Below are 144,179 nucleotides of genomic sequence, written 5' to 3' on the forward strand. Positions count from 1 at the left end.
CTTTTTTTCCGTTTGATAATCTTAAAATTGGCCTTCCTTTGACTATCTGTGGTCTTCCCCCCTGAGTGTGAAATTTGGAGCGCAATTTCTATGATGAGATCTTTTAAAGCTCCAGCCCCATATGGGTATCACCCTTTATTTAACAAGAAATTTTGGGATATCATTAGGGATGATTTGGTGCCTTTTATCCAGCTGATTTTTCAGAATAGAGTCGTTCCCCATGAGATAAACCATCTATGATCGCGTTAATTCCAAAAATAGAAGATTCCTCTTCCATTTCGCAATTCCGACCTATAAGCCTCTGTAATACTGTGTACAAAATCATTACCAAGGTCATAGCTAATAGGTTGAGAGGCTCCCTGCATAAAAGGATTTCCCCTAATCAAAATAGTTTCCTCCCGGCAAGGGGCACAGAAACAGATGTTATCATTGCCAATGAGATTCTCCATGCTATGAGGGCTAGAAAGGGGGTTAAGGGTTGGTTTGTGATTGAATTAGATCTTGAAAATTCTTATGATAAGCTTGAATGAAGTTTCATTAGAAGTGCTTTGTGTTACGATTAAACCAAAATTAGAACAAACTTATCTGATTTGATGAACCGAATGAAGAACAATTGTTTCGTCGTGGACACCCACTGTCCTAAAAGACGATTCCGCGCTACCTCCTGGTGCAGTACAACAGAATGCGGTCGCCCTCCAGGATTAGCGCAACTTCGACTTTGTGTGCACTCACAAAACCGGATGGAGTCGGAACATATGCCTAAAACCGAGAGCAAGTTTTGTGAGAAAGAATGATGTGTTTTGAATTTCTGGAAGATGTGTTAGAACGATTTCTGGATGTGTTTGAACTGAAATGAAGTTATGATTTAAGTAATCAGAATGAAAGCAAACCAACAGATAGAAATGGATGAATCAATGAAGATTGCAACAACAAAAAACGGTCATAAATAATCAATGCTGTAACGGACGTCATTAAGGTTAGGGTTGACCCTAAAAACCCACCGCACGCCCGCGAACCGCATTCCTAAGAGCCCAAGTACTAAGGCCTAAGGCCCATGACCTGAGCCCGGCCCGGACCGGCGCGCGTGCGTGTGTGTGTTATGTGTCCACCCATGCCACTCTCACACTTTCTTAAACAAGAGTTACACCCATTCCCCAATTAATAAACAAGGAGAATATGAAGAGTTTTTCCAATGTGGGACTCTCTAATTTTCACTCTCTTTTCTTTGTGTTTCCAAATGAGAATTTCCAACACTTTGTTAAGGTATGGGTTGGATACTAATTCTGTTTCCCTCATTATGTCTTGTATTTCTTCGGTCTCTTCCTCTGTGCTTATTAATGGTATCCCTTCTGATTCTTTTTCTCCTACTAGAGGAATTAGTCAAGGTGAACCCCTCTTCCTTTATATTTTCATTATTTGTATGAAGGTATCTCTTACGATTCATGAAACAGTCGAGTATCTCCTCTGGGTTCCTTTTAGCATGGGTAGGAAAAAGGTGCCGATATCCCACCTCCTTTTTGCAGATGATATTATGTTGTTTGGTGAGATTTCTAAAGGAAATATATTAATTCTTAAGCAAATCTTAGATACCTTTTGTGAGACATTGGGCCAGACAATTAGTGTGGAAAAGAGCAAGGTTTTACTCTCCAAAAATACGCCTATTAGTGATAGACAAATGTTTTGTGGGGATTTGAGTTTCCACGAGGCAAGTGACATTTATCCATACCTAGGTTTCCCCCTCTCGGGTTCAAGACCTACAAAGTCTACGGTTCAATTCATTATGAGCAAGATAACTGGAAAATTTGACTCTTGGAAATCAAATTTTCTTTCTAAAGCTGGTAGATTGTGTCTTATCTCCTTCACCTTTAATATCGTGCCTAATTATTGCATGTAATATTTGCTCTTGCCGGACTCTATTTTAAAAGCGATTAATAGTTTTTTAGCCAGGTTCTTGTGGGGTAAGGAGCAAGATAAGAGGGGGTTGCTTCTGTTAAAATTGCGAGACCAAAGGAGGAGGGAGGGTTGGGGATCAGGTGTGTGAGTGTTTTGAATAGAGCATATATCCTTAAGATTTGGTGGAGGATGGTTCATCAAGAGGAGAACTTAGCAGTGCAAATTCTGAAAGATAAGTATTCAAAACCAAATAACCTCTTTAGAGCCTTTGCTTATGGTTCCCACTTGTGGAAAGCTATGGGGAAAATGTTGCCTATTTTTAAGGATAATACTTCGTGGGGTATTGGTAAAGGGGATTGTGTAAACCTTTGGAATGACAAGTGGGTGGGGGAGTCGTCTCTTAGACCTCTAATCCAGGGCGCCTTAAACACGAATGAAGATGGTCTAATTGTTAGTACTTGCATCACTCAAGGGAGATGGGATCTTAATTCTTTATCTTTTAACTTTCCTGATTGTGTGAAGAATGTTGTTTTTTCTGTTCCCTTGCCGTATTTTCTGAGTTCCAAAGAGGATTTTGTATTTTCAGAAAAATGGCAAGTTTGATTTCAAAAAAGCTATGAATGTGGTGAGTACTAACATCCACATTTCAGATGCTTCTTGGAATTGGATTTGGAAAACAAGTACAATCCCAAAGATTAAAATGTTCTTATGGCTTGCTTTCCATGATAGACTCCCTCATAAGTGTTCTCTCTATGTGAGGCATCTATTCCCTTCTAATACATGTGCTTGGTGTCATGTTAATCCCGAGGAAACTATCCATGTCCTTAGGGATTGTGAGCGAGCAAAAGAAATATGGTACCAACTTGGAGTTGACGATTCTTTTTTTACCCCAGCCGGGAAATTTTGGCTTCACTCAAACTTGACCCACAAGATTGTTCCTTCAGCAGCTCATTATACTCTCCCTTGGCAGGTTCTGTTTCCTTCGGTCCTTTGGGCCATATGGAAACAGAGAAATAACCTCATTTTCAATCAAATCCAAACATCCATTGATCGGTGTATCTTGGAAGCTCAAGCTCTCACTTGGGAATACCACACCTCCAAGATTTTTCAGCCTTTGAAAACCTATTCTCAGCCCCTCAAATCAACACAAATGGAAACCACCGTCACACAATTGGATGAAACTGAATAGTGATGCTTCATTTGTAAGTATAGAATCATATGCCATCTTTTGCAGGTGTGTTTAGAGATGATATGGGGACCTGGGTAATGGGTTTCATCAGCGGTGTTGTACTCAATCAGCCCTCATGGCTGAACTGCTTGCGGGGATCTCTATTTACAGATCATTGATGTCACGTTGGAGTTTGAGGCTAGGAATACGAACAAGGTGGCAGATCGATTAGCAAAAATGTGTCGTATGGATGTAATAGCTAGTAACGACTTGTGTGTTTTTTAACAATCTCCGGAGTATGTTTCGGAAATTTATCCTCCATCGAATTTACGCTTTGTAATGATTACTGTTAATCTTTAATATATTGTTCCTAGCTTGCATGTATAAAAAAAAGAAGTTATACCCAGTGATAAAATGATGTTAACTTTTACACCTATTTGGTCACTTGATTTAATTGTCATAATTTGCAACATTTATCATCAACTATATTGTTCACTCCACTACGGAGTAGTTTGTACACGTTTTTAAGGTGAAAGCTTAGTATGGAGTAATAGTAAAAGACATTTTGTCATTTCGACAAGTAGTTAGTTGTCGCATCATCGATTAACGTTTGAACAAACCGACCAGGAAAAATGAAAGGAAAGGAACATTATTGAGCCAACAGAATCAGAAACCGATATCCAATTGCATGTCGAGCCAACAGAATCAGAAACCGTTTTATCGAAGGGGCAGAAGACAATGGATTCAGAGAGGACCTCAGTTCTTGAGCAATGCAAGGGGGGGGGATCTCGGCTCAGGAGGAGATACAGCAAGTGAATTGTCAGTTACCACCACAACAAACTTTGGAATTTTTCCCGGAAATAGCGGAGACACTTGCATGCACGACGATGAGGGGTCCAAGGCTGTTGGAGGTGGACAGGCAAGCAATTGCATTAGCACACTCACTACAGCAAAAGACCAGGGGGGAGGAGAGTTAGAAACCGGTTATTCTTCCGCCGGAGATGCTTCACTTACCATTAACAGGAGCGTCGCCGGACTTCAACCCGATCAACATGAGGCCACACCTTATTCCCAGGGTCCCAAGCGAAGAAGAGATTCGTCCCTTGCAGTTCGAAACTCAAGGACAAGACATGGGGTTGGAAAATCTCCATACAGTGACGTACGTATCTCAGAGAGAAGTGGTCGGGGTTCAGGTGCAGGGGAGGTATTACCAAAAACTACTCGACCCAAGGAAGGTGTTAACTTATGTAACTCCGATAAGATTGGAGGATGTGGGAATGATGGGAGTGTCGGAGCACTGGAGGGATTGGGAGGAATACTTCCGTCCACCGGGAGCGGGAACAAATGATGTGTCTAGTGTTTGGCTAGAAAACCTTTACCAAGTTTAAATATGAAGATCTGTTTATGGAATGTTCGGGGAGCGTCGAGAGATGACTTCATTCCTCATGTTTGGGGAATTTTGGATGATCAACGTCCTTCGATTTTGATCCTTTTGGAAACTAAAAGTGATGATCATAGAGCCCGTGAGATCATGTATCAACTCCGTTTTGATGGGTATAAGGTCGTTTCACCAACGGAGAGGAGGGGAGGTATTTGGGTCTTTTGGAAGAATACGGTTGATTTGGTGATGTTTACAGCTGACACAAATCAATTTCATGCTCTGTTTCACTTCAAAAACGTAAAACCAGAAGTTTTTATAACTGGAATGCATGCACCAAGTACACCAGGGGCGAGACACCAATTCTGGAGAGATAATCAGGCGGCCTTACCACCACCAGAAACACCATGGCTGGTGGTTGGAGATATGAATGAAGTTACAACGCAAGCGGAGAAGATGGGTGGTAGACCGTTCAGACCAACTCAGTGCAAGGATTTGAACAACTTCATTGATGCAGCTGGTCTTGTTGATCTGGGTTACAATGGTTTTGAAGGAAATAATGCCCTTGGTCCAAGTATGCATTCAATGTTAAGTCTAATAAATGCGGTTCAGTATTAATTAACAAGTTAATAATTCAGTGAGATCAAGTGAGCTGAATGCCTAGCTAGAGGCCGCTTCAGTTCAAGTGGAATTAATGATATTAATCCACAGCTTACTCTTGACTGAACCCGTAGGGTCACACAAATAGTACGTAAACGGATCAAGTATTTAATGGCATTAAATACTCCATCTATGGATATTCGGAATCGACGGATCTTGGTTTCAGTGGGAGCTGAGATCGTCACAGGCAAGAAATGAATACTCCGGAAACGATGATATTGCCGGAAACGGAAATATGGATCATATCGGAAATATTAATATTATCCAAGTCGTAGATGTTGCCGGAAACGGAAACATGGTACGTATCGGAAAATATTATCGGAAATGGAAATATTGCCGGAATCGGAAATATTGCCGGAAACGGAAATATTGTCTGAATCGGAAATATTATCGGAATCGGAAAATAATTCCGGAAACGGAAATATTAAATATTTGTTCGAAACGGAAATTAATTTCGGAATCCGAAATGTTAAATATTGTTCGTATCGGAAATAAATTCCGGAATCGGAAAATTAATCGGAAGCGCGTCGTACGAATTAGCATCGGACGAGCTTGCTAGACGAAGGCCCAGCACGAAGCCAGGCCCACGTCCAGCAAGGGAAACGCGCGCCACAACACGCCAGCCCAAGGCTGCGCCAGGCCCACTGCAAGGCAGGCCCAGCGCGCGCCCAAGGTTGCGGCAGTCGTGGGCTGCGATGCTCGGGCTGTGCGCGCGCGCGCATGGCGCCCCTCGTGGGCTGCTGTGCGTGCGTGGGTGTTTGTGTTCACATACGAAACCTAAAACGTACAGGATTCGTTTAATGATTAAATTCCTAATTCTATTTGATAAATTAATTAAATAAGAGTTTTATTGTGATTCTAATTTAATTAATTCGTATCCTAATTCGATTCCAATTCTCTTTCCATACCCCTATAAATATGTGGCCTGGGTTCACAATTTATAACAAGTTTTCAAGTATTCAAAAGTGAGTTTTTGAGAGAAAAAATCAGACACATTCCTTGCTCAAAAGTGCCGAAATCTTTAGTACCTTAAGGGCGATTCTAGTTGGTCAATCTTAAGGCGGATCCGGACGTACTGTGGACTATCTACGGAGGGACGACACTTGGAGTCCTAAAGACTTGTTCTTGTTCGGTTCGGGTGCAGCTAGGGAAGGCACGCAACAAAGAGTATGCATCTAAACTATGCTAAATGATTATGTGTAAATAATATGTTTTCCTGGCTAAATGGTTTTTCCGCATGATTTATGAATTGTCATATGTATCATAACCTAACAGGTTTCCCTTACACTTGGACAAATTCAAGGGAGGGTCTTGGTCTCATTCGTGAAAGGTTGGATCGTGCTATGGATACTTCTCCATGGATGCAAGCTTTCCCTCACACTCAGGTACATCATCTCCCTCGAACTCATTCTGATCACTGTCCTTTAATTATCTCGTTGAATAATGAGTTTGTTAGGGGGCCTTTTCCTTTTCGATGTAAAGAAGTTTGGCTTGAGCATCCTCTGTTTCATGAATTTTTTGTGAATAATTGGATTAATAATAGGCATGATTTCCTGTTAGGGCGACTCTCTTTTAATCAAAACATTAAGAATTGGAATCATAACATTTTTTGAAACTTAATAAATCAAAGAAAGTGGCTTCTAGCGAGGATTAATGGGATTCAACTTGCTTTAGCTCAAAAACATAGCTCTTTCCTGTTTCATTTAGAAAAAAAGTTGCTTAAGGAATTAGAGAGTATTTACAAGAAAGAACGGCTGATTTGGGCTCAAAAGGCGGGGATAAATTGGAGGAAATTTGGGGATTACAACACTAGATATTTCCATATGTTAATCTAGAGGCAAGATTTTCGCACTGAAGAATGAGGATGGGAATTGGGTTACAAAAACAGAGGAGCTAAGAAATTTGGCGGTTTCTTTTTTCGATAACATTTTCAAAACTAGGAAGAGTGCTAGAAGTAGGGAGGTTATGGGTTTCAGTTCTCTTTATTTGACCACTAACGATCTGCACCTGCTTAGCCAGCCCATCACTATGCAAGAAGTTAAGACCAACTTGTTTTCAATGGACCCAATTAAGTGCCCTGGCCCAGATGGGATTCAACCAGTATTCTTTCAAAAATATTGGGCTGATTTGGGTCAAAGCATCACTCAATTTTGCACTGACTGTTTCGAAAAAGGTTGTGTTCCAGCTCAAATTAATGATTCTTATATCACTTTAATTCCTAAGGTGGAAGTCCCGGAGACAATGTCGGATTTCAGACCGATTGGCTTATGTAACACTATTTACAAACTTATTACTAAAATTGTTACAAGTAGAATTTGACCTATTCTTTCTAGAATCATTAGCCCCCTTCAGTCGAGTTTCATTAAGGGACGGGGTATCGAGGATAATGTTATCGTCGTTAAAGAAATAGCCCATATGTTTCATAAATATAGGAAAGGGAAAAGGATTATGGCCTTAAAATTGGACTTAACAAAAGCCTATGATAGTTTGGAATGGAGTTTCATCCGAGACACTCTTGTGTTTTTCAAACTCCCGGAGAATTTAATTAAGCTTATTTTAAGTTGTATTTGTTCGCCTAATATTACAGTGCTATGGAATGGGGAGATTACTTCGACGTTTTCTCCCACTAGGGGAATACGACAAGGGGACCCCCTTTCATCGTACATTTTTGTCTTATGCTTAGATCGGTTGTCTACTATTATTGAAAGAGAGGTTGGCAATGGAAATTGGAAACCTTTGAAAGTCTCAAGGAATATTAACTTGTCGCACGTTTTTTACGCAGATGACGTGTTTTTATTTGGTTCTGCTACAGTAGATAATATGCATAGTATTATGTCTGTTCTTAATAAGTTTAGTGAGGTGTCGGGTCTTCAAATAAACATGAAAAAATCTTCGCTAATTTTCCCAGTTCATATGAGTCATGTTGTTCGAAATTCCGTATCTTCCCTTTATGGTTTTAAGCAGTCTACTACTTTTGGGAAATATTTAGGGGTCGACATTAGGCCACATAAGTTAAAGATTGCGAATTTCATGGGTCTTTTGGACAAAACCTTAGCTAAAATTCGAGGATGGCAGGCTAAATTGCTAAATATGGCGGGAAGATGTACCCTTATTAAGTCGACTTTGAACACTTACCCTATTTATTCTATGCAAACTAACTTATTGCCTGTTAGGGTTCTTAATATTATTGAAAAAGGAACTAGGAAATTTCTGTGGATAGGAGTAGATATATTGCTAGAGTTGCATGGTCCACTATCACGAAACCAATGGGTCAAGGGGGTTTGGGAATAAAAAATTTACGGGATTGGAACATGACGTTCATGGCTAAATTAGGATGGAAGATGCTCACCTCTCCGAATAAACTTTGGGTGCAAATTTTTAAGGACAAGTATTTAAAGAAAACAAATTTCCTTGATTGCATTCCGGGGTCCCAACAATCACCAATGTGGAAGGACATCCTTAAAGGAAGACCATTGTTACAAAAAGGACTTATTATAGGCATAGGCAACGAGAAGTCGACTTCCTTGTGGTTTCATCATTGGGTGGGGTCGGCTCCTCTCTATAAGTTAATTAATCGGGATATTCCGGATTCCATTAGTCACTGGTTTGTTAAAGATATTATAAAAAACGGGAGTTGGAGTTTGGATAGGATTAAACCTTATATTCCTTCTTCTATTTGTGATTTGATTTTAAGCATGCCCCTCTCCAAAAACATTGATATGGAAGATTATATTCGATGGAGTCCCACTAAGGACGGAAAATTCACCATTAAATCAGCGTATGTTTTGCTGGATCCCACTACTCTTAATAATTCTCCTACTACTCTTAATAATAAGTGGAAACAGTTATGGAAGATTAAAGCACCCTTTAAATACAAAATGCTAATCTGGAATTGCTTTCATGAAATCCTCCTAGTTGCCCAGAAACTCTCTTACATGCTTGATTTCATCTCACCAATTTGTGTTAGGTGTCAAGTCACTCATGAGAGTCATTTGCATTTGTTTAGAGATTGTGGAGAATCATCCATAATTTGAAATTATATTTTCCAAAGAGTAGGCTGGTCATCTTTCATTGATCTTCATATCTTTTTTAATTCAACCTGGACTGATTGCCTACACTATAACATTCAGCAAAAACATGAGTGGAAAACATTGTTCTCAGTTGTTTTGTGGCACTTATGGAAGGCCAGGAATGTTGCTGTATTTGAGTTTAAAATGTTAAAACCATTTTCAATTTTTAATACTTTGTTTATGGATTATACTTCTACTGCCCACATTCTCCAGGGAAAAGGGAAGGAACCTGCCAAAACTCCCAAGCTTTCTTGGTTCCCTCCAGCTTATGATTACTTAAAACTAAATGTTGATGGTAGCTGGAAGGCACGAAATGAAGCTGGGGGAGGTGGGGTGTTTAGGGGGGTCACTGGAAATTGGTACATGGGATTTTCCAGCAAGTATAATGCTCTTACTCCACTAGCAGCGGAGCTGTATGCAATCAGGGAAGGGTTGACTATGGCAATAAATTATGACATACAGAATTTGGAGTTGGAAACTGATGCTGAGATTCTCACAAAATTGTTGGGAGGTCTGGATGATTCTTATCATCATGAGCTCTCACCAGTGCTTAATGATGTAGCATGCCTGATGAGCCGTTTCAAGTCCATTGAATTCAAGCATATTCCAAGGAGTGAAAATAAGGTCTCACATTGTCTTGCTCAATACGCAATAGGTATGGATGTGGGTCACAAAATGTTTTTGAACCCACCTCCGTTCACTACTTTGGCATATCAGGGAGATATTGAGGGCCTGCAGAATCAAAGGAACTTCACCCAGGAAGCAGCAGCAGCCACTAATCAAGAAGGAGGACAAACGAGTAATACAACAGCATCAGGTTCATCTAATGCTCCTGGGATAGTCACAACACAGATAATGTTTGGAACAATCGCCATAACAGTCACCACTAGCACTGCAAATCTTAATAGGAAGGAGCCAACTGTGGACAAGGAGAAGGAGGTGGTGGATCTGGGGTAATTCCCTCATGGATCTTCTTCCCCAAAGTTTGGATGTTTACATGAGCGTGAAGGTTTATAGGCAAACTTGTCATTGGGGGAGCATACTTTTGGCATTTTGGTCTTGTAATATATTAGCTTTGCATAATCTAGGTCCTTGTTGGGCTGCAAGTTTTTGGGTATCGCCCACTTTTGTAAGACACAATTTGTTATAATGTGTAATATATAATCTCCTTTTGTGCGTTAAAAAAAAAACTTTACAAATCAAAGCTAGTGGGTAAGTTTACATCCTTATTTCGGGTATAACAGTTAAAGAATGTCATATTTTTCTTTTTGCTTCTTTTTAAATTTGGTGGTTTTTATCTTATCTTAGTTGAAATTATTTCAATTTCTTGAACAAGGTGTAAGTAAAATGTGTATTTCTTCCGTCTCGGAATACTCGCACTATTTTCCTTATAAAGTCGTATCGGAATATTTGCACAATTTCTGTAAATAGTTTTTTTTTTCTTCTAATTTTATATTGTTTCTCTCACTTACATAAGGTCGCACTTGTATTCCTTCAATCTAAAAAAAACATTTTAAAAAATTACCCCACCCCCACCACCTCAAAAAGTTGACACATTTCCCACTAACTATATTAAAAAAAATACTCAATATCAACTATCACCTAATTAAATACAAAATGATAAATGTCGCAACAAGCGACCTTTAAGCCGTGTCACAATGATAAGTTGATAACATTATACATGTTACGATAGTAAAAATATTATAATGACGCATAGCCTATATGCCGCCTGTATGTACCAATTAAACTCCGACACGTAAGATTGCGACAACTAAATGTTGTCGCAACTTGCGACCTTTATCATCACCCAATTAAATAATACTCAATCCGTCATAAATTACTCGTTACACTTACCTTTGCACAAAGTTTTAGGTGATAAGTGATTGTTTGGTTATCAATTGTTATTTTATTGGAAAAATAGATGTGATAAGTGGAGCACTTTTTTTAATTGAATGAAAGAGAGTGTGTGGACAAAAAATTAGTTGGAAAAGAGAGACAATATTCTAATTTAGAAGTGTAACAACTAATTTGGGACAAATGAAAAAGGAAAGTCAACAACTAATTTGGGACGGAGGGAGTAAGTCAACTAAATTGCCTTAAAATATGTGACGGTCAAACCAGTACGAGAATTTTGGGACGAAATGAGTATAACATAACATTGCTTTAGTTATTGTAGAGTTGTTGATAACTTGTAAGTGTACTTCCATAATACTTCTTCCTTCCATGAAATATTGCTCTATTTGCCTTTTCACAATCTCCAATACACGACTTAAAACGTAAATAAATCTAGTTCTACACGCGTAAAAATTATAAAAAGTTGATATTCCGAAAATATATATTGACACGAATCTAAAAATATGTCATAAACCTACCCAACGACTTTTATTGGGCACGACATGTCATAAACCTGTTATAGGCGATAATATGTCCCTACGTGGAAGTACTTTTCTCCTTCTTCTTCCTCAATATATCCAGTCATCATTATCATCTCGTTGACTTTTTTACAAGTTACCGGCCACTTAATTCCAATAAAAGTTGTTGGGTAGTAAAGGTGAGATTATTAAAAACTATGTCGTAGGTGGGATTAACAAAAGCAAATCGGTCAAAGATTGGATTAATATTACCAAATTTTCCTTTTAAAAAATGTTATTTTTTCTCTCTACTTTTTTTCTCATTCTCTCTCTACTTTTTTTCTCTTTCTCTCTCTTATTTTTCTATTGTAATTGTTGTATTTTGTCTTTATCTATTACCTTTTCCCTTGTTTTTTCATGTTGTGGGGTGTGTTTTTTTTTTATGTTGTGGGGGTGATATGTGTGTTGCCACACATGTATGATATCCGCCTTCTCCAACTCCCATTTAGGCTCCGTTTGTTTTGACAAAAACACTTTCTCGGAAAATGATTTTTCCATTTTCCTTTGTTTATGTTGTTAAGGGTGGAAAAGATTTTTTCAAAAGGTAGAAAACAACTTTCTCTATGGGTAAACCCAAGCTTGTCAAAATCAGGATTTTACTTTTGAATGGAAGGGACTCTTAGAGTCGAATCGTAGAATCGTAAGATTATATGAATAAGTATAATCAATATTTTATTCTCAGTTTTCGTTTAAATTGCTTATATTATAGGTGAAAAACTTAATAATTGAAATATATAGTTGTTAATAATAAGCAATAATTAACAATATTAATATATTAATAACTTCTCAGCATGATTTAAATTTATCAGATTTTCGCTAGTCAAGAAAAAAGTGTAGAATCGTAAATTGAAGCGTAAGACCAAATTTGAATCGTAGAATCGTAAGATTCTACGATTTGAATCGCGATTGTAATAACCATGGGTAAACCAACTTTCACTTTGAATAGAAGGAATGTCACATGTTCCACTCTAATCTCTTACATTTTATTTTCTCTCATCTCATTCCCACTTCTTGTTATTTTTACAAACAAAGGAAAATCATTTTCCCTTAAATATAGTTTTCCGTTGAAACAAACGGAGCCTTTATAAAGTACGGAGTGAGTAACTTTTAAGCATTTTATGGCAACTTTGCATAAGGAATTTGCTTTTAGGGAACAAAGTTAAGGAAACATAGGGTGATTGATTATTTCCTAATCAGCTGCGACTTGAACAATCGTTTTGCCAATGTATGACCGCGAAAAAGACCGATAAAAGCCGAGGGAATGCTCTCTAAACCAAAGGCAATATCTTCAAGCACCTGCATTTGACCTGCATGAAGGTATTTGGATGTTGTTAAAAAATCTTCAAAATGTTGTAAGAAATCAATAGTCAGGAACCCTTGGATGGTGATTCGCTTGTATACGACGTCGTTCATGTCAAGAAGTGTGGTAGTTCTTGCAGGATCAGTGTATTGTGATATCACCCCGCAAACAACTACCCTACCAAAAGGATTCATGTTTGCAACAGCTGCTTCTAGCATTTCTCCTCCCACGTTGTCAAAATAGATGTCGATTCCATTCGGGAAGTATCTGCGTTTGAAACGTTAAACGTAGGAATTGAAAGTATAATGGATCACATTTGTATTTTGAGTCGTCCCAAATTATATCACTTTTAAGTACTGTGTAGCTAGTATTGTAGACTTGTAGTAAGCTAATTAAAATTTGATTTTTTTTTTTCTGAACAACTACCTTATCGTTTACCAATTTTATGAACAACATCTTTTACTTTGCTTTGTTTTGTAAAAAACACGTTAAACTATGTTTTGTGTTAGAAACACTACCACAACTAACATATCTCTTTTGTCGTTTTAAGTGAAACAAAGTTCATTATCTTCATTGATTTATAAGGATTTCATGGAAAACGTGCTTTTGAATCACTTAATCTGGTTAAAAATCGAGAAATGTCTTAATTTTAAAATGTGAAAAATGTAAAGTAGTAGCGTTTCCAACACAAAAGCATAATTTACGGTAGTTGTTTACAGAAAGAAAATCAAAGATTAATAAACTGATAAACTAAAAGGTAATTGTTCGTAAATTTTCTTTAAAACTTTGAATAACCTATATAATCCTTAATAGTTCAATTAGTAATTAAAGAAATTTTAAAAATACCAACTAATTTTTTTGGTGTTAGCACCCGGTTCACCCGTAAGGCTAATTCGGATTCGGGGCGAGTTCTGGGTGGATAGGTTCCAGTCCCCTCCCAATTGTTGTTGTTAGATAATGCCTTGAATCGGTCAAGCCCCTTACTGCAACGCCCCAACACGGGGATCTCGCTGCCAGGTCAGCAAGTCGGGGTCCAGGGGCGATGCCCCTGGTTTAGGGGTTCGGGGACGCAACGTGGTCCTCGATGGGGGTTCGGGGGCAACGCCCCCGAACTTTACGGTATCTGTTATTTTGGACACGGTTATCTGTTTTGGGCCTATTTTCTGGGCTTTTCCGCATCTGTCTAGAGAGTAGTATATAAACTCTTTAGGTGATAACCTAGCCGTATTCTGTAATCTGTATTCCTCAAGATCAATAAAACTTTCCTCCCCTCTGCCTGTGGATGTAGCTAACACATTGTTAGTGAACCACGTTAAATCTCTGCATTCTTTAATTACGTTATTTTATCTTTCTTTGCATCCGTTATAACAAACTGGTATCAGAGCCGGATCTGTTCTAGGGTTTGAAATTTCTTGGAGAAAGATGTCTAGTATTAACGTGAAGGTCGAGAAATTTACCGGGAGTAATAGTTTCAGTTTATGGCGAATCAAGATGCGAGCCTTGTTGAAACAACAAGGGCTGTGGGCGCCACTTGCTAGGAAGTCGGCAGACCCAATCACCGATGAGATGGCCGTTCTGGAGGAGAAGGCACACTCGATGATTTTGTTGTGTCTTGCTGACGATATCATCACCAAGGTCGCGGAGGAGGAAACCGCGCAAGGTCTGTGGGTTAAGCTCGAGAGTCTGTATATGACGAAGTCCTTAACCAATAAGTTGCTTCTGAAGCAACGTCTGTTCAGTCTGCGAATGCAGGAAGGTATGCCTCTCCGAGATCACTTAGATCAATTAAACACAATTTTATTAGAATTGCGTAATATTGATGTTAAAATTGAAGATGAGGATGCTGCTTTAATTCTGTTAGTTTCTTTACCATTATCGTATGAAAATTTCGTGCAATCGTTTATTGTTGGTAGAGATACTATTTCTCTAGAGGAGGTTAGATCGTCCCTCCATACTAGAGAGTTGCGCCATAAGGCGACTGGTACATGTACAGATAATCAGGCTTCTGGGTTAGTAGCCAGTGGGAGTTATGGGCATGGAAATTCGGGGAAGAAGAAATTCAAGAAACTAGTTTCTAAGGGTCCTAAACCTAATGATGTCTGTAATTACTGTAAAGAGAAGGGACACTGGAAATATGATTGTCCCAAGAAGAAGAGGAAACAGGATAAATCGTCAGGTACTGCTGCGGTAGCTGATACCAATTCTGAAGAGGATATTGCTCTAGTTGCTGATGAGCACACGCATCACAATGATGTGTGGATCCTTGATTCTGGAGCGTCTTACCATATATGTCCGCGCAGGGAGTGGTTTACAACCTACGAGCAAGTAGACGGTGGCAATATTTCTATGGCTAATAGTTTTATTTGTAAGGCGGTTGGAGTAGGCTCAATTAAAATTCGGACACATGATGGTAAATTCTGCACATTGAATGATGTTAGGCATGTTACACTTATGACAAAGAATCTGATATCTTTGAGTATGTTAGACAACAAGGGTTTCAGTTTTCAGGGTGAAGGTGGAGTTCTACATGTCTGCAAGGGTTCGAATGTGGTTCTGAAAGGTGTAAAACGTGGTACCTTGTATTTACTTCAAGGATCTACGTTATCAGGTTCTGTTGCTGTTGCATCCTCGGAGATTGATAAGGAGAACATGAACAAGTTATGGCATATGAGACTTGGTCTCATGAGTGCAAGAGGGATGCAAATTCTGTCAAAAGCGGATCTTCTTTGTGGTCACAAGGTCACGGATCTTGAATTCTGTGAACATTGTATTTTTGGGAAACTACATCGCAGCAAGTTCCCTAAAGGTGTACACAGAATAAAAGGCACACTTGATTACATCCATTCTGATTGTTTTCCCGGGTGGAGTCTTTAGGGGGTCACAGATATTTTGTGTCAATGATTGATGATTTCTCAAGGATGACTTGGGTGTTCATTATGAAGCATAAAAGTGAAACTTTTAAGAATTTCAGACAGTGGAAGGCATTAGTGGAGAATCAAACAGGGAAGAAGATCAAAAGGCTGGGAACTGATAATGGTCTGGAATTTTGTTGGTCTGAGTTCGATGAGTTCTGCAAGAATGAAGGGATTGCTAGGCATCATACAGTCAGGGATACACCACAGCAAAATGGTGTAGCAGAACGTATGAATCAGACACTTCTGGAGAGAGCTAGGTGCATGCTTTCTAATGCTGGACTAACTAGAAGATTTTGGGCAGAAGCGGTTAGTACAGCTTGTTATCTGATCAATCGTGGACCTCACACGGGTATACATCTCAAAACCCCTATTGAGGTGTGGTCTGGTAAGCCTGCTGATTACTCTAGTTTAAGAGCTTTTGGTTGTACTGTTTATTATCATGTAAATGAGGGTAAATTAGAGCCACGAGCTAAAAAGGGAGTATTTGTAGGTTATGGGGATGGGGTTAAAGGGTATAGAATCCGGTCTCCATCTGAAAAGAGGGTTATACTAAGTAGAAATGTAGTCTTTAATGAAAATTCTATGTTTAACCCTACTGTGAAGTCTATTGTTGTGTCAGAAAGTGGTAGTGTTGAGAAACAGGTGGAGCAGCAAGTCACTCTAGATGAGAGTGGACCACAACAACCACAGTCAGAATCAGAACCATCAGGTTCTTCATTACCAGTAACGAATCAGCACAGTTTGGCTCTTGATCGATCAAAGAGAGCTAATTATGGGATGCCTCCCAAGAGATATGGTTTTGAAGATATGGTGGCCTATGCACTACAGGTTGCTGAAGAGGTGGATCCTAACCCTGATGAACCATCCACCTACAAAGAAGCAGTTACATGTATTGAGTCTAACCAATGGCTTGCTGCAATGGGGGATGAGATGGAGTCACTTCATAAGAATCAGACTTGGGAATTAACCAAGAGACCTCGAGACAGAAAGATCGTCACTTGTAAATGGGTCTACAAGAAGAAGGAAGGAGAAACATCAGTTGAGGGTATCAAGTATAAAGCTCGAGTATTAGCTAGAGGGTTCACTCAGAGAGAGGGAGTAGACTACAATGAGATTTTTTCTCCAGTGGTCAGACACACTTCCACAGGGTGCTACTAGCAATAGTTGCACATCAGGATCTGAAGCTTGAACAACTAGATGTGAAGACAACTTTTCTGCATGGAGAGTTGGAAGAGGAGATATACATGACTCAGCCAGATGGTTTTCAGGTTCCTGGTAAGGAAGAATATGTTTGCAAGTTGAAGAAGTCCTTGTATGGACTAAAGCAGTCTCCGAGGCAGTGGTATAAGAAATTCGACAGCTATATGATAGAGATTGGCTACACCAGGAGTCCGTATGATTGTTGTGTTTACTATAGCAAGGCAGCAAATGGTTCATTGATTTATCTGGTCCTGTATGTAGATGATATGTTGTTAGCTGCAGAGAACAAGTCTAATGTTCAGAAGTTGAAGGATCTCCTTAGTGCTGAGTTTGAGATGAAGGATTTGGGTGCGGCTCGGAAAATTCTGGGGATTGAGGTTTATCGGGATAGAAGCAAAAAGAAGCTCTTCTTATCACAAAAGGGATACATTCAGAAGATTTTGTCAAGATTTGGCATGTCTACAGCAAAGCCCATAGATACTCCTAGTGCTGCAAATGCACATCTGTCTGTTGCTTTTGCACCTAAGTCTGCTGAGGAGAAGGAGTACATGTCTCGAGTTCCCTATGCTAGTGCAGTAGGAAGCTTGATGTATGCAATGGTCTGCACTAGAACTAATCTAGCACAGTCTGTTAGTGTTGTTAGTAGGTTCATGAGTGAACCTGGAAAGGAGCAATTGGCAAGCCGTGAAGAGGATTTTTTGGTACCTAAAAGGTACATCTGATGTTGGTCTCATTTATGGAGGTGATACAGAGTGTTTGGTGACAGGGTTTTCAGACTCTGATTATGCTGGAGATGTTGACAGTAGAAGATCTATGACTGGTTATGCTTTCACTCTTGGTGGTTCAGTTGTCAGTTGGAATGCTACTTTGCAACCTACGGTGACTTTGTCTACTACAGAAGCAGAGTACATGGCATTGACAGAAGCAGCAAAAGAGGGAATATGGTTGAAAGGGTTGGTCAGTGATTTTGGTCTACATCATGATCAGGCTATAGTGTACTGTGACAGTCTCAGTGCAATCTGTTTAGCTAAGGATCAAGTACATCATGAGAGGACTAAGCACATCGATGCAAGGTATCATTTTCTGAGAAGTGAGAAGAGAATTAAGGTGAACAAAGTGGGTACTGCTGATAACCCAGCTGATATGTTCACCAAGCCGGTTCCACATAGCAAGTTTCAACACTGTTTGAACTTGCTAAATGTTAGGAGTTGTTGATTGCCCTTTTGGGGGCAAAATCTGAGGCAGAGGAGTTTCTGGTACATCTGGCATTATAATGGTGCATCTGGTACATCTGTTATTTGCGAGAGGATTCAAGTCAAGGTGGAGATTTGTTAGATAATGCCTTGAATCGGTCAAGCCCCTTACTGCAACGCCCCAGCACGGGGATCTCGCGGTTATCTGTTTTGGGCCTATTTTCTGGGCTTTTCCGCATCTGTCTAGAGAGTAGTATATAAACTCTTTAGGTGATAACCTAGCCGTATTCTGTAATCTGTATTCCTCAAGATCAATAAAACTTTCCTCCCCTCTGCCTATGGACGTAGCTAACACTTTGTTAGTAAACCACGTTAAATCTCTGCGTTCTTTAATTACGTTATTTTATCTTTCTTTGCATCCGTTATAACAGTTGTTGCGGGGGATCGAACACGAGTTCTCCCTACCAAGTTCAGCCCCAATCACCACTGAACCAACAGACAATTGATAAAACTACCAACTAATACTTCTACCGTTCTACGTATTTCTTAATTTATATCTGACCTTTTGAGAGACAACTTAAGATCACTCTCCTCTTTATAATTGAATGCATCATGAAAGCGAAGGTTTTGCTTCAATAGATCAACCTGAAACATTATCATACTTATCAATATACAAAAGCCATTTTGAACACATTAAGCCAAATGTCGAATCTTGTTCTTCTATATGTACACTTAATATAGGACACTATTAGCGTTCATCAAACCTACGTTAAACCACAAGAAAAATAATCGGGAGTAGGAATTAGGAAATATATAATGTTTACCCTAGTTTTTACTACTCTTTCCGTCCCTTAATATTTAACCCAGTTTGACTTTTTGCAATATTCACATAATTCACTTTGACCCTATTTTATTTCTATTATATAAAAATAAATGTTAGTATATAATATATTGTTGGCTTCATCTTAATATATATTTTCAAAATATTAATATTTTTATAAGTTCTTATAATATGTAGTTAAAAAAAATAGGTGGTTAAAGTTATGCATTGAAAAGCGTGTCTGATCAAAACCGGTCAAGTATTAAGGGACAGAGGGAGTAAAAGTTAAACAACTAACGCCGAAGGAAAATGGGCCAAATTACCAAATTGGTATAAAAAAAGAACGGTCTTTACCACATCGGTATATAAAAATCATTTAGCCACTATAAGGTATTAAAAAAAGAAACAGGCGACGGTTGCGCCTATTTTGTGGCCGGATTTCATTATTTGCAGCGCGTGACTTACACTGGGTTATTTATTTTCTTCTTTTCTTTTTCTGTTTATATTATCTCATCCCTAGCCTTTTCAAAAAATTTCATATGTAGAAAACAAATCAAATAGTTAATTGAAGAGGAAAAACAAATCCCATTAATCTGCCCAAAAATCGCAGATCGAAAAAACCATCATGCATGCACCATCAATCAAGTACCAATTAAACATGCTCCAATTGTAAATATGGTAGAGACATAGCTGGTAGTTGGGTTTCTTTCGAGAATCAATGGAAGAATGAAAAGAATTGCTAAGCACAACAAATGGAGCATTTACAGAGACGACAGGAAGAAATGAACTAATACTGTGCTAGTCAAAGTAAACCCAAGCCTGTTAACTTTGATCAATATACAAGACTAACAGCCTATGGAGCTAATCTAATAGAAAAAACCCAAATCTAATAGAAACTTGTGTTAACTGATCGATCCGTCTAACAACGAAAGAGATGAAGATAAAGATGAAGTTGAGCAGTAAAAGAAATAAATGATAGAAATGAGAACATAATCAAGATTTCAATTGCTTGTATTCCGTATGGAAGATGGTGGATGAAAAGGAACGAAAAGGTAGTTGGAGTCTTGGAGAAGGAGATGAAAATATAATTAATTACTGTAGTTGATAACTGTTATGTCCTAAACGCATGTGAACAAGTGTAGGTCACGCGCTTCACATAATGAAAACCGAGCACAAAAATAGGCCCAATCGTCGCCTGTTTCTTTTTTTAATACCTTAAAGTGGCTAAAGATTTTTATATACCAATGTGGCAAAGGCAGTTCTTTTTTTATACCAATTTGGTAATTTGGCTAGGGAAAATGTATTCTCTGTTGAGAGTCAACAATTGTAGGAGTCAACAATTGTAACTAATACTTAGGTGAATGTCATATTTTTACACAAGGTTTTCTACCACCTACCCTAGTAAATAGTATAGCTACTAGGCATGAATAGTAAGAGTATTTGGCTATAAATACTCCTTGCTTTACCTTTGCAAATGATACGAGCAATACACTTGCTTCACAAAAGTTTGTATTGTATTTTACTTGTATCAGATATAAACTTCTGTTTCTTTCTATTACCTCACAACACGTTATCAGCACCAATTTTCCTCAGGTATATTTTTTACCTGTTACTCAAAATTTTTATAAAATGTAGTATATATTCTTAACAAAATATTTTGAGGAGTATGCTCTATAGTTGCCCATATTTGGGATGCTCTATATCAGAAACTCTAAACACCCGTTTTAATCATAAAAGAGAGTTCACATTGCTACCGGTATTATGATCAACTTGGTAAAAGGAGAATATGCTTGTGTACTACATTTATGACACTTGGTTGTTTTTTTTTTTCTCATTCGTGCATAGTTGTATATATGCACTCTTACGTACTACCTGCATGCATAGTAATATTAGCCATGCATTATCATTACATATATATATATATATATACTATTCCTTTGCATGCCTACATGCATATAGCTAGACTATACTTAAAATAAAATAATTTTTTTTGGTAAAAACGATGTAGCCTTTATTTTCAGCTACATCTTTATTTTTGTTTTTCGAACCCACGATCTCTTAAACAGACTAGGGTTCTCGGACCATTACGGCTTGCATCCCGGGGGATATCTTTTTACCATTTTAATTCTATATATCCATTATTTCTTTTCAAATCCACAGTGATATTTTTTTTTGGTAGTAAGTAATAAAACTATTAACCTCTTTAGACTATAATATACCAGTTTACTGTAACAAATTGTATAATACAATCATGATTTATCCCCTATAAAAGGGGGATTACCCGTCCCATTTTCACCACACAACATCTTATCCCCTTCTTACTTTTTATCCAAAACCACACAAAATTTTCCTCCTCCAATTTTCCGATCAAACATGTTTCCGGCCGGCAACCCCGACCCTCCACACGTCTTCACCTTCGAGGAAGATTTAAGAAAATTAAAACAATATTTTGTTTTAATGATGGCCTTAGTAGTCCTTCTTATTGCATTAATGATTTTCATAATTTTCAACAAATGAAGATCTCCATTTTTTTTGTTTATTTCCGGCAAGTAAGAACAAAATGCATAATTTTTTGTAGTACTTCATTCTCCATTTTGATGTATTAATTGCATTTTTTCGCATTTTTAATTTTTTTTAACCATATGTATAATATTATTATTAATGTTATCATTATTTTTTTTCGCTTTTAATTAACGTCATTACCATGAATTATTTGATTTATTTATGTGGGATTCATAATAATAAACTAAGGGGGAGAAGGAAACATAAAATTTTAATAGTTAATTATTATGAATATGATTAATTAATTATAATCTTGATTACTAAGTTTAATGATTATTTGATTGTAGTTAAAATGGGAGATTTGATGAAAAGACAATTCAATGTGCTAGACTTGTCTGGGCACAATTTTCTGGAATGGACTGTTGATGCACAGATGAACTTAAAGGCCCAAGGACTGGATCATACCATAAAAGATATAATGGTTCCAGGCACCACAGAAATCAAAACTGCCACCGAGCAGGAAAAGGCCAAAACCACAGTCCTCATAAGACATCATTTACATGATAGCCTGAAAACTGAATATCTGATGGTGGAGAATCCCAAAGAGTTGTGGGATAGTCTTAAAGAAAGATATGGACACAATAAAAGGGTGCTCCTGCCAAAGGCTAAATTTGACTGGACTAATCTAAGGTTCCAGGATTTTAAATGTGATAGTGAATATAATTCCACGTTATTCAAAATTGTATCATTGCTGAGATACTGTGATCAAGCGGTCACAGAAGATCAAATGATAGAGAAAACCCTCTCCACCTTTCATGCGAATAATATTCTATTGCAACAGCAATACCGAGAGAGGGGCTTTAAGAGATATTCTGAGCTGATTTCTCTATTGTTGGTTGCTGAACAGAATAATGATCTTCTGTTAAAGAACCATAATCTTAGACCAACTGGGTCTATGGCATTCAATGAAACGAATGCCGTTGAAAGCTCAAACCCACCTGAGGCAAATGTTGCCCATAGAGGTGGACGTGGAAGACCATAATCTTAGACCAAATGGGTCTATGGCATTCAATGAAACGAATGCCGTTGAAAGCTCAAACCCACCTGAGGCAAATGTTGCCCATAGAGGTGGACGTGGAAGATTTAACCACCGCGGCAGAGGACGCGGAAACCACCGTGGTCGTGGTCGTGGTCGTGGCAGGGGTTATCTGGGCCCTAGAAATAATAATCACAAAAGGGCATCAACAAGGAAATCAAAAGCACACCCCCTCAAAAGAGAAAGACACATGTTTTAGATGTGGCATGACTGGCCATTGGGGGAAAACATGCCGTACTGCAAAATATTTGGTAGATCTGTACCAAGCCTCCATAAAAGGCAAAGGAAAAGTTGCTGAGGAAAATTATGTAGATGAGGAAAATCCCTCAGGGCCAAGCTTTGATGTATCTGATTTCTTCAATGATAACCCTGACAGTGGCAATGATCTGATATTTGGGGATAATAATAACATATAAATACCCCATCTAAACTATATCATGTATCGTTTTTATATATTTTCTTATGTATTTTTCAATTACCTTGTTATGAATTTCTAATTTTCATGAATAAAGTATTTTATTATAATCGTTTCTCTAAACTAATTGCATATTCATTTATGAAGATATGAATCTACCTGAAGTTGATTCCAAGTACCAATGTCTTCTGGACAGTGCAGCAACACATACTATCTTAAAAGATAGGAAGTATTTTTCAAAACTAACAATGTACCAAGCAAATGTCAATACAATTTCTGGGACAGCAAAGCTAATAGAAGGATCCGAAAAAGCTTGCATTGTGCTCACAAATGGAACAAAATTGACTATTAATGACGCTTTATATTCGAGTAAATCTCGAAGAAATCTCTTAAGTTTCAAAGATGTGCGTCAAAATGGTTATCATTTAGAAACAATGACAGTGGATCAAAAAGAATATTTATGCCTCACGACAGAAAAATGTGGCAAGAAACATATTTTTGAGAAATTTCCAGCATATTCTTCAGGGCTATATCGTATAGATATAAGACCAATTGAAATAAATATGATATCTAACAAGAAGTTAGATGACAAGAAGTTGCTCACATTATGGCATGACCGTTTGGGTCATCCTGGAACAGGAATGATGCACAAGATTATAGCAAATTCAATCGGGCATTCTATAAGGAATGTTAAAATACCCCGATCAAATGAATTGACATGCTCTGCATGCTCACTTGGAAAATTGATTATAAGGCCATCCAAAAGCAAAATTGCCACCGAATCTCCATCATTTTTAAAAAGAATTCAGGGAGATATTTGCGGGCCAATTAATCCTGCAAGTGGACCATTCAGATATTTTATGGTATTGATCGATGCTTCAACACGATGGTCACATGTGAGTCTCTTGTCAAGTAGAAATGTTGCATTTGCAATTCTACTTGCCCAGATCACCAAATTACGAAATCAATTCCCAGACCACACAATAAAGAAAATAATACTCGACAATGCTGGGGAATTTACATCCCAAACTTTTAACGATTATTGCATGTCGATTGGGATTGTTGTTGAACATCCAGTGGCTCATGTACATACACAAAATGGTCTCGCTGAGTCACTAATCAAGAGGCTACAATGGATTGCAAGACCATTGTTAATGCAATCAAAATTACCATCATCTGCTTGGGGCCATGCTATTTTACACGCGGCATCATTAATAAGATTGAGACCGACAGCTTATCATGAGTTCTCACCTCTACAGTTGGTATATGGTCGAGAACCAAATGTCTCACATCTAAAAATATTTGGTTGTGCCGTGTATGTTCCCATTGCTCCACCCCAACGCACAAAAATGGGTCCACAAAGAAGGCTGGGAATTTATGTTGGGTATGAGTCCCCATCCATAATTAGATACCTTGAGCCAATGATGGCGATTTATTTAAGGCAAAGTTTGCTGACTGTCATTTTAATGAGTCAGTATTCCCAGCCTTAGGGGAGAGAAAGTGGACCCACGGAAAAAGGAGATTGAAATCACATGGAATGCAACTCAACTGTCAATATTTGATCCACGAACAAATTCATGTGAGCAAGAAGTCGAGAAAATTATTAATTTACAAAGTGTTGCAAATCAATTGCCTGATGCATTCACGGACACGAAGAAGGTGACAAAGTCACATATACCAGCAGAGAATGCACCTGCACGCATTGAAATTCCCACTGATAATAAGGCCATTGAAAATGAGTCTATGGCACGACGAAAACGTGGAAGGCCATTTGGTTCAAAAGATTCTAAGCCAAGAAAAGTAAAGAGGCCTGATGGAGTAACAAATGAAATCAATATTGATCCTCCAAAAGAAGGTCATGAAAGACCAGATGAAGAGGAAAATATTGATAAAGATGATCCTCCTAAAGAGGTGGAAGAAAATCATAAAGAAGTCGATAACGACGAAATTTCAATGAACTATGTTTCAACTAAGAAACATTATAATCGGAAAAACGTTATCGTAGATCAAATATTTGCTTACTCCATTGCAATTGAATTGATATCTGATAATGATGACCCTGAACCGAAAACAGTGGATGAATGTCGTCGCAGACATGATTGGCCAAAATGGAAAGAGGCAATTCAGGCAGAATTGAAATCCCTTGAAAAACGAGAAGTTTTTGGAAAAATATCCACCACACCAAAGGGTGTAAAACCTGTCGGGCACAAATGGGTATTTGTGAGAAAAAGGAATGAGAACAATAAGGTTACAAGATACAAGGCAAGGCTAGTTGCCCAAGGTTTCTCTCAAATACCAGGGATTGATTATGAGGAGACATATTCTCCAGTAGTTGATGCTACTACGCTAAGATTTCTGGTAAGCTTGACAGTTTCGAAAGAACTGCAAATGCGATTAATGAACGTTGTGACCGCATATTTATATGGGTCACTTGACGCAGACATTTATATGAAAGTCCCTGAAGGACTAAAATTACCAGAAAACCACAAACCTAAAGAAATGCTTTCCATAAAGCTGAAAAGGTCACTTTATGGGCTAAAACAATCTGGAAGAATGTGGTATAATCGTCTTAGTGAATACCTTGTGAAAGAAGGATTCAAAAACAACCAAATTAGTCCCTGCGTTTTCATTAAGCGATCCCAGTCAGGATTCGCTATCATTGCAGTATATGTGGATGATTTAAATATCATTGGAACTCCACGAGAACTTGAACAAACTGCAAAATACTTGATGAAAGAATTTGAAATGAAAGATCTTGGAAAAACCAAATTTTGTCTTGGACTACAAATTGAGCACTTGAAAGAGGGAATTTTTGTCCATCAATCAAATTACACAGAAAGGGTACTAAAACGCTTTTACATGGACAAATCACATCCAATGAATTCCCCTATGATCGTTCGATCTTTGAATATGAAAGATGATCCATTCAGACCTCGAGAAGAAAATGAAGAAATTCTTGGTCCTGAAGTACCATATCTAAGTGCAATTGGCGCTTTAATGTATTTAGCTAACAATAGTAGACCCGATATTGCTTTTTCTGTGAACTTGTTAGCCAGGTATAGCAATTTGCCAACAAAGAGACATTGGAATGGAATAAGGCATCTATTCCGTTATCTACGAGGAAATCCGTTATCTACGAGGAAAACCAGATCTTGGTCTACTCTATCAGTCAAGAAAAGATGCCACCCTCATTGGATATGCAGATGCTGGATACTTATCGGACCCACAGAAGGCCAAGTCACAAACTGGATATTTGTTCACTTATGGAGGTACTGCAATATCTTGGAAATCAACGAAACAAACATTGACTGCTACATCATCAAACCATGCGGAATTGATTGCTCTTTATGAAGCTGGACGAGAATGTGTATGGCTCAGGTCAATGATCAGCAATATCCAAGAAGGATGTGGAATGAACTCAGTAACAGAAAATCCTACCATCATCTACAAAGACAATACTGCATGCATCGCACAAGTAACTGAAGGGTACATCAAGGGTGATCGAACAAAACACATATCTCCAAAGTTATTCTTCACACACGATCTCCAAAAGGAAGGAACGATAAACGTACAACATATTCAATCGTGTGACAATCTTGCTGATTTGTTTACCAAATCTCTTCCTTCAAAGAGGTTTGAGCAGTTGGTACACAAAATTGGAATGCGTCGTCTTCGTGAGCTATATTAAATTGAGGGGGAATATTATATGCACTGCACTCTTTTTCCCTTCGATCAGGTTTTTATCCCACTGGGTTTTTCCTGACAAGGTTTTTAATGAGGCAGTATGCTAAAGCATATAATCATAGACTTTTATCCCCTAACAGTGGTTTTTGGTTCCACTAAGTTCTATAAAGTAATGAGTCAACTGACACCATGCTTAAACTGACATTCAAGGGGGAGTGTTGAGAGTCAAGAATTGTAGGAGTCAACAATTGTAACTAATACTTAGGTGAATGTCATATTTTTACACAAGGTTTTCTACCACCTACCCTGGTAAATAGTAGAGCTACTAGGCATGAATAGTAAGAGTATTTGGCTATAAATACTCCTTGCTTTACCTTTGCAAATGATACGAGCAATACACTTGCTTCACAAAAGTTTGTATTGTATTTTACTTGTATCAGATATAAACTTCTGTTTCTTTCTATTACCTCACAACATTCTCATATTTGTACTTTTTTGGGCCTACAGTAAAATTAAAGCAAATAATTTGGTTAATGAAGGCATTAATTAGTAAATATAATTACGTACTTTTTGTGTGGTTCCTGCGCAACCAACAACATAGCAGCCAAACAACTTAGCAAACTTCCCTACTAAATTTCCAACTGACCCCGAAGCAGCTGATACAAATATTGTCTCTCCCTTCTTGGGCTTCCCTATTTTGAAAAGCCCAATATGTGCTGTGAACCCACCTAATCCTGAAAACACCAACAATTTCTCTAATGGCTTGTTTGAAAACAAGGAATTCATTTCAAATGATGGAATTGGGCAAAAATGATCTGTTTGGGAAACTAAAGTATTTGGATTTGGATTTGGATTTGGGCCAAATCCAAGACTTTAAAAAATAAGGCCATTGTAAAGAATTTGAAATACAAACTAAAGGGTTGTCATTGGAAATTCTTTTTTTCTCTCCCTTCTTGTTGGACGATTCAGCCAAATAGGAAAAAAAAAAACGTTCATTTTTCCTTTCCCCTTTCTCTCTCATCCACCACCATTGATGACCATCTCCGTCATCTATCCTCTCAACCTCCACCGATTCTCTCTCCTATTATTATTTCTCCATCACCACTAGTTCTCATTCCTTTGTCACTCCGACCTCGTTCTCGCAACCTCTTTGCCGCCTCCTTAATGTCGCCGCCTCGTAACCTCGTCGCAGTCTAGCTCCATCGACAGTTTATTGATATCGGCGTTATCTTTCCATCCCATTTCTCGGATTCATGCGCCTCTTTGATGAGATTGAAGATAAAGATAATAAAATTTGAAAGTTAGGGTTTATTTTTTCCCCAATTTGAATGGTAGATGATACAAACCGGGATCTCATCGATCGAATGTTCCCCAAGTTTGATCAAAATCTTAATTTTTATAGTTTCTGGAATAATTGTCATTTTTTGTTGATTAATCAATCAATTTTACGATTGATCTCTCATTGATTGTTGTTTGATTTTTTAATTTGCCTTTATACGGTGTTGGTGCTTGGTTAATACTCCTTAGTCTTTATTCGAGGAATGTGTATTTATTTGAAATACTCCAAGTACTTTTTGAATGTTTGCCAAATATTACAATGGAATTGAAATTCAGAATTGAAATTACTAGCAATTGCCAAACACTTAATTTGGAATTCAATTTCTACATTTCAAATTCTAGATTTCAAATCAATATATTCAATCAATTCCGTGATCCAAACACTACCTAAGAGAATTTATCTCATACGAAGTATATAAATATAAGGGAATTCATGAGGTCAATTTAGTAATTGCAATCAATTGAGGTTGGCATGAGTGGTTAAGGGTCTCTTGCTCCTTAACCAAGGTTCGAGCCTTGGTTATGGTTAAAATCTCAACTGGGAGGGATGCTGCCCATCGAGGTACCCGTGCAAACTCCCGCAGGAGATTAGTCCAATCGCCGAAGGCGGTGGGAACTCCTCGTAGTAGAACCAAAAATTTAGTAATTGCACTTTTGGTGTCCCCTATGGAATAGACTATAATATCCTAATGATAATTTAAATTAAAAGAAAACATAAAACTAATTTAATTTATTATTCCAATCATGCTAAAAGGTAACATGCTATAAATGTTATATTGCCCTTTTCCAATAAAAAATTCAATCACTCAATTATGTTGACTAATTATCCTAATCACGCCCAAAACTCACCTATAATTCCTTCTCTATAAGTAGAAAAATGCTCCAAATATTCTAATCAAATAACAAGTGTTCGGGAAATTAAAGAAAACAAAAAAGTAAAAAAATTCCAATAATACCTCAATTATTCCATACTATCCTAATCGCATATCTCAATCACGATTAAATTATGACATCAACAAAACAACAAAACATGCAAACAAAGTAAGGGAAGGTGAAATTATGAGAGGAAAAAACAAAGAAGCTGCAAATCGTATCAAAGAAAAATGCCTCAACTTAAGGAAATTACAATTATGAAAATCATAAATGTCACCATAACGCCCAATCACTTAGTAATTCAAGTAATTTTCCATGAACTTCAGTGGTAAGTACGCATGAGAACATCCAAATCATATATGGAATTTTTTTCGAAAGTCAATTAAAACAATCTTACTCTATTACACCCAAAAAAATTAAAATTAAAATTAATGTCATATTAAGTACCAGCTCACAATATTAACGAATTATGTAAAATAATAAACGCACAAAATTAAGAAACAACCAGTAATTATAAAAAATTAAAGCATACAAGGCTTACCATTTACTAAAAATAATCTTTTATTTTTAATTAGCTCAAATTGTATTTCAAATAAAAGACAAGTGTTTACATTTTTGCAGCCTAACTGAGTCAAATGAGTCATAGAAAAAATATTCTCAATTTGGATAAAAAACTTTTTTCATGCGTATTACCTTTTTGTCTAGAATATTACTCCGTATTATATTGTTGGTTATTTGTTATAAACCGAGTCGACTCAGAAGTACATGTGGTTAGCCGAACATGTGCGAGCAATGTAATAAAAGCACGTGAAACACTATTTTTTTAGTTTTATTTATTTATTTCGTATTACATTGATAAACTAATTCAACGTTTGCTACATAGATAATGTTTAGTTTTCTTTAGAGGAACGAAATATTTTCCACTTACATAGTATTTGATGTTATAAGATGCATGTAATATCGCAATTTTGTTTTCTATTTACCTTTGCATACATCGCGTACATGTAAGACTTGTTATAAATTAAAAGAAGGAAGAAAAAACCATTTGACCCTTAACTAAAACCCCACAACAGCTCATTAGTTTCTTAGAAAAGATAAAGGAAAATTTAATTTTAATAATCCGACCTTTGCCCGGTAATCCATTAACAGTCGCACCTATGAGGTATTCCTAGGTGATCCAACCTTTGGTACCTATTATCTTCTAATAGACCTTATGACCGGTAACCGGAAAGAAAAAGTCAACAATTTACAAATTGACTTGATTGGGCTGATTTGGAGTTTTTGAACAATTGTTTTGAAACTTTTTGCTGACTTGGACAAATCTTCACTTATAAATTTGTTTTTTTAGTCTTTTTTTAGTTCCTCCTAGCCAGGTAATCTACCGCCTAGACTAAACAAAAACTCCCCCCGTATACGATCGATTGTCCTGCAACTTGAGCAGCTCTTGATAATGAAAAAATCCCCGGGTGACATCGTCAACAACATCCATCATTGGCGAGAACTCATTTGAGACAACACCATTACCCAGAACACTAAAGAAGAACTTATTGAGAATCATGCCTCTCTTAACCACTGTACTTAATTACACCTAACAACCACTGCCAACCTAATGTCCTAATCAGCCTAACCCAAAAAATTAACAAGAAAATCCCCAAAAATTCAATACCCAAAAAAATTGGAGGAGAGTATAAACGGGGTAAAGCGAGAGAATCGACAAAACCTAGAAAAATTGGATATTGACCCAACTGCAGAACCTGGTAGAATTGAATGAAAAGTGGTGCAATTGAAATCCCGACAACAATGTCAACAACATCAATAATGGCGGAGGTTTCCCTTGAGCAAACTTCATCAAGCTAAAAACACCGAGTGAAGTACTCAATTATCAGGGGAGTTAAAGGGAGGAGAGAAAAAATAATTTGTGTATTTCATCCAAGCTTTTTCGCTTCTAATCATCATCATCAAGCTCCGAAATGAAAGAATGAAAAAAGAGTCACTCCAATTACATCTGTTCTCATCCACCAGCATCTTTGTCACAACCTCTCCAATCTCCCTCCTTGCAATTACATCATCAACAACAACACTTTGTTCAAATTCACCAATACAATCGCTTAACAAATCCTCCATTGCACGATTAACATCATCATCGAACGCGGGGAGCAAGATCCAATTTTTTTGATTCGTATCGAATCACTACTGCTCTTCGTAGAACAATTTTTCATTGTTATTGCTGTAAGAACATAACAAAGAATTACATCCTATCAAAAAAAAAAACATAACAAAGAATTACAATATGAAATGGCAAATTAATGATTTGGAGAAGGAAGAGAAAGAGGGACAAAGCTCCTTGTTTGTGTTAATGGCGTTAATTTTTTTTGTTTACAGATGAAGAACAAAGAGAGAGAATGGGGGAGAAGCTTCTTTAATGGGAATCCTAGAAAAAAAAAAAAAAGACCTACTTAAAAGCCAACTATCACTGCCACGTAGGATAAGTGACCTGTTTTTACAGGTCACAATTTAAAGAGGCCTATTAGAAGATAATAGGTACCAAAGGTTGGATCAGCTAAGAATACCTCATAGGTGGGACTGTTAATGGATTACCGGGCAAAGGTCGGATTATTAGAATTAAATTTTCCAAAAATAAACGGCGGTAGTGGATTATTTAAGGTAAAAAAGTTTCTTTTGTGTTTTAAAAATAAATAAATTAGGGTGTTATGTTTAAGTACTTCGCATGGAATACATTACAAAAGTATTTTTATGACACCATTTTCAAGCTAAAATGACATGAGAATGATATAAGGTAGCAATACAACATAAAGGGTTTTAAAAGATAGTAATTCAATACTTTTATAAAATGGAGTAAGCGACAAAGTGTCTAGTTTGCGAGGTACGTAGTAAATGACAAATTTTCCTTTTTTTGGGTAGAAATAAATCTACTAAGCTGACACCTTCCACTATACAGTCAATTTTGCATGCCAAAAACTTTAGAAGTGAGAGATCGAGTAATAATTAAGGGAATTCCTCGTCCTCAAAGATCCTATATTTGATTTGATCCCATGACCTTTAAATCAGGAGACCAAACTTTTACCACTATATGAAACTTTGCTCAGCTACTTATGGTTAAATTACATACCAAGAATTCTTTAGGGTTTAGGGTTAAATTACATAACAAAAATAATATCTTTCACCAAGCTTAAATTGATTAATGACTCAATGTATGTACTGTCAATTTTTATTAATTATTTGTATCATATATTGAATACGGATACGTATAACGGATATTTACTTTTACTTTGATATACTAAGTAGTACCTAATAAGGTTGAATAAAACATGTTTATTAAAAAACGTTTAATTACTTAATTTGTACTTTTTCTTTCTGGAATTAATAATTTTATCTTTTATCTTTTCTACAATAGTTCCTTAATCATTTAAAAGGAAAATAATTTTATGATTTTTTTTAAGGAGAATTTGTAATTATTAATCCAACCTTTGCCCGATTTTCTTTAATTAAGCCTACCTATGCGATATTTCTAAATAATCCAACATTTATGACCCAACTACTATTATTAAGCCTAACAAGTTACTAACCTGCTATAGGCGGTATTCACCCTTACGTGGCATATAACAATTATAATTTTTTTTTTAAATTTTTTTTCCCCTTATTTTCTTTAATGCTATTTTAATTCTCGTTCCTCTCTCCTCTGCGATTTTCTGTTTCATCTCTGCACTCCTCTCCATTATTTCTCTTCTACCTCTTCTCCATCATTGTCGATCCCTCATACCTCTCCATTCGAAGTTCATCAAAAATAATCAGCAATTGCTATGGCTGGGGTAAAGCAATTGCCTGTTGGATCTGGATCTTCTTCAAATTCAAGGTTTTTTTTCTTTCTAATTTTCCAACAAGACCAAAATAACCAAAATCCCACAATATAAAAAAAAAACTATATTACTGCAACAACTCGGGTTTTTACGAACTGACCATCAAGGAAGCCCAAAATTCAAAACTTACCAAAAAAGGAACAAAAGCGCTAAGGTTCGTAAGTTCACCTTCGATTGTACGATTTTGGAGACGAAATTTGAATGCACGTGAATGAAGTCACCTATTTCCACAAGAAAATCGTTGATGATGTCATGAACCAGTACAATTGTGGTTGAAGCAGCAGTAATGGAGGAGAGAGGAATTGAAACACGGTACAGAGAAGAGAAGGGTTAAGGGTTTTTTGAAAAAAAAATGAAATCATTGTTTAGGTGGCAAGTGATGATGACGTGTCCAATATTTTAGGAGGGAAACCAACTTTAGGTTGTCAACGTTTTTAACGTTGACTTTGTAGCAGGTAACCGGTCATCCAGGCTTAATAATAGTAGTTAGGTCATAAAGGTTGGATTATTTAGAAATATCGCATAGGTAGGCTTAATTGAAGAAAATCGGGCAAGGTTGGATTAATAATTACAAATTTTCCTTGACTTTGTAGCAGGTAACCGGTTATCCAGGCTTAATAATAGTAGTTGTGTCATAAAGGTTGGATTATTTAGAAATATCGCATAGGTAAGCTTAATTAAAGAAAACCGGGCAAAAGTTGGATTAATAATTACAAATTTTCCTTTTTTTTTTTTATATATTTGCCTTTATTTACATAGTAATTCAAATACGGCATTTGCATGCAATTACTGCTAACCAGATTTTTCTTCTTCTTCTTATGGTATGATTTGTTCTTTTTTTTATGAAATATTTGTAATATAGTATATTTATTTATTTATACGAATATCTGTATTGTACGTAGTATGGTTTTTCTTTTAATTAGTGTAATCAAATATTATATACTTCCTCTGTTTTTTAATACTCGCAACGTTTGATGTTTTACACTATTTACATAATCTACTTTGATTATTGTTGGTGTTTTATTTATAATATAAAACATAGTCATGTGAGGTCTTGTTAGCTTCGTCTCAATGTGTATTTTCAAAATATCAACTTTTTATAATTTTTGCATAAAGAGAATTTAAGATATAAATGATCAAAGTTATGCATTGGCATGCGTGAAAATAACAAACGTTGCGAGTATTAAAAAACGGAGGAAGTATATATTTCTAAAACTCTAAAGCCTATAATCTCAAAACACTAAGACAAACTTTGTGATTTTTTGGTTTGTATTAGAAAATTAAATTTAATCCTATCAAATATATAGGCTACCATAGAGCTGTCAAAAACTGACCCGACCCGAGAAATCGACTTGTATATTTAAGGACCCGAACCCAACCCGAGACCCGAAATATTGTTAAAATAGGAAATTCACCCGACCGTATCCAACCCGTCAAAACCGACGACCGATTTCGACCCGTTAATGCATGACCGAACCCGGACCTGGTGTCACGGTCCGAATGTTTTGACACCGGATCCGTGCGGCGCACACTTGCCTATTGGAGGCAAGGATGCGAGCCTTGTGCGGAATGAGAGTCTTGTGACTCGTAGGGGCACGAGTAAGCGTCTGATTCTGAAGGGGAACTCTTGCCTATTGGCGACAAGAGCGAGGGTCGAGGGTCGATCGGGGCGCTTGTGTGCGCACAACAGGCACAAGCGGGACCGACGACGAGAGTGTATCTGTTTTGCGAGGGACTTTGATGGGTCTTGAAAAGCTTAAAGCATGCGACAACACAATATCTATAAAGTCTAGCAACAACACATGAATTAAGCAAAGGCAACTTCTGATGAGAGGTATTGGTTCATACCCCTCATAGAGGTTTATTTTGAATTAGCTAAAACTTTCCAGTGAACACTGAAATTACAGTAACATAAAAATTCTATCTAGAGCCTAGAAAACTATTAGAAAGATCCTAGAAAGCCCTAGATAAGAAAAAATACAATTAAAGGAAGGTTGGATTCTAACATCCTCCCCCACTTAAGCTGTCGACGACCTCGTTGACTTACAAGAATTACAATGGATAAAAGAAAAAGCTCCTATTCTAAACTCTGTAGTCTTTGATGCGCCGTTGGTTGATGGCGGTTGCTGGAGTTTTCCTTGATCTTCTTGTCTCTTGGTAGCTTGTTTTGTCTCTGCTGGAGTCTGGTTGGCTTGGGTTTGATGCTTCTTAGGAATCCAAGTCTTCATTGATTCTTGTTTCTTTCTCGAAGAAGCTTTACCCGAACTAGCATCTTGATTCTTGTATCTGCTGCGAGGTTGTGTCTGAGATGTCGCCTTTATGTGTGGCTCCATCACTCGCTTTGGTGGGTATCTGGTGCGAGGTTGCTTCTGGGATGTCGCCTTCTTCTGGGGCTTCACCACTCGCATTGCCGACAGGTGTCGGACTTCTTCTTCTTCCTCTTCTTCTTGAGGTATCATTCTCATGGCACCCATTCTGTAGATGGAACCCATTATCTGAGGCTGCACATCTTCTTCCTCTTCTTCGGACTCGCCTATTTCATTGACGGTCATGACCGACTGTCTCTTTTGGAGGTTGTCAATCTCTCTTTGTGTTTGCACTCCCACCATTTTTGTTGGCCTCGACATAGCAAGCAATTCAGCCTACTAATGTTTCCCGAGGGCGTGCCAACTTTGGATTCTCTTGTTGATTGGGATGGCGACGACCATGATTTCTGAGAGTCGCCTCCCCCCACTTCTTGGCTTGAATCCCCCGACTGAGCTGGACGACACCTTCGAGCCACTTGTTGCGCTCTTAGGTGAGGTTTGAGTCGGGCCCTCCAAACTTATAGGCGTCCCCCTTGGTTCTTCTTCTGAGCGACGACTCCTCCTAGCTGAGTAGTCCATTAATCGCTCTGCAGCAATCATGGCGGCCGAAAGGGTGTCAGCTTTCGCCCTCAATACCTCACGCTGCGCCCATACTTGCAGCCCGTGAAAAAAGTTGAACAACCGATCTTTTTAATTCATGTCTCGGATGTCCAACATGCAAGCCGAGTATTCTTTCACATAGTCGCGTATGGAGCCCTTGTGGCGGATCTCCTGCATCTTCATTCTTGCAACAAACTCGGTGTTCTCGGGGTAGAACTGATCTTTGAGTTCTTTCTTGAACTCTTCCCAAGTATTTATCTTGACCTTCCCATCTTCGATGTCGGCGTGCTTTGTGCGCGACCAAAGCTTTGCATCATCCGACAAATGCATGGTCGCAGTATCAACCTTTAGATCGTCGCTCAGCTGACAAATTCTGAAGTATTGCTCCATGTCGAAGAGGAAGTTATCAACTTCCTTTGAGTCTCTAGCGCCATTGTAGTCTCGAGGCTTTGGAAGTTTGGTTTTCATTGCCCCACCTCCGCCTGACTCAGTCCTTGCAGCGCGCATCAGGGTCGCACACTTATCTTGCGCATCCTCAGCTTGCTTCTGAACAAAGTTGAGTTGTTCCTGAAGTGCTTCTTTCTCTTGCATGAGCTCATCGACCGCACTCTCGAGTCTTTCTATCTCTTTGGCTTGGCCAATTACAACTTCCTCGAGTCGGGTCCAGCTCTCTGACTTTCCCTCCAGCCAGGCTAGTCTTTCTTCGATTAATTCCATCTTTTGCTTCCTTGGGTATTTCAGGGCCTAGGTCAAGCCTTGGCTCTGATACCAACTGTCACGGTCTGAATGTTTTAACATCGGATCCGTGCGGCGCATTCTTGCCTATTGGCGGCAAGGATGTGATCCTTGTGCGGAATGAGAGTCTTGTGACTCGTAGGGGCACGAGTAAGCGTCTGATTCTGAAGGGGCACTCTTGCCTATTGGCGACAAGAGCGAGGGTCGAGGGTCGATCGGGGCGCTCGTGTGTGTTAGGTTATGATTCATATGACAATTCATAAATCATGCGGAAAAACCATAAAGCCAGGAAAGCATATTATTTACACATAATCATTTAGCATAGAATAGATGCATACATGTTGTAGCGTGCCTTCCCTAGCTGCGCCCGAACCGAACAAGAACAAGTCTTTAGGACTCCAAATGTCGTCCCTCCGTAGATAGTTCACAGTACGTCCGGATCCGCCTTAAGTTAGACCAACTAGAATCGCCCTTAAGGTGCTTAGGAATTTCGGCTAGTGTTTGCAAGTGTATGGCTGATTTTTATTTCAAAAACTTACCCTTTGAATACTTCAATCGTACCCATAAATTGTGACCCTAGGCACCTATTTATAGGAGTATGGAAAAGGAATTGTAATCCTACTAGGATGTGGATTTGCTAGTTAGAACTTTATTAGGACTCTAAATAACAAAACCAATCTAATAGGATTAGGATTTAATCTTTGCACAAATCCTAATAGGATTAGGATTTCCCGCACAAGCGTTGCACGAGCCGTGCACCCGCGCAAGACTTGCGGCCCACGACAGGCACACAGCCCACGCTGTTGTGCTCTCGCGCGCGCGCGCCCTTGGCTGGGCCTGGCCTTGCGCTGGGCCTGGTCGAGGCGTGCGTTGGTGCGTGCGGCTCGCTGGGCGATGGCTTGGCTTCGTGCTGGGCCTTCGTCTAGCGGGCCTTCGTCCGATGCTAATTCGTACGATACGCTTCCGATTAAATTCCCGATTCCGGAATTCATTTCCGATAGGAACAATATTTAATATTTCCGATTCCGGATTTTAATTTCCGTTTCGAACAAATATTTAATATTTCCGTTTCCGGAATTATTTTCTGATTCCGATAATATTTCCGATTCTGACAATATTTCCGTTTCCGGCAATATTTCCGATTCCGGCAATATTTCCATTTCCGATAATATTTTCCGATACGTACCATGTTTCCATTTCCGGCAACATCTACGACTTGGATAATATTTATATTTCCGATACGATCCAAATTTCCGTTTCCGGCAATATCATCGTTTCCGGAGTATTCATTTCTTGCTTGTGACGATCTCAGCTCCCACTGAAACCAAGATCCGTCGATTCCGAATATCCATAGATAGAGTATTTAATGTCATTAAATACTTGATCCGTTTACGTACTATTTGTGTGACCCTACGGGTTCAGTCAAGAGTAAGCTGTGGATTCATATCATTAATTCCACTTGAACTGAAGCGGCCTCTAGCTAGGCATTCAGCTCACTTGATCTCACTGAATTATTAACTTGTTAATTAATACTGAACCGCATTTATTAGACTTAACATTGAATGCATACTTGGACCAAGGGCATTATTTCCTTCAGTCTCCCACTTGTCCTTAGGGACAAGTGTGCATTTCCTAATTCCTTTGTCGCTCGATGCTTGCTCTTGAACATAAGGTAAGAGTTGTCATCCTTATTATGTCCAGAGGTGTTTCTCGGTTTCAGAGTTCAACTGATCAAATAAGCAGATAATCATAGCCTATGATTCATCTGAGCACGGCCATGCATTTCACAGTTTCTAGCTCTCCGAGTGGCCTTGTACAACTTTTAAGCATCTCATCCCGATTTATGGGAGGACAATCCCAATCTTGTGATCTTGAGATTAGTCTTCGTTTGATAGGTGATTACCTGAGCGTTGCCTTTATAGCCTCCTTTTACGGTGCGACGGTTGGTCAACGTCAAAGCAACCAGTTCTCAAACAAGTAATCTCAAATAACTCAGGTATTGAGGATTTAGTGTCTAATAATTTTAATGAAATTTACTTATGACAGATTTTCATCTCTTACAGTAAAGTTTCATAGGTCTGTCCGATACTAGTCTTCCCAAAGTAAGTATCTATGCAAATGATTATGACATTGCCATGTCCACATAGTTCAAGAAACAGAACTACTAGTCATCTTGCATTCTAGTCGTCTAACGTTTTCTATGCGTCCAATTTTATAGAAAACTCCGACCAGGGACCATTTTCAACTTTTGACATTCAAGTTCACTTGATAGACATTTCTTAGTCACAGGACTGGTCCTGACAGTCTATCTTGAATATATCGTCAAATTGAAGGGACTCATCATTTAATACTAAACCAAGATTAAATGGAATATGAAAAATACATTTCATATATGATAAATGTTCAACCCCAACTTTTTACAACCATGGGCCTCTAACCCATCTTTAAAACATTTCATGTAATTCAAAGCTATGCTTGATTTCCAGTGCTACAATGTGAGTGTTGCTTCTCACTTGTTGCATAGGTTTAGTTATCATGCTTTGCTATTCTTAATATCCCTTTCATCGAATGTTCTTCGAGATATGATGATAAGATCTTTTGAGTATGTTTATTTTGTGATCTAGTCTTTCTTGCTTAAATAGTGGCTCTACGCATTTTGGAATGAAGAACCATCAAGTCAGCAGACATGTGATCTCCCCAAGTTCAGTGAAGAACTCTTTAACATAAACAACCCTGTTTTATTGCTTCTTAGGCAATAATTACTTTTACTTCAACTGTTTAGGTTGCTAGTGATGCTTTGTTTGGATTTCCTTATCCAAGCAGTTCACATATATGTGGAAGTCTTTCCAACTATATCTTAGAACATAGAAATTAATATTTAATTTCCCACGCAACAACTCATGGTCTCCAATCCATGTCGCCATTTCAAAACACGATGCTCTATAGCTCGTCCTTGCCAATGGTTAACTCCAAAGGGATCTTGCTTAATCCTTTACCAGTGTTTATGCGTGTAGCATCAATTTTTAGCATATCTTTATTTCCTTTTATCAAGAACTATTCCTATGTACCTTTTCAAGTACCATAAGTATTCTTGATCTCAATCTAGTTGATCTTCACTTAGATCAATAGAGATTGGTATATGTTCGTCATGCCTAAAGTCATACGATACCTTTTTGGCGATCCTCATATTATATCATACATGATAAATTCTTTTGCAGAATAATTCCCAATTGAATTCTATTCATGTAACTTTAGCTCATTCTAGTTTCAGTAGATACTAAATCCAGCTAAATTCTTTGACATATAATATAGGTTAAAAATCTTACTTAGATCCTTTGATGTTTAACTTAGTAAATGCTTATACATAGTTCAAACATTCTTTACTTAGATTTATTCATATGGGTCGAATGTCTCCAATGGAGTATTTCGTGTTTGATTTAGTAAATGCCATTACTTAATCCAAAACAATATCATAAGATCTTTGTAAATAGATCTTAATACCCAGTATGTACTAAGTTTCGCCATGGTCCATCATTGATGAATAATTTCAAATCTAAGTCATTAGCATTTGAATGTTATTTCACATTAGAGAGATATGTGTGATACACATAGGACCAATTAAGTTTTACGTACTCCCACTAAACTTCTTATATATCTATAAGAATCATGTACATTTTATGAAACTAAAATACTTATTAGCTTCACTAAAATACATTTTTAATTTCGCAGTTGCTTGCTTAAATCCATACTTAGATTTCATAAGATAGCATTCATTTCAAGCATTATTTGGATCCACAAATCCTATGACATGCCATGTACATAGTTTTCTTCCAACATTTGATTGAGGAATAAGTTTTGTCATCCAATTGCCATATGTACCAATATGCAATCATTGCTTGAATTATAGACTTGAGCATTACGATTATGCATGAGGTTTCAACACAATCCATGCCATGAATTTGCTTGTAACCTTTAGCAACTAATCTAGCTTTGTGTGTTAACACAATTTCATGTTTGATGGTTTTTATCCTTAAAATAAACTTGCAACCAATAGGTGTGAAACTATTCTTGCAAATCAACAAAATTTCAATTTTGTCATCAAAACATTGAGTATGTTTTATGGCCTCTAACCATTTAAAACATTTGAGTCTATATATGGCCTCTAACCATTTTAGGGAATCTGGGTTTCGTCATAGCTTTCTTACAGGTCACAAACTCATGAATAGTTTGACTGCAAGTTGTAGGTTTCTTTACTATCTAATAGAAGAATTGCATAGCTTCAGTGACATGAACTCCATGTTTCTTCACTATCTAATAGAAGAATCTCATAGTTTCAGTGACTTGAACTCTATGCCTACTTGGGTATAGAACATCAAACAATAGAATATCAATAGCCACTTGAAAGTCCTTTGAATATTCTGTTCTCCTTGAAGCACTTGTAAAGTCTTCTAAGAGATGTCTATTCTTTAAAGCCACTTCTAAAGTCCTTAAAGAATAAGTTCGGATTTTCTGAAGCACTTCGAAAAGCCTCCGGAATGTCCGTTTATGTTTGTTGTTCGCCTCGAAAACTTTCGAGGTCTATTTTCTCCCACTTGTCATTTTGGAAACGAATCTCCAAAAGGACATTATTTCGAGCAAACAAACATTATGTTCTCAAAAATTCGTGGTAGAAACAATACCCTTGTGTCTCATTTGAATAAATCACAATGAAACATATATCTATACTTGGGCCTTAGTTTGTCGAATGACAAACACTAAGCTCCCACTGAGTTTTGCAACTCTCTAGATATATTTTATGAAAAGTTATTCTGAAATTACTTTTCAATAGCTTTGACGAATTTGGTTTAGTTTGGTGGTAGTTGAGCATTTTGTTTTAGAAATTATAGGAAAAGTCTTTATGATTCATCATTAATCGAATCAAGTACTAATTGACTTCGATTATTCTAACTAAGATATGCCATATCTTATGGACCTAGATTGTGAAATTACAACACACAATCATTGATGATCATATTTGGTCTCAAGTAATCATCAACATGATCTAACCTAGATCTTTATGATTTCTTGCCAAGTGGATTTTATACTTCTGAATCTTTGAACTAGCCAACCAGATTCAACTTATATCACATTTGAGTAAATAAACCTATATTTACTCAAATCCATGTGAAATAATAAAGTCATAAAATCTTTCTTTAGCTTTGAACTCTATTGTCTAGGCGTTCTAACAATAGTTCATATCTTTTGTTACTTTCAACAAGTAAGACTAGTCGTCTTAAATTGATCTAGAAATTAATGAACTTTCAAAAGTCCATCAAAATAGAGCTTTTGAAGTTTAACTTGTTGATATGGTCTAAGCAACAATGCCAAAGATTAGTGGAACTCAAATCAAGGGGTTGATTTGAACCTAGTAAAGTTCTTTAAAGAGTTGTTTGTTTTAATCAAGCATATTGACTCAACCTGTAATTGACCATTTCATTCAAATAAACAAACAAACATTATTTTTGTTTTTCTTGAATGTGAGTCTTTCTGTGTTTCAAAACAGAAATTTAGGTATGTTGATTATGGAACAAAATAGCCATTAAGTTCCAGCCTTTGAAAGGACTTAAAACAAACTAGATGACCCTACAACTAATGTAGCATTGCCATGCTTCATTTCCCACTTGTAGGTCATTAGTGTATGCTAGCTTCCATTGTTTGAGTTATTACCGAAGTAAGAACCTCAAGCGGTATATGATACCAAGGAAGTTTGATTGCTAGGTCACTTCTCTTTAAACATAAACTTATAGGTAGAAACGGAATCGTAAATTCCTTTCATTTGTTCCTCGTTTTCCTATTTCTTGTACCATTTCTTATAGTCTTAAGAATTGATTACTTTAGTGTTGACTTTTATACTTTGTTAGACATGTCCAATGTCACTCCAACAAGGTTCTTACCATTTAATTTATGTTGAATATTCTGTTTCAACTAGATGGTCTTACCAGAAGCTTCTAAAGTTCTCTAAGCATCGATCTATTCGAATGTCTAGGGACTAGACTCATTCGAGAATTAAATGGACAAAGATATTAGGTTGTTAACCATTGGTAAAGCTGAGTGTTTAAACTCAATGCTTTATAATCTCAAAACTACATTGTATTTTGAATTCACAAGCACCAATCGGTTTGCCATTCGATTTTGATACTCGAAAACAACCATAAAAGTCATTAAAAGAAACGTACATTTAAATTTCTCATTTTCTCTCATTTCCGTGAATCGTTCTTGGATTCATTACCAATCAAGGAAATTTACTGTTACCTTTCTAAAAGGATTTATTGCAGTGCAAGATATTTAATTATAAATAATAATTAAAACATACATTGAAGCATGCAAAGTCTAAACATTTATCATGAGTAATAACTTGAAAATTAAAGCAATCATGCAATTTAAACAAGTCATTAGCATTTTATTCGAGTTATGTGTTCCGGCAGGTGTGAATAAAATGATTCCAAGACCCTAAAACCATTGAAGAATTAAGCACAGTTTGTCGACTCAATTCTAAAACATTTTAGGTAAGCAAAAGCCTTTTACTAATAGTCTAGAAACTACTCTTGGTTGATAGGTACGTCTAAGAACTTATTAGGTAAACCTATCGATTTTTCCACGACATAAAAGGACTCCTTACTTATATCGTTGAGTTTCACCAAAACTAACATGTACTCACAATTATTTGTGTACCTTGCCCCTTTAGGACCAATAAGTAACACCTCGCTGAGCGAAAACTATTACTAGATTGATGTAAAGGATATCCAAGCAAGTGTATATTTTGGCATGGCACCTTTTAACTCAATTTTTAAGTTTGGAACTTAAGGCTCTTACTATGTTGGTTAGATTTTAAGTGAACTAAAATCCTTAATCATGCAACATAATCAAGCCATAATCTCATGCATAATTAAGACATATTTAAAGCAATAAATAACTTAAAGCATGCATAAGATAAATGTGATCTAGTATGGCCCGACTTCATCTTGAAGCTTCAACTTCAAAGTCCGTCTTGAAAATCTCCGTGGGAGGCGCCATTTTCTTCAAATAGGATAAGCTATAATTAAACTAATTACAACTATTTGATGGTACGCAGACCATATTTGAATTGAAAAACAATTTTGGTACTTTAGACCAATTACATTCAAATTAATGGTACGCAGACCATATTTTCTATCCTATTTGGGCCATACTAGTCACTTCATAACCTGCAAAACAGTACATATACAATATATACCATTCACCCATTCATTATCATGAATGGCCCACGTAGCTGGTTAGTAAAACATGTTATGCATCACATAAACATTTGCAGCAATTAATCAAGGGCACCAATAATCTACAAATTATTCAGTCCTTATTAATTCTAATCAAGTTGTTTTAACCTTAAGTATTTGTAGACCAAATCAAGAGTTTATGACTAAAAGGGCTCCCACTTAAACCAATAAATTCATATGCTTTACTAATTTTAAACATAAAAATGTATTTCTAGTCTAACCGGAAACATAAAAATTTAATTAAAATTTAAAGCTCATATAAATTTATAATTGAATCCACAAATTTAATTTATTTTCAGTCGTATTTAAATTAATTCATGATTTTAATTTTAGTAAAATAATTAGAATAAATAAAGTTTATTATAATTATAATATTCAAAATTAAAATCCAAGAAAACAATTTAAATTATTAATTTTAAAATTAATTAAAATTACGAAAACTGAAAATTTCAAATTAAAATTTTAAAACGATCTAATCGTAACGCAACAACCCCACGCAACGCACAACCATGGGCCACACGCACACAGCCATCGCTGGCCATGTGCGCGCAGCCCATGCGCTGCGTCGCATCGCTGCTGCTCACCATCGCAAGGCGCGCGCCACACGCTGCTCACCATCGCTGGGCGCAGCGCTCGTCGCACGCTTGCGCGAGGCAGTGCGCGCTGTGGCGCAGCTCGCTTGCTGCCCACACGCGACTGCTCGTGCCTTGCCCTCGCCCTTGCCCATGCGCTCATCGCACACAGCCCATGACACAAGGCAGGGCTGCTGCGTTGTGCTCGTGCACCATGCCCTTGCTCGCTTCTTCGTACCGCATGGGCGACGAGCTCCTTTGCTCGTCGTCGCATGCCCGCACTATACAACACCCCTTAAGGGTAACACGTAGCGTCCATTGCTTTGTGCGTGCAAGTTATATGAGCGAATCGCATAAAAATTAAAAAATTTATTTTCAAAATTAATGACAAATTAATAAATCATATTAATTTCATAATTTTAGGGCGAAAAATCGAAAATTTATTAATTTATTGATTTCCGATGAACATGGATTCAAGTCTAGGTCATAAAACTTTAAAATTTAACATAAATTTACAATTTTTATGGTGGTTTTTAATCATAGGTATCTAATTAAATTATAACTAATTATGAAAATCAAATTAATTCTAAATTATTCCAATTTTCAACAAATTAATCATAATTACAAATTAGATTGCATAATTAACAAGGCTAGGCATTCAAACTTGTTAAACATATACAGTAGGTCAATCAAAAATTCAAGATTTATCAACAAGAATCGCAAATATATAATTTAACATCTTAAATTTACGAAATTTTGCGTTCGAAAAAACTAAAACCTCCGAAAAGTCATAGTTAGGCTTCGAATTTGAGAATTCTGGGTTCGGCCGAAAAATATTGTTTTTGTCAAAAATTTAGAATGCCTTTTACTTGCGGAATTGACACAAAAATCACTCAATTTGGATGAGTAACGAAGAAACTGCCGAAAAACTGCGTACGTATAATTAAATAAACGCAATTTGCAATTAATTAACAATTACGAAAATTAATCACTCCTTTTAATTCTTGCAAATTTGTAATATTTAACCATGTTTATGCAAATTAGATTATGAAAATAATAAGAGGCTCGTGATACCACTGTTAGGTTATGGTTCATATGACAATTCATAAATCATGCGGAAAAACCATAAAGCCAGGAAAGCATATTATTTACACATAATCATTTAGCATAGAATAGATGCATACATGTTGTAGCGTGCCCTCCCTAGCTGCGCCCGAACCGAACAAGAACAAGTCTTTAGGACTCCAAATGTCGTCCCTACGTAGATAGTCCACAGTACGTCCGGATCCGCCTTAAGTTAGACCAACTAGAATCGCCCTTAAGGTGCTTAGGAATTTCGGCTAGTGTTTGCAAGTGTATGGCTGATTTTTATTTCGAAAACTTACCCTTTGAATACTTCAATCGTACCCATAAATTGTGACCCTAGGCACCTATTTATAGGAGTATGGAAAAGGAATTGTAATCCTACTAGGATGTGGATTTTCTAGTTAGAACTTTATTAGGACTCTAAATAACAAAACCAATCTAATAGGATTAGGATTTAATCTTTGCACAAATCCTAATAGGATTAGGATTTCCCGCACAAGCGTTGCACGAGCCGTGCACCCGCGCAAGCCTTGCGGCCCACGACAGGCACACAGCCCACGTTGTTGTGCTCTCGCGCGCGCGCGCCCTTGGCTGGGCCTGGCCTTGCGCTGGGCTTGGTCGAGGCGTGCGTTGGTGCGTGCGGCTCGCTGGGCGATGGCCTGGCTTCGTGCTGGGCCTTCGTCTAGCGGGCCTTCGTCCGATGCTAATTCGTACGATACGCTTCCGATTAAATTCCCGATTCCGGAATTCATTTCCGATACGAACAATATTTAATATTTCCGATTCCGGAATTAATTTCCGTTTCGAACAAATATTTAATATTTCCGTTTCCGGAATTATTTTCTGATTCCGATAATATTTCCGATTCTGACAATATTTCCGTTTCCGGCAATATTTCCGATTCCGGCAATATTTCCATTTCCGATAATATTTTTCGATACGTACCATGTTTCCGTTTCCGGCAACATCTACGACTTGGATAATATTTATATTTCCGATACGATCCATATTTCCGTTTCCGGCAATATCATCGTTTCCGGAGTATTCATTTCTTGCTTGTGACGATCTCAGCTCCCACTGAAACCAAGATCCGTCGATTCCGAATATCCATAGATAGAGTATTTAATGTCATTAAATACTTGATCCGTTTACGTACTATTTGTGTGACCCTACGGGTTCAGTCAAGAGTAAGCTGTGGATTAATATCATTAATTCCACTTGAACTGAAGCGGCCTCTAGCTAGGCATTCAGCTCACTTGATCTCACTGAATTATTAACTTGTTAATTAATACTGAACCGCATTTATTAGACTTAACATTGAATGCATACTTGGACCAAGGGCATTATTTCCTTCAGTGTGCGCACAGCAGGCACAAGCGGGATCGACGACGAGAGTGTATCTGTTTTGCAAGGGACTTTGATGGGTCTTGGAAAGCTTAAAGCATGCGACAGCACAATATCTATAAAGGCTAGCAACAACACATGAATTAAAAAAAGGCAACTTCTGATGAGAGGTATTGGTTCATACCCCTCATAGAGGTTTATTTTGAATTAGCTAAAACTTGCCAGTGAACATTGGAATTTCAGTAACATAATAATTCTATCTAGAGCCTAGAAAACTATTAGAAAGATCCTAGAAAGCACTAGATAAGCAAAAATACAAGTAAAGGAAGGTTTTGGGTTCTAACATCTGGCACCCGACCGATATATAACCGATAACAGAACTGAGTCAATTGTCCCTACCCAAAAATGACCCGAACCGATTCAACACCCGACCCGATGTCAACCCGAAATCGATTATAACCCGATGAAACATGTTATTGTACCAACTCATGACAACCCGTTACCTGACTTTACGCGACCTGTTGACAACCCGATTTGTCATTGACCAAACTAAATAATAACTTGACTCAAGTTAATATTATCTACTATAATTACCTAATATAAAACAAGTGAAAAGCGTTAAACCAAATTTAACCAAATTTTTAAAAGTTAATTATAAGGTTAAAATTTGACTAGACCTGATAGTTATCGGACTCGGTCTTAACCCGTGTTCAATAGTGAACTCGACCTGAATTTTAACCGACCCAATAATTATCCGATCCGATCCGAACTTGACCCGAACCCGAAATTAACTGCTACAAGTCTGACTCAAACCTGACTCGTTAAGACCCGAACCCGAAATTGTACCTGACTAGAAAAAGACCCGACCTGAACCCGAACCCAACTCGACCTATACCGAAATGAAAAATTAACGCGACATGACCCGATAAATAATCAACCTGACCGAACCCGACCTGCACCCGGGTGATAAATGACCCGACAACGACCCGATCAAATCATGACCCGAGACCGGAGATGACCATACCCGGACCCGACTCGAATAACTGTTTTGACAGCTTTAGGCTACCATCAACCCACTTGACAACTAGCTAATATCACATGTCATATGTTTACAAAACTTATATCACATGTAATTATATTTATATCATCGAGAATACATTAAAAAGATATTATTGTACTTCGTATTACACAATTATGAAAAGAAACACAATAAGATATATAAGTGGTTGGTTGAGACACGTAAAACGAATATTAAGTGGATATGGATACTTAAGTGATGGTTGAGAATGATATAGAATAACTTTATATAATTTTCTTACTATTTTTTTTAAAGTGTAATAAAAATTAAAACCTTATAATATGAAACAGACATAACAAAGATCAGAGATGAGTGTATACATACACATAGCTTAGAAAATTTTAAAATTTGCATTTTAAATTGTTTATTAAGTTTGATTTAAAAGTTGATTAATAAGATAGTTTTTTAAATGAACCAAGTGATTTAAGGGGGTAGAGGATGAAATTTTTGAAGAAATTTTGGCCGAATAAAGAGTAAAGTGTGTGGAGATTATAACATATCATATTTAATTAGTCTACTAATATATCATATTTGGGTGGTGGAGCAGAGATGATTTTGAAACTTCTAACTCCACAAGCCATAGACTTTATAATGGTTCTTATAAGGGTATATACTATATGGAGTACAATATAGTATCTTAGATTATAACAAAATTATTATTAATATGTTTGCAACAACAAAATATTTTTTATATGTAAATGTAAATGTTTATAATATCATTTATAGAAAAAATTTCGTGCAAAATTAACATTTTGATATGTAAACCGTGCATCACACTTGATGATAGGCGCAAATTTGGATTTTAGATTGATCTCACGATGAAGATAAACATATATGATTGACTAATATTACCTAATAAATAGAGATTTGGTGTTGGTGAGCGGGTATAAGAATGTATAACATGTATCCAGGGGCGGATCTAGGAATTTATAAATGGGGGTCCAAAATTTTTTATGATTTGCTTTCTAATTTCTCATATTTACTCCTTTGGTTAAAGTTGAGAGGTAAGTGTCGAAATATTAAAAACACCATAATAAAATATGTGTAGGATTTATATAAGATTTTTTTTTTTGGGTTTTCATAACAATAAAACTCAACACCTAGTCCAAATTTCAAAAATAACTTGGGGCAATATCAATTTAGAATGAAAAAATGAGTTTTTCATCTTTGAAGGAGATTTACTTTATAACAATAATTGCCCCTGAACAAATAGCACACAAAGACACTAATAAAAAAAAGGAATATCAACGGTTATGGGGCATTATGCTATTGTATACGTATGAGGGAATTAATTAAGCCTCTAAGTCTAAGAAACATGCAACTATAAGTCTATAAAAGTGGAATTTTTTTTTATATGTTTTTGTAAAAGCAAAATCATGAACCATAGGGAAAAAAAAAAAAAGATGAAGGAAAAAGGAAAAAAAATAAACATGAAGAATTTAGATGATCAACGACAAGTAAAAACAAAAAAAAGGGGAAAAAAATTCATTTATAACATCCTTTTAGGAGGATTCGAATCTAGACAAAATATGTAGCATAGCAGTCAATCAACCATTATGCTACAAGTATATTTCATTGTAATTAATGTAACTTAATTACACATAAGCTAACTATTTCAAATGCAATTAAATAATTAATTACTCAATATTAATTTTACAGTTTTTTTCCAAAAATAATGGGGGTCCCTATGGACCACATGGGGTCTACATAGGTCCGCCCTTGCATGTATCCATCTTGGTGATGGGGTGAATTTGAGTTTATTTGATTTAAGAACACTCATCCAATCCTAATTATGAATGTCACATTATAAAATATTCTTACCAATAATATATCTAATACAATCAATTTTAATAATAAACTTATGTCAATATATTCAAAAGTTAGCAAAGGGCAAATTGAATTATTCACCGAATATATGGATGGCAGATTGTCAGTGGTGATGATTTTTTGGGAGATCCCCCTACATTATACCCCAAGTGGGCAAGGATGGAGGAAAGTATTGTAATACCTCGTATTTTTATAATATTTATAAATATATTTTATTATATTCATGAAGCATTTTACGATTTTTAGAATTTATTTCGCATTTAAATATTATTTAAATGTATTTTAATTAATTAGAATATTTATTATTTTAATTAATTACGAAACGAATTTAATTTTTGATTCGGGAAATATAATGGGTCGCAAGTAATTTTAAAAAGGTTTGGGTTTTGAATGAAAAGTCCAACTCGTTTTATTAAATGAGCCCAATCAAAAGGATTTAATTCAAAGCTCTAAGCTAGCCCAATTTTTTAATTCCCTAAGCCCAATACTAATTTCCTAAGCCTAACCCATTAGAAATTGGGAGCCTATAAATAGGACTCCCCTCATTAAATGATCCCCCTTATTGTCATAAACCCTTTTCTCTCTTACTTGCCCCTCACTCTTCCTCTCTCCTCCTTGCTCGTCCGGCCCTCGCCCCGCACACGAGTGCCCGCTGTTGCTCGTGCCCCTTGCACGGCACGGCACCCCTTCCCCTTGTGTGCGTGTTGTTGTTGTTGTGTGGTGCTGCCGCTGCTGCCTTCCCTCGCCCAGTCGCACGCCCACACTCCCTCTCTCTTCGCTCTGCCTTGCTGCTGCCCGCGCGCCCAGTGCGCGCGCGCCCCTGATCTCTCGTCCCTTCCTCACGCAGCTCCCAGCGCTGATGTGCCTTGCTTCGTTCCCCTGCCGCGCGCACACACGTCAAGTGTGTGTGTGTGTGTGTTTTGTTCGTTGTTGCTCAATCTTTTTTCGCCCAATCACATTAATTCGTGGTTGTTCCGTGCTATAGGCCGGATTGGTACAATTCTCTTCTTTCTTACCTATTCTATTTCAATTCCGTATTTTAAATTATATTATTATTATTGTTTTGAATAATTAAAATGCTGGGAATCGGTTATGAACACCGTACTTTGAGGATTTATGTGTTTTGATTCATTAGGCTTGTTTTAATTATTAAAGCATGAATTTTCAGATTCGTATATTTAATAAAGAATTGATTTTTATGATGTTGAATTGGTTTTATTGGGTTTTTCAAATTAGGGTTTTAAATTAGACCTAATGAGTCAATTGATTAGCATAATTAGGTGATGATTTTAATTATGATAATCAATTATATTTTCAGATTTATAAAAAAGCTTAAAGTGTTGATTTTTATTGATTTTAAGGGTGGAAAAAATATGTTTTCATATTAGGGATTAGTTTTGCAAATTGAGACGATTATTTTATTAAAGAACGGTTGAATTCTAACGTTTAAACGAGGTTTAAGATTTTATAAAGTTGCTGGAAATTTAATGAACATGGAAATAATTTAAGTTTCATTATTTTGATGATAGGAGGTGATTTCTAAGTGAGTGCTCGTTATTGCAAAGTGGCCCCTACGCTTAGGTATTCAAGGTACGTACAAGTCTAGGGCGACCACACCATTTGTCAAGAGAATTACATGATTGTTGTGGATGTGAATTATATTATGTGGATTTATGTTTATTTTGGTGAACGATCATGTGAATTATTATGTTGGATTTATTGAATTATTGGTTGAACAAGCATGTTGGATTAGTATGAGTATGGATTTCATTATCAATCATGTTGTTCAATATTTATGCATGTATGGTTTGTTTTCACATGCAAGGGATGGATTATTTATTATTATGCTATTGTACGGGATGTCTAGCATACTTTTGAGCCAATTATTCGTACCACATTGTACTACTTATTCTTACCACATGTGAAGGGTTCGCTCACGTAAGCCACCGCACATGTAGGGTCAAGTTGAGAATATTATATGAAATGAATTAGGATTTGTCGTGCAAGGGCACAACCCTCATGTTAATAGGCATGATGTGGAATCTCACTTTTATGAGAAGGAACCTGGTAGTAATTTCACAGTGTCTTGCTTTGTTGATCACAAGTCCTAAAGCATTAAAATAAGATGGTTTTAGTTGTTGTTTATTAATTGTATGTGTGTATGTTTGTTGAGTCTTGAGTTCGCCTTCAATAAAATATTAATAAACGTAAAGTGCAACCAGAACAAGCTCCAAAACTCTTGGAACGTATATACCTTGAGTATGAACAATGGGGGGAGACTTGCCGGAAAGTTTGTTTTCCTACTAATGATACATGACGTTGTTTCATTCATATTATGCGCAGGAATTCCGTCGGTATGGCCCGACACTCGGTATGGCCCGACACTCGGTATGGCCCGATATTATCATTTATTATTTGGTGTATGGTTGGCTCCCATCACCCTTCCTTTATGGAATATTCTTTTGGCCCGTTCGAAACTTATTCTAATTAAATTGTGAGTCAAGAGTCGAGTCAAGTGTCGAGTCTTGTATTCATGATTTACTTGTTATTTATTAAATGACTTTTGCATGTTGATTAGTACTTAGTGAATGATGCATGTTTATTGTTTTGTTTCACTCTATTCTTGTAGATACTCAGATTTTGCTGACTACGTGCTTTGTGTCTTTTGGTCATGGCCTTTGCCTTAATGACCTTATGATGATCCATCATTTGCACTTGCATTGTTGGGGAGTAGAATAATATAGCAGATTGGTAGATCGAAGTATGATCGAAATCATGTGGCTTGGGATGATTGAGAGAGTTGCATGTTTTTCGTACTTTAAAACTATTTTATTTTTACTTTAATTATGTTTTGAATTCGTCGAACTTTTAATACTTTGGTTTTTGGGCCATTATGGTTCCAACTTGTAGGAGGCCTCGATAATTTAATTATTTGTGTTTTGAAAAGTTAATTGGCATTAAATTCCGCTGCATAATTCTGGTAATAGCCTTAACCGTTATCATGGTGGCGGTAATACTTTAGTAATTCCTTTCTTTTAAGTTGGAAAATGATTTTATAAAAGCAACAAATTATTAGGGTGTTACAAAGTGGTATTCAGAAGCCTAAGGCTGCTTTGTAGTAATTTATTGTTTTATACTACAAAGTGGTATACTAGAGCTTAGTTTCATTCCTTCTTTGTAGTAAGCAATACTACAAAGTGGTAATCGGAGACTAATGCGGAACTTTAGGATTTTTAAATATTATTTTTCTAAAGTCAAAACGTATTATTTTGAGTACTCAATATTTTAAAGGTCAAAAATCAATTATTATGGGTCGTTTGAAATAAGTTGAAAAGTTTGGATTATTATTTAATTTAATTAGTTTTTTCCGAATTTTTTTTTTATTCGAAAATTTCGAATTAATTTTAATATTTTCGGATTTTCTTTTATTTAAATATCTGAATTATTTTATTTATTTATTTATTTATTTATTTATTTATTCGAATCCTTTTCGAATTTATTTTTTTCGGATTCTTTTTTTCTTTTTCGATTATTCGAAATTAATTTATTTAATTAACTAATAATTTTTATTAATTTTCGATTTTAATTTTAATAATTTCAACCAACTTAGGAGTTATTTCTTAATTAATTTCGAAAATTAATATTACTTCCAAGTGAGGATTGGGAGGATTAAGAAGGGCATATTAGTTTAAGAATGCATTTTATGTGATTATGTGAGCTAATAATTGCTATGTATGTGTTTTAACCATGTCTTATCTTGCCTTGAATGATTATTTGCATCATAATTCATGTTGAGCATACACTTGTGCATTAAAATTGTATGGCTCCACGAACTATTTATTGTAACCTTTTTGGGTTGGAATTTCTTTGGGAACGCATTAGTAAGACTTTCTAGTTGTGAATTTTCAGGAATTAATGATGCTACCTTCTAAGTTCACCAGTCTAGGATACCTAGAGAAGATAGATAACGAGACTCCTCATATGTATGTCCAGAAGATCGTGTTTGCTTGCAACTATTTTGCTTCAACCAAGGATATGCCCCATCTTAGGCACAAGGATATGATGGCTAGTATGGTTATCATTGTTTGCCCCATAAGAACCCTTACATAGACCTTAAGAAGAAGTTCAGTGATATGCACTATAATGATGGTACCCCTAATTGGTAAAAATATGGGACTGGAGATGGTAGGTGGAAGTATGATACTGAGGTTCTCACTACTATCTTAGAGGTTGCGGAGAATAGCTATGAGGATGGGAAGTACTCTGCGGGTCTAGGTATGAGCTATGGAGGAGTAGAAAGTGATGGTGAAGATGACATGATCCATGATGAGCAAGCTAATGGTGTTGAGGAGGACGATGATGATGATGATGATGTGGCGGAGATTGAAAATCCTAATCCTATAGTTCCTGAACCAACAATTGAGATATCTAGTGGATCTTAGGATGAACTTGAAGAGAATAATGTGGTTGATAGTGAGCCACAACAGGATGATGAGGCTATGGATGAAGACTTTGATCCGGAAGAAGACTTGGATGATCCTAATGATCAAGACTTTACTCCAGAGAAATACAAGGAAAGAAATGATCGTCGTGATGACATTAGTCTTTAGAGAAATGTAATCCTTAGTTATTTATTTTTCGTTGAATAATAAAGTGGCAAAGCTACTACTTATGGTTATTAGTTCTATTATAGTTTGGAGAAATAAAAGTTATATAATTGATGGATGTAAGACTTTATAATTGAAGCATTAATAAAAGCTTAGAATTTCCTTTTCGTTATCTCTTAAGTTCAATTTTCAATTCTAAGTTTCGTGGGTTTCACAAAGGGATTAATTGCTATTTCTTCAATGAAATTTTATGTGCAAGGTGGTCAAGTAGCAACCATCTAAAATTACATGCATCGAATAGTTGGGTGAGAAGGCCCAAAAGTGGCGCCAACTCCCCTAGGGCACGTGTTGTCTGTGTTCTTGTTGTGAGTGGGTGCGTTGTCGAACTAGTGCCTTAGTAATGTCATGTCCAACCAATATTAAAGTTAGTCTTATAATTTATTCAGGAGAAGGGATATGGCTAATCAAGAGATTTCTGAAATGGTTAGACAACTAGCTGAGGTAGTTCGAGACATAGCTCAAACTAGAGCCAACCCAGTGCATGATCCGGCTGGGGAAATTTTAAGAAAATATCTCAAAGAAAGCCTCCACTGTATAGCAGAGAGATTGAACCAAGTGTGCTTGAAAACTGGTTGAGAGAATTTGACAAGCTTATTGTAGCTGTGAATTGCCCCGAAAACCTTAGGGTAAACAGTGATGTGTACTACCTGAGAGGTAAAGCTGATTTATGGTGGCAACGATGTGAGAATACCCTTAGAGCCACACCTAACTTTGGGTGGGAAGCATTCAAAACCGCATTAAGGAACAAGTTTTACCCACCTTATCTGAAGAAGCAAAAGGCGCAGGAGTTCATCGAACTCAAAATGGAGGGTCTGTCTGTAACAGAATACTATTCTAAGTTTATAGAGCTGTCTAGGTTTGCACCTGAAGTGGTGGCAATGGAAGAGCTCAGGTCTCAAAGATTTGAGAATGGATTGACCATGGATTTACAATGGGGGAAATGGACAAATCCCAATGACACGTGAGGGATATGTCGACACTTCAAGTGATGACCCTTAAGTCAAATGTTATCACTCGGGGGCTTGTGAGACCCTCGCAAAAGCAGGTCACCATGGCTTGTGTGACGCACTCCGTCTAATACTTTGACCATCGTCTTACTCCAAGACTCAGTCAAAGTGGGGGCTAACTGTAGACACCTACTTTTGTCCCCATTCCCGAAAGGGAAGGTTCGATGATGAGAACATAAATCTCCACTTGACAACGCATCTCCTATAAAATAACGAATCTCAATTCCCCTTTTCATTTCACCAGAAACCTGTTATTTATAGAAACCTGCTATTTTTGGAAACCTGCTAAAAAAAGTAACTGCCGTAATGGGTAGTTGTTAAAAGTGGCAAGTCATAAAAGATAGAAACCTTTCAGAATTAGGTGTTGCACTCCAACATAAATCCTAAATGAGATAGAAGTTGCGAGAGAATCCTGTTCCTAATACGATTCGAAAATAAGAGTTACGTATTAAATTAAAATCCTAACGAGCCTAGAGTTCGTAACGGGCCCAAACGCATTCCGTCATAAAATTAATATGCACTAAAAGACTCGATTAAGTCTCATACACTCCGGATTCTAAGAGTCCGAATCTGACAAAGAAACGGCCCAAACATCAATTTCAACGCCCAGCCCTGGGCGCTGAAATTGCCTGGATCCTATTTTCAACGCCCAGAGATGGTCGCCGAAATCTTTGACGCCCAGCCCTGGGCGCTGAATATACCTGGGACGTGTTCTTTCCTAATTCCTCGTGGATTAGAGTTCTACAATTCTATCTTTCCACGAACTCTTTTCTATAAATATAGCCCCAAGTTCGACGTGAAAACACAACACACAATTATTATTCTGAGTATTGACTCTAAACCCCTAAGCCCAAGCCTCACACTGCGAAATTGATCACGCGTTCTGTCGCAATCGATCCAAAAATCGAACAGAACGTATCCTGTCCCGTAACTTGAGATTCGTTAAATAAAAGGAGAAATAGCAAATTCAAAGTGGTTAGTTTTCTGAGAACCGTGACGCACCTCTCAAGGGTGCGTCGTAATGTGTCCCTTTTCCATGATTTAATTGCTTTCCTCGCCTTTTTATAAACTGTTAAACTAATCAAATCTGATTGTTCTACCACGCCTAATAAAGATAATATTTTTGGGAAATTGGATTATCATGCTAGGTCCCTTAATACAATCTAAATCAGATAATCGCGCTCGATCTAGTATTATATGTTGCATATTGTTAAAATCAAGTCAGATTAGTTTAATAGTTAACGCATGTCCCTTCAATTATTTATGCTGAGCTAGTAAGGATATCCTGCCTCTGGAGTTATCGAAGAGCGAGTACTCCTCTCGGTAGTTACAGTCCCCCGAACCCTCAATCTCTACCTTGCGGGTGTATGTTGAGAGATCCCCACACCAGGGATCACAAGGGAACCTATGGCCGTCGTGGTCAAACATAATTGCACTCCCTTTATGTCACGATAACCGGGTTTTGTCAGTTTTTCTCATTGTCGTTAAAAACTGAATGGAGACTCCTATATTACTAGTCAATTGGGTGTAAACTCACAGGAAATCCAATTACACTTGATTTGACAAAAAAAGAAGCGTCACACCCACGAGGGACGAGGTCACGCATTAGCCTCGTGCTTTTTCGACCCCCTCACATATAGTATTTGCAAAATGGAAACAGTCACATTCTGAAAATCATTCCCCCATAGTCGCACAACCCCCAAAGTGAACCTAAGGTGTCAATACCATTGGCAAAAAATTAATGGCCTCAAGGCTTATGATCACATTGGGTCACGACTATCATAGTCCTCTCGAGCCACTCGCCCCTTGAAGTATTCCTAAGTACGGACTAAAATATTTTCCATGAATGCAACATGACAAACCATGAAAATACCAAAATCGGCATGCCATAAGGCTACCATTGGGGTAAAGCAATACACACTAAGAGAGAAGCCGCACTAATGATTCTAGTCTTGCAAAAATAAAAATTCGATCTCCCTGACCAACTACCTTGCCAACATTAAGCAAAATGGCGCATGACAAATGAACACCCAAGGGTTAAAATCTAAAGTGTCAACCAACGGAAGTTATGGTCCAATTAGCTTAAGTCTGAGAGTCGCTTGGTCAAGTATTATAGGCTTACGCCACGTGATTATTTTGAGTCTAGGCCACCTCCTTATATTCATACACGGGTTATAATCAGAAAAATTAATGAAAGTTCGAGTCTAGATCACAACTTCCAATTAAATCCCAGAAACTGGAGTCTGAAAAGAAACAAAAATTATTTTCGATGTAATTCTTTCGTTAAATTTCAATAAGGTAAAAACAACATTTTGAATCTACGCTATTTGCACATTTTAAGAAACGGCTAAATACGCTTGCAAAGTAAGACAATTTAAAGGTCCACCCTAGGCCTACTAAAATTAAAGGTCCACCCTAGGCCTACTAATATTAAAGGTCCACTATAGGCCTACCAAACGAGGCTCACTCAGTCTCGCCTCGTGACTCAAAGACCACAACCATCTACCTTTTAGCCCAAATAAAAAAATTGATTGAAGGATTTATGTTGGGGAGAAATCCCAAGCAAAAAGAAAAAATAGAAAGAGAAAATGGAGAGCGAAAAGAACGAGCCATGAAATACTTAGCCCGTACCTCCCAAAGTGCAAAATTTACACAAGTAAAGCAAAGGAAAAGAATTTAGTCAACCAATCCAAATCATGCCACAAAAACTACATAAAGTTCTATGATGTCTACCCCTTCCAACTCTTATGTTCTTAGACGCCTTCGCTCTAGGGCCCCTGTTCAGCTCATTTAACCATCCATGTTCTCATTGCCATAACCCAAGAAACCATTACCTCGACTCTTGTTCTTGTTGTCAACTGCAAACCACGTACGGCCATTGACACGTGCGTCATACCCAATATTACACCACCGTTAGCATAATGACCATATACCTTGTTTGGATACATCCTGTTGATATACCCTTGAGCCTTCCCCATGCTACTCATTGGCCTTGGTTGATGTAAGCTCATGACCCTAGCTTGAGGCTGCAAATTGTGAGTCCTAGCAGATGTAATCCTCATGCTTGACCAATACAAATTATCCTATCAAACCGTCTTGAGTCACGAATAAAAAAGGAAGACAAATGAAAAGTACGAAAAAATAATAAATAATAAAAAAGCAAACTTTGCAAAGCGCCTTTAGAAGATTGTCTAAAAAGAAAAAGAAGCATTTAGCGCACCAAAAAAGATCCGCCCAGAAATCATTTTCAGCGCCCACAGCTGGGCGCCGAAATCTTTAACGCCCCAGACTGGGCGCTAAATCTCTCTGCTTGCCAAATTTTGTCCAGAAGTGCTCGTCATTTTATCCGCACATGCACGGAAAGATAACGAACACTTGGAGGGGTACAGCACGTAAAACACATGAAAAGATTTTTGTGCAAATACATGTACTTAAAAAATAAAACAAATTTTTGGCTTACGGCAAAGCAGCAGATTAAAATAATAATAAACCTCACTTATTCTACCGTTTCAAATAATATGTTTCCACCTCAGAACGTACTTGTTTAAAATCGGCATTCTAAGAAACCATTTTCTAGGCTAAGAACTACGCAAGACCTGATTCCAAATTAAATCTATTTAAGGCGGATACGTAGGCAATCCATGATTCGGTCCAACCAATTTGCAAAAATATTAAAGCCTATAGAAAAACAAGAATAAAAAATAGAAGTCCCTTATTGAAATTTAATTACTTGCAACCCAAGTCGAAAGAAAAAGTCAAAGGAAGAATCCAAGTCACCAAGATGCCAAAACGAGCACAAATCGAAAAATAATAAGGGCACGTACCCTTGCTAGAAGGAGCACTCACACTCCTAGGCACTTAGCCAAGACTCAAAAAGATCGCTTTGCCTCAATTGAATGGGGGCTAGCGCAAGCGTCCATGACCTCTAAAGTACTCGACTTGACCCTCCCTAAAGCGAACTAACTCACTTAAAGACCTTCTTTCACCACTAGACATAGTCGTTCGCTTAAAGACCTTCTTTCACCACTAGACACAGTCATAATCTCCAACAAGTAGTAAAGGCAGTAAGCTTGCAATAAAGAGGATTGTTCTACGGCATCGCCCCATCGTTCCTTCGAACTCAGGGCACCCGTTCATGGTAATTCAAATGCTTGCTAATCCCCTTTGAAAAAAAAAATCAACATTGTCAATAGGACTTGGGACTTAACCTAGGCTCACCCTACTTAAACATATGAAACGGACATCTAAAATCGAAATCTAAAAGCATCATTAATGGGAAGACATAATAGCAACTGGGGGCTGAAAATTGAAATGAAAGGGCTAGGGAAAGAACTAAGTATACCTTGACCTTTTGTACATACATACACCAAGTAAATCTAAGTCAGTTCGAGAGCGGTTTGTATTCCCGCAATTCTGGAAAAGATGGCCCTAAAAGCCCAAAGCATGTACAACACGGGCACAAGTAATATCTTGACGCCTGCACCCTGGCTTCCAGCAAATCCTTAGACAGCATTCCAAAAAACGTAACAGTATTTTGATTCACTCATGTGATCCTGTACGAACCCTTCTATAAGTCAACTTGCTTAGGACACCTCGGATTGTACACAGTAGGACTCGGATTTTTAATAAGTTTCAAATAATTTTCAAAGACTTTTTCGAACATAATAAAGTGTCGTTGGTTTAAGCTAAGTATGTGTTTATGTTCGATGTTGCAAGTGAGTCAAAACAGATTTCTAAATATGATTATGGGTAAAGAAAGGCACCTAGCTTTTGGTCAAGGCACACTTCAACATGTGACTACCTTGACCATGGCAATGTCGCACAATACGACATTTACAAGAGAAGTAGCCGATCACTACTCGAACGTACCTCGCACTAAACGAGTCTGGTTCAAACTATTCATGATCCATGTCACCATGAATGCATAAAAACGTATGCAAGGCATTATAGCACCTAGCCAATCCCGTAGCTACAGTTGGAGGCTTGAGAAAAACACTCTAAAAATGCTCGAAATGACGATTTTATCGCAAATTCTCGACGCTAATGCTATACACACGTCATAGGGGCACAATCCTAAGCTTTAATCGTGTAAAACGAACCTTAGAATGGCTACAACCCCTCCCAAATTCTAAAGCACTACTTAGAATATATAAAGTCGCCCCACTATCAAGGGTAACTGAAAATCGCGAGTCACCAAAACTCCGATCAAACTACTGCACCTAACGCTCGCCCTATAAGCGCCCGTTACACAGTCTACGTCGTTCCAAAGCAAAAGCGAAAGAAAAATCAAGGATAAGAACTGTCAAAATATACCCAGAAATCATTTTCAACGCCCAGAGCTGGGCGCCGATATCTTTAACGCCCCAGCTTGGGCGCTGATTCTTTCTGCTAGCCAAGTTTTGCCCAGATATAAAAATGAGAAAGAAACACCTATGAATCCTCGCATCGAACGAAGTAATAAGCCGTGCACACCCACGCAGAAGGTGCAACACTTGTTCGAGGACCTGAACGAGGCGTGATGAAGTACTCCAATGCAAAAAAAAAAAAATAAATCCCAACACCTGGAGGAATGTTCTAAGACACGCCGTTAGGCCACACAAGCCTACGTCGCACCATAAGTTCAACCGTCCCACGGTACAAGTCTAAAAAAAAGAGAGTCTCAAATCAAATGTTTGAACGATCAAAAGGGCACGATACTTGAGCCCACTTCATGAATGGGTCTAAACCCTATCAAGCTTCTAAGCAAACTATTCAACATCAGTCATTGCTCAAAAAAAAAAGAAGATTCAAGCGAACTGATTAATGGACCGCACGCAACGGCCATTCTATGAACGCTCGTTCGCACATACATTCTAAGTATCGAACATTCACGAACACGTTCAAAAGAAAAATATACGTTCAAAATAGAAACAAGAGCGATCAAAAGTCTTACGCCTCAAGGTATGTTCCTCGGGCCATATAGACTCGCCCAACTATTGCAATAACTGTACTCCTTAAGAGCCACAGTTCCTTTAAATAATCGCCCCAAAGAGACAAACACCGTAGTCCACCAATCGGCTACAGCTTCTAGAGAAAATCATCACGTTCTAAAAATAAAGAAAAACAAAAAGCAAATACGTAGAATTTCCAAGTGAAATAAACGAGCGAACAAGAGGCCAACTATGTCATCAAAAGACCAGCCCAAATAACATTTTCAACGCCCAACCTGGGCGTGTATTATTTCTGACGCCCAGGCCTGGGCGCCGAAAATGAGCCAAGGCCCAAAAAGGCCCTAACTTCTATAGGGCCCCGCCGTATCTGTTCGACTCGAAAATTACCTATTTCTGAAAGTCGCACCTCACGGCTTTGTTAAGAGTAGCACACCACTACAAAGATCGCTCGCACTCACGAGCACAATCCCAAACACAATCAAGGACATTACAAAATGCTTATCCCCAAGGAACCTCTTTGACAAGAGATGACCGTCAAGCACGAGTGCTTGGGGGCTCGAAGGAAAATATATATTATGCAAAGTTAAAACAATATTCCCAGACTACGCTGTACGAAATCCCGTGTTTGGATGTCTCAAAAAAAATAAAACCGGTTTACGACCTCAAGACAAAGGTCGTCGTTGATACTTATACATAGTCCCCTAATCAAGGACCTAAGTAGTGGCAAAATTGAGCCGTAAAGACTAGCTCAAAACCACAAAAGAAGACGATCACGAGACAAAGGTCCGTCTAAACCCGTTGTCAACCCACACTCAGGTTACAACTAAGTCCGAGCATCCCTCGAAAGAATTCGCTCCTACAAGAATGAATAAAGAGAAATTCTCAAGAGAAATCACAAGAAAAAAATGAAATAGGGACTTGTCCACCTTAAATCGAATCCTAAATCAAAAAGACGAATTCAGGTTCACTCACCTCCAGCGAGCGGGGCGTCCACCCTTAGCGGACAGGGCTCGCCCACCCTCAGCAGGCGAGGTCTGCGTCACTAGCCGCGCAGGTCCTCAGTTTTCGAAAAATAGAATCTTCAAAAAACAAAATGAAACAAGCTCGCCATCTTCAGCCGGCGGGGTCTACGTCATAAACCACGTAGGTCCTTATTTTCAAAAAGCACAAACAAATTTCAAAATAGATTTGTCCACTTCTATCGGACGGGGTGTCCACCCTTAGCGGACAGGTTCGCCATCTTTAGCCGGCGGGGTCTACGTCACAAACCGCGTAGGTCCTTATTATCAAATTTCAAAAACAGATTCGTCCACTTCTATCGGACGGGGTGTCCACCCTTAGCGGACAGGCTCGCCATCTTTAGTCGGCGGGGTCTGCGTCACTAACCGCGCAGGTCCTTAGTCGCTGCAGCGATAACTGGTTCTGGTTTTCCTTTTTCCAAAAAATTAAGGGCTTGTTCGGCATCATTGTCAGTTTTCAGTTTTCTGTTTTTTAAAAACTGAAAACTGATTTCAGTTTTGGTTTTCTATTTTTTTTAAACCGTTTCAGTTTTAGTATACAATTAACTAAAACCATATACAAACTACTACTCTTATGTCATTTCTAATCCCTACCCCTCTTTAAGATTATTATTATTATCATTATTTATTTATTATCATTATTAATTTATTATTATTTTGTTGTTGTACGTCATATACATGCAAATTTCTAGGCTATATTTCAACATTGACAACTAAATGCACATTATAACATTGACAATACTAATAATATAATTGATGGGTAATTAATTTAATAACGCCATAACATAATTCAAATAAAAAACCTACAAAAAAGTAACACAACCAAAAAGAAATAGTCAAATACCATGTACTGTTAGTCTCTAAACAGTGACTTCATTGTGAAGTTTGTCTTTCCCACAAACGTTTTGCTAAACGATCTCGAAACTTGCCCATTCGACGAAGTTCATTTTGACTAACACTAGGAGTCACTAATTCTTCAGAGCCATTGGGTATTCCTTCATCTTCAAGTTCTACGTTTTCATCTGCATAATGTCTGAACAAGGGATCTCCATCCTTGCACATTTGTATAAAATTGTGGACAACACAGCATGACAAAATAATATACTTTTGTCTTTTTCAATCATACGGAGGCATGTCTCTGAGAATGGGGAATCTAGCTATCAACACCCCAAAACATCTTTCAATAACATTACGCAATGAAGAATGTGTATAATTAAATATCTCCTCTGGACCTTATGGGCTCGTTGTTCCCCTGTAGTTACGCAAATGATACCGTTCCCCACGATACGGTGAAAGAAAGCCAGGCATATTTGTGTACCCCGAGTCAATTAGATAATATTTCCTCCTCGGAGGCATTGGAAACTTAGTTTGTTCTATATTTGTAATCGTTTCCCAAAAGATTCTTGAATCATTTGCCGTACCTTCCCATCCAACCATCACAAATGTGAATTTCATGTCAAATGAGCAAGCACACATTACGTTCATCGTAGGCTCAACTTTTTTTCCCCGATATGGAATTTGTTGATCTTACGGTACACGTGCTGATACATGAGTTCCATCAATAGCTCCTATACAATCCTGTAGAAAATTGTTAAAATGAAAAACTATGCACATAATAGCTTTAGATAATATTTAAACAAAATAAATAATGGAACAAAAAAATTACCTTGAATATCGGATAATATCTTGGATTATTTTTTTATCTCTGGAGGAGGTTCATCAAATGGTGGAGGAATGATCAAATGCTTCGACAAAGAAGATATGGCATACAAGACCCTCCGAAAATGACGATGAATTGTGTACAAAGAATGTTGAAATCTATCGCCTGCAAATCTTTGCCTTGAATTATGAGAAATAATTAGAAGAAACATTGCAACTTGTTCTTGAATTGATATAAATTTGGAGTCTTTCAACTTATCCCTTTTTTTTAACTCTTCACACAAGCTAATAAAGATTGGTGGAGTCATTCGAAGCAATTCGAAACATGTCATTGGGTGTCCATTAAGAAGCTCAAGAACATATTGATGACCAGTTAACTTTGAAATCCTTTGCAAGCGGGGTTTCTTTTTAAGAAATCCATTATTCTTGAAGTTAATATAAATTGTCATTATTTGTTGAAAATCCTCCTCATCCGAATCTGATAAAAGTTCTTCGATGCCCAAATTAAGTTCTTCAATATCTAAACTCATTTCAATCTGCAACTTTAATTAAAAGATATAAGTATAATCACTAAATACCAATAAAAGATCTAAACTGCAATCACTATCATGTATATCATATCCAAATTTCTAGTGCAAAGGAGATAACATAAATTCATCCATCAGCTCATTATTAAATAAGATTCGTACTTGAGACACACAATAGCAAAATTGAGTTCGAAAAAACATCAAACACATACTAAAAAAGTTCTAATAAAATTTTTAGAGGACATGCTTAAAGATTAAGAACAAAATCTATTTTCCTATCATCAGGAAATCGAAGGAACATTTTCCTCCATAATGGATCATCATGTATGATTTTAGTTGCCTTTGCAAATGAAGCCCCGTCAATTCCCTCGAGAGCACTCAATTTATCAACGCATTCCATTAGCAAATCATGATCCTCCGCCGATTGGTGTCCACCTTCATCACTACCATTAAATTTTTTCTTAGAATTCTCACTCATTGCAACCAATGCATCTGCCATTGCTATATTAACTCTCTCCCTTAATTTCTTAGGATTGACATTAGTTTTGACTTTCTTGTTTTTTGGACCGTCTTCACATTGTTTTTCTAAATCACCTTCTTCTCCATCAGTGTCATTTTCATCCTCACTATCAGAAGGGCTTTTTGTAGAAGGATGTGAACTAGCACCCGTAGCTGTTGTATCACCAAAAATTGTGCATAGTTTATCATAATGCTTACATCCTTTCCTTCTAAAGGTTTTGGCAGACTTATGTTTCTGCAACAATGGAAATAAAAGGGTAAAGAGGTTAATTAGTGAAAAATACTGCCCCCCCCCCCCACAAAACGTACTACATATATATTAGAATTATAATAAATTTATTGACAATCAAGTACCTCATATAACGTTTTCCATACATCATCCTCGGCCGAAAGTTGATAAGTCACAGCATTGTATCCCATCCCAGTTTCCCCTATTAATTTACCAAAGTCCTTCCATCTTTGTCTTAATTGATTATATTTTCTTAAGTTGTTCTTGACTATAATCTTTTTTTGACTTCTCTTTCAGTCTTTGCTTGACGGTCTTCCAAGCTGGCTTGGTAAGGGTGGTTGTTGTCCTATTTCCCCTTTTCACCTCTTCCTCTATCAAGCTTATCAAGTAAGATTCAATAGTTTCATTCCACACCCCTACTCCTCCAATACCATCAATCTCAACGACATCATCTTCACACTTAATCTCATTGTTCGGAATTGACATCTATCAAGTGATAATAAATACATGATATAAGAATTTGGCATATAACTAAATGGAAGAGTGACCAGAAGAAACAATCTGAAATTCGAGTAGCAAAATAGCACAAAAAAGTACGCAAACAAGGCAAATATGGTGTACAGAAACAATCAAATCAAAAGAATTGTAACAACGTCTTAGAAGGGGCAAAATAATTCCCACATAATCCACTCGTTTACACAAGAACATTAATCAACCTAAGGAATCACTCCAACAGTGATCAAATATAGTGTTCACTCAAAAAATACTTCTCTAAACAATCCAGAATTTTTTATTTGCTTCACACATTCAATCAATATTACACATTGTAATACTACGATGTACTCAACAACCACTATTCGCCGGAAACTTGTGCATTTATAACACCAAAACAATAAAAATATCCAAACCAATTCCAATTTACAAAGACAAATCAACAATTAAAAAAATATTAAAGAACATGGGTAGAAAATTTGGAATTTTTCACAAAATCAACGAACTTGGTTTGAAAATTTTGACGAGTTCGAGACAATTGGTTCACGGAATTATCAGTTTGGAATTAGCTTTTAAAGAACAAAGATGGGTAGACAGATGACCATGACCCAATTTATCAAAAAAAAAAAATCAATTAAACAATATATGAGAACAGTATGATTTCAAGGAGAACAAAAAGAAAAAAAAGAGAAGAAGAAGAAGAGAAGTCTGCATACCCGTACTAGCTTTAAGCCTTGAATCTTGAGAGAAGTTACAGCTATGACAGGAACCAAGAGGCAGAGGGAGATGGAGAGAGAGAGCTAGAAGGGGCGGAATTTAAAACGGAACTCCCAAAACCACTTTTAGTGGTTTTAGGTTTTCCGCTTTTGTTTTGTCAAAAGCCCAAGAAATTTGTTTTATTCAGCGCTTCACCCGAACAACTTTATTTTTGTTTTTTTGATTAAAAAAATGAAAAAACGGAAACAGCCACGGTTCCGAACATAGCCTAAAGGATTGGTTTTCCGTTTTTTTTCCAAAAAAGAGCGATGTGCTGGATTTTCCTTCGTTTTACGTCCTATAAAAACAAGGGGGTTTTCTCGTTTAGCTAGCCCTGAAAATGAGAATCTTTAAAAACTTTTTTACCTCGTGGTTGGGCTTGGCCAGGCCCAATTACACTTTATAGCTTTGATTTCGAAAACATCTGTAGCTACTCCCAATTACAAAGTGAGGGAGTTTCTACGCTTCTTTAGATACTTTCAATGACAAAGTGAGGGAGTTTCTACGCTTCTTTAGATACTTCCAATGACAAAGTGAGGGATTTTCTATACTATCCGTTGACAAATCCCAATGACACGTGAGGGATATGTCGACACTTCAAGTGATGACCCTTAAGTCAAATGTTATCACTGGGGGGCTCGTGAGACCCTCGCAAAAGCAGGTCACCATGGCTTGTGTGACGCACTCGGTCTAATACTTTGACCATCGTCTTACTCCAAGACTCAGTCAAAGTGGGGGCTAACTGTAGACACCTACTTTTGTCCCCATTCCCGAAAGGGAAGGTTCGATGATGAGAACATAAATCTCCACTTGACAACGCATCTCCTATAAAATAACGAATCTCAATTCCCCTTTTCATTTCACCCGAAACCTGCTATTTATAGAAACCTGCTATTTATGGAAACCTGCTAAAAATAGTAACTGTCGTAATGGGTGTTGCATAAAAGATAGAAACCTGTCAGAATTAGGTGTTGCATTCCAACATAAATCCTAAAAGAGATAGAATTTGCAAGAGGAATCCTGTTCCTAGTATAATTCGAAAATAAGAGTTACGTATTAATTAAAATCCTAACGAGCCTAGAGTTCGTAACGGGCCCAGACGCAATCCGTCATAAAGTTAATACGCACTAAAAGACTCGGATAAGTCTCAAACACTCCGGATTCTAAGAGTCCAAATCTGACAAAGAACTCGGCCCAAACATCATTTTCAACGCCCAGCCCTGGGCGCTGATATTGCGTGGATCCTATTTTCAACGCCCAGAGCTGGGCGCCGAAATGTTTGACGTGCAGCCCTGGGCACTTAAAATACCCGGGTACGTGTTTTCTCCTAATTCTTCTTGGATTAGGGTTCTACAATTCTATCTTTCCACGAACTCTTTTCTATAAATATAGCCCCAAGTTCGACGTGAAAGGAATACAACACACAATTATTATTCTGAGTATTGACTCCAACCCCTAAGCCTAAGCCTCACGCTGCGAAATTGATCACGCGTTCTGTCGCAATCGATCCAAAAATCGAACAGAACGTATCTTGTCCCGTATCTTGAGATTCGTTAAATAAAAGGAGAAATAGCAAAGTCAAAGTGGTTAGTTTTCTGAGAACCGTGACGCACCTCTCAAGGGTGTGTCGTAATGTGCCCCTTCGCGTGATGTAATTGCTTCCCTCGCCCTTTTATGAACTGTTAAACTAATCAAATCTGATTGTTCTATCACGCCTAATAAAGATAATATGTTGGGAAATTGGATTATCATGCTAGGTCCCTTAAAACAATCTAAATCAGATAATCGCGATCGATCTAGTATTATATGTTGCATACTGTTAAAATCAACTCAGATTAGTTTAATAGTTAACGCATGTCCCTTCAATTATTTATGCTGAACTAGTAAGGATATCCTGCCTCTGGATTTATCGAAGAGCGAGTACTCCTCTCGGTAGTTACAGTCCCCTGAACCCTCAATCTCTACCTTGCGGGTGTATGTTGAGAGATCCCCACACCAGGGATCACAAGGGAACCTACGGCCGTCGTGGTCAAACATAATTTCACTCCCTTTATGTCACGATAACCGGGTTTTGTCAGTTTTTCTCATTGTCGTTAAAAACTGAATGGCGACTCCTATATTACTAGTCAATTGGGTGTAAACTCACAGGAAATCCAATTACACTTGATTTGACAAAAAGAAACGTCACACCCACGAGGGACGAGGTCACGCATTAGCCTCGCGCTTTTTCGACCCCCTCACAAATAGCAAATGAAGATTAAAGTTAACATTGAGAATCATGCAGACGTAAAGGAAACCAGATAGAAGACATTTGGTTCTGGATTATACATTTTAGTGTTGGATATGATCATTTGATTTTATTTTGAACATAATAATGTAATTTTCATAGGTCGTACATCAAATACTATTATTTTAATTTTTTAATATGTTACGGAGCGGGTGTGCTCCCTTCCTTTAGTTGTTTCCTTGTTTGGAACTTATTTTGTGTACGTACTATCTTTTGGTAATAAAATTGCTATTTTACCAAAAATAATTATAAATTTATTATTTTATTATAAATATTATTTATTTATTTATTATTATTATTATTATTATTATTATTATTATTATTATTATTATTTATGAACCAATTTTGTAATATTAGTTAAATTATTATATTTAATGAAAAGCATTACTTTGCAAGTGTTACAATAATGTTACCTAAGAATAGAAAAGTGTTCCTAAATAATGAACAATGTGTTACGTTATATGGTGAAAAGTGATACCTACGATTCAATAAAGTGTTACTGTAAATCAAAAGATGATATAAAAAAGTGATACTAATGGTTAAAAAGTGTTACCTACGATATTACGAGTAACACTTTTAAAGTGCTACAATAGGAATGGAAAAGTGTTACATAAAATTATTTTTTGGTAACACTAGTAAAAGTGTAATCATATGTTATTAAAAGTGTTACCTAATAGAATAGGTAGCACGAGCAGATGTATCACCCATAAAGTGTTACCTATTATCTATGGGAACACTTTACCCCCTTTATGTAACAGTTTTTCGGTGTTACCTAAAGTTAATTATGTACTAGTGAACCTTTAGAGATTTCAAGCTGGAAATGGGACTGTATTTCTATGGACTTCGTCACTTGTTTGCCTAAGTCAAAAACCGAAAATGATACAATTTGGGTTGTGGTGGATAGGTTGACCAAGTCAGCAGTATTTATACCAATGAAGGAAACCTGGAAAATGGAACAACTTGCTAAAGCTTACATTAAGAATGTTGTGAGGTTACATGGAGTCCCTAAGGATATCGTATCAGATAGGGATTCAAGGTTTCTTTCGAATTTCTGGAAAAGTGTGCAGAAGAGCTTTGGTACGACATTGAAAATGAGTACAGCCTTCCACCTAGCCACAGATGGACAAACCTGAGAGAACCATCCAAACCCTTGTGGACATGCTTTGAGCATGCGTCATCGATGTTCAAGGAAGTTGGGAAGATAGCCTGGATTTGATTGAGTTTTCATATAACAATAGCTAACATGCTGGTATTGGGATGGCACCATGTGAGGCCCTGTATGGACGAAAGTGTAGAAGTCCCCTTTGTTGGAATGACATTAGTGAAACCGTAGTGTTGGGACCTCAAATGATAGAGGACACCATGAACCAAATCCGAACCATCCAATCGAAAATTCAAGCGGCGCAGGATCGCCAAAAGAGTTATGCAGACTTGAAACGTAGGGATGAAGAGTTCAGCATAGGTGATAAGGTGTTGCTCAAAGTGTCACCAATGAAAGGTGTCATGAGATTTGGAAAGAAAGGGAAGTTAAGCCCTAAGTACATAGGCCCATATGAAATCTTAGAAAGAATTGGAAAGGTAGCCTATAGACTAGCCTTGCCTATGGACTTGCATAGAGTGCATAATATGTTCCACATACCTCAGTTAAGGAAATATGTTCCAGATAAGTCGCATGTGTTGCAACCGGAGACCATAGAATTAGACCAAAGTTTAACTTTCGAGGAAAGACCTGTCAAAATTCTGGATAGTAAAGTGTGCAGTACACGTACTAAAGATGTGAAAATTGTCAAAGTGTTGTGGTCTAATCAAGAATCTGAGGAGGCAACTTGGGAAGCGGAGGACGAAATGAGAAAGAAATATCCCGAGCTTTTTCCCGAGATTAGTTGAGTTACGGGGTCGTAACTCGTGCCTTTTAAGGGGGGTAGAGTGCGGTAGAATTTCGCGCTTTTTACCTTGTTTTCCCCTATTTTATTCTCAATTTAGTGCTTTCTACTGAATTTGCACTTATTATTGTCCGGTTTAATCATGTAAAGAGTACAGCAACTTAATTTTTTTGCAAATGAACGCATTAAAGTCTCATAAAGTCTCAAGTTTTGAGTTTGAATTTTGATTTCCGAACCCAAGTTTCGGGACGAAACTTCTTTTAAGGAGGGTAGACTGTAATACCTCGTATTTTTATAATATTTATAAATATATTTTATTATATTTATGAAGCATTTTACGATTTTTAGAATTTATTTCGCATTTAAATATTATTTAAATGTATTTTAATTAATTAGAATATTTATTATTTTAATTAATTACGAAACGAATTTAATTTTTGATTCAGGAAATATAATGGGTCGCAAGTATTTTTAAAAAGGTTTGGGTTTTAAATGAAAAGTCCAACTCGTTTTATTAAATGATCCCAATCAAAAGGATTTAATTCAAAGCTCTAAGCTAACCCAATCATTTAATTCCCTAAGCCCAATACTAATTTCCTAAGCCTAGCCCATTAGAAATTGGGAGCCTATAAATAGGACTCCCCTCATTAAATGATCCCCCTTATTGTCATAAACCCTTTTCTCTCTTACTTGCCCCTCACTCTTCCTCTCTCCTCCTTGCTCGTCCGGCCCTCGTCCCGCACACGAGTGCCCGCTGCTGCTCGTGCCCCTTGCACGGCACGGCACCCCTTCCTCTTGTGTGCGTGTTGTTGTTGTTGTGTGGTGATGCCGCTGCTGCCTTCCCTCGCCCAGCCGCACGCCCACACTCCCTCTCTCTTCACTCTGCCTTGCTGATGCCCCCGCGCCCAGTGCGCGCGCGCCCCTGCTCTCTCGTCCCTTCCTCGCGCAGCGCCCAGCACTGATGTGCCTTGCTTAGTTCCCCTGCCGCGCGCACACACGTCGAGTGTGTGTGTGTGTTTTGTTCGTTGTTGCTCAATCTTTTTTCGCCCAATCACATTAATTCGTGGTTGTTCCGTGCTATAGGCCGGATTGGTATAATTCTCTTCTTCCTTACCTATTCTCTATCAATTCCGTATTTTAAATTATATTATTATTATTGTTTTGAATAATTAAAATGCTGGGAATCGGTTATGAACACCGTACTTTGAGGATTTATGTGTTTTGATTCATTAGGCTTGTTTTAATTATTAAAGCATGAATTTTCAGATTCATTTATTTAATAAATAATTGATTTTTATGATGTTAAATTAGTTTTATTGGGTTTTTCAAGTTAGGGTTTTAACCTAGACCTAATGAGTCAATTAATTAGCATAATTAGGTGATGATTTTAATTATGATAATCAATTATATTTTCAGATTTATAAAAAGGCTTAAAGTGTTGGTTTTTATTGATTTTAAGGGTGGAAAAAGTATGTTTTCATACTAGGGATTAGTTTTGCAAATTGAGACGATTATTTTATTAAAGGACGATTGAATTCTAAAGTTTAAACGAGGTTTAAGATTTTATAAAGTTGCTGGAAATTTAATGAACATGGAAATAATTTAAGTTTCATTATTTTGATGATAGGAGGTGATTTCTAAGTGAGTGCTCGTTATTGCAAAGTGTCCCCTACGCTTAGGTATTCAAGGTACGTACAAGTCTAGGGCGACCACACCATTTGTCAAGAGAATTACATGAATGTTGTGGATGTGAATTATATTATGTGGATTCATGTTTATTTTGGTGAACGGTCATGTGAATTATTATGTTGGATTTATTGAATTATTGGTTGAACAAGCATGTTGGATTAGTATGTGTATGGATTTCATTATCAATCATGTTGTTCAATATTTATGCATGTATGGTTTGTTTTCACATGCAAGGGATGGATTATTTATTATTATGCAATTATACGGGATGTCTAGCATACTTTTGAGCCAATTATTCGTACCACGTTGTACTACTTATTCTTACCACATGTGAAGGGTTCGCTCACGTAAGCCACCGCACATGTAGGGTTCAGTTGGGAATATTATATGAAATGAATTAAGATTTGTCGTGCGAGGGCACAACCCTCATGTTAATAGGCATGATGTGGAATCTCACTTTTGTGAGAAGGAACCTGGTAGTAATTTCACAGTGTCTTACTTGGTTGATCAAAAGTCCTAAAGCATTAAAATAAGATGGTTTTGGTTGTTGTTTATTAATTGTATGTGTGTATGTTTGTTGAGTCTTGAGTTCGCCTTCAATAAAATATTAATAAACGTAAAGTGCAACCAGAACAAGCTTCAAAAGTCTTGGAACGTATATACCTTGAGTATGAACAATGGGGGGAGACTTGTCGGAAAGCTTGATCTCCTACTAATGATACAAGACGTTGTTTCATTCATATTATGCGCAGGAATTCCGTCGGTATGGCCCGTCACTCGGTATGGCCCGATATTATCATTTATTATTTGGTGTATGGTTGGCTCCCATCACCCTTCCTTTATGGAATATTCTTTTGGCCCGTTCGAAGCTTATTCTAATTAAATTGTGAGTCAAGAGTCGAGTCAAGTGTCGAGTCTTGTATTCATGATTTACTTGTTATTTATTAAATGGCTTTTGCATGTTGATTAGTACTTAGTGAGTGATGCATGTTTATAGTTTTGTTTCACTCTATTCTTGTAAGTACTCAGCTTTTGCTGACTACGTGCTTTGTGTCTTTTGGTCATGGCCTTTGCCTTAATGACCCTATGATGATCCATCATTTGCACTTGCATTGTTGGAGAGTAGAATAATATAACATGTTGGTATATCGAAGTACGATCGAAATCATGTGGCTTGAGATGATTGAGAGAATTGCATGTTTTTCGTACTTTAAAACTATTTTATTTATACTTTAATTATGTTTTGAATTCGTCGAACTTTTAATACTTTGGTTTTTGGGCCATTTAGTTCCAACTTGTAGGAGGCCTCGATAATTTAATTATTTGTGTTTTGAAAAGTTAGTTGACATTAAATTCCGCTGCGTAATTCTGGTAATAGCCTTAACCGTTATCACGGTGGCGGTAATACTTTAGTAATTCCTTTATTTTAAGTTGGAAAATGATTTTATAAAAGCAAGGAATTATTAAGGTGTTACAAGTATGGTGGGTGATGGGGTTAAAAAATGTATTCGCCACATGTGAATGGGAGATGATGGATTTTAATTAGATTGGACTTGCCCACCTCTCTTATCCTTTATCTAATTGTTTATGAATATGCCAATATTTTTTTTACTACTAACCTACCACCTCCGTTTCAAAAAGACTTTACACTTACTATTTGCACGGACTCCGATGCAATGTTTGACCGTTAATATATCCAATTCTGAATGGAGTTTTTTTATAAAAAGTTAATATTTATAATATACATTTTGAGACGTATCTAACAAGATATCTCATGATAATTTTTGATAAATATAATAGTGTGAATTTATGGTCAAAGTTTTGATTGTTGGACACATTTTTCAAAGCGTAAATAAGTTAATGAAACGGAGGTAGTACATATTATAATTTTTATTTTATTTACTCAACTACTCTAATCAGACAATTGAATTGTCGTAAATTCTAGAATAGACTTTTAAAATTCAATACTCTTTTATCAATTTTTTTTGTTAAGTCTTGGGGTGGGTTAGGGTGGTTGGGGGGGTTTGTGTGTGTGTGGGGATACACGAGTGAGTGATGGAGTGGGGATGAATCTTATTTTTTTTATCCCCAAGAGACGCGACTAGGAGGGGTAGTGTGCACTGTTCCTATCATGGTGACGGGGAAGTGGATGAGAATTTTAGACGGTACGGGTGTGGAAGCCCCACCCCGCCTCAGAGTCATCTAAATCTGAATAAAGTAAATGGTGGGGTAGGTGTTGAGTAATTGGGCATGACTATCAAGTTAAGTGTGAATGGAATAACTTCATGTTTGACACAAGTGATGAAAATAATTTAGTCTGTAGATACCTAATGGGACAATAACAAACTTATATCATTGATTTAATTAGAAAATCATCTATAAGCTCTATTTTGATGGTATTTATAGTTTAGATTTTATAAAAATATATATTTAGATTATAAATCGTGCATCGCATGAGTACTACACTAGTTTTCAAGCTAAAATGACCCGAAAATGACATAAGGTAGCAATCAACAACATAAAGGGTTTTAAAAGGTAGTAATTCACTACCTTTTTTTCAAAATGGAATAGTGACAAAGAGTTTAGTTTGCTAGGTAGTAAGTGATAATTTTTTATTTTCTTCGGGGTGAAAAAATCTACTAAGCTGACACCTCTCACTATATCTAGTCAATTTTGAATGTCAAGAACTTTGAAAGTGAGAGATCGAGTAATAATTAAGGGAATTTCTCGTCCTTAACGAACCCATATTTGATTTGATCCCATAACCTTCAAATCAGAAGACCAAACTTTTACCGCTATATGAAACTTTGCTTAGTTACTTATGGTTAAATCACATACCAAGAATTCCAAGGTGGTAACTGGTAAGACAACGGAAATCCCATTGAGTCCAATTTCTTGAACAAATGAACCTTATCCACCACGACATATTCTGCCCAATTCATAAAACCAATTATTAAATCGTCCTTTTGGAATCCAGGATGTGACTCTTCCAACTCCGTACCCGTCAATTGGCTGCCATTTAAATCAGTTCCACGTTAATTTCAAATATCTATTACTTCTTCCATTTAGATATAGTTACATCACTTTGATTTTCACATTTATCAAACGCACAACTTTGACTGTTAATATCTCTAGTTATCTATTAGTAAAAACAATTTTTACTTTGATAATTTGAAAAATAGACATTAAGACTTACCCAAACATTTTTTTTTATATGTGTAAAAAGAGATCAAAGTTAATACTATATGAATATTTGTTATTCCAGTAGGAACACGCACAAGAGGGGGGGTGAATTGTAATTGGAACTTTGGTAAAGTTTCTTGCGGAACTTAGAAACAATCAAGGAACTGAGAATATAAAAGACAATAACAATAATTGTGTAAACTTCTTGACACTAATCAAGAAGAGAATTCCTTTTATTATAGTAATACCTCGATTACAATAATCTCTCAAACACAAGTTCCTCTCAAACTCGTGTTCCTCACAGTAATCTACTCTGATTACAACTCTTTACTTCTCTCTCTCAGACTTAAACTCTAAGTCTAAACAGGATAACTCTATCCTCACTAATACAAAATACAATTCGTGTTTGGATAACTCTAGATATTAATAATGCTTTTGTGTGGATATAGGGCACTTAGGAACTTTGAATTAACTAGGACACAAACTGTTTTTAGAAAATCTTTGACAATACGTTTTTAGGAAAGCAAGAACTCTTAGAATGTTTGTGTCATTTCTCAGAAAACATACTTGCCCTTTTATAGATTTATCCCTAGGGTTAGTTCCCTTCAAAACCTCAACTGCCAACTGCCAGTGCTTTGTTCTTCACGTCCCTTGACTTGAGGAACAAGGGGAAGACCACTTCCCACGTTTCAGCAACAAGGCAGTTAGTGGTTTGACTCAATCAAACCCTAAAAGATTTTCTTCAACAGATTTTATTTGTTTACAAAAACTGTGGCAAATTTTTAGGAAATAAGTTTTGATAAAATAACATAAAACGTAAATCTATTTTATATTAAAAACTTATTTTTATTTAATTACATGTTTTCATAAAAATTTCTTCCAGTAAAATAAATGACCTAATTAAATCACAAGTTCCTTGAGTACCCTATATATCTTTTGCAAAATTAATATTTACATAAAATTCTAAGTACAGTAGACTACCTAGACTTTTATGTCTTCCTTTTGTCTGGAACTTGCAACTCAGAAGCTTCAGACGTTCCAGCTCTGGAACAATTATGAGTTCCTCTCTGTCTAACAAAGGAACTCGTGGCCATGAGTCTGTAATAGTTCTTGTGAGTATTTGGAACTCTTGATATGTAACTGTGTTGCTCCTCTTGTGACTTCAAACTGGAACAGATACAACTTCCAGCTAAGGAACTCCAGTGGTTGTTCCAAGTGTACATCAGGAACTTCACCATCTGATTCAAGTTCCTATCCTAATAGAAACTTGGGCATTTACCTGTCCAAAGTCATTAGCAACCATAATCAGGAAGTGTGCAATATGTGTGTGTCATCAACCAAAACTTAGGAACAACAATATTCCCCCTTTTTGGTGATGACAACACTTGAAAACTTTTTACAAATGAGAGTAAGCACAAACAGGAACTTATGCAGACTACTGTGAAACAGAAAAAGAGAGAAAAAAAAACTTACAGAGAGAGTACACACAAGAAATTGATGCAGGAACTGGGATTGAGTGTACCTTGGAAGTTTGCACCTTGACTTCCCCCTGTTGACATCACAAAAAGCATAGCACGAAATATAGCCATTCCAAACACAGTGCCCCACGATCAACGTTTGGCAAGTTAAGCTAGCCTCAAAGTATTAAACCAACTCACACAATAAATTAAAAGCAAGCAGTAATGATCAAAACTAGAAAACACAGAGAGGTGTAACCAATCAAGTCAAAATAAGATGGAACAAATACCCAAGTTTGAAAATTATACAGACCAAAAGCAAATTAAAAAGATTGTTCCATGGCAAAAGATAAATGAAACATGGGATAGGGTGATTAGGCTTGAGATGGGGAACCAGAAGCAGCAGTTTCTTCTATCACAGTCTCCTCAAAAGATTCCAGATTATTGATCTTGGTGAGGATTGTGACACGAGTTGCATTGGCTTGTTCTGAGTAGTGGTAAAGAGTGGTTTGGAGAGTCTTGAAACTGGTAACCAATGCACCTATGTGAGCATGCATTGAGCTGATCCTTTGATCTGTTCCCTCCTGCAGTTCCACCAGACGGGCAACTGTTGCCTTCAGCTCCAATATCTGATCATCCTTTGTGTTCCAGGCACCTCCATGATCTGGAACATGTTCCTGTTCAGATGGAACACGACGAGCTTTGGACTTTTTGGAGGATCTGAGTGGAACAGCATCCTCCTCTATGGGCATCTCCTTGACTTCCCCTTCTTCATTTATTTCCATAAAGACAGGCCCTCTTTTCTTGTTCTCCTTCATTGCCACCCTCAAGCTCTTTCTTTTCCCTTGGGATCCTACACTCTTCCTTTTCCCTCGAGATAAAGTTACCTCTAATTGCTCGAGTTCCTCCTCCTCCTCCACTTCTTCTTTAACTTCTGGACCCTCTTGGTCTTCTTCATCCTTCTTTTCAATTTTGCCAGCCTTAATGACTTTCCCTTGAACTACTTTAAGGTTGAGCAGAGTGAGCATTTCATTTTGTAGGATTTGGGTTGATTTTAGAGGGATGACATAGTAGGGAGTGAGGTCAACTGAGAAACTTTTGAAGATTTCAGTGAGAAGCGAAGAGTAAGGGATTTTGAATTTTGGGATGCAGGTGGATAGATGTTTGATCATAATAGCTGGAAAATTGATGGGAATTTTTCTTTCCAGACAATACATGAGGCATGCATCAAACAAACTGGCTATGTTTCTCTTCTGGGTTCGAGGAACTACACCTCTCCACACAATATTGAATAGCAGTTTTTGAAGGGGTGAGAAACAGTTATGTGTTGTGGAGGTGGACACTTTGGAGTTTCCTCCAATTGAACCAACAATGTCATCCTCATTGACACTATCAATGGTCACTGTAATCTGACCTTTCAACCACATATCAAAACCCCTATTGGGTGTACCAAACAGCTGTTCCAGATAGGAGGCATCAAATTCTATGCGAGTTCCATTTACTTTACTTGAGCACACATCATCAACACAAGTAAAGTTTTTGCAGAATTCTTTCATGGCTTCGGGAATTAGGGGTGATTTGGCATAAGTACTTAACAAGCTTACCCACTTTTGGTGTTCGAGGATTTCCATCAATTCATTGAACTTCGTAGCTTCACACCATGTTGAATTGATCGCAAACCCTTCCACCAGATTGCTCTCCTTAGCAGTGAGTTTCTTGACGCTTTTTCCTTCCCCCTGAGTGTGAGCACCCTCCTGGTGTTCTTCAGTTTCTTCGAGTTGTTCACCCGAAGTTTCTACCCTACGCTTTTTGGATTTCCTTGTGGAAGATCTAGGGTTTGAAATTGGGGATTTCATTTTGATGTCAGTGTCGATTGGTTCCCCCTGAGTAATTGCGAGTATTGGATTGTGGGATCGAAGAGGAATTGGCGATTGAATGGGTGAGGTATCCATGGGAACTGGAGATGAAGGATTTCTTTTTCGTTTGAGGGAAGTTAGATCAGTGTTGTTGCTTGTGAGAACCATGGTGAAGGTTTTTATAGGTGAAAGGAGAGGTGGTGTCAGTGGAGAAGGCGTGTGAGAGAGAGAGAAAGGGGGTTGCATGGATTGAATGTGGAAAGGGAAGAGTTTCTCCTATTTATTGCCAATGGAACCGTTCCAAACATTCTTTGAATATGGGTATTTGGTTTTGAATTTAAAAAAAAATTTAAAAAAATAAAAGGAAAATGTAGAAATAAATTAAATTAAAACTGTGTTTGACTTTGACTTGCTTAATTTCGTATCTCTGAATTAACTAGTTTGAAAGGAACTGCTTACCTTGCTCATTTGGAGTGTGAGTGTATTTTCCACGATGGTAAGCTTCAACTATGTTTGCACACAAGATTTTGTGTTTGTAATAGTCTATATGTACCATAACTTTTGCTTTTGCCTTAGAGGAACTTCAATTTAGCAATTACCTTAGCTTGATCATTCCGAGTTCCATCCTCATTTTCTCATGTTTCTCTCTGTTCAAGGGCTTAGTTAAAATATCAGCAATTTGGTGATCAGTTTGGCAAAAATCTAATTTGATCAAACCTTTCTCAACATTATCTTTAAGGAAATGGTGTCTAATGTGGATGTGTTTGACCCGGGAATGATGAACCGGATCTTTTGAAATACAAATAGCACTAGTGTTATCACAATAGATAGGAACACAATCATAGATAATACCAAAATCTCTTAACTGTTGTTTTATCCATAGAATTTGTGAGCAACAAGCTGCAGCAACTACATACTCAGCTTCAGCTGTGGATAGAGCAACAGTGTTCTGTTTCTTGGAACCCCAAGAAACCATGCATGGACCTAGGAACTGTACCATACCTGATGTGCTTTTTCTATTCACTAAGTCACCTGCATAATCAGCATCAGCATATCCTTTTAGCTCGAATGATCCACTTCTTGGATAGTATAGGCATAGGTCATCAGTTCCTTTGAGATATCTTAGTATTCTTTTCACAGCAGTTAGATGGGACTCCTTTGGATTGGATTGAAATCTTGCACATAGTCCTACACTAAAAGAAATGTCAGGTCTACTGGCTGTTAAATATAATAGTGATCCAATCATACCTCTGTATTTCGTTTGATTCAAACTTTTCCCATTTGGATCAGTGTCTAATCTGGTAGCTGTTCCCATGGGAGTGTGGTTTACTTTGGCTGATTCTAGCTCATATTTCTTTAGGAGTTCCTTCACATACTTTTGTTGGTGTATCATGATTCCTTCCTCGGTTTGCTTGATTTGTAAACCAAGGAAGAAGTTGAGTTCCCCCATCATGCTCATTTCAAATTCACTGCTCATCAAGTTTGCAAAATCCTTGCACAAATTCTCATTAGTTGCTCCAAATAATATATCATCAACATAAATTTGAACTACTAACAAGTCAGTTCCTCTAGATTTTAAGAATAAAGTTTTGTCTATTCTACCTCTTTTAAAATCATTTTGAAGGAGGAACTTTGATAATCTCTCGTACCAAGATCTAGGGGCTTGTTTTAGTCCATAGAGAGCCTTATCTAATTTGTAAATATGATTTGGAAATTCGGGATTTTCAAATCCAGGGGGTTGTTCCACATAAACATCTTCCTCTAAGAAACCGTTTAAGAAAGCACATTTAACATCCATTTGATAAAGTTTAAAACCCATGAAAGCAGCAAAAGCAATTAAGATTCTAATGGCTTCTAATCTAGCAACAGGTGCAAATGTTTCTTCAAAGTCAATACCTTCCTGTTGGTTATAACCTTTGACCACTAACCTTGCTTTGTTCCTTATGATTGTTGCATGTTCATCTTTCTTGTTCCGGAACACCCATTTTAGCCCTATCACCTTCTGGTGCTTTGGTTTGGGTTCCAAGTGCCATACCTTGTTTCTTTTGAATTCATTTAATTCTTCTTGCATGGCTATGATCCAGTCAGCATCCTCCAGAGCCTCAATGTGATTTCTTGGCTCAAATATGGAGAGGAACGCGTGGAATGCACAAAAGTTCCTTAGTTGTGACCTTGTCTGAGTTCCTTTTCTGATGTCACTCATAATGAGTTCCATTGGGTGAGACTTTTGATGCTTCCAAGGTTTAGGTTGAAACTGAGCTACTGGTGTTGTGTCATTTTCGTCAATTCCTTCTATGACCTGAGTTCCGTGTTGGTCATTGTGGGGTTCCTCTGGTTCTGGTGTTGTTTCTGGATCTTCTTGGATTTCTTCGTGTTCCACTAGTACGGGAACTTCTTGATTTTGTTGATCAGTTCCTCTGGCTGTGTGTTTGCTTGGTTGGAACTCCTCATCATTTTCTGCAGCACGAGATAAACCAATCTCGAAATGTTCTTATTCCTGTACTATATCAGTTTTGTTAGATTCATCAAATATTATATGTACACTTTCCTCAACACACATAGACCTTTTGTTATAAACTCTGTAAGCTTTGCTATTTAAGGCATATCCTAGGAACACTGCCTCATCGCTTCTTTCATCAAACTTCCCCAAGTTCCTTTTTCCATTGTTGTGGACAAAACATTTGCTACCAAAGGCTCTAAAGTAAGAGATGTTGGGTTTTATACCTTTTAGTAGCTCATAGGGGGTTTTGTTTAGGATTGCTCGAATCATAACTCTATTTATAATATAACAAGCTGTATTGACTGCTTCAGCCCAGAAGTTCCTAGGCAGGGAACTGGCTATTAACATGGTTCTTGCCATGTCCTCTAAGGTTCTATTTTTCCTCTCAACAACTCCATTTTGTTGTGGAGTTCTGGGAGCTGAGAAATTGTGGTCCATACCTTGTTCCTTGCAGTATTCATCGAATTTGTAATTTTCAAATTCTGTTCCATGATCAGATCTTATATGGATCAGTTGATGACCTGTGGTTTTCTGAATTTTCTTTGAAAATGCAACAAACTCATCAAACGTTTCATCCTTGCTTGTTAGAAATATGACCCAAGTAAAGCGAGAGTAATCATCAACAATAACTAATACATATTTTTTTCCCACTTCTGCTTTGAATTCTCATTGGGCCACATAAGTCCATATGGATGAGTTCCAATGGTTTTGTGGTGCTTACCAATTTCTTAGACTTAAAGGAACTTCGGACATGCTTGCCTTTTGCACATGCATCACACACTTTATCAGTTAGGAACTTGATTGAGGGGAGTCCTCGAACCAGTTCCTTTGATCTTAGTTTGTCAAGCAGGGAGAAACTAGCATGTCCAAACCTCCTGTGCCATAGTAGGGAATCTTCTTCAAAGGCACTGAGGCAGGTTAAATTGTTCCTGGGAACTGTATTGAGATCCACAGAATATGTGTTCCCTTTACGAGTTCCTTCCAAAATAACCTCCCCAGTGTTATTATTGATGATTTGACAATTTTCAGAAGTAAAACTTACAGAGTTTCCTTTGTCACAAAATTGAGAAATGCTTAGTAGACTGTGCATTAAACCCTCGACTAAAAATACATTTTCAATGGCATAGGAACTTGACCTTCCAACTTTTCCAATTCCAACAATTTCTCCTTTCATGTTGTCTCCAAAGGTCACAGTTCCTCCATTGTAAGCTTCTAGTGAGAGGAATTTAGATTTGTCTCCTGCCATGTGTTTGGAACACCCGCTGTCGAGATACCACGAGCTGTTCCCCTTCACTAGAATCTGTAAAGAGATCAAAGGTTAGTTACAGGAACTCGGGTTTCCTCGAGTTCCTTTTCAATTACAACTTCTGACTTCTTGACCCATTTTTGCTTTACATAATTTATGTTTCTTTGATCCTGTTCCTTCATCTTGGAACACTCAGTACTTACATGACTTCCACTTCCACATGAGAAACAGACTTTCACACTAGGAAGATCCACATACTTTTTCTTATGACTAGTTTTATGATTAAAGCCCAATCCTTCTGTTCTCTTAGATTGAGCATTCTCAATCCATTTGGGAGGAACTTTAGGTGGTTGTCTCTGTGCCCTGGCCATGGCTAGTTCCCTCTCTAGTTTCTCTTTCTGTTCCTTTGTGGTGATCAAATCTTTGTTTAAATTTTCTAAGTCGATGTTAAAAACTCCCATGTTGATCTCCAAGGATTTTGTAGGATCTAAACTTAGATTAAACATCTTATATTGACTGAGTTGTACTTGTAGAAGGATGTTTTCATTTCTAATTTTCTCGAATGACTCATTAATAGAGGTATTTCTATCTAGTAATTCAAAGAACCTGCCTTGAACATCAGATCTAATATTGTTCAGATAATTTATATGGTCTTTACTGAGTTCCAAGGCTCTATCACTTTGTGCTTTTAACATACTTAGCTTTTTGTAATCATCTAGAGTTTCTAGCAACAGTTCAATTAGTTTTGACTTTGAAAGACACTGAAGAGTGGAGGAACTTACTTCTTCTGATGGAACTTGATCAGTTCCTTCTGTTCTAGCCATAAGGCAGAGATTTGCAGTTTCTTCATTTGGTTGTTCCTCATCGTCTTCTGAGTCTGTTGCTTCGCCCCATGCAGCTATCATGGCCTTCTTGAAGTTTGGCCTGTTGAAGGTAGACTTGTTAAAGCGATCCTTGACCTGTTCCTTCCCTTTTCCTCTGGTTTTGTCGTTCTCCCACAGAGGGCATTCACGAATTTGATGATCAGTTTCTCCACATTTGAAGCAACCTTGCTCAGTTTTGGAACTAGTGATTTTCTTAACAAAGTTCCTTCCTTTCTGGTTTCCTGGTTTGAAGTTCCTGTAGAGATTTCTCATTCTTCTAACCAGCATGGCAGCCTCTTCTTCATCTGGTTCAGATTCGTCGAGTTCCTCAGCTTTTAGAGCAAGTCCTCGATTTCTAGAGCTCTCAGGAACAGCAGCTCCAAAATGCAATTCGTGTGTCATCAAGGAACCAGCAAGTTGTTCAATGTTGAACTTGGTAAAGTCCTTGGTCTCAAACAGTGCAGTGACCTTTGTTCTCCAACGATCATCTTGTGGCATGCTTCTTAGTATTTTTCTTACCTGTTCATCTGTGGGAATGATTCTACCAAGAGAAACTAATTCATTGGTTATGTTAGTAAATCTAGTGAACATTTCTTGAATAGTTTCTTTTGGAAGCATTTCAAATCTTTCATATTTAGACATCAAAAGGTCAATTTTGGAACGCTTAACTTCATTAGTTCCTTCGTGGGTTACTTGTAGTAATTCCCAAATCTGTTTTGCGTTCTTGCACCCCATGACCCTGTTGTGTTCATGAGGTCCAAGCCCACAATGCAAGATTTTGACAGCCATGGCATTCATCTCATATTTATCAAAGTCTTCTTTAGAAAATTCAGACATTGGTTTAGGAACTACCTCGTTTTCAGCATTGGTCTTTGTTACCTCGAAGTCTCCAACTTCAATTACACGCCAAACTTGGTAATTTTGAGCTTTGATGAATATCTCCATTATGTTCTTCCAGTATGAGTAGAACTTGCCATTGAACATAGGTGGCCTTTGTGTCGAGTAACCTTCTTCCAGTTTCTCTTGTGAGTTCATACTTTCAGGAACTTGACTCAAACAGGGTTTCCTGTGTTTTTAGTGAGTACTGGCTCTGATACCAACTGTTATTCCAGTAGGAACACGCACAAGAGGGGGGGGTGAATTGTAATTGGAACTTTGGTAAAGTTTCTTGCGGAACTTAGAAACAATCAAGGAACTGAGAATAGAAAAGACAATAACAATAATTGTGTAAACTTCTTGACACTAATCAAGAAGAGAATTCCTTTTATTATAGTAATACCTCGATTACAATAATCTCTCAAACACAAGTTCCTCTCAAACTCGTGTTCCTCACAGTAATCTACTCTGATTACAACTCTTTTACTTCTCTCTCTCAGACTTAAACTCTAAGTCTAAACAGGATAACTCTATCCTCACTAATACAAAATACAATTCGTGTTTGGATAACTCTAGATATTAATAATGCTTTTGTGTGGATATAGGGCACTTAGGAACTTTGAATTAACTAGGACACAAACTGTTTTTAGAAAATCTTTGACAATACGTTTTTAGGAAAGCAAGAACTCTTAGAATGTTTGTGTCATTTCTCAGAAAACATACTTGCCCTTTCATAGATTTATCCCTAGGGTTAGTTCCCTTCAAAACCTCAACTGCCAACTGCCAGTGCTTTGTTCTTCACGTCCCTTGACTTGAGGAACAAGGGGAAGACCACTTCGCACGTTTCAGCAACAAGGCAGTTAGTGGTTTGACTCAATCAAACCCTAAAAGATTTTCTTCAACAGATTTTATTTGTTTACAAAAACTGTGGCAAATTTTTAGGAAAATAAGTTTTGATAAAATAACATAAAACGTAAATCTATTTTATATTAAAAACTTATTTTTATTTAATTACATGTTTTCATAAAAATTTCTTCCAGTAAAATAAATGACCTAATTAAATCACAAGTTCCTTGAGTACCCTACATATCTTTTGCAAAATTAATATTTACATAAAATTCTAAGTACAGTAGACTACCTAGACTTTTATGTCTTCCTTTTGTCTGGAACTTGCAACTCAGAAGCTTCAGACGTTCCAGCTCTGGAACAATTATGAGTTCCTCTCTGTCTAACAAAGGAACTCGTGGCCATGAGTCTATAATAGTTCTTGTGAGTATTTGGAACTCTTGATATGTAACTGTGTTGCTCCTCTTGTGACTTCAAACTGGAACAGATACAACTTCCAGCTCAGGAACTCCAGTGGCTGTTCCAAGTGTACATCAAGAACTTCACCATCTGATTCAAGTTCCTATCCTAATAGAAACTTGGGCATTTACCTGTCCAAAGTCATTAGCAACCATAATCAGGAAGTTTGCAATATGTGTGTGTCATCAACCAAAACTTAGGAACAACAATATTGTATAAAGTGAAAGTGGTACAACTATTTCTAAACGAATGAAGTACATCATACCAAAACATGAAAACAAACACCTGGAATGACACGTGTCACTTCCTAGTGTAATTTTTCTCGCCAAAACATTTTTTGTTTTTTTAACTTAAAAGAAATAAATTACCTTTTTTAGGAAACTAAGATAAAAAAATATATATAATTCAATTATCATAAATGTTACTCCGTACTACATAATATATTATTGGAGGAAAGTTGAATAAATTATATTTTTTTTCCTTTATGATATGATTTTATTTATGTATTATTATAACTTTTAAGTTTATGACAAATTTAAATAACAGTGGACTTCTAATTTTAGTCTACGTTAATAACATAATACATACTACGTATATGGTAAGTACGAATGTTAATTAAAATATTAATACATGTTAAATAGACTAACATTAGAAGTCCAATAATCAAAATTGTACTTAATTCAAACTTGTTGCATTGGACTAACTCAGTTATGCTCGAGTCTTTTTGAATATTAGTCATGGGTCAGTCATTCGGGTGGGGTTAACTTTGTTAGATCGATCTACATACAAGTACACAACTAAAATCCTTAACTTTGTATTTTAATATGCAATTTTAGTTCATTTAAATATCTTTTTACACAACTTTGAATTCATAGTTTTTCATATATCCTTTTTACTTTCACGTTTTCCTAATGTTACAAGCCTTTTTATTTAGTTACTATCGAAATAATTAATAATTTTTTTTAGTAGTAGCTGTAGCCGTGTGTTACGTTGCACGAGACCTAAAAGCTAGTAATAAAGTTAATCAAGTTCAGAAAAAATTACAAAATTTAGTTAACACCTTTGAAACTAGGCCAGAAACTACAAAGATGTTTCGTATTTTCGAGTTATGAAAAATATACTTCCTTTGTTTCCCAATTATCATGTTGATTTTCTACATTGTTTTGTACTTACTTTGACCCTCAGTATCTTAAATTATATATCAACATAAAATAAATAAGTTAAAAAATATATATATTGAGATTAACTCAATAACAATTAAAAATTACCTCAAAAATAAAAAACAATAACAATTAAAAATACAAAATACAAAATTTGTTTTCACATATTAGTAGTAAAAAATTTGGTCAAAGTTAGTAAATAAATAGTGTGCAAAATCAATATGATATATCTATTAAGAAAAGGATGAAATACTATATACGATAGTATTATTACCATTATTAGGCCCTTTTTGAGCAAATTAAACAACTTGAAGACACAAATTACCTTGCCAGGAACCAATTTAACAGCTTGGACGACTGAATTTTGCGAAGGGTTACATTTCTTCATGCGATTCAGCTGGAATGGATCGATCGAGATTAAGAGACACTTAACAAGAACAACGTTCGAGCTTTGTTCAATAGATGGCATGGTAATGCTTGTAGTAACTATCTCGAAATCATCCTCCACAAGTGCCCCTTCGACCTCATCTTTTATCGTCACGAGCCTGTTGTTAATCATTGTTTCTGCTAGCATACTTACTTGTATATTTCGAACGGTTTCTGGTTTGATTAGATGCTAAAATTCAAGAAGATAATGTAATTGTTAATTTGAAGGGCTTTTTATTCATCAATTTCAAAAAAGTACATGAATAGTGCATAATTGTTAATAGGTTTACTCCATATCTTCAAATGACTGGCTATGATCATATGAGCCTTGTTCACTCAACTTGTTTTGTACGTTTTTTAGGTGCAAGCCTAGTACTATTAATTGACACTTCAACAATAGTTGTCACATCATTGATCAAGTCGAGTTCTTTCTGTGTAATCTCTGTTGCGTATTAAAACAATAAAGATATCGCGATAAACCAAATGAACATTTGACATGTAGTGTCAAATAAAAATCAAAAGATGATAATGGTCGCAAATAAAATATGTCCAATCATGCTTAATGCTACCACAAGATGTAACTCATAAATTATTTTTACTATCAACACCATATTTTTACTATGAAAATATTTAAATAAATTAATCCATAAAAAAAATGAAATATTTTTTAATCATAGTTATACTTAATATATATTTCCTTCTATCTCGTAAATCAAAAATTAAAAAATAGGAACGGTAATCTAATAGGCCGCATGTTGTGACACGACTTAAAGGTCGCATTTTATCATTTTCGAATCTAATACTTCCTCCGTTCCGAAAATATCGCACCATGGTTGACTTTTACTCCTCTAACCCTTACTTTGACTCTTATTATCTCACATCGTGTTCAAGTAAAAATTATAAAAAATTAATATTTAGAAAATATATATCGACACAAATCTAACATAACTTGTCAAATATTGTGTAATCTCGTATGATTCTCATTAATAACACACGTATATATAGTACAACTCAGTTACCTAAACCCTAGGTACACATTAGGTAACTTACCATAGTTAGGACTCTACAAAATATTCACAGAATAATATCTAATATCTTAACATATCTTAACATCCCCCCTCAAGGTGGAGCATGTAGATCTCGAATGCCCATCTTGTTCAAAAAAAACTCAAATTGCGCCTTCCCCAACGCTTTGGTGAAGATATCTGCTAACTGAACCTTCGTCGACACGTACGACGGACTGATGATCCCTTCCTTGATTGAATCTCGAATGAAATGACAATCTGACTCGATGTGTTTTGTCCTTTCATGGAACACCGGATTCTGTGCAATGTGCAACGCAGACTGACTGTCGCAATACATCCTCATGCCTTGGTCGTGTGTCACCCCCAAGTCGCGTAGTAGTTGTTTCAACCACTTCAACTCACACGTCAGAGCTGCCATCGATCGATATTCTGCCTCAGCAGACGACCGAGAAACAGTATGCTGTTTCTTGGTCTTCCAAGAAACTGGCGACATACCAAGTGACACAAACCATCCAGTCACCGACCGACGCGTCATTGGACACCCTGCCCAATCCGAGTCGCACCACCCCTCCAACTGCAACGCACTGTCCGACCGAAGTAGTATACCTTGACCCGGACACTTCTTCAAACATCTCACTACTCGCAAAGCTGCTTCCCAATGTGCCTCCTTTGGTGCTTGTATAAATTGAGATAGGACATGTACAGAGTAGGCAACGTCTGGTCGCGTGACAGCCAAATAAACCAGACGTCCGATCAGACGCCTATACTGCTCACCGTCCGACAGGTCTGGCCCGTCTGCTAATGCCAACCTATGATTCTGTTCCATGGGAAAGTCCACAGGCTTTGCTCCCAACAATCCGGCCTCTGAGATGATGTCGAGGGCATATTTTCTCTGACATACATAGAACCCTTGACTACTTCGTGCCACCTCTAACCCAAGGAAGTACTTCAGAGCCCCGAGGTCTTTCATTTTAAAACACTCCTTCAAGTATGCCTTAAAACTCTCAAGCGCAAACTTGTTATTGCCTGCGATAATCATGTCGTCCACATAAATGAGCACACTCAGCTGCAACGTACCTTTAGACAGAGTAAAGAGCGAATAATCGGACAGCGGCTGTCGAAATCCATAGTGCGTCAATGCCGTCGACAACTTCTGGAACCAACATCTAGGTGCTTGTTTCAACCCATACAACGACTTTCTCATTCGACACACTTTGTCAAAGTGATTCTTCTGGAATCCAGGAGGAATCTTCATATAGATCTCTTCCTCCAAGTCACCGTGCAAGAACGCATTGTGGACGTCCATCTGATGCACGTCCCACTGTTTGACAGCTGCGACAGCTAGGAAAGTTCGAACTGTCGCCATCTTCGCGACGGGAGCAAATGTCTCATTATAATCCAACCCTTCCTCCTGGTGATTCCCTAAACATACCAATCGAGCCTTCAGTCTCAACAAATTCCCATCCTCATCGCGCTTCTCAGTATACACCCATTTACTCCCCAGTGCTTTCTTCCCTTCCGGTAAATTTTCCAACGTCCATGTCCCCTGTTCCTCCAACGCGTCGATTTCAGCAGCCATTGCCTGACGCCACCCCTCATGCTGCATCGCTTGTTTAAAACTCTTAGGAACTTGCCCTTCTTGCAATGCTGCTATATAATGCCTGTGCTTTGACGAAAAACGCTCATAATTAACAAAATATGTGATAGGATAAGGAGTACCTGAGAGTGATGACGCCGTAGGTGTTTTGTCGGAAGTACTATATTTTTCCCGTATTGTATGTATCACACAGTCTTTCAGCTTTGTCGACGGAAACTTCGCACGCTTCCCCCTTCCCAACTCCGTATCCTCCACACACTGCCTTGTCTCACTCTCGTCACTACCCGTCGTCTCCTCTACACCTGTCTGTGAGGAGACGACGTCTGAATCCACTCGACTAGGTGTTTCATGTTGTTGTTCCTCCCTCACAGGCGACGACACTCCCCTGTCGTCTCCACTGGTCAATGACACCCCCTCATCAGCTCCCGGATGCGTCAACACTCCCTCAGTATCACCTGTAGGCGGCGACACCCCAGCAGTATCACCTGCAGGCGACGACACGGTCTCAGGACCCGTAGTCCCACTCTCATCCAAACTCCAATGGTCAAGCCCCCCATGACCATCATGCACCAGTGGCAACACATCCGATTCATCTACAAAAGGAAACGTCCCTTCATGAAACTTGACATCCCGTGAGACGAAGAACTCATGTGTCTCTAGATCATAAAGTTGCCATCCCTTCCTGCCAAACGGATAACCCAAAAACACACATCGGCGACTCCGAGACTCAAACTTATCCCCTTTACACCGGAGATTATATGCATAACACAGACACCCAAACACGCAGATAGGCACATACGATGGTGGTTTACCAAACAACATCTCATAAGGTGTTTTATTGTCAAGGATCGGGGTAGGTGTACGGTTTATCAAGTAACAGGCGGCCAAAATACATTCCCCCCAAAATTTTATTGGAAGATTTCCTTGAAAACGTAACGCCCTCCCAACATTCAAAATATGTTGGTGTTTTCTCTCGACTCTCCCATTTTGTTGAGGCGTCCCAACACACGACGACTCAAACAGAATCCCATGTTGACGAAAATAATTTTGTAAGCAATTGAATTCAGTACCATTATCACTGCGTACTACTCGAAGGGATCTATTAAACTGACACTTAATCATGGAAACAAAATTAAGAAATGTCGATGCAACTTCCATTTTATTACTCAGTAAATAAATCCACACACCTCTAGAATAATCGTCAACAATGGTAAAAAATACTTTGCCCCACAAGACGAGGGAGTCTTGTAGGGTCCCCATAAATCAAGATGAACCAATTCAAATGTGCGACTAGCACGACTAACACTAACTGGAAAACTCTCCCTACATTGTCTCGCCCGCGGACATACATCACAAATTGTTTTATTCTTCCTAATCTTATGACTCACATGAGGAAGTAACTGCAACACTTTTTCCGACGGATGCCCCCATCCGTTGATGCCACAAGTCGACCACACACTCCACTGCTAGCACACGAACCTTTGGAGCCCCACGGAAAAAATATAGTCCTTCCTGTCGATCACCTACGCCAATCACCATCCTCGTCGAGCGGTCCTGAAGAACACACATTTTGTTAGTAAATTGAGCAGCACAATGTAATTCGTCACTTAATTGAGTTACAGAAATTAAATTGCAGTTCAATTTAGGCACAAATAGAACATTATCGAGCACGAAACCATCCTCCAAGACCACCGAACCATATTGATTTGAATTTGCAGGTTGACCGTCCGGCAACACAACCTGTTGATTTCTTGATGTCTTGATATTTCTCAGGATTGAAATATCACCCGTCACATGACGTGATGCCCCACTGTCAACAATCCATCGTAAATCAAGATTACCTTGCAACTTGTTTGAAGGTCGTGACAAGATGTCAACTATTTGCTGGACTTGCTCCTTCGTCACCCCAACAAGCTCATGATTGGTTGTCGTTACTGCACCCTGCGATCCGTCTCCACTCGTCACAGTGGTTGTCGCCCCTCCTGTGGAATTGCTCACGGCATTGGCACGAGCGACACCACTGGTCGACAACGCTGCCCCACGAGCTACTCTGCCTCCTCTAATCGACGTCCTGCCTCCTCGACCAGGCCCTCGTCCACCTCGTTTCTTCTCATCCCACCATTCAGGAAATCCAATCAGCTAATAACAAGTTTCTTCCTCATGACCCTCACGATTGCAATGACCACAAAATCTGCCACTGACATCTCCCGACCTCGACCGAGCCTTAGTCTCGACCTTGAACGCCATGACACTCTCCGGACCTCTCGCAGCCTTGGCGCGCATGGTTTCGGTATTCATAACCGTCTGGTACGCCTCGTCGAGTCCTGGCAACGGCGATCGTGCTAACAGTTGTGCCCGAATGGCTTCATAGTGATCATCCAGGCCAATTAGGAAATAGTGCAGACGATCTTCATCGTGAATGTCCCCCACCTGCTTCGCTATATTACACGTACAACCCGCACATACACACCTGGGAACTCGTGCATACTGTACGTACTCCTTCCATACCTTTGACAAGCGGCCATAGTACTCCATGACGCCCTCAGACGTGCCCTGCTTGCAACCACTCAGAGCCATCTTAATATGGCAGACCCTGGTGCCCGACACGACGCAGTACCGCGTCCTCAAATGACTCCACAACTCGTGAGCAATATCAAAGTCCTCCAGATTCGAACGCAAACTCTCGTCAATGGTGTTTGTGATCCAAGACACCACCATCGAATTGACCGCAATCCAATGTTTCATCTTCGTCTCGTCCGTAATGGGCTCCTTCACAGACCCATCAAGAAAACCAAATTTGAATTTTGAAATCATCGAGCGACGAACCGCTTTGGCCCACTCATCGTAGTTCGACGCTCCTCGAAGTTTTACAGGGGTGATGACAATACCGGGGCCGTCACCTGACCCAAGATAGTAGTCCAGATCGACGGCGGCGGCAATTGTCTTTTGTGGTGGCTCCTCGTCATTACCCATTGTTATGCCCTAGGAATTTGTAACTCCTCAGAACGCAGTACTCAACAAGCGAAGGAATTCGCTGTTCTCAAACTCTCTCAAACTCGTGCGGAAAAAAAAATCTAGGGTTTTTAACCTAGGCTCTTGATACCATGTCAAATATTGTGTAATCTCGTATGATTCTCATTAATAACACACGTATATATAGTACAACTCAGTTACCTAAACCCTAGGTACACATTAGGTAACTTACCATAGTTAGGACTCTACAGAATATTCACAGAATAATATCTAATATCTTAACATATCTTAACATAACTCCACATGAATAAATTTTCCTTACATACGAATCACAAAAAATGGCCAAAGTCGTAGTGTGAAGAGTGTAAAAATCAAATGGTGCGATATTTCCGGAACGGAAGAAGTATTATATTTTTAAGTAATTAAAAAAATAGTTGCGACTTGCGACACAAATAATTTATTGGGACCTTTTATCACTTTGGATAAGAGGGATGTAATTGTGTTTAAGTTTGTAATGAGAGATGAATAAAATAAAGAAATGTTATATTTTCTTCTCTCTTTCTATGTCAAATTCTACTTTCCATTGGTGGTAATACCCTTTTGAGTTTTGGCTCATACATTTGGGGCAAAGAAAGAAAAACAGATACGGATTAAATGGACCCTTTATGATCATGTTGCAACACATAAATGTACATGAAGAATTTGGTAACATTTTCCAATTTAAAAGCATTTCTTCTACAACTAATTCGTTACTTTAACAATAGTCACGACGTACGAGGCCGGCCTCGGTCAATCTATGACGAAACTCGGATGAATCAATCATCCGCTATCTTAACGATTGTCTTTCCCACATTACGACCACAAAATAGGCCTACAAAAGCAGAAGGGATGCTCTCTACGCCAATAGAGATATCTTCAAGAACCTGAATTTGACCTGCATTAAGGTATTTTGATGTTGTCGATACAAACTCTGTGAAGTTATCTTCATCCTTGTAATCGGAAACCAGAAAACCTTGGATGGTGATCCTCTTATAAATGACGTTGATCATGTCGGGAGCAGCTCGTCGTTTAGGATCAGTGTACTCTGATATTACACCGCAAATAATCACCCTACCATAGGTGTTCATGTTTGCAACGGCTGCTTCTAGCATTTCTCCACCCACGTTGTCAAAATATATGTCAATTCCTTCTGGGAAGTATCTGCGCCCGCATTTGATTTTGTTATAACAAATGCAAGAAAGATAATTAACAACATAAATAAAAAAAAATACAGAATTTAACTTGGTTGACTAACAATGTGTTAGCTACGTTCATTTATAAGTTTAAACACCCGATCAAGTTCAATTTTATCACTAGTTATAAGAATAGTGTATTAATTAGGTGTTGTAACAGTACTAACATATGCCGTGAGCCCGCTAACTCCTACAAATACCAAACACATAATGAAAATAACCCAGAGAAGGATTATCAAAAAAAAAAAAAAACCAAGTTAAATTATCAAAAATTATCAAAAAAATAACTATCAAAAAAACTAACATATGCAACACAAAATATTATGTGGAGCCAGCATATGCAAAAAAGAATGTGGAGCCAACACAAAAATTTATCAAAAAAAAAAAACTAATATATGCAAAAAAATTAACGAATTAGAACACAACAATAAAAAAACACACAAATTTACATGGTTCGCTAAATATTAGCTATGGCCCTACGGTGGTGGAGCCACGTGGGTGCAATACCACAATTATACGTAGTATTTATTATAAAAGGAAATTAATTTGGATGAGGTTTATTTTATTAATATGCAGACACCCCGACTCAAAAATCCTGGCTCCACTACTTGCTACATCCAAAGAGGTTTTGTTACAACTTATGGATTAGAGATATGACCTTTGAAGAGCAACCTTAAGGTCACTCTCTTCCTTATAATTGAATGCATCATCAAAGCCAAGCTTTTCCTTCAACAAAGCAACCTGTTTAATTGACATGAAAATAGTACATATAAAACCACATATACAGAAATATTAATCAACGAGTCTAGATCTTCTATCACGCAATTTGTGTACTACAAACAAACCTTATCTGTGGTTCCTGCGCATCCAATAACATAGCAACCAAATAACTTAGCGTATTGTCCTACTAAATTGCCCACGGATCCTGAAGCAGTTGATACAAATATCCTCTCTCCCTTCTTGGGTTTTCCCAGTTTAAATAACCCAGCATATGCCGTGAGCCCGCTTACTCCTACAAATTAATACCAAACACATAATGAAAATAAGAACAGCCAACTTGCCACACAAGAAAAGCGAAAGTTCCTAGAGTGTGGATTGAGAGGGCGTTCTCTTCACCGGATGAAACTTGATTTTATCTATACTTATTTGAACTGAACTTTTCTGAAATTATTATATCTGTAGGACCTGCTTAAAACTTATTATATCTGTTCAGACCAGATTACTATATAGTAAATTAATTACTTATTTCCAAGTCTTGATTGGAAATTATAAGATCTATTTATAACTTATTGACATTATAGAACATGGTACATCTTATCAGAACTTATCAGACCGGCGTGATTTTTTTTCCATAAGTGGATCTCTTACAAATGTCAATTACACAGTCAAACTTAGCTTGGTGGTCAAATAGCCAATGGTTCACCCCATGTATTCATCCTTTAGAGTTTAGGTTATTAATAATCACTTGTGTTTCTTTCCAACTTTCCCAATTTTTTCAAATCTATAAAATCTCTAAAGCTTAATGGTGATATAGACTTGGAAATTGAGTATGGCACCCCAATTCGTTAATTTGACACACCTCTATGTAAATAGATAACAGTTTCATGTACTATTGCCTATTGGCACCACATATACTTAATTACTCCCTCCGTCCCAGATTAGTTGTTACACTTACCTTTGCACAAAGTTTTAGGTGATAAGTGGTTGTTTGGTTATCAATTGTTATTTTATTGAAAAAGTAGATGTGATAGGAGTTAGTGAGGTATTTTTTTAATTGAATGAGATGGGGTGTGGGGACAAAAAAAATTAGTGGGAAGAGAGAGACACAATATAATAATTGTGGGATCATTCCTAATTTAAAAGTGTAACAATTAATTTGGGACGGACGAAAAAGAAAAGTGTAACAACTAATTTGGGACGGAGGGAGTATATAATAGATGTACCAAAATCACTTTCCAAATAACGTGCATGTAATGACATCGGGAAAAAAAAATCGATGCAAACAATGAAGAAACGAATAATTTTTAGTAGGGAACGTATATACCAAGAATTCCAAGGTGGTATGACAAGGGAAATCCCATCGCATAGAGTTTTCGCAACAATTTCACATCCTCCACCACGACATATTGTGCCCAACTTAATCGTCCCGTCACTAAATCATCCTTTCGGAATTCTGGATGCCCTGAAACCACCACTTTTCCAATTCCATTTCCATCAATTTCCTGCCATTTCCAAACATTCCAAATTAATCAATCCATATTCCTCAAAGGTTTTTTTTTTTCTGCGTCCGAATAAGTAACAAGGACATTATAAGTTACAAACGGAAGATAGGGATTCGAACCTGTGACAAGTCGTACACAAATCCTATGTTTTATAAGCTTTTTTTTGAAGTGTAATCGCTAACATAGTAAAAAGGCGTTTGGTATGTGGAAATGAAAAAATGGGGAATTGATGAGAGTGCGATAGGATTTGAATTAATAGCATGGGGAATTTAGTATGTTGGATGGAACAAGTTGAGAATAGATGTCCATTAACAATAATAACTTGTCTACTCCTCCTCTCCAACTTATTAACGACAATATGTCGTTTTACTCTTTTGTCAATTCTCATTCCCAATTGCCACCCTCCCCCTAGTTGATAAAACTAAGGGGTCGTTTGGTTGGGGTATTTGGAATGGATTGGAATGGAGTTAGAACCCATTTCATCTATTTAGTTGGGCTTTTTTGGAATGGAGTCTCATACCTAGGAGGTTCTATCTCCCTCCCAAACCCCTGGAATCCCATACCACCTCTACCCCAAAGATTCAAAATCCATTCCACCCAAGTTTCTAACCCTAACTCACAAAAGAGGGGAGAGAGAAGGTGCAGCCGCCCACCATTACCGGCCATCTACTATCCGGCGACCCTCTGGCGACCATCCCCGATGACCGTCACATCTTCTCCGGTTGGTTAATTCACGGTCGAAAGTCAGTTTTAATTATTATTTTTCTTTAATTTCGTCATCTGTAATATATCTTGGATTGAATTGTTGTTTTGGCTATCTGTAATTTCGTCATCTGTAATTTCATGATCTGTAAAAAAAAAAAATTCTTGAATTTCGTCATCTGATACTATGGCTTTCTCATGTCAACTACGGCTTTGTCCAAAAATTGATTCCTCTTTCATCATAATTCAAAATTTTGAACCCGTATTACTCACCCCTTTGTCCAAAAATAACACTATTTTCATCATTAATTCTATATATTCACTCCTTCAAAGGTTCGCTGATTAACATTAATTAATGCCCGTGCAACATTTTTCTCAAGTCAATTTGGTACAGCAATTCTATTTTAGGGATAGGTCCTTAGGCTAACAGTGGTTTGTTGTAAATAGCAAACATCTAACAGTGGTTTGTGAGTCATAAAAGAGACAACAAATAATTTTAGCCGATGAGTATTGTAAATATTAAAATTTACGTTTGAATTTTTTTTGGATAATTATTTGTGTGGAATTGTAGTTTTTTTCAAATTTGATGATATATTACTAGTATATATAAAAAAATATATTCAATATATATTAAAAAAAAGTTGAATCAAAATCCATTTCAATAAAGAACCAAACGGTATGAATGAGATATATAATCCATTCCAGGATCAAACCAAACAGTTTCAGTTTGGTATGGGAAATACAATCCATACCTCCCTGGTATGAGACTCCATACCATTCCAGTTCAGCGAACCAAACGACCCCTCAAGGAATTGACGGCTTTATTTCTCATTTCCAAACCAACACATATTTTCTATTCTCATTAAATAAATATGGGGAAATTAAATTAAGTGAGGATAAAATTAAATTCTCCTTCCCAACAACAATTCCCACTAAAAAAACACACGGGCATTTTGTATGTAGTTGAGAATTTGGGAAATAGAGTGTAAGATTATCATAGAAATTTGGAGGTAAGAATTCCTTAGCTTGATATTTTCCCCTTGACTTGTTTGTGTGTGTGAAATATATTGGGAATACCTTATAAAATTCCTCAAACGCCCTTATAGTATATTTAGGGGTTGTTTGTTGACATCTAAAAATAGGAGAAGTGGAAATTCATGGAAATTCATAAATTGGCTAGTTGTTTGGTTGACATAAAAAGGTAAAAATAGAGGAAGTTGAAATTCATGGGAATTTTGAGTTCCTACAAAACATGGGAAGTAAATTACCTAGTCTCCCCTTGGTCAATCAAAGTTCATGGAAATTTCTAAGGGGCCGTTTGGTTCGCACGGGGTAAACGGAATGGAATCAAGAATGGGATAGAAGGGGAATGGAAATCATTCCCTTTGATGTAAAAAATTGTTTGGGATGGATTTATTCATTCTTCATTCATCTTCTCTCTCGCCCCTCTTTTGTCACCGACCACCGACAGCCGCCATCACCGCCCCTCCGTCCCCTTCTCCTCTAACGCCGCCCTGCCCCCTCCTCCCTCTCCCCTCTGTCGCCGTCGCTCTCCCTCCCTCTGTCGATGTCCACTCCTTCTCCCCCTCCCCTCGTCGCTGCCCCTCCCCCTCCCTCTATCGCTGTCCACTCCTTCTCCCCCTCCCCTCGTCGCCACCCCTCCCCTCCCCTCCCTCTATCGCTGTCCACTCCTTCTCCCCCTCCCCTCGTCGCCGCCCCTTCCCCTCCCTCTGTCGTTTTCCTTTCCTTCTCCCCCTCCCCTCGTCGCCGCCACTCCGATCCCCCTCCCTATGTCGATGTTCACTCCTTCTCCCCCTTCTCTCGTCGCCGCCACTTCCAGAAGGTGGATCGATGGTCGGCATGGATGGTCGGCGTGGATAGTCGGTGAACCAGAAGGTGGCCGGCGCTTGGTGGTCGCGTGGTTGGAGTTTATATCAGGGTTAGAGGAGAGAGAGAGAGAGAGAGAGAGAGGAGGCGATGGATGTATGTGTTGGAGATTCCGGAATAGGAATCCAAAGTGGCGGTGGAAGGTTTTGCAATGGCGGCGGTGGACGGTTGACGGCGGTGGGTTCTGGGCGGTTTGGTATGAGCAGTGGAAGGTTAGAGGAGGGAGAGAGGGGGGTGGGTAAGTGAAGGGGGAAAGGAATGGGAAAGTGTGGGGGGGGGGGTGGGGAATGAGTGTAGAAGGTTTTGGGGTAAAGTCAATAATAAAATAGGGTAAAGGGAATGAAAAAATAGACATAACAAACAACAACAAAGGGAATGATATCCTCTCATTCTCATTCCCTTTGATTACTACCCCCAACCAAACGCCCCCTAATTCCCATGTTATCAACCAAACAATTTTAAGAAATTCCCATGAATTGAATGTGGGAACTAATTTCCCTTGAATTACAACTTTCTATGAGAATTTAATTCCCATAGTCTAGTATACAAGCTACGGTAAATATATCCTTAACATAATTACAATACTAATTACTCCGTAGTATACAATATTAATTGCATAATATAGTGTAACACATACTCCCTCCGTCTCTTTTTGTTCTTTACGTTTGACATTTTTAACGCGTTTTAACGATTAATTAATTTGTATCGAGATTCCTTGATTTTTTTTATTTATCAAGATAAATTACGTTTACTTTGAATGTTTTCACTTTTATCAAAATTCTGATGTTGGGAAATGAGAAAAGTTTAATGTCCCAATGGAAAAGTGTGAGATATTAAATGACATAATGAATTTAATTGGTTAAAATAATAATTAGACACAATTTTTGATAGAATACTAAGTCATATATGTGATATTATAAAAGGAAATGTAAAGAAAATTTTGAAATTCTAAAAAAGCAAAACGTAAAGAACAAAAAGAGACGGAGTGAGTACAACTCATCTGTCTTATTCATTAATCATTAATGGCACCTTGAACCCCCTCCATACGGAATGAAATCATGGGAATTGAGCCCAACATTTCTTATTCCTAAACCAATGTTCATTTCCCATTCCCACTTACCCCGTAACAAACATGAAAAATGGATCATAGAAAATAAATTCATTCCAACCATATTTCCCATTAAAAAAACACCAATTTGACCGAGCAAGAAATGAGTAAATACCTCGCCGTGAACCAATTTGGAAGCCGGAATAATCGAATTCTGAGAAGGGCTATAACTCTTCATGCGGTTAACTTGGTAAGGATCAATTGAAACATCAAGACATTTAACCAAAACAATGTTGGAACCTTGCTTAACAATGGATGATATGCTAATATTTGTAGTAATCACTTCAAAATCTTCCTCCTTTGGTGCTCCTTCGATGTCATGTTTTAGTGTTATAAACTTATTGCATATAATTTCTCCCATTTTTTTCCACTTAATTTTCTCACTTTATTTAGCTAGGATATCAATAATGTTGATAAAATTCCTACATTATTATTTGGCAATGTGTTTGATAATTAGTGGATTGTGGTACCCAATCACGGTCGTTATCTTATCATCTTTGTAGGTCCTACGTAGTACTCCTTAGTTGTCAAAAATGGATTGGATCATTACGTGGACAAAATTTATCATATGTGTCCGTATTTTAAAAACATACTTCCTCCGTTCATAAATACTCGCAACGTTTGTCATTTTTACGCATGCCAATGTTCAATTTAGATTGTCAATATCTTAAATTCTCTCCAAGCAAAAACTATAAAAAATTGATATTTTGAAAATACATATTGAGACGAATCTAACAAGATCTCACATGACTATATTTTATCTGACATATAAATCACCAACAATAGTCAAAGTAAATTATGTGAATAGTGTAAAAATATCAAACGTTACGAGTATATATGAACAAAGGAAGTATATACGTAACAACACCAAATAAAATAAGAATTGATCGAATAGTGTAAAAGAAATTCTTAATTACCTTCGGTGTCCAATAATATATTTAATGCAAAAGTTATTAACTTCTAATAAAAATTATCTCTTCAAAAACATTTTTGAAGTGTAAAGGTAACCAATGACCAAAAATCCCGATGTGGTAGGACAAAGGGAAATCCCACTGGATCTAATTTTCTCATGAACTTGATATTATCAACCACAACATATTGCGTGCGGCCCATTTCAAAATCCAACCACTATTAGAATTCTGGATGACCCGAAGCCAAGACTTTTCCAACTCCACTTCCACCAATTGCCTAACTTCTATCTAGGGAGCAAATCATCTAGGATAGACTCCTCCCACTAGAAGAAAGGATACAGTTACATTGCCTAATATCTCAATGGAAAAACCAAGATTTTATGTGAACTTAATTGAAGTTATATATATAGGTTTAGGCTCACATGAAAAGAAGTATTATGGTGAGAAGCGTGAGAAGCTATCTACACCGTTAGATTGAAAAAATCTGTAATAGCCCTGATTTCCAAGCAGCTATTAATATGATATTAAGGGAAACTGTCGTCTTAAATATTATAATTTCTCTTAAACCTAATTCGAGCTTAAGATCTTTAAATTTGATTAAATTGGTGAATGAAGTTGAAATTTTTAATACTATATTTAAGTTAGTCTTCGAATTGTTTCCGAGTTTAGCCTCGAGATAATTTATGGAATAAAATTCGTTTGAAGATTTGAGATTTTGTTACCCCGAAGTAAATCGTTTAAATCGAATGATAATTGAAATTAAAGATTTTGTCTTAAGAATGAATAATATTTTTGCTAAATTATTTTCCCTAAATAAATGTATTTTAAGTTAGTTTGAAAAAAAAAAAAAAATCAATACCACGACGTACCCGCGGCCTACTGTACATGCCACATCCGAGTTGTGGCAACCTTCTTTTGATCCCGTATTGAACGTTTAATGAGCTAATTATTAGAGTTTGATAACTAGTATACTTCCTATTATAACTAGGTATACAAGTAGTAATAGTATAGAATACCTAAAAGGCGGGCCGTCATTTTTATTGTGTTATGAAGGACGCTGCTTGTTTGCGTTTTTTCACTGATCATTATTCACGTTGATTGAGAGTTTGGTTTTCGGAGATTGTTGGTCATTATTTGGGAACAAAAGTGGCGTGAATCCCTGACATAATCAATTCAAGTACACAAATTCTTATTTACAATGGGTATACAATAAATATTGTACATCGGAGTAAAAGTTAACTCAAAATGCTTAAAAGTTAAGCATATATATGTAAAAGTTATCTATTTTTTAGGATAAATTTTTTCATTTTAGTAAAACTTATTTCTTCAAACTAACTAATAATGTATAAAATTAATCATTTAACCCTTTAAAATATTTATCTATTAATTTTTTTTTACTAATATAAAAGTTGATCAAAACTAGGTTAAAGTTACCAAAAAAAGGGTTAAAGTTATAAATTTATTGTACACCTTGTGCGCACAAGACCTTTTGATTCAAGTATTATTCTTCACTACTTTCCTTTTTCACTTTAGTTATTATTATGTTTTATTCACTAGCTTATTTTGTTTGTTTAATTAGTATGTGTGAGTTGATTATAATCTAGGGTTAAGTAAACCCTAACCCACCTATAAAAGATGGGTAGCTATTTTAACTCGAAAAAAGGGTTAAGTAAATCCTAGTCATGATTGATGTATGATTTATTCTTTTAATTCCCCAAATTAATTGTTTGATTGTTCTTGCTTAATTGATTGTACAATTTTCAATACTAGATTGGGGATAATTAGTGTTGTTATCATTTCATTGTCTTTATCGTAACGGGAGTTGGGTTTTGACGGATTTGAATATTTCAATTAAGGATATGAAATTCTCCACGGGAGTAGGTAGAAGGGATTGTTAGGAAGTTATGGTATTGAGTTTAATGTCTTTAATTTGCAGGATTCCACGGGAGTTGGTCTTGATTGCTTATTAGGGAAGCCATTGATACTCGAGAGAGGTTTATGGCATTATATAGTTTTACTTTTCCTCATGAACATTTACTTAATTAGTTTGGGGTAGGAATTTATCTTTGCATTAATTATGGTAGTGGTGATACTCAGCTCTAGGTGTTTTTAATCCTTGATTTAGTCTTATTATTAATTACATTCTTAGCTAGAATTAGTTTAATAATCTTTCTCAATCGTTGTTTGATTACTCGCTTAGTATAAGACTATAAGTTCAAGTCAGTTTGGCTAGTTTTTAATACATAAGTCTCTTGGGATTCGACCCTTACTTGCCCGACTACGTAGTTAGGAGGTCTAGTTAGGTTATTTTTGATAGGCACGCGACAGTCTTGTCATTTTCTCTAAAGGTACTCGCCAAAATCAATGATCGACATACAATAGCGTCGAAGATTATTAAGGACAACAAAAAGTTCGACAGCAAAAGCGTTGTTAATTTCAGAATAGCGTGAAGGAAATTTTGTGAAACACTACCTTTAAGTTTGGTGGTTTTGTGAATTGCTACCTTTTAAAAACTTTTTAAAATTTTACAACTTATAAGTTTGGTTTGTTTGACTAACACTACCATTTGACGTTTTCCGTTAATTTTTTTGGTCGTGTATTTTTTCTATTATTTTAAATAGCTGCGTTCCTATGTCATTTTGTTCATTTGCCATATTAAATAATCGTTGTAGTGGAGTTCAAAGACGGGAAACATTAACAAAAAACGTCAAATAATGGTGTTAGCCAAACAAACCAAACTTATAAGGTAATAAAATATAATTTTCTTTTAAAAAGTAGCAATTCACAAAAACACCAAACTTAAAGATAGTGTTTCGTCAAATATCCTAACGCGAAGTATCTCAAAATTGGCGAGCTATGGATGAATAGAGGACGGTCGTCTGGTGCCGAGATTTCGGTGGAATGTGACGCTATCTAGGTTCAATTTTTCATCATGCTATAAGGCGTGGATAAATAATTAAGCGACAGATGTTCAGGCGACAAAAACCTTTAAGTAAAGCATGCGTAAAAAGCGAAATTTGTAGTGGTGATTAGTGAAATATTGTACTACTCCCTCTGTTCCTAAATGTTCTCTCCATTTCACTTTGACACATTGGTAAATGCATATTTTACATGGTTAATATCTCTACGTATTATTAAAAATTATAAAATTTTCATAATGTTGAAGTATTCATTGAGACGAATCAAACAAGACCTCACGCTACTATATTTTTAATTTATATATTAATAGTAATTTACAAGATTCTGTTGAATTGTAAATAGTGTAAAGATTCCAAATAGGAATAACATTAAAGAACGGAGGGAGTATATAGTTATTGATGAATGATTATTGATGACCGATAGATGTCTCTTAGTACATACCATAGCCTGCCGGTGATCAATAATCACATGCGTAGTACATACCCACTTTCCTATTCCCAGTAGCAATTCGTAAACGATTAGGAAATCACTTTCCTATTCCGATTATTTTCCAATGTCTCATAGTACACCTTCTCTCTGTATATATATACATATATTCAATCTTTATATTAATAATAAGCATAGTTAATCCGTCTTCTTAACTCTTAAGTCCCAACTCCCTAGCTAGGTAGCTTCCACTGCACCTCCCTTAAAAAATAAGCTATGGCAAATATCCCCAATGATATTCTCTGTGGCATTTTATTACAACAACCTCTAAAATCATTAGTTCGACACAAGTTTGTTTGCAATAATTGGCAAAACTATATCACAGGCTCTGATTTCGTCAAACTCCATCAGAAAATATCTGTCGAAAACCCTGAATCAAATGCATTACTAATCTTTATTTCTGAAGGTTCCCTTTACATTGCCGGCGATCTTACCAACTCATACTCATCTATCCTTCGTCCAACTAAACTAGCCTTGCCTCCGGCGTTCGAAGGTGATAATACTACAAGGTTAGTCGGCTCGTGCAACGGCTTGGTATGTTTAGGCAGTGGTAACTCCTTGAACAGTTATGTCCTCTTTAACCCTACAAACCCACGTGCCTTCAAAATTGTTCCCTTTGCACAGAACGTCCTAAGCACGAACAACACGGCGCGGTATTACAGTTGCAATGTCGTTGCTGGATTTGGTTACGATGAAAAAAGTGACGACGATGACTACAAGATTGTGTATATTTGGTGCTTGTTATATCAACACCATATTATCATGATTGATCGAGTTGAAGGAATGATATATAGCACGAAATCGGGTTCATGGAAACCCTTACACCCTCCAAACGTAGGAAATCAATGGACTTATTTTGGCACCTTAAACAATTCCTTGCATTTTTTTACCGAGAAGAAAGATGTCATCTTTTGTTTTGATCTACACGATCAAGTATGGAGCGAGATACCCTTTCCTCATATCCAAGATCATTACACGGTTAAAGATACGTGTATTATAGAGGGATGTTTAAGTATTTCATTGGTTCGGGATTGTGGTGATGAACAAGAATTATGGGTGATGAAAGAATATGGTGTTAAAGAATCATGGATAGAGTTGTTCAATCTGCCTGTTTTTGAGGGAACATGTCGTATACTGTTCTACTCGACAATTAGGGCACAAGAGTTTTTGTTATACACTGATCGTTTTGGATTAGTCTGGTACAATATCGAAACGGAGGAGATTAATTATGGGGTTAATAGGATTGAGGGAAATTTTGATATATCTGATATGAAAATGATAATTGGAAGTCTTGTTTCAATTGGAAGTAAGAGGAAAGGTCTGGCCCGCGGAGGAGGAAGACGTCTGCAGGATAACCTAACTGAAGCCGAGAATGTTGATGAAAACATTGCAGCGGGGAACAAGAGTCTTTCGAGAAGGAAGAAGAAAGGAACAAGGAAAGGAATAACACAAGTTTTACAAATATAAATTCGATCTTGGGTTATGCAAATCATATCATGTACCAAGTATATCGATAATTTCTTATACGGAGTATTCAATTCATTATTTAATTTCACGGTCATGTGGTTAAATTGGGATTACATGCAATTGTTTACATGAATCTTAAACGCGTATTGCATTGCCTACTTAAATACTACTCTGTAATATACAAATACATTTTACATAGAGATATATAATACTTCGTAGATATCATAAAGTCTACAACAGGTTTTAGGTTCGAATCTACCGCCCCTTCATAGTTATCTTTAAATCGAAAACTTTTATTTTGTGTTCAATTGCTTTGCATATTAGCCAGGGATTTACCTTTGACTTTGAGTATTTATCTCATAGTAAAACTCTATTTATTTATGTTTTTTTAAAAAAAGATAAATTTTATAAAATCTTATTTTGGTTAGGATTCTGATTTTAATATCATATATTTATTTATTTATTATTTAATTTCGTTTTTAATAATGTCTTATTTATTTTAGGATTTGTTTTGAATATCTTTTGTATTTTTACGTGTTTAAAAATTCATTTTTAAATAAATAAATAAGAATTAATCTTTTTGTAAAATAAAATCTGATTGTTAGTTATTTTATTTTACAAACTTTTGTAAAAGACGATTTTACAGGAAAGACCGCCTTGTTGGCAGCCAAGATGCCACACAATTACTGATGTCACCATGACTCAGCAATTTTTAATGAAAGTATATATCACATTTTTCTTTTAATTTTCATTTCAAAACTCTAATGCATTTCTCTCTCTGCAACTCTGCCCCTCTCCTCTCTCTCTCCTCCAAATCGCCTTTCCCTCTCATCGAAATTGATGCCGGAGATGACGAAGCAGGCGACGGAGATCACGAAGACGACGACAGAGGTAACTCTTCCATCCTTCTCTCCTCCATTTTTCTTCAATCGTTTGAGATTTTGATGTTTCAGTTTTCATTGATCGAAGGTGTGAGGGAGCACAGGCGGCGATGGTTGGGGCTTCCTCCGAAGTTGTGGTCGTCTCTACGAGAAACAGAAGCAGCAACAACGGTGGTGGCGCCTAAGGGGGAGGAAAAGAGGAGAGAGAAAGAATGGATTACGAGGTTGAGTCTCAAACCCTAATTTAATGGCTGCTACACCGATTCTTGCCGCCGATCTCTCTTCCGACGATCTCTCTCGGTTGACTTTATAATCGCCTATAGTTGCGGGCTGCTGCGGTGGATTGAGTTGGTATTTTGGACTCGACTTTTGGTCCCGCGCTTGGTGGTGCCGAAGGTGAGATTTGATTTGGTTTGGAGCCGGCTGTGGTCTCGCGTCTCAAGGTACCTCTCCTCACTTTGAGCGTCTGTTCTCTTTCAGTTCTATCTCCAAATTGATGTTGATCTTCTGTTGCTGGTTGGAGCAGGCTTGCAAGGAAGATGTGGTGCAGGGCCTTGGTGCAATTGGTACAATCGGTACTACCTGCCGATGTTGTTGTTGTTGTTGTTCGCGGAGGAGCAATGGTGCGGTAATCCTTGTTGTACGTTCTTCTAGTCTGGCTGGAGGTCGCCCCTGATTTTCGTCGCCGGAGCTGCTTCTGCTGTTGATGTTGAGAGTTAAGCTAAAGGTTGGGGTCCAACCTTTTGGTTTTTTCACCCTTTAGGACCTCAACCTTTTTTCTTCACCTTTTGGGGACTCATGTTCATTTTTCGGCCAGTTAACCATAGTTTAACTCACCGTTTACCATACTATCACTCAAACAATATATTAAGACAAAGGTTAGGGTCCAACTTTTTGATTTTTTCACCGTTTAGGACCTGAATATTTTTTTCACCTTTTGGGACCTCATATCCATATTTTGTACACCAACTTATTTACTATAAAAAAAAAATCAGGAAATGCAAAAAAAAAAATTATCGCTCAAATTAATAATTATAATAATAGTTATTAATATTTTTATTTTTATTAATTATTATGTAATAATTGTTATTAATATATTTAACAATAATAATAATAATAATAATAATTCATCTTTCCCAAACCCCATCATACAATTAAAACTACATAGTACTCTTCTCCAAACATCATAGATAATATTTACTCATTCATAAGACCTTTAATAGTTGAAACTTAATTTACGTAATCCAATAATAACTGATTTGAATATGTTTATAGAAAATTTGAGGTCAGCAATTTTAATTCGGAAATTGCTGATTAATTTTGATCGAGTTAAGCATAAATCATTTAAGTACCTCATCAAATATGAGCATCAATAATCCAATTGTCTTTACTGTCATAAAACAATCAAGAAATAGTATGATATATTAACTTGTGATCAAAATCAGATTCGTTTAAAATTAACCTATTTTTATTATTTTTACGTTTTTGTGTAGACATTATTAATATTCTTCAAACAGACCACAAATAATTGTGAGGATATACCATCAATGGCGGATCTTCCTAACTTGGGTCCCGGGGCGGAAAATTCCGTAGTGTATTTTTAGTTCCACCATCCCCGTAAACCTTTGAGTATAATTGTATGAACATCGTACTCTACTATATAAATTGCTTAATTCTTCTATTGTCATTGGATACCATAACCGAATATATAAAATATGATCAGCTTGTAAATAATTATTTGCTTCTTTATTCATTAGATTATTTGATACCCAAATCAATTTATATATGAGCTAAATTTATGAATTAAGTTACATATCATTTCAATTTGAACTTATTATATGTTAATGATTAGAAACTTTAATAATTGAATTGGAATTACATGAAAACTTGAATGAGGTCTCAAAAGGTGAAAAAAGAAAGTTCAGATCCTAAAAGGTGAAAAAAGAAAGTTCAGGTCCTAAAAGGTGAAAAAACGAAAAGGTTAGTCCTTAAACTTTTGATTTACTTTAACCTTTTAACCCAAGGACCTAAACTTTTAATGTGCTCTAGTTAAATTTGGCCGGAAAAGGAAATGAGGTCCCAAACGGTGAAAAAAAAAGGTATAATTCCTAAACGGTGAAAAGTTCAAAAGTTTAGACCCCATTTATTAGCTTAACTCTTGATGTTGATGTTGTTGGTTGTTGGTGAAGTTTTAATTTTGGTTTAGTTATAATATTCATGGTTTTAGTTAAGAAATGTATTCTTTTAGTTATATTTAGTTATGAAATGAAATTTTTTAGTTGCGGTTTTTTTGTTAATTATTATTTCCGTTATATTTTTGTTGTATTTAGTTAAGAAATAAATAGTTTTAGTTATTTATTATATTATTTTAGAATAGTTTCGGTTTAGTTATGTTTTATTTTGTTACATTTAGTTATTTTAGTTATAATTTTGTTACATTTAGTTAAGAATATATTTAGAATTTTGGAATTTTAGTTTTAGTTAAGATTTTCTTAGTGCTAGTTAAGAGTTTTTTGGTTTTAGTTAAGATTTTCTTGGTTTTAGTTAGGAATTTTTTATTTTTAGTTATGTATTTACGAGTTTTAGATAACGAATTTCAGAGTTTTAGTTAAGATTCAAAATTTTAAGCAATGAAATCAATTAGCTAAGTAATATAATGAATTAGTTAACCAATATAACTAATTAGTTAAGCTCTGGAACTAATAAGTTTACATTTATAAAATATCTATTTGTTAAGCTTGAAATTCAATTAGTTAATTATTGGAACTAATTAGTCAAGCGATGAAATTAATTAGTCAATTATTTAAGTATTTGGACCAATTTGTTAAGCATTGAAGCCAATTAGTTAACCACTAGAACTAATTAGTTAAGCATTTAAACCAATAAGTTTACAGATATGAAGAAAGTGTTTGCTAAGCCTGAAAATCAAATAGTTTAGTTATTGAACCAATTAGTTAAGTCTGAAATTATATTAGTTAAGCAATAAAATCAATTAGTTAAGCAATGAAACGATTTAGTTAAAGCAATTAAACAAATTAGTTAATCAATGGAACCAATTAGTTAAGCGTAAAATTCAATTAGTTAAGCCTGAAATTCAATTAGTTAAGCAATGGAATCAATTAGTTAATCAATTGAACCAATTAGTTAAACCTAAAATGCAATTAGTTAGGCAACTGAACCAATTAGTTAAGCCTGAAAATCAAATAGTTTAGTTATTGAACCAATTAGTTAAGCCTGAAATTATATTAGTTAAGCAATAAAATCAATTAGTTAAGCAATGAAACGATTTAATTAAAGCAATTAACAAATTAGTTAATCAACGGAACCAATTAGTTAAGCGTAAAATTCAATTAGTTAAGCCTGAAATTCAATTAGTTAAGCAATGGAACCAATTAGTTAATCAATTGAACCAATTAGTTAAACCTGAAATGCAATTAGTTAAGCAACGGAACCAATTAGTTAAGCAACGGAACAAACTAGTTAAGCAATGGAACCAATTAGTTAAGCCTGAAATTCAATTAGTTAAGCAACGAAACCAATTTAATTTAGCACTAAAATTCAATTAGTTAAACAATAAAGCCAATTAGTTAGCCAATGAAAACAATTAGTTAAGAATTATCGTGTTTTAGTTAAGATTAAATATAATCAACATCATTATTCTTAAATAAAACAAATTTAATCCTAACTATACAAAATAATTTTTAACTAAGATCAATTCAATGTTGACTAAAAGCAAATGTATCGTAAGTTCGTAACTAAACCAATTTTTTAAAAACTAAGATGATATTATACTTAACTAAATATAACAAATATATAACTAAAACAAAAAATGACTTAACTAAATATAATTATTAAATTAATACAAAATTTGATAGACACTTTACTTGCATACAACTATAGACATTTTACAATCATAGATGCAAATTACAAAATGCAAGTGTTGTTCCAATTGCTGGGGACTGCAGAGAGTTGTTTACAATTGCTGTTCCATACGGCCAAATCAAAGATATAACAAGGAACTCTAAAAGATCATTGACTAGTATTAGTGTTGTTTATCTTTATCTCAATAAGCTCGTTAAACAGTTGACGACAAATTGGGTACTTGTTTGATTGTAGCCTCAGCTCTTGGGCACATACACTGCAAATAGAATCATAAATTAGTCAAAGAAAAGAACAAAAGATACAACAAAGAGAAGACTTGTGAAAAAACTTTTACTCTCGATCTACAATCTAAAGCAGCTCCTTATACCAAATGCCAAGACTGGCTAGGAAGAAATAATGTAGTCTTCAGAGAGCAACTAATGGATCCAAAGGAACTTATGGTCATCAAAAACCATTGGATTCACAGATGGAACATGGAACACAGGCCATATATCAGACCACCCCACAAATAAGCCAGAGTTGGATCTCAATCATTATTGATGGAGCATAGAAAAAACCGACACCTAAAAATGCAGCTTCATCAAGAGCAGCAACATCATGGATCATTAAGAAGAATAGAGTAACAATTACTAAAGGAGCACATAAAATGTGGGCGGCAACTCTCCTTCAAATAGACAGAAGCAACGACTTTACTACTAAGGATACAGCAAGCGAAGACGTATGGAAATCAAAAGGTGCCGCTTTGGGACTGCAACAATTTAGTCACAGCATTACAACAACCTGGATAATTTTATTGACAAATTTCCCTCTACTATATGTAAATTTTACTAGGACCTGATTACACACAGCCAGATTACACAGAAACAGCAGGCACCACAAAGAAAAATCATAACTAATTATGACAATGCATTAACTAAACAAAGAAAAATCATAACTAAACAAAGAAAAATCATGGTGGTGATTTTACCTTTGTAGTAACTGTGATTGATCGTGTACCATCATGTGTAGGTTCAGCTCATGGAGAAATTTCCTCTCTTGTTAATATTATTGGTTGCAAAGTAATTTTTGTTAATCTAGTACCATCACGTGCCTTCATGTGCAACAATAATGGTTCAATTTTTGCTTGTGTATGTATATATTTCGGCAGAGTGATTATACATGAAAGGGGTACATTAACCGTGTGCACCAATTAGTGTTGATATCGTACTACTTTGTATATTCTTTTTTCTTGATGAGTTAGGCTAATATTTCTTAGTGACATCAGATCAAAACTCACACTGTCTTTCCCTTTTCTTATGTTCTAAACTAGCGTTGCATATGTTCTGAATTAATGGTGCTTATGTTCTAAAGGTTTATATGTGTTTTGGGCTTTCATTTTTGTTTCTTTACATAATTAGTTGTCAACAATGAACACTTGTTTGAATATATATTTTAAACCTATTAGCTCAAGTGGTAGAGCAATGTGCAATGACATTGCACATGGACGTAGGTTCAAATCCTACATAGGTTGTTGAGAGCACATAACTTAGCTCCGATGTATTTATAGGGATAAGTCCTACAAGAGAGTTACCCTCCTTCGCCATGACATATTCAACCAGTGCCCCCCAGTTTGTCAGCCAAGAAAAACCAGTCAAATTTTTTGTTTTTCCACATAAGGTTCGCTTAAGTAGATTTATGAAATGGGGCATACATGACCAAAATTAAATAGCAGATGCTCAAATGCACCTAACTCTAGCAAGAAAAGGGGGTTCCTGTTTCTGATTATTGTTTTGATTATCTAGTTCGATCACAACTATCAATATCATCGTCCTCATCATCAAACTCATCAAATCCCATATTGTGTTTTTCTTGCATAGACATTGGAGATTCCGTCTCCTGAAACCTCGGGGTTATGCTACATGAATTAAACCAGGCCCGGAAGATAAACCCCAAAATGATAACTTATGTTTCACGCCCCCTTCAGTTCAAGTGTTAGATTTCATGTTCTAAAAATAAAGGCTAGTGTTCTAAACATGTATACATATGTTCTTAAGTAAATAGAACATATTAAAAAGTAAATAGAAGTGATTCAAAAGTAAAGAATCATCAAATATGAGAATTAATTAATATCATAAACCAAATACAAAGAGTTGCCTATGTAGGATTCGAATCTACATCATTGTGCAATCGCACAAAGCTCTATCGATTGAGCTAATAGGCATTGTCCCAAACATCAAGCATTGACAACCACTACTTACAACAACACCACACACAAAAAACTGCTAGCAACATCCAAACAGAGAAAAACATCCGCCCAGCAAAAAACTGCTAAAATAGTTCGAAAGTTGAATAAATATGCAAAAACACATAGCAAATGTTCTAAAAACACATAATAAATGTTCTAAAAATCCATAGAATATGTTCTAAAAAGCCTATTTTAAGGCAATATATCCTTCTCTAGCAAATACCTCAAACCCTAGTGAAGGCATCATAAAAGTCACGAAGAGAGTTCTTGAGATATGAACGCAAGTCATTGTGTAAAAATGACAAAAAAAAACATATTTCCAGAGGTGTTTTGGAAAATTACCAGAAGTTTGGGTATGATCAGGTACCCGAAATCGTGTTTTGGAACATTAAGGGCTTTAATTGCGGTCCACCCACAACCAAGGGAACTTTCTATAACAGGTTGTTGACAATCAATGGTTTCTCCAGATGCTTGTTTTCCTTCTGATAACTTTAAAACATCATGTTATATAATTTAGAACATGAAGTTATATAATTTAGAACATGAAGTTATATAATTTAGAACATCTAGTTATATAACTTAGAACATCAAGTTATATAATTTAGAACATCAAGTTATATAATTTAGAACATCATGTTATATAGTTTAGAACATCAAGTTATATAATTTAAATTTGGTCTAGTCAGCAGAAGAGAATTTTCTGGAACAGTAATACCAGTTTGAGGGAGAAACATCTTCATCAGGAAAAAAAAAAGCCTTTTCAGTGGGAACATTATTAAGAATGGTTAGATCTTCTTTTTGAAAAAAAGAAGTATAATGAGTTGAAGATTGTGAAAAGGGAAAGTACTTTAATTGATGTTATATCTATGGTAACAAAAGTCCTTATGATTTTGAAGATCATCAACTTCTTAACCTATGAAAATCCACCTGATAGCTCTAAGGCTGAACTTGTCTCTACATGTATCAGTGTTATAAGCAAGACATTCACAAACAAAACCCCTAAGTTGTCCATAAGAAGAAAATTTGTGAAGTAAATTTTAGTAGTAGTTTTCTAGTCTCTCTTAAGTAATAGCCAAGATACGATCCCCCCCATAACTTTCTAGGAAGATTAGCATGAATCTTGAAAGCTATAACTACCTCAAGAAGATACCTATTTTTTTTCCAAAACATTGTACACATATATTCAGAACATGTACAATTATGGTTTAGAACATGTACATAATTTCTAGTCAAAGACCAATTTGCAGCATCTCGGTCTCTACTTCCCACCCCAACTACCGTCTGCTCTCTTTCTTTAGCACTTTGTTGGTGGAGTTTAGCCTACGGTAGCAAATATTCGATATTGGAATCTATTATATATATAATCATTTAATTTCAAGAATCTGTTCACCAAATAGAAGTTTTAGGCTTTTGGATGTTTCTTGACTGAAGATCAGAAGCAATATATGATGATAGAAAATATATGCATTTCCCACATAAATCTGACTTTAGCTAAACCTAACAAATACACCAAACATATAACATCGACAAAGCATACCAGAGAGCAGAACAAAATCAGAAGAAACTTGTCACCGGTGAACAAAATAAGCATAATCTTAGCAGATGCAAACAGAAAGACCTGATCAATATTAGCATACACAACTATATTGATGAAATGATAGCAATTTGACACCTTGATATACTCAAGCATTGAAAATAGAATCAAAATTTGAATTCGTACCTTGAATAAGCTATATGTTCTAACAAGATAGGCTTTATGTTCTAACAATTGAATTAATATGTTCTAACAAGTGAAGCTATACGTTCTGTACATTATTGCTATATGTTCTAATCAGTTAATTGCTACATGTTCTAAGCAGTTAAGCTATATGTTCTAACAATTGAATTTATATGTTCTAAACCTTAGTTAATAGAAGATCAGATATGCTTAGCTGAACAACTTGAATCTAGACTTTAGTATTTTCAATAAAAGATAATTACATTCACAACATATTACTAGGAGAGGCAGAAATATGTTCACAAGAGAGCCTACAAGCAGTCTGACATAAGGTCAATATGCCATGCTTCAAATAAGGGCAAAAAATTCTAAAAAGTAACTTCCATGTTCTAAACATTAAACAATTTTGATGTTCTAAAAAGTAACTTCCATGTTCTAAACATTAAACAATTTTGTTCTAAACAGTGAACCTTCATGTTCTAAATGTCGAACCTTCATGTTCTAAAGAATTGAGATTATAAAATATTACCCAACATTTTCAAGAATGTCCTTCAGAATTGCTTGTTCGGCAGTAGGGCTATTAGTGCGTTGTGGCTCTGATGGTTTAACGCGTTTAATCTCATTTTTGTCATATGAATTTTCTCTGTTTAAACATTCAGCACATACAACTATAGGTTATAGAACATCATGAATTAATTCATAAAATAAATAAATCAGAAAATATAAAAAATTCACAAATTAATTCAAAAAACCAGAAATTAATGACCTAAAAATTCATAAATTCAGAAGCTAATCACAAAATTTAGGAATACGAACAATTAATTGCAAAAACTAAGAACAAATTGATTATGAAAATAATAACAAAAAATTCAGAAAATAATCACAAAAAAATTCAGAAAAACTATATCATGACATAGAACATTCAATCGATTAATTACCTACGATTCTTCTCGATCTTTTGAATCTGAATTTTGTTTTTCGTCGATTTTCTTTTATGCAATTTCATCTCCACTTTTCATATTTTTCCTTAAAATCAAAAGTAAACACAAATTAACTTAAATTAAATTCTAAATTAAGCGAATAGTTAGAAATTTGAGTATTGTTGTTTACCTTCTCCGTTCGTAGGTTTTCGGCCTGATTTTTGTGAATTTTCTGCTTCTTCACCTTCAATTGTATCCGAACTAAAAACAAAATAGGTTAAAGTTGACGAAAATTGTAGAAGAAATGAAGAAATATACAAGAATTCGACGATAAACTACTTGAAATCAACGAATAATCGAGTGAATAGAAGCTTTATCGACGTTGTTTAAGCTTTAATGGCAGTTTTTGAGGAGAGAGGAAGAAGGTTGAATTTTAGAGAGAGGGAAAGAGTGAACGTCTGATATTAGTTTTAGATAGAGAAATGTCTTCCTTTTATTACTTGGTAGGTGGGAAGTTAATCTTAGCCCTTGAATTTCATCTAATCCTACGGATTAGATTCATTCTCATATATATACTAGTATACTCACATAGGGACTTGTTTTCACCGGATCCCTCATATATATACTAGTATACTCACATATATATATAAGCCAAGAGGGGCGAGTCATTTTCGTAATCACGCTTTTGGTGTCTTCTGTTAAATAGTCCATTATTCCCTTAGAGAATTGAAAACCAAATTATTAAAAAAATTAAAAAACAGCAAACATAAAAACAAAAAAGAAGAACGGTAGGCTACGTACAAATCATGAAACCAACTCAACATTAACCCATAAATCTCTTGGGAATTCATAAAACAAATTATTAAAAAAGTAAAATTAATTACACCAACAAACATAAAAAGCAAAGAAGAAGGAAAACGGTAGTCTACAAATTAGGAAACCAACTCAGTATTATTGCAGTATACTCTTTTTTCTTTTTTTTGGTAATAGACAGATTATACTCCGTCACACCAAAAAAAACAATTCTAAACCATTCTATGAAAAAAAAAACCTAAAACGAGTGTACACGAGTCCGTTCCAAAAACTCCATCACCATCCTTCTTGAAGTTGCGCCGATACACGTAAGTATATATTCTTCTACCGAATCCTTGCAAGAAAATAAATACAGATTTTGAACAATTCATGTTGTTTTCCAATATAGAAAAAACCCATCTTTTTTAAAAAATTGTTGCTATGCAGATTCAATATATATGTCGTATTAAAACAATTGCGTCTATTTTTGTGCAGATTTAATAAACTTAACTCGTGGTTGAAATAGATAACCACCGTCAAATAACTTGCAAACTTTAAAGTATGTTCATCATCATCCAATTAAACAAAAAAAAATCAAAATATTTGTGAATTTTTATCATGAGATCCTCAAATTCATATGTACGCAGGTATAAAATTCAAGTTTTAATTTCGTCATCGCATACAATAACCACCGACGATAAACTTTGGCATAATAAGGTACGTTTTCCATCAACCTCTTAAACAAAAAAAAAAAAATATTAATCGTAAAATAACCTCTTAAAGATGAATGGATCGTAATCTTGCATGTTTTATTCAGGGAAAAAAGATCATCATTGCATACAAATTTAAATATCTGTACTAAACACAAGTTCGATTTTTATGCAGGTTTTATAGTTTGTTATGCATTCAATATCCACCGGTGAAATAAAGGTATGTCATATATTGTATTTTATGTCATTTTATGAATTACAGAAATTACCCTACATTTTGCGAAACTCATATAACCTAATCACAGAATATCAATACACAGTTTATACAAAAAAAAACCAACATTTAATTTAGCAAAACATTGAAAAGTAGAATAAGATTGGAAGAAAATTAAGAAGTTGAGAAATTTAGAGGAAAACCTTGACATCAGATAGGCTAAAACGAGATGAAGTAGTAACCAATTACAAGCCCAACCCAAGATCCAAATACAAACTTAAAGCACTCAAAATATCTATGTTAGTAGTTTTAATTATCTTTTTATTAGGGTAAATATATATGAAACGGTTAAGTTACTTAACCGCACTCTATTCTCTCCACCACGATGCTGCCAACATAAATAACCACTCTATGTATATAATCATGTTAAGCGCTAAACATACTTGACATCTCTATATATATTCAACGTTTCTTATTCCTACTTTTGTAGTAGTGAAAGATGCAAACGATACACAACTTTTCACTTTTCTTTATTTTAAGGAAAATATCTCCACTTTTCAAAATGAGTATAAGAAAGTTTCCGTAAAAAATAGAAAAAATAAGTTGTTCTGATAATTCCAAAAATAAATAGGGCTTACTAATTACAATTCATATTTGAAATAAGTTTGGATAGTTTTAATAAGTTTAGATAAGATGAGTTCATAAAAATATGTGAAAATCAGGTTAATAAAACACACACCTTACTTCGTATAAGATTATTAAAAGTTAAGGCACGAGACAAACAAATACTTCTATCACTGAAAAATACTCAAACTCCAACCTAAACCCCATTATAAAAATACTCAAACTCCAACCTATTTAGCTAAAGTGTTGTAGTGTGAAAATTATTAACTTGAAGGCCTCATTTTTCTATCACTGAAAATTAAATTTATTCATCTACTTAACTTTTTTTTATGTGATATTCATATTGTGTATTCATATTATGTAACTCTATTTTTATTTGAAATACTTTTACAGGATCACAAAGCACCGTTACGCAAGTACATTGCAAGCAAAATAAGCAAGTGAAAAACTATTACGTTAATTTTTTTGTTACGTACTTAGGTATTATAATTTAGTTATTTCATCATGTAAAGGGTTATATATTACATTGTTGCACTATTTACCTGTTTTTATAATATAGACGAAGCTTAATTTTTCTTTAGATGGGCTTTGTGAAGTTTTCTTGCCTATTATTTTTGATAATTAAATCTAACAACACAATTTTTTTTTTAAAATCTCGCACGCATCGCGTGCATATAAGACTAGTATATATATATATGGTCACCCTCCAATGAGAAAAACTTTAAAATGGGAAGAATGAGAAGAGATACTTACCGTGCAAACAAAATGAATCCAACGGCGGAGAATTAAAGAAGTACAAACCATTAAAAAGATGAAAAGATCCTGCCAAATAAAAAACAAAAAGATGAAAGGAAAATTGGTAACTAAATCGGACAAATCCCCACCATGAAATCTCATCTCTCACTTTTCTCTCTCCTTCATCTCTCACCCCTCTCTCTCTTTCCTATTTTTCATGGCATACTCTTCCATTACGGGCAATTTGGATTTCTCCTCTTCATCCCATCCTTCATTTCCCAATTATTCCGTAATAATCTTCGAAACTCATTTTTCTCACGAATTGTGTGTTGTTCATTTGAGTACATACAACTTTAATGGTAACAATCACTGCAGCAATGGTGGATTTATAATCAGTGTTCATTGTAGCAGACAAGAAAGCTATCCTCACTAAGCTGAGTACTAGCATCGAACCACTTTTGGTTTCAATTGCGTTATTTAATCTTTTTTTTTTTTGCACTAGTTTAATATTGTGATTTTGCAGGAGCCGCCATTCAGTTTTTTCTACATTCTCGAAGAAAACTGACAAAACCATATCATCGTGATACAAGAGTACCATCGGAAGTTCTATAGAGGCTCGAGTATTTGGTCACAATATCAATTGGTTCCCTTGTGATCTCGAATGGAGATCGCCCAATACATCCGCGGAGTAGAGATTGGATTCGGCGGTATATTTACTAATACGGGGAGTTCCCTGTATTAGCCCATGTGTCGGTCCTTACTAGTCTAAAACATCGTAACAAATACCATATTAAGGAATTTGCGTTAGACTAAATTACTAATCTGAATTGATTTTATTGCACAAGTAATTATCTAAGTAATATGTCGAAACGGGTTATTTAGATGATTTACTGTACATAGCAAGATCCGATTTTCAAGAAATTAACTTATTTAGGCATGATTAATATACCAGATTACGTGAGCAGTTTATAGAGGTGATAAAAGCAAAAAAGTTATGCACTTTACAATATAGTTTAGGCTATATTGCGATTCTCTTGAACACTTACCACTTATCCTTGCTAGATCTCCTTTTTGGCTTGGAGCTCCCTAGTTGTTGGCTGAATGATCCCGAGTCTTGGCTTAATTCCTGCATAGTATCCCCACTAATAGCCTAAAGTCCCTATTAGATTCCCAGATTGGCTAGAAATTGGTCTAAAGGTAAGCTTAGAAACAGCGATTCAAGAACGGGTTTTAACCGAGCTTTGAGATTATAACGAGGGTGTAAGAATAACGTAAGCTTAGTCAATACTTCTTAATCGATGGTAATTTCTTGTGAAGAATCGGGAGGTTTGAATCCTTGTACTTATAGTGTAAATTGGGCATAGAAACATAGACGTGAAAAGAGTCGTAAAGTCGCTGAAACACACTGGCAGGCGCCAGAAAAAACTAGCGCCTGCTTGGCAAGCGCTGGAAATATGTGGCTTTGGCCAGGTTGCGTCAGATCCCGACGTGTGTGCATCAGATCTGTCGTATTTGTATTTTATTTAAACACAAATTGCTGGTTTAGAAACAGGTCGCGCCCACCTGGCAAGGGCCAGATTCTGGTCATGCCTGCCTTCCAGCACTAAAAATGTCTAACGCTGGTAGGTTGGCGTAGCGCGGCTTTTAGATTCTTCGATTTTATTCCAAATTTTATTGTTCTCTTACGGTTTATGCTCTTCTAAAAGACTGATTGGAGCGCAATTCTATCTTTAGTCATTATTAAAGTCTATTTTTTCGGGTTCTATATTTAATAGCTACTCATAATAACAATTACTATTTTGGGAAATTACTATAAATAGAAACTATGATTCAAGATCATTTCAGTTAGCTGAAGGATGCTCGTTTTCTTAGTCAGGAGAGCGTTGGACAAGTGAGTTATAATTTCATCATCGAACTTTCTGCTTGGGGACAAGGGTCAAATGTAGGCGTCTACACATCTTCAATCCAAATCGTCATCTCGACATATCTTAAATTCTTATCCTTGTAAAAAAAAATTATTTTGATTTTATGAAAAAACCCAAATCTTATATTCTTGCTAAAAACCCAAAAGAAATGTGGTGGGTAATTTTCTCTGTCCTTGAAATGTATTATTTTTCATCACCTTCTTCATCCTCTCACTTTCTACAACCAATCAACTTCTTGTTTCAAACTTCCATTACCCGCCGATGAAATCTTGGCCGACTTTTGGTATTAAAATCTGAGAATCGATCAAGATGGAGGTCCTAAAATGACTGAAATTGATGCAAAGTTGGAAGATATTGCCTAATTTGGATCCAAAAAAATATATGCATATACATACGAGAGATCAAGACATCGGGATGAGAATATGCAATATTAAAGGATATGTATAGTCTTTAATGGATTTCGTAGTGGCAAATAAGTCAGCTTAAATTTTCATTTAACTGTTTCACGAGCTCCCCGAGAAACAGAAATGAGAAGCATTTAATTGTAGCTTCTCCTTATGTAGCCCTTTTTCTGTCCAACGGGTTTCTAGAGGAGTTGAAACTCCTTTCTAAAATTGAGCTATTTGACCTAATTTCTGCTTTTTCTTCGTAGAAACTTGCCTAGAAGCTAGGCCAACTAGTCACTTGGATTCCATGAGAATTTAGAAAGACAATGTACCGTATTAGTTTGGAGATTTATGGTTGAATATGTGAAACTTTTTGTTTATGGGTTTTTCTATTTATAATGCAAGGAGATGGAGGGAGGCTACATCGCTGGTAACCAGCGGCATAATTACCCCATACCCGGGGTAAAATGGTAATTTTATCTCATGAGTTGAAAATTCAAACAAAGTACTACATATGGGCAACAATGACAGTAATTAGTACAACAATGACAGTATTTTAATGCAACAATGACAGTATTTATGCAAACGATGACAAATTGACAATAGTTATATAACACTTGTATACATACTTTTACCCATTCATTTAATATGCAACACTTTTATCCATTTATTTAAGTGGTCTCTTTACTTTTTATATTTCATTACAGTTGTATACATAATTTCCTTTTTTTGGGTGATTGTGACAGTATTTTAATACAACAATGACAATATATATACAACAATGACAATACTTGTATTAGAAATGACAGTATATAACAAGTTAACAACACTTTTACACATTTATTTAAAGGTGGGCCATGTTTTCAATTTTTTTATTTTTTAAAGTGGGTATGGAGTCCTTATTTCGCTGGTTACCAGCGATGTAGAAAACCTCCAAGGAGATGTAGTTAGTGGTGGTGAATTCACCAAAAAAGCATGCACACAATGTGCATGCTAAGTTTATTCAATAACAAGATTTGACTAAGAATCACACAAGTATATACCTAGTATTTAAAAAGTATAAGCATAGATGATTAAATGATACGTGTCACCCACATCTTTCACCCATAAATGTGTTTTTTGTTATTAAATTTTTCCTTTTGTTGTTTGCTATACGAATTATTTTACATCTTCAACAGTATTTCATTTTCCTCATTGAACACCAATTCATATATTCATTCCACCTCTTCCACTCCATTGATCTCCCTTTTTAACACCAATATTAATTCACCATCTAATTTATAAATATTTTCAAATTTCAATCTCCATATAAGTCATATATTTCCACTAAAATCACAAGCCATCAATAAAATTAGCACTTTAAAAGACGGGTTAACAATACTATATAATTGGCCTTTTATTGAACGAGCTCAAAAGCTAGTTATGTTAAATATTGCACTCAGACTCTTTCCGATTATAACAAATGTTACTCTTATTAAAAGGCGGAGGGAGTAGTTTTGATGACAAATAATGTTAACATTCTAGCCATGCATTATTAGAAACCATTGGACTTGTACTATGGTATAGATAGTTGAAGGTTGTATTTGTAACTTTTTTTTGAAGGTCAAGAAAACGCACCCTTATTATTGTACATGTCTCTTAAGACCTTTGTCATTTTCCAACCTCCAATCCCTTTTTCTCACTTTACTTTAATGCAAAACTAGCATTTTGACCCGTGCAATGCACGAAACTATGCGAACATTATATATAAAGTGTGAAAAACTCACGTCGTCTAACCTACAATTTTAGGTATCATAAAGTATAATTTCTTTTATGGTACATGGGCAAAAAGTGAAAAATACATAAAATGTATGTTGATATAGTTAGTTGTGTGAATGAAAAATGGTTGGTAGTCAAATTTATTTATAGGTGGGCATGAGAGATGTGAGGTTGATGATTTATTGGAAAAAATATTTGTTTTTCTTGTACTCTTATTATTTTTTGAAGTTAAGAATTTAAAAAGATTATTAAGTAATAAGTAATAATGCTTATTGATTTGTGATTTTTTATTTCAATATTTTTATTATGAGTGTCTTTTGAGTTTTTTTTTTTGTTTTTTTTAATGTACAACGGTGTCTTTTGCTTATTGATTTTGATTTTGTTTTTTTATTAATATTGAATAACATTTTAAGGATTTAATCAAAAAAGAAAAAAAAATGGAGATGATGGAGAATTGGACACATGTCACTATGGTTTGAGTTTTAAATGCTCCTTTCATCCCAGATTAGCTTTTACATTTTCTATTTTGGATATTTTGCCAAAAAGGACCTTTTATAAACGTTTTTTTGCGAGAAAAGACCTTTTATGACAAAATTGGTGAAATGGGACCTAAAACATAAAATTTTTTGTTGATTGGGACCTTTTACCGGTTTTTTGGAGTTGACCCAAGATTCCGGCAACGACTTTGACACGTGGCAACCGAAGAGTGCCACGTGTCCATTTAATGATTAAAAAATAAAAAAAATTGCCCAAAAAAAAAAAAATTTTGCCCAAAAAAAAAAAAAAAAATTTATCGAATTTTTTTTTTTGCCCCAAATCGATTTTTTTTTTTTTTTTTGCCCCAATTTTGCGAAGAACCCTAACTTTTTCGACGCAAAATTAGAACAATTGAGGAGGAATTTGAGGGGAAAAAATAGCAAACCTCATTCGTGTGGCTATGAATAACAATTCGTGGCAGACAATTTTAGTGACGAACTTTAAGGCAATTGGGATTTTGGAGGGAGAATTGGAGCAAAAAAAAAATCGATTTGGGGCAAAAAAAAAAAATCGATTTGGGGCAAAAAAAAAAAAAAATCGATTTGGGGCAAAAAAAAAAAAATCGATTTGGGGCAAAAAAAAATCGATAATTTTTTATTTTTTTTGGGGGGATTTTTTTTTTTTTTTGGGGGGCAAACTTTTTTTTCTTTTTTTTAATCATTAAATGGACACGTGGCCTTCTCCGGTTGCCACGTGTCAAAGTCGTTGCCGGAATCTTGGGTCAACTCCAAGAAACCGGTAAAAGGTCCCAATCAACAAAAAAAATTATGTTTTAGGTCCCATTTCACCAATTTCGTCATAAAAGGTCCTTTTTCGCAAAAAAAACGTTTATAAAAGGTCCTTTTTGGCAAAAAACCACAATTATTTTAATACCTCTCTCTTTCTACTACCAAAAAGTGAAGGCCCATACTCTCTCATATTGAATTTTAAAAAACTCCATTATCTTCTATCACACCTACTTTTTCAGTAACGTAATATTTGATAACCAAAAAATAACTTATCTCTTAAAACGGTGTGCCATGATAAGTATAAACCCTAATTTAGGACGGAGGAAGTACTAAGTATGTTTCTAAGGGACAATATATACTAAATTGTGTGTAATGGTGCTTGTGCTTTATTTTTTATTTTTATTAATATGAGGAGTTCAATATAGTGGAGAAGTTTAGAATCCATTATTTCTATTGACACGGAGAAGCTCACACAATCTATCTTTACTTTCTTAAACTGGTTAAAAGAAGAAAAGGAATGAAGGTAAAAGAAGAACGGAGGTAGAGAAAATAAGGAAGATTGTGGAGAAAAAAGATGTATGGTAAACGAATGTTAGGGCATAATTAATGAAGTTTATGACAAAATTCGTTAACTATAGTCAAAAGCCAAAAAAAAATTAAAAATACTTAAGGTGTCAAAGGAAAAAAAAAGGTTTTTTTAGGTGTTAAAACCTTTTTTTTAAAAACGGATTAATTATTTTTATACCACCTCGAAAAATTGACAAATTATTTTTTATCACCTTAAAAAATAGAAATTGTATTTTAACACCTAAAAAAATATATTAATTTTTACCACCTCTTAACGACAAAGATCACATAAGCGTTAAGTGGGCCCTTTTAACGGCTATATTTCTATTATCATTCTCTCCTCCCACGATTTCATGTATGTAACTAGAAGTTGTTATGCTTCATTCTCTTCCCATTGATTCACATAATTTGCTTTTCATTAAACCACATTATTGGTAATATTCTCAAATTAATATAGTTTTTCCCAACTTTGCAAGGGAGCGAGACTCAAATCTTTTGTAAGGTATGCTATATGATTTGCGTCAAAAATAATATCAGTAATTGAAACGATATGTTAGTTGTGTTTGTAAACCAATTTGTGTGTGTAATTGATTCTGTAATGCGATGTATGTTAATTACAGCTGTTGATCCATAATCTTAATAATAGGATGGGCCGATATCGACCGAGTGATGTTATATTTTAGAGAAAAATATCGTATTAAGTCATATACTACATAATTGAAATTATAAATACTACTATAATTAAAACGTTGACATTTTATATATTTATATCTATTTCATTTAAACCCGATTTCAAAAATTAAACCAGTTTTTGGGCCCGAGAGATGTCCCGGGTTACTATTAATAATATTTCATTTACCTATATTTTTCGCAATGATAACATGAAATGTGTCATATCTCAATGGTAAATGATTTATTGTTTAAACTCAAGGTTGAGGGTTCAAACTTTATGCAAATCATACTTGACATCTATACCTAGTCTATACCTAGGAAGACCATAGATTATTAGATGACATGTGTCATCTCCATCTTTCATCAATTAATTTGTTTTTTCAAAAAAATATAAAAAAATCTTTTGTTGTTTGTTATACGAAGTATTTTACAATTTCAACACCTTTTCCATTTCATCTTCCTCATTCAACATCAATTCACCATTTAATTCATATAACATCTTCCACCCCATCTCACTCTTTAACACTCGAGATTAACACACCATCTAATTTATGTATCTTTTTCAAATTTGACCTCTATATAAATTATATTTTCTCTAAAATCACAAGCTCTCAACAAAATTAGCACTTAAAAATACCGTTTAACAACCACTATAAAATTGTCAGTTCATTGAACGGGGCTCAAAAATTAGTTTTTTTAATGTATGTGAAAATCACATGGAGTGAATGAATCATAAGCAGAGAGTCACGTGTCACATAAACTTCTTTAGAAACACATTTTAATATATAGTATATATTGAATGATATTTTGTCATTTAACACCTTAGACTAACCAACTTTTGTTATTAAACACCTTACTTAATTCAAAATTAAATTTAAACAGTGACGGAGCCAGGAATTTTCCTTTGGGGGGGAGGCTCGGAATTTTAACGGTAATTTTTTTAGAAATGTGAACATACGAAGTAATGTTTTTTTACTATGTAAAAGTGTTACCCTAAGACAGTAAAATTGACTAAAAAGTTACTTAAGGGTAAAAATAAGGGACAATTGTATGTCAATCAACGAAATATATTACTTTATACTCCGTATATACTTTGTATAAGTTGTCAATATATGAAAATAAATAAAGTACTTGTAAATTAAATAAAGTATTTCATGTAGTTGAGTACTTCATATATACATTTTTAGAGTTATAATCCTATATGAAAATAAATAAAGTATTTGTAAATTAGTTTAAAATAGTTGGGTTACTAAAGAATAAATAAGAAAATAAAAGATAACTTAGACGGGAGAAGTAAAAAGACAACTTAATTACTTAAACTGTAATACCAAAGCTATAAATCAAATTGGAAAGAAAATAAAATAATACAGAGTACGTAGTATATATTTTAGAAAAAAATATTGGAATTAGCTGGCATCGAAGTACAAAAAGGAGAAAAAGGGAGAAAGGCAAGGAAGCAACAGCAGCATCAAAACTCAAAAAAAGTGCAGTCATGAAGAATCGAACCCGCAACCACAATCTATTCCAAATTGCTTCTCTACCACTGAACCAGAGTTATTGCTATGTACAATTATGTCAAATTTTATATGTTGTAGGGGCGGCCGCCACCTCCCGCCCCCTGCCTCCGCTACTGCATTTAAACACCTTAAAAATAAACAAAATTTAGAATTCAACACCAACTAATGGTTTACGATAGGAAAAACGTTAGTGGCCCCGTGTTGCATATACTCACCAAACTTTAATCTATCTTCCACGATTCAATTTCCAACTTTTTGTTTCTTCCCTTCCCCTACTCCCCGCCGTAGTGTAATTCTCACCCCAAAACTATACCATGCCACTCGAAAAATCATGAGTAGTATTTTTCTCTCTTTGATATGAACTTATGATTGCATACTCCCTACGATTGTTAAACAAACGATATGTATTTGGTGGTAATCAAGGTCATTACCACTCAATAAGCTTAATTTGTCAAACAAACTAACAATCACAAAGTCCCCAAATCATTTCACATGAACCCTAATTTTTCACTAATTAGAATTAGAGGATATTTCACCAATTACAACAGAATTTCAGCAACTCAAGCGTGGTAAATCATAAGTTCGAAAGCATTATACAGAAAAAATTGATTAATGTTCACTTAACAACACCTCAACCAATTACTAAATTATCAATATTCAATTCGTAAGCAATTGATAACTAATACTCTTAACTTATACCTGATTGTAGCTTGATTATTCTCTTTCTCCCCTTGATGGATTGCAAGTTGCAAAAACTTAATCCTTCTTTCAATTTCAGAAATTTGAAAGCTAATTTTTTGAGATATTGAAACTGGAGAGATTGAAGGATGAATAGTATAGATAAAGAAGGGAGCAGGGGTAAGAAACAAAGATGGCGGAAGTAAAAAAAAATATTGTGGAACATTAAATTCTAAATTGGATAAAGAAGTACAAATGTGGTCACACCAACGTTTTTCCTAACAGTTTTCGTTAGTTGGTGTATTTTTTTTTTTTTTTTTTTTTTTTTTTTTTTTTTTTTTTTTTTTTTAACAACAGCTTAAAGAAAACAACTAAAACATATTAGAAAAGGAAATCAAACATCTCGAAGCCCCTTTAGCCAAAAGGTGCGCTGGATGAATTCTCGCCCTTTCGACCTTGTTGATGGAGCAGAAATCAAAGGACTGCGCCGCATCCTTCATCTCAGCCAAAGACCAGCTTACCTGAAGATCAACACTACCTTGTTCCCGCAGCATCTCGACCAGACAAAAGGAGTCTGTAAGAATAATAATAGACCTAATGTTGCAATCGATCGCCCACCAGATCCCCGCCAGGCACGCTTGAGCCTCCGCTTGAATTGCTGATTCCGCATAGCCATAGCTGGCTCCCCCTCGCCCCTTACCTGCCACCACACTATCACCTTCCACAGTCCAACCTATACCCGATCTCTTCGTCGACTTCTTCCAAGCCCCATCCACAAGAAGGATGGTATGAGAAGAGGTCCCCCCCCTTATCTGCCAGAATTGCTCTGAAGAAACCTGGCGGAACGGAGAGATGATTTCCTTCCGGCTGATGTAGGTATCTCAGCGTACCGGAACAGACAGTAGACGAGGCTATATCATGATACTCCAAGCCCTTGGTAATTAGAGCCATAGTTGTCGCAAGAGCGACATCCTCATCTCTAAAAACTTTGTTGTTCCTTGCGACCCATAAACACCAAATAGTATTGATGAAGTAAACTGTTCGCATACTCGAATGACCATCCTGGCGTTCGAAAAGCCGGATATAAGACAGCATCCATTCCACAAAGGGAATGCCACTGTGAAGTTCTGAGTGGATACCTAGGGTTCCACTCCTCCAGGTTTGCTTTGCCAAATCACAAAACCGAAAAAGGTGTTGGACATCTTCATCTCCATTGCCACAAATATCACAACTAGCCGATATGTTAACCCCTCTCCTAGATAGATTAACCTTGGTAGGGATACCATTTTTGATAATCTTCCAAATGAATAACTTCCATTTAGGGGCCATATGTAAGGACCATAACGAGGAGTAAAACCTATCGACGTTGCCCCCATGATCTAGCATTGCACCCTCCCCCATAATCAAAGCATATGCCGATTTAACCGTTAGTTTCCCCCCCTTATGGAATTTCCAATACATAAAATCTTTAGCCTTGTTGTGAGGTAGCTCCAACCCTACAATCTGCCTGGCATCGTTGAATTCAAAGCATCTATTAACCTCGATGTGATTCCAATCTCTGCCCGATGCCATAATGAAATGGTTGACTTTCCATGATCTTGCCTCATTTAGAATGACATTGGACTTGAACTCTGGAACTCTCCCATTAACCCACCTATCCCTACCGGCCACGATGCTGCTACCATCCCCCACTTTCCAATTACAAGCTCTAATCAACTCGTTACCTGCTTTAGCCAAACCCCTCATACCCCAGGAAAGGGGGGTATGGTTAAGATGCGATAGCTGCCCTGTAGCGAGAGGGGAAGGGAACTTGCTGTTATAAACCCTTGCCAACAGAGATTGAGGGTTATTGTAGATTCTCCACACCTTCTTCATTAGAAACGCCTTATTTAACCCAGCCATTGACCTAATCCCCAAACCTCCCATACCTTTCGGTAACTGGATAATCGAACGCTTGACCCAGTGCATACCCTTCCTATCCTTGTTTGCCCAGAAAAAACGAACTAACATTGAGTCAATTTTGGATGAGATCGCCATAGGTAAGTCAAAACAGCTCATTACCTGAGCAGCCATAGCAATCAAGACAGAATTAATAATGATTAATTTCTGGCTCTGAGATAGTTGGATCATATTCCACGCGTTGATTTTCCTAGCAATTTTATCCACCAAATAACCAAAACTTGAGCATTTTTTCCCTGAAATGTCGATCGGCGAACCAAGGTGATTACCAAGAGTAGCAACCATAGGCATCCCCATGATACCTTTAAAAACCCCTTTTTCTTCCATGGAAGTATTAGGGCTCAACTTGAAATGAGATTTCCCCAGATTGAATTCCTGTCCCGAAATTTGGCAGAACCGCGATATTATGTCTCTCAAGTTGACACAGCTCGAGGGGTTAGCATGGAAGAAGAGCATTGCATCATCTGCAAAAAACAAATGAGATATCTCTGGAGCACCACGCGAGACTTTGATTCCCTTGAACTGACCTATCTCTGAACCTAGCTGCAGCATACGAGACAAGATATCCATACAAAAAAGGAATAGGTAAGGGGAAAGAGGATCGCCTTGCCTAATCCCACAAGTTGGCTTGAATTGGTCCGACATCTGGCCATTGACAAGAACTTTGTACGAAACCGTAGAAATGCATTGACTTATAAGCTGGACCCAATGATGGGGAAAACCATAAGCTCTGAGAGTCCACAGAAGAAAATCCCAATGAACTCGATCATATGCCTTACTCATATCGATTTTAACCACAGCCAAAGCCAAGCCCCTCTTTTTCTTATTTATTTTATCGACCAGCTCGTGACTTAGCAGGACATTATCCGTCATATCCCTACCAGAAATGAAGGCGTGCTGAGACGGAGATATAATATCCGGCAAGACGGTCTTCAGACGCTTTTCCATACACTTCGAAGCACATTTATACACTGTATTACATAAACTTATAGGTCTTAAATGCCCCACCTCTTCCGGCAGTTCCTGCTTAGGTAGCAAAACTAACAGCGAATGGTTCCACTCTTTTAGAAGAAACCCTGTCTCGATGAAACTCCTCAAAGCCCCGCACACATTTTGAGACACAACCTCCCAATTTTCTTTAAAGAAAGCTGCCGAATACCCATCTGGCCCAGGGGACTTGGAGTTACCAATAGAAAACATCACCGCGCGAATCTCATTATCCAAGAAAGGACGAACCAGCATAGATTTATTTCTTTCGGAAAGCTGAGGTAGGTCCATCTCACGCAAAACAAGGTCCGTATTTGTGGAATGGTATTGCCCTAAAAAATCCGAACGAAAAACACCTTTCAGATTTCCAACAACGACCTCCTGAACCTGATGTTGGCCGTGTCTCCAAGCCCCGTCCTGATCTTGAATTGCTAAAAATTCATTCCTTTTTTGACGCTGTTTAACCTTTGAAAAAAGAAGGGGGGTAGGTAAGTCCCCATTGACTAACCATTTTTCCTTCATTCGTTGCCTCCAAAAAGAATTTTTTATCGACGCCTGAGAGAAAGCTTCATTCACTTTGGTAATATACCTAGCCCCTTGCGAAATATCGAGAACAGAAGACCCCTGGTGAGAAAGGGAATCCGAGATCTCACGCCAGTTAATACACCAAAATTGTTTATTATTCAGATACCAGCTCTTAAGTTTAGGTCTCAACGAGACCAGCTTCCTAGAGAGCACAAACATTGGAGAGCCTAGCCTCGCAGCCATCCACTCATCCCTTATTATCCTACGAATATCCTCAAAATGCAGACACCAATTTTCTATTTGGTACGGCCTCGAAGTACGCTTTGATAAGTCAGAGTTGTCGAAAATAATAGCAGCATGGTCTGAGGCTACAATTGGTTGATTCATAATACGACTATCTGGAAATTTAATGAACCACGAGTTTGACATGTAAGCCCTATCTAGACGCTCCAGAATTAAACCGTTTGCTTCCCTCTTATTGGTCCAGGTATACTTTGGACCAGAAAAGGGTATATCAATAAGATTAGTATTTAACCGCCAATCGTTAAACATATCCCACCTCTTAATGGTTTCAGACCCACCCAATTTGCCGGAGGAGTATTCGATTTGATTAATATCTCCTATAACCAAGGTATTCGGATTAAACCTAATTAAAGGAATTAAATCATCCCAAACTTGTTTTCGGTGCTCTACCTTGGGCGCCCCGTAGCAAAAAATTACAGATATATTTGCTTCATTAACTTGAGGTACATCACACAAAATAAAGTTGGAGGTTTTCACAACATAATCAACCAAAAAAGACCCCCAACCTAGGACAACTAGCCCCCCACTGGCTCCAACAGAGTCTACACCACAAAAGAAAGAAGGCTGCGTACAACTAAACAACTTAACTATCCTATCAACTGAAGACTTAGTTTCCATCAAAAACAAAAACATAGGTTGATAAACAGACAATAACCATAACACATACTGCAGTTTTGGTACTTCTGGGTCATTGAATCCCCTGCAGTTCCAACAAATTATCTTCATTAGGCCTTTGAGGGATCCTCCCTCGCATTTATAACAGAAAAATTATCATTTGAGCAGAACTGAGCATCCATATCCTTCCCTGGATTATCGTCATCCGAGTCAGTGTCTCCCCTTGTTAGGGGTTTGCAGCGCTTACAACTACCATCTTCATTTTGTATTGCTATTCGCTTCCCTGCAACTCCCTTTCCACGCCCAAAACCCTCCAAACCCTTGCCAGCCGACCTTATCTCTTCTCCTGCTTCTACCCCAAAAACCTTTGCCATGGATAAGTCAGTAATACATTTTGAGTGCATCTTCACACCTCCCTTCACACGAACCCAAAGATTAAAACCTCCTTTAGCCTCGAGCCTCGCGACTAGCCGACGACGTTTCTGTTTCCAATCTGTCTCTTTGAATCTTCCCTCAGAAGTTTGATCCCCCGCCGACGCTCGATCGGAACCCATTCCTGGCGGCCGGTTTCTTTTCTTCGGCCAGTTCCCACAGGAAGACGCATCATCTGAAAGATGACTCTCTTCCGACCCCATTGCTGTATCAAAGATCGACGGCCCAGGTGATCTCTCCCCTGACATCAAGGAGATATTACTTGAAGAATTTTCCGGTGTGAAGGTAATCATTAACGGCGATCGAGGATTGTTAAACAGAGATTGTGAGACTTGGTTACTTGGCGATCTTCGCATACTCCCCTCCATCGAACTGCTACCTATTACACGAACTCCATGCTCCCCCCTTGGCGGCCCGATCGGGGTAAAAACACCGTCTCAAAAGAGTTGCGGACGACCTTCCACCCACGCTGGACGCCGGTAAAAAAATTGGCCCTGCAGACCCTGTTGAGTGTGTTGTTGAACTGACATTATTAAATTAGGGTTTTCAGAAACCCTAGATTCCCTAGGATTAGGGTTTGAAGAACCTTCCCCCACCTCGAAAACCGAATTCCTCCTTCCTAGACAAAAGGTTAAACCATGTTCGATCATTGCCTCTGGTGGGTGACGTTCCTCCACATTCATTCTGAAAGGGCCCCCCTCATTCCAGTGGTTAAAATTCCTCGGGTGATAGAGCGCATAAGGATCCCCAACAAGCCCAAATCTTGCGCCAGGAGCTAAGGTTGCTGTGTTCGAAGGGCTTTGAATTACCATCGGTTCATCAGAAGGAGAGTACATCCCATCTCCACTTGTATTCGAAATATTTCCGATATTCGGCTCCTGTGAATCAGTATTCATATCTTCATCTTCGAACAAGTTATCAGAAGCCGGGTGATATGAGTCACTCGAGCCCGAATCTGCTTCCCCGTTCCCCTGATTGTTCGCCCCATTATTATTCACATCACCATTGCCATTGCCTCCATCAGTTTCGTCCTCAGATCCTCCATACCCTCCCTGGTGGTCATTATTATTGTTATTATGGTTATTCAAATTACCATAGTTCCCATTATTGTTATTGTTATTCCCTTGATTCCCATCCTCATCATCTCCTGGCCCATCGTTCCCGTTGTTGTTGTTGTTGTTGTTGTTGTTGTTGTTCATATTTGCATCATTTACCCAGAAGTTCAAAAGATTCACCCTAGTATTCCTGTAGCAAAACATGTCTGGAAGACCTTCAATTATGTTGGAGTAATACAAAAATTTTGTGGGCCCATAAAGCACTCGCAAATCACTAGCTTCAAACCGTTCCATAGTTGATCCAATCCTCCTACTGGCATCATAATCTGACAGATTACAGTTACAGGTATAGTGACCCACACCACCACATTTTTTGCAAAATTTAAATATGCCTTCGTACCTAAAATAAACCCAGACCGCCTCACCTTCCATAGTGGGAAGGTAACAACCAGGTATCAACGGCCGCGATAAATCCAGCAGCATATAAGCACGAACATCTGCTTCAGTAAGTTCCATCACATCATCATTATCTACCTGTTCTATGTAACCAATATGGCGGAGAGCCTGTATCCCCCATTCTCTGTCTAAGTGACTCAGAGGAAGCCCAAACACCCTTACCCAAAGCTTGACAGAGTCAAAATTCATATTATCTAGCACTTGGTCACGGTTACCTTTTCTGAAAGTAATAACACTACCATCCATTATCGCAGTGTGTTGGGTTAACAGAGCATTAACATCATCATAATCCGAACATAAAAAAGCAAAATATGGGCCAATTTTTCTTACCCGGATTGGACCGCGTTTAACCCAGCGATTATCAACAAGAGATTGCACCACCCCAAGAGGCGGCGGATTTGGGCCCACGAACATTCCGATTACTGATGAGTCCCAGTCCACTTGAGGTCCCAAACGGTAGAGTGGAGGAGGATCAATCAAGACACCCATCCTGTAATTCCTCCACCCCTGTTGTTGGTTGTTATTATACTGCATTTAAGTGTAATAAAGAGAACTGACCAGGACAAAGAGCAGAGAGAATATTTGGTTTACTTTCTTTGTCTCAACTGGAAAAGTGAGGCTTATAACTTAGTAGCTGGGAATTAATGAGAAAAGGGGAAGCTTTTGATCTTAATAGCTAAGTAAACCGAACATGAGTAAGGATTTGATTGGCTATTATTCTAAAAACCATGCATGATTACCACCTGTCCTTAGCACCGATCCCAGGTGCAATGAAAACCCAATACTGTTTGACCAATATGTTGAGAACTGATTGGTTGAAGAAAACGGCGCCGAATGTTCTTGATGAAACCCAATGAACAGTAAGCCCTAACACCAACTCACTTTTCGTGAGAGAGAAATATTCTAGTAATCCTAGAGAGCGTTTCCCGTTAGTTGGTGTTGAATTCTAAATTTTGTTTAATTTTAAGGTGTTTAAATATAATTTAAATTAAGTAAGGTGTTTAATAACAAATGTTGGTTTTTTTAAGGTGTTAAATGACCAAAAATCCTAGATTGAAACAAAAACAAGAGAGAAAGCAAAAAGGTAGTCTGATACTGAAAATATTATTTGATGCCAGATTAGAACTCAGGACCATGTGCACATCTTGTTAGGTTATGATTCATATGACAAAACATAAATCATGCGGAAAAACCATAAAGCCAGGAAAGCATATTATTTACACATAATCATTTAGCATAGTTTAGATGCATACACTTTGTTGCGTGCCCTCCCTAGCTGCGCCCGAACCGAACAAGAACAAGTCTTTAGGACTCCAAGTGTCGTCCCTCCATAAATAGTCCACAGCACGTCCGGATCCGCCTTAAGCTTGACCAACTAGAATCGCCCTTAAGGTTGCTTAGGAATTTCGGCTATTTAGGTGCAAGTGTATGGCTGATTTTTCTTCAAAATCTTACCTTTAGAATACTTCAATTGTGTCTATAAATTATGACCCTATGCTCCTATTTATAGAGGTATGGAAAAGGAATTATAATCCTACTAGGATTTGGATTTATTAATTAGAATCCAACTTGAACTCTAAATAATAAACTTAATCTATTAGGATTAGGATTTAATCAATACACGAATTCCGATAGGATTAGGATTCGTTACGAACATGAGCATCGTATGGCCACGAGCATCCCACCACCCGCGCAGGCCTTGCGGCCCACACGAGCAGCCGCTGCTCGCAGCCCAACAGCACGCCTAGCGTGCGCGCGCCAAGGCCTTGCTGGGCCTGGCCTTACGCTGGGCCTGGCGAGGCTGTGGCAGCTCCATGTTGGGCGCTCGGCTTGCTAGGCGCGGGCCTGGCTTCGTGCTGGGCCTTCGTCTAGCAAGCCTCGTCCGATGCTAATTCGTACGATGCGCTTCCGATTAAATTCCCGGTTCCGGAATTCATTTCCGATACGAACAATATTTAATATTTCCGATTCCGGAATTAATTTCCGTTTCGAACAAATATTTAATATTTCCGTTTCCGGAATTATTTTCCGATTCCGATAATATTTCCGATTCTGACAATATTTCCGTTTCCGGCAATATTTCCGATTCCGGCAATATTTCCATTTCCGATAATATTTTCCGATACGTACCATGTTTCCGTTTCCGGCAACATCTACGACTTGGATAATATTTATATTTCCGATACGATCCATATTTCCGTTTCCGGCAATATCATCGTTTCCGGAGTATTCATTTCTTGCTTGTGACGATCTCAGCTCCCACTGAAACCAAGATCCGTCGATTCCGAATATCCATAGATGGAGTATTTAATGTGAAGGAAATAATGCCCTTGGTCCAAGTATGCATTCAATGTTAAGTCTAATAAATGCGGTTCAGTATTAATTAACAAGTTAATAATTCAGTGAGATGAAGTGAGCTGAATGCCTTGCTAGAGGCCGCTTCAGTTCAAGTGGAATTAATGATATTAATCCACAGCTTACTCTTGACTGAACCCGTAGGGTCACACAAATAGTACGTAAACGGATCAAGTATTTAATGGCATTAAATACTCCAACTATGGATATTCGGAATCGACGGATCTTGGTTTCAGTGGGAGCTGAGATCGTCACAGGCAAGAAATGAATACTCCGGAAACGATGATATTGCCGGAAACGGAAATATGGATCGTATCGGAAATATAAATATTATCCAAGTCGTAGATGTTGCCGGAAACGGAAACATGGTACGTATCGGAAAATATTATCGGAAATGGAAATATTGCCAGAATCGGAAATATTGCCGGAAACGGAAATATTGTCAGAATCGGAAATATTATCGGAATCGGAAAATAATTCCGGAAACGGAAATATTAAATATTTGTTCGAAGCGGAAATTGATTCCGGAATCGGAAATATTAAATATTGTTCGTATCGGAAATGAATTCCGGAATCGGGAATTTAATCGGAAGCGTATCGTACGAATTAGAATCGGACGAGGCCCGCTAGACGAAGGCCCAGCACGAAGCCAGGCCGTCGCCCAGCGAGCCAACGCGCACCATCGCACGCCAAGCCTCGACCAGGCCCAGCGCAAGGCCAGGCCCAGCCAAGGCCTTGGGCGCGCGCGCGAGAGCACAGCTGTGGGCCGAGCGCTGTGCGCCTAGCGTGGGCCGCAAGGCTTGCGCGGGTGTACGGTGCTCGTGCAATGCTTGTGCGGGAATCCTGAAGCAATCGGGATTCGAAGTATGATTAAATCCTAAAACTATTAGATAATGATTATTTAATTAGAGTCCTAGTAGGGTTATAATTAAATAAATTAGTATCCTAATAGGATTCCAAAACCCTTTCCATAACTCTATAAATAGGTGCCTAGGGTCACATATTTTCATAGATTATTCAAGTATTCAAAGTGAGTTTTTGAGAGAAAATTCAGACACATTCCTTGACTAAAAGTGCCGAAAATCTTTAGTACCTTAAGGGCGATTCTAGTTGGTCAATCTTAAGGCGGATCCGGACGTGCTGTGGACTATCTACGGAGGGACGACATTTGGAGTCCTAAAGACTTGTTCTTGTTCGGTTCGGGCGCAGCTAGGGAAGGCACGCAACAAAGAGTATGTATCTAAACTATGCTATATGATTATGTGTAAATAATATGTATTCCTGGCTAAATGGTTTTTCCGCATGATTTATGAATTGTCATATGTATCATAACCTAACATAATGCCATTAAATACTTGATCCGTTTACGTACTATTTGTGTGACCCTACGGGTTCAGTCAAGAGTAAGCTGTGGATTAATATCATTAATTCCACCTGAACTGAAGCGGCCTCTAGCTAGGCATTCAGCTCACTTGATCTCACTGAATTATTAACTTGTTAATTAATACTGAACCGCATTTATTAGACTTAATATTATATGCATATTTGGACCAAGGGCATTATTTCCTTCAGTCTCCCACTTGTCCTTAGGGACAAGTGTGCATTACCTAATTCCTTTGTCGCGCGATGCTTGCTCTTGAACATAAGGTAAGAGTTGTCATCCTTATTATGTCCAGAGGTGTTTCTCGGTTTTAGAGTTCAACTGATCAAATAAACAGATAATCATAGCCTATGATTCATCCGAGCACGGCCATGCATTTTACAGTTTCTAGCTCTCCGAGTGGCCTTGTACAACTTTTAAGCATCTCATCCCGATTTATGGGAGGACAATCCCAATCTTGTGATCTTGAGATTAGACTTCGTTTGATAGGTGATTACCTGAGCGTTGCCTTTATAGCCTCCTTTTACGATGCGACGGTTGGTCAACGTCAAAGCAACCAGTTCTCAAACAAGTAATCTCAAATCACTCAGGTATTGAGGATTTAGTGTCCAATAATTTTAATGAAATTTACTTATGACAGATTTTCATCTCTTACAGTAAAGTTTCATAGGTCTGTCCGATACTAGTCTTCCCAAAGTAAGTATCTATGCAAATGATTACGACATTGCCATGTCCACATAGTTCAAGAAACAGAACTATTAGTCATCTTGCATTCCAGTCGCCTAACGTTTTCTATGCGTCCAATTTTATAGAAAACTCCGACCAGGGACCATTTTCAACCTTTGACATTCAAGTTCACTTGATAGACATTTCTTAGTCACAGGACTGGTCCTGACAGTCTATCTTGAATATATCGTCAAATTGAAGGGACTCATCATTTAATAAACCACAAATTAAATGAAAAAATGAATTCTATTCATTTATTGTGAATGATTAACCAATAATGTTTTACAAAGAATTAAACTCTAAAACTTTAAAACATTGAATAAGGACATCAAATCCATTCTCCAATATGCTTGATTCCCATAGCTGCAGTGTGCGAGTTGTGCTTCGCCTGCGGCAGAGGTTTAGTCAATGGATCTGATATGTTGTCATCAGTTCCAATCTTTCTTATCTGGACTTCTTTTCTTTCAACGAACTCTCGTAGAAGGTGAAATCTATGAAGTACATGCTTGACTCTTTGGTGGTGTCTAGGCTCCTTTGCTTGTGCAATAGCTCCGTTATTATCACAATAAAGGGCTATTGGTCCTTTAATGGAGGGGACTACACCAAGTTCACCTATGAACTTCCTTAGCCATATAGCTTCCTTTGCTGCTTCATGTGCAGCAATGTACTCCGCTTCAGTTGTAGAATCCGCAATGGTGATTTTCTTAGCACTTTTCCAGCTTACTGCACCTCCGTTGAGGCAGAAGACAAACCCAGACTGTGATCTGAAATCATCTTTGTCGGTTTGGAAACTTGCGTCCGTATAGCCTTTAACAATTAATTCATCATCTCCACCATAGACCAGGAAGTCATCTTTGTGCCTTTTTAGGTACTTCAGAATGTTCTTGGCAGCAGTCCAATGTGCCTCTCCTGGGTCTGACTGGTATCTGCTCGTAGCACTGAGTGCGTACGCAACATCCGGGTGTGTACATATCATAGCATACATTATTGAACCAATCAATGATGCATATGGAATCCCATTCATTCGTCTACGCTCATCAAGTGTTTTTGGGCACTGAGTCTTGCTTAGAGTCATTCCATGAGACATGGCTAGGTAGCCTCGCTTGGAGTCTGCCATCTTGAACCTATCAAGCACTTTATTGATATAAGTGCTTTTGACTAAGTCCAATCATCTTTTTAGATCTATCTCTGTAAATCTTGATGCCCAATATGTACTGTGCTTCTCCTAGATCCTTCATCGAAAAACATTTCCCAAGCCAAATCTTGACAGAGTTCAACATAGGAATGTCATTTCCGATAAGTAATATGTCATCGACATATAATACTAGGAAAGAAATTTTGCTCCCACTGACCTTCTTGTATACACAAGATTCGTCTGCGTTCTTGATGAAACCAAAGTCACTGACTGCTTCATCAAAACGTATATTCCAGCTCCTGGATGCCTGCTTCAATCCGTAGATTGATTTCTTTAGCTTGCATACCTTTTTAGAATTTTTTGGATCCTCAAAACCTTCAGGATGTGTCATAAACACAGCTTGGGTTAAAACGCCGTTTAAGAAAGCGGTTTTGACATCCATCTGCCATATTTTGTAATCGTAATATGCAGCGATTGCTAACATTATCCGAATAGACTTTAGCATTGCAACTGGTGAAAAGGTTTCATCGTAATCCACACCGTGGAGTTGCCTGTAACCTTTTGCAACCAATCTAGCTTTGAAAACTTCAAGTTTCCCATCCTTGTCCTTTTTCAGTTTGAAAACCCATTTGCTTCCAATGGCTTGGTAGCCATCCGGCAAATCGACCAAATCCCATACTTGGTTTTCTGATATGGAGTCTAATTCAGATTGCATGGCTTCTTGCCATTGCTTGGAGCTAGGGCTCATCATAGCTTGCTTGTAAGTCACAGGTTCATCACTTTCAAGTAATAGAATATCATAGCTCTCGTTCGTCAAAATAACTAAGTACCTTTCCGGTTGAGATCTATATTTTGCGATCTACGCGGGGTTACATCTCTAGATTGACCATGATTCTCACCAGATACTTCTAAAGATCTCTGAGTTTCATCCTGAATGTCATCTTGAGCATTCTCTAGAGTTTGTTGTTCGACTCGAATTTCTTCGAGGTCTACTTTTCTCCCACTTGTCATTTTGGAAATGTGATTCTTTTCCAAAAAGATACCATCTCGAGCAACAAACACCTTGTTCTCAGATGTATTGTAGAAGTAATACCCCTTTGTTTCCTTTGGATAGCCCACAAGGATACATTTGTCAGATTTTGGATGAAGTTTGTCTGAAATTAATCGCTTGACGTATACTTCACATCCCCAAATCTTAAGAAAAGACACATTTGGAGGCTTTCCAAACCATAACTCATATGGAGTCTTTTCCACAGCTTTAGACGGAGCTCTATTTATAGTGAGTGCAGCTGTATTTAGTGCATGTCCCCAAAATTCTATTGGAAGTTCGGCCTGACCCATCATTGACCTAACCATGTCTAGCAAGGTTCTGTTTCTCCGTTCCGACACACCGTTCCATTGTGGTGTTCCAGGAGGAGTCAATTCTGATAGAATTCCATATTCTTTCAGATGGTCATCAAATTCATAGCTCAGATATTCACCGCCTCTATCAGACCGCAGTTCTTTGATCTTCTTGCCTAATTGATTCTCTACTTCACTCTGAAATTCCTTGAATTTGTCAAAGGATTCAGACTTATGCTTCATTAGGTAGACATAACCATATCTACTGAAGTCATCAGTGAAAGTGAAATAGTAGCTGAAACCACCCCTAGCATTTGTACTCATTGGTCCACATACATCTGTATGGATTAAACCCATAGTTCAGTTGCTCTTTCTCCAACTTTAGAGAAAGGTTGCTTTGTCATTTTGCCAAGTAAACATGATTCACACTTACCATAATCCTCTAAGTGTAGACACCTACTTTTGTCCCCATTCCCGAAAGGGAAGGTTCGATGATGAGAACATAAATCTCCACTTGACAACGCATCTCCTATAAAATAACGAATCTCAATTCCCCTTTTCATTTCGCCCGAAACCTGCTATTTATAGAAACCTGCTATTTATGGAAACCTGATGAAAATAGTAACTGCCGTAATGGGTAGTTGCTAAAAGTGGCAAGTCATAAAAGATAGAAACCTGTCAGAATTAGGTGTTGCACTCCAACATAAATCCTAAATGAGATAGAGATTATGAGAGAATCCTATTCCTAATATGATTCGAAAATAAGAGTCACATATTAATTAAAAGCCTAGCGAGCCTAGAGTTCGTAACGGGCCCAGACGCATTCCGTCACAAGGTTAATACGCATTAAAAGACTCGATTAAGTCTCAAACGCTCCAGATTCTAGGAATCCGAATCTGACTAAGAAAATGGCCCATATCCTATTTTCAACGCCTGGCTCTGGGCGCCGAAATCTTCGGCGCCCAGGCCTGGGCGCTGAAAATACTTGGGGCGTGTTCTTTCCTAATTCTTCGTGGATTAGAGTTCTACAATTCTATCTTTCCACGAACTCTTTTCTATAAATAGGGCCTTATGTTCGACGTGAAAAAACACACAACACACAATTATTATTCTAAGTATTGACTCCAACCCCTAAGCCTAAGCCTCACTGTAGACACCTACTTTTGTCCCCATTCCCGAAAGGGAAGGTTCGATGATGAAAACGTAAATCTCCACTTGACAACGCATCTCCTATAAAATAACGAATCTCGATCACCCCTTTTCATTTCACCCGAAACCTTCTATTTATAGAAACCTGCTATTTATGGAAACCTGCTAAAAATAGTAACTACCGTAATGGGTAGTTGTTAAAAGTGGCAAGTCATAAAAGATAGAAACCTGTCATAATTAGGTGTTGCACTCCAACGTAAATCCTAAATGAATAGAAATTGCGAGAGAATCCTATTCCTAATATGATTCGAAAGTAAGAGTCACGTATTAATTAAAATCCTAACGCGGATTCTAGGAATCCGAATCTGACTGAGAAAACAGCCCAGATCCTATTTTCAACGCCTGGATCTGGGCGCCGAAATCTTAGGCGCCCAGGCCTGGGCGCTGAAAATACCTGGTACGTGTTTTTTCCTAATTCCTCGTGGATTAGAGTTCTACAATTCTATCTTTCCACGAACTCTTTTCTATAAATAGGGCCTTAAGTTCGACGTGAAAAGGACACACAACACACAATTATTATTTTGAGTATTGACTCTGAACCCCTAAGCCTAAGCCTCACGCTGCAAAACTGATCACGCGTTCTGTCGCAATCGATCCATAAATCGAACAGAACGTATCCCGTCCCATAATTTGAGATTCGTTAAATAAAAGGAGAAATAGCAAAGTCAAAGTGGTTAGTTTTCTGAGAACCGTGACGCACCTCTCAAGGGTGCGTCGTAATGTGTCCCTTTTCCATGGTTTAATTGCTTTCCTCGCCTTTTTATGAACTGTTAAACTAACTAAATCTGATTGTTCGATCACGCTTAATAAATATGATATTTTTGGGAAATCGGATTATCATGCTAGGTCCCTTAAAACAATCTAAATCAGATAATCGCGCTCGATCTAGTACTATATGTTGCATATTGTTAAAATCAACTCAGATTAGTTTAATAGTTAACGCATGTCCCTTCAATTATTTATGCTGAGCTAGTAAAGATATCCTGCCTCTGGAGTTATCGAAGAGCGAGTACTCCTCTCGGTAGTTACAGTCCCCCGAACCCTCAATCTCTACCCTGCGGGTGTACGTTGAGCGATCCCCACCACCAGGGATCACAAGGGAACCTACGGCCGTCGTGGTCAAACATAATTGCACTCCCTTTATGTCACGATAACCGGGTTTTGTCAGTTTTTCTCATTGTCGTTAAAAACTGAATGGCGACTCCTATATTACTAGTCAATTGGGTGTAAACTCACAGGAAATCCAATTACACTTGATTTGACAAAAAGAAGCGTCACACCCACGAGGGACGAGGTCACGCATTAGCCTCGTGCTTTTTCGACCCCCTTACAGTGGCGACTCCACTGGGGATAGTGAAGGAAATACTCGTGCTTGTAGGTAATCAAAATAGCCGAAGGGTGAAACGATCCTACCCCGCGTTTATTTCCCCATCTAGTTGGGACGATCTGAAAATCAGCATATTAATGTGAACGGGCAGAACCGCATAACGAATCTTGGCTCCCTTGGTGTTTCATCTCGGGAGTTGGGACTAAGGATACCCATCGCCAACCGAGGGGTGCATACGCTTCGAATGTTGTCCACTCGGCACTTTCGCTAGTAGTACACCCGTCCCAAACCCAATCGCTCGCCCACTAGGTCCCTCTCGCATGCATGCCCCCTTGGCTTGCACTTGCGGGTTGGCCTTCTGGGACGAAATTCGTCTGTTGAAAGCACTACCCCGACCGGGGCATGTGGTGGATTTGCGATAGAAGCGGTACCAAGCCAGGCGCAAGCCTATCATAAATTGCATGACATATTATTATTGCTTCATGATGTAATGTTAGTAATGTGTAGCGAAATATGTGATTGTGTGACAAACAATGTTAGCAAACCAACGACCTTAAAAATTTCCCAAACATTCATAAACCAATTTGCCAAAGAGCTAGTTATACCGAAATACGTGTTCCGCAAACCCGAACGATCGCCCCAAAAATAAGCGACGCTCGGGATGGCCTGTAACGAATCCCACAAACGCTGCACAACGCGTAAAGGACGTTATTAGGCAAGCACGCAAAATCGAAGTCGCATAAACAAAGTAGACGCAAACAGAAAACGAGAACCAGCCAGGGACGCATTTTCAACGCCCCTGGCTGGGCGCCAGAATTTCTCACGCCCTACGCTGGGCGTTGAAGTTGCTGCTTGGCCTTCTGGTCAGGCGCAGCAGCCTCGGTGCCCGCGCAAAAGGAAAATACATAGCACAAAAAAAACCGTTCGTAAAAAGAATTGCTACGAGGGCGTAAGAAAAGCACTCGATTCTAAAAGCGACTAATAAAAAAGAATAACTCTTTGCGTCGTTGTTAGGCCTCCTACGACGACAATGCTCGGCGCCAAAACCGAACATGCTAATAATTATGAATGTCACACGGGCAAGTGTTTCGAAAATCCAAAGAATGACCAAAAGAAAGAACTAAAAAGTGTACCAACAAAAGAAAGAGTGAAAAACCAATAGAGAGAGTCGAAGTCTAGACTAAGTAATACTTGAAACTTTGGGACC

The 144,179-nt window shown here is 37.0% G+C and overlaps 2 protein-coding genes, 1 long non-coding RNA gene and 1 pseudogene across 3 annotated transcripts; 2 read left to right on the top strand and 2 right to left on the bottom strand.

Annotated features, from left to right (window-relative positions):
* Window positions 1–12,769: 12,769 nt before the first annotated feature.
* On the bottom strand, window positions 12,770–87,560 carry LOC110795024 (NADP-dependent alkenal double bond reductase P2-like; annotated as a pseudogene).
* Window positions 87,561–93,409: 5,849 nt separating this feature from the next.
* On the bottom strand, window positions 93,410–100,342 carry LOC110795012 (2-alkenal reductase (NADP(+)-dependent)). The gene is made up of 5 exons (XM_021999983.2): window positions 100,032–100,342; window positions 96,042–96,219; window positions 94,843–95,009; window positions 94,656–94,738; window positions 93,410–93,965 (listed from the first exon to the last, which is right to left on the bottom strand). The coding sequence occupies exons 1-5, from the start codon at window positions 100,275–100,277 to the stop codon at window positions 93,581–93,583; spliced, it is 1,059 nt and encodes a 352-aa protein (XP_021855675.1). The 5' UTR covers window positions 100,278–100,342; the 3' UTR covers window positions 93,410–93,580.
* A 4,106-nt stretch (window positions 100,343–104,448) lies between these two features.
* On the top strand, window positions 104,449–105,699 carry LOC110778836 (F-box protein CPR1-like). The gene has a single exon (XM_021983379.2). It carries the CDS (start codon window positions 104,449–104,451, stop codon window positions 105,697–105,699), a length of 1,251 nt encoding a protein of 416 aa, XP_021839071.2.
* Window positions 105,700–106,470: 771 nt separating this feature from the next.
* On the top strand, window positions 106,471–107,689 carry LOC130467023 (uncharacterized). The gene is made up of 3 exons (XR_008927182.1): window positions 106,471–106,590; window positions 106,669–107,023; window positions 107,107–107,689. It is a non-coding gene; the product is annotated as an uncharacterized lncRNA (long non-coding RNA).
* Window positions 107,690–144,179: the final 36,490 nt, after the last annotated feature.

This window comes from Spinacia oleracea, chromosome 2, assembly GCF_020520425.1.
Source record: "Spinacia oleracea cultivar Varoflay chromosome 2, BTI_SOV_V1, whole genome shotgun sequence".
Classification (NCBI taxonomy): domain Eukaryota; kingdom Viridiplantae; phylum Streptophyta; class Magnoliopsida; order Caryophyllales; family Amaranthaceae; genus Spinacia; species Spinacia oleracea.

Excerpts from the sequence above, each read along its gene's own strand:
- LOC110795012 (XM_021999983.2), bottom strand. The coding sequence starts at position 100,277 with ATGGGAGAAATTATATGCAATAAGTTTATAACACTAAAACATGACATC. Across the intron at positions 96,220-100,031 it reads CCAAATTGGTTCACGGCGAG|GAAATTGATGGAAATGGAAT; the intron begins GTATTTACTCAT and ends TGGAAATGGCAG. Across the intron at positions 95,010-96,041 it reads ATACCACCTTGGAATTCTTG|GAGTAAGCGGGCTCACGGCA; the intron begins GTATATACGTTC and ends ATTAATTTGTAG.
- LOC110778836 (XM_021983379.2), top strand. The coding sequence starts at position 104,449 with ATGGCAAATATCCCCAATGATATTCTCTGTGGCATTTTATTACAACAA.